Source organism: Protopterus annectens, chromosome 16.part0 (assembly GCF_019279795.1).
Source record: "Protopterus annectens isolate FY-2018-M chromosome 16.part0, PAN1.0, whole genome shotgun sequence".
In the NCBI taxonomy this organism is placed as follows: Eukaryota; Metazoa; Chordata; order Ceratodontiformes; family Protopteridae; genus Protopterus; species Protopterus annectens.
Window position 1 is genome coordinate 641256939 of NC_056750.1, and position 144179 is coordinate 641401117.

Below are 144179 nucleotides of genomic sequence, written 5' to 3' on the forward strand. Positions count from 1 at the left end.
AATAGTTCTTCAGAATCTAAAACAACTAGGCTGGCTTGAATTATCTCACCTTATACAATTTAACCAACTTACAATCGCCCACAAAGCCCTATACCAACCCAACAACACCCCAGTGCTCTCCACCCTTATAGAACCATACAATAACCTGAGGAATCTACGCTCCACTAATAAAATGTTGATTCATACTTCCTTATCAAATAACTTAGCTGGAGACTCCATATTCTCTAATTCAATAGGCAAAATATAGAATCTCTTACCACAAGACCTTACTACCCTAACTTCTCTCCCACTATTTAAAGCTAACCTCAAACTTTTCTTCTCTAACCACCGGCTATGCTCTTGCAACAACCCTGACTAAACATTTTTTTCTAATTATCTGATACCCTCAAAACACAATATTCTCTACTATAACTCTCCATGTAACTTTCTTTAAACTTTTCTTTCTTTCTTAATTCCTAACTCTGTTATTCCAGAGTACGTCTCACCATGTATCTTTGTTCTAGTAATTTTTTTAGTCATTTTTATGTATCTGTGTTCCAGTCATGTTTTTAAAGTCATTTTTTAGTAAAATTACTTATTCTGATTCTGTAACATTCTATCTTAGTACCATTCTCAAATATCTGAATTTTTATGTTTATTGTTCTTAAGTCTATGTTAGGCTATTTTTCAATCCTTCTTTATAGATGTTTTGTATGTTTTTAATATGTTTTTAACTGGAACTTTTCTCCGGTGGTCTCCACTGAAAATGGCCATGTATCCAGCTGGAATAGCCCGGTCAACAAATGTAAAATAAAAATAAAATAAAAATAAAATAAAGCTTCATATATAGCCTGTTTTTTTCTTCAGTTCAGCCTCTGTTATCTGCAGTTTTATCAGATTATCTGGATAGCTACTTAAATTGCTGAAAGGAACAGCAGGAACTTTGTCATTTGACTTTATATATTCTGTCTGGCTTATTTTTCACATTGCTGAATCCATTTAATTTATTTGTTTCTTTAAATCATTGGAAGCCATCTCCTGCACCAAAGTTGAAATCTGAGCTGTTTGCTGAACAGCTGCTTGGCTTTTCTCCACCAGAGATTTTCTCCTCATTTACTAGTTAGTTTTCTTTTACTTTCTCTAGCTTTCCTTTGTTGACATCCAGGCAGCATAGTAACTAACTAGCAACTGAATTTTACCAATGTTGTTAAAAGTAGTGTAGAAAAAAATCAGTTAAGTGTTGCTTTTCACCCTGGGATTGTTCTAATCTACCTGCTTTTTAAAGTGCGACCATCTTGGAATCCCTGTGAGGTTTGGGGTAACCTTTTAGGAAACATATAAGCATAGCCCTTAGAGGACAACGGTATAACCCACACCCTTCATGCAAAAAGTTTGCCTTCTGCATTTTGTATGGTAACATAACTGAGGTCACTGCATTTTAAGGAGAAAGGGCATTCCATCTGAAACACTGACTGTAGGCCACTGCACATAGTGATCAGCTGGCCATCTCATAAGTCACAGTCTTCTCTCTCCTTCTCTGTCTTCCTATGTAGTGGTAAATTACACAGTAAATAACAGGAGTTTTAACTTGTAGTCTAGAGTCAAAAATAATGCTTCAGGATGTGCTGAGTACTTGTTTGTTCCACAAACAGCGCTGGGACACTGTCTACTAATATTTTCAGATCAGTCTTAAAGAATAAAGGAAAACCATAATTTATATACTTTTTCTTATCAATTTCATGCATGAAGAGCTCTGATGTTACACTGCTTTTAGCAAATCATTAAATTTTTAAATATTTTATGTCCTCGTGATCCTCACCTAGAGCTTCATGTGAACATTTCACAAATATGCCTTTTTAAAACACAGACTACCAGTGCTTAAGATTTATTGGTCTTCAACTTCATAACATTCGGTACAAGTGCACAATATGTCACAGACATCCTTGCAAAGTCTCATCCCCCAGCCTGAGAAGGCCAGTGTGTAGTGTTGATTAATCTGGTTTCCGCGGACACCTGACACCAGTTACTTACTTTCAAACATAACATCACTTAACTCCTTCAGAATTTACTTTGCCTTCAATTATCTGTCAGTACAGTACAGAGATAATGCAGTTGTAAGACACATGAAATATAATGCTGCTACTTATGTGAAACTATATCTTACATTACCATGCAGCATTTTTTTCAGTTTTCCTTTGACATAAATTATAAACATTTTATTTGACTCATTTGTAAAGAAACTATAATTTAATATGCATTTTGTGAAGAATAAACATGAGATATAACATTCCATAACTGTAGCTTCTTTGTAACATCTACCCTATGTTTGCTGCCACTCTCTATCTTTCCCTGTAGTCAGCACTCTGCTTCTGTTTGTGTCACAGGTATGTATTTATTTGCATTGTATATACTTTGTAAATTTTATCACTTGCATACTTATTGTTGGAGATCTATTTTTGTTAAACATGCTACATGGGGCACTCCTCAAACATTCAAGCTGTTTATGTTTGGTGCTTTTATCATTTGTGATTTTCATAGATAAATGTGTGCATTGTCTTGTTTTGGTTCTTTTTAGTATTTATAATATACAGGGTTTTTTTCCCCTCAGACCCCCTTGTATAAATAAGCCCTGCCCAGTAATAATCTAGGTTGCAAAAATGTAAAAGTAATATGAGCTGATATTTTGTGCCATGGCACAAGTGTTTATTTTTCTGTTATCACTGAATGCTATAGCTGTTATAGATCCAGTGATTCCATTAGTCTTAGGTTCATAGGTAGGTACTAGGCTATCGGCCCAAGGGACTATGTAAGCCTAGCCAACAAGGTTCCCTGACTTACGCCACCCAAGAAAGTTATTTTCCTGTGCCACTGTCCAGCAGAGACACAGAAGTGATCCCCGGGGTGTATTTCCTATTTCCCATCCACTCATCAAGATTTTTCTTGAAGAGTGCTAATGAAGAACTTTGCTTGACATAGATGGGTAGCCTTTTCCAGAGTATGGGAAGTCTCTGGGACAGGAATCTATCCCTCCAGCATGTCCTGTTTATTGTGGTGACAAGGTTTAGGTCCCAAGAGCGTGTAGCTCGGAGGGATTGGGATTTCTTTAGGTGTAGCATGTCTAAGAGCTCTAGGTTTGACATAGCTTTATATGTTAGGCAGAGATCACCTTGGAGTAGGCGATATGCTACGGAGTAAAGCTGACGTTTTTTGAAACAGTCAGTGTAGGGCATTTGTTTGAGGCCAGTAATCCTCTTTGTGAGATACTTCTGTGGCCTTTCCAGCTGATGCAGATGTCTTGTGAGGTCAATTCCAAAAGGGGCGTTGTAATCTATAATGGGTCTAATGAGTGTTGAGTAGAAAGGAACAATGACCTTTTTTTCCTAAGTGAGAACCCTTTTATGATGAGGTGTGCCACGTAGAAGGGCTTCCTGACTACTGGGGCAATGTGACTATCAAAGGAAAGACTACTGTCCACCTGGGTCCCAAGGTCTCCTATCACACATTTGGTGTTAAGTAGATCGTTGCCCATGTGGTAGTTCATGGGTAGAGAGTTTTTACCAAAGGGGATGACACTGCACTTTTTGGCATTGAGCTTGAGGCCATGGCTCTGACACCAGGCATCTGTCTCAGCGAGGACCTTCTGTAGGATGTCCACATCGTTTGGGGCCTTGACTATGGCTCCTAGTTTGCAGTTCATGGCCATGTATAGCTTTTAAAATATCCCATTTCCCCCTAATAATCTTCTCAACTGATTGACTTGCTCTACTATAAGTCATTATATATCTTAACGGTAGCGTGTCATTACCCTGTTGTTGTATAGCATTACTATTCGTATGATGCAAAAAGAATGGTTGGGCCTTATCATCCCTCAATTTGATGAGATCATTTTTAGTTGTATCTAACTCATTGGAGTCATAACCTCTCTCAAGAAACTCACTAGTCATCTCCTCCATTTGTTTCATACAGCAATCTGTTCTGGTGTTGTCTACTAGCCTGTAAATACTGACTCTTAGTGATACCTCTAAAAGTATGCTTAGCATGCATGCTATGTCTACGAAGGTATTTATTAGCATGCATATCTTTCTTATACATGCAGGTATCGATCCCATTCTCAGTTAAAAATATACATACATCTAAAAAATGTATTTCATTTTCAGAAAAATTCATTTCAAATTTTAAAGTCAGTTGTCTGATTTACATAACCAAAAAAGTCCTTCAATTCATTTTCATTGCCCTCCCAAATTAAAAAAAAATGTCAGCAAAACGCTTATAAAATAAAACTTTTGATGCGTATATATTATTCTCACCATATATATTAAGCTCTTCCCACTTAATGTCAAATTAGCATATGTGTTGGCTATCGCAATGCCCACTGCCACCCCTGATGTTTGATGATATATTTGTTTATTAAATATAAAGACATTATTTTCCAATACTAAATCGACAAGTTCACAAATAGTTTCAGTTTGCCTTACAGTGTAATGTCTATTTTCAGTCAAAATTTCCCTTATTCAGTCTATACCATAGGCATTAGGAATAACAGTAAAAAGTGATTTGACATCTAAAGTCACAAAAAGAAATGTTGTCACTGTATTCCTATCCCACCATTCAAATAATCTCATTAAAAAGTCGCCGGTATCTTGAATAAAAGTAGGTGTAAAGTTTAAAAAGTTTTCAGTATATTTGGTAAACAGGCCGATATGGGTTCTGCTATCCATCCCCTCATAGAAATAATAGTCTCATGGGTGGTTTCTGGGAGGAATTATGGATTTTCAGCAAACCATACAATAGTGGAATAGTGGGGCAGGGCACTGTAAAAAAAAAATGAAATGTGTCTATATCTAGGTCATTCATTAACTGTAAATCATATATGTACATATTAATTTTGCTAATAATTGCATTGGCATCTTTATCATTTATTAGCCTGAATACTTTTTCATCTGAAATCAAATCATTCATTGCAGTAATGTAGTCACATAAATTCATTAATACAATACAGCCACCCTTGTCTGCTTCCTTTATCACAATATTTTTATTTTTTTTTTGTAAAGCCCCAAGGGCATTAAACTCATCATTACTTAAATTATATACTTTCTTGAAAGAATTGGCTTCATACACTTCACATATTTGTTTCTCACATATATTATTAAAAACAGTGATAACTGGATCACTTAAAGGTATAAATGTGCTCCTTTTACATATACCTTGCATGACCATACCAGAATTCTTAAAAATACATTTTAAATTCATATTATGGGTGAATACCTTCAGGTCTTTAAGTGCACCCACAACATTATCAACACCAGCTGGAACAATTTATACCTTTCAATAACAAAGAAATTTCAGCGTTTGTAAGTTCATAATTAGATAAATTAATTACTGTACATCCACTAGTGCTTTTAATGTTACATATGTCCATGGAATTATGATTTGTAGATGTATTTTCACTAACTAAGCTGGTTTGTTTTGCTCCGTGTTACTGGTCCATTCCTGGATCTCCCGCGTGATTGTGAACGTTTCCTTGTCAAGTCCTGCTTCTGTATTGTATCTTCAGGAAAAGCAGTATCCTCCTTTCTTTCACCAGAAACTACTTTATAAGAAGGATCAATAACCTAAATTAAACTCTGAGCCAGACAGAGTAAACTACTCCTGTCTAAGGAAATTTGAGGAGGAGTACATACATGTTTAGTTTTCAGTTTCTTTTTTCAGGAAAAATGAGTCCAACAGTGTTATGAATGGCAGCAGTATCTTCCCAGGAAGGTGCAGAACATTCTGGCAAAACAGGGAAGACTTCCCTGTTTCCTCTCCCAGGACCACCAAGAGTGTCTCTCCCTTGCCCACTGAGGGATCCCAACAGCCACAGAGGATGTGGTTAACTTCCATTCCATAATGGCTGTAACTGCAACAACAGAGTAACCTGGGATAAAAGGTGAGTGGTCTGAGGAACAAATAATGGCTACAGCAGAGTCACCCACCTGTCTCAAGACATATTGCTAGCCTGCTGTGGCAAAGCTGGTTTGGCTTACTTTTTCTTTTTGGAATGGAAGGAGGACTGACCACAGGAATAATGGTTTGTTCTATGGAAAAGCCAAAAATGGTACCTCTATCCCGGGGAAAAAAGTAGCAAAAGCTGGTAAAACTTAAGTCTTTAAAGTCACTTCGCATAAAAACATGGCAAAAAGCACAGCACTTTAAAACACTTTTCCAGCCCCCCAGAAGTACAATTAACAATTTATCTGCAGAAAAAATAGTTTTGAATTACTTTAAACATTTTTTTAAACAGGAAAAAAGATCACGCTCATTTAAAAGTGCAATACAGTTTTGTGACAGTCCATTAAAGAAAAAACTCCTAGCTTTAAAATAACTTTCTTGATCAGGAAAGTGTTATCCAATAAACATTTTTTTTAAATGGAAATTTTTCCCCCCAAGGGAACTTATCTGCCCATCCAAAGGAAAGCAGAACAGCACAAGCTGACTTTTGATCCTCAAAAGGCTCAGAGTAGCGTACTCTTTAGTGTCAGGAAAGCTCCAAAGGGCTTGGTGCCTAAACCTGTCTTTTTAGTCAGCTCAGTCTGAGCCAACTGATGGCTTGGGTGAGTAAAAGGCACCCTGAAGCTTTGGAAGCTGTACGGCTGTTATATCCTATGCAGGAAATAACTTTCATATAGCTAAGGCTACTGCAGCAGTGATCAGTATGATCAACATCTACTTCAACATCTCAACAAATAAATACTGTTAACTGACTGTTAGCATTGTTTCACAAGTGGGCACAACTGCTATCTACATTGTAACATACAAAATTCTTTAATAATAAAAATCTACCTAACAGGCACTATTTCAATGATTTTAGGAGGATATTTGAAGGTATAAACGATCAAATTTTTTTGAGCAATTTGAAGGTACGTAACTTTAGCTCAAATGTAATTTCTTGGTTTACTACTTATCCAACAAAACCTTTACTTCTCCAAACAGGAAATGCAGCAATTACTGACAGTTCCTTTACTACAGGCATTATTAGAAGGTCAGTCTTGAAAATCATTCTGTTTTCACTTTTCATAAATAACAGGCTACTTCATACCCTCATAACATATCACCCTTTATGCAGATAATGTTCTTCTCTGATCCACACCTTCTGGAACTTCATTACAGATGCTACAAAATAATTTTTGCACTCCATGCCACTGGCTCACAAAAAGAAGGTGCTAACAATCAATTGTATGAAAACGGCAGTCACAGTGTTCGGTACTTTGCAGAAACATACTTCCATTAGTATTTCACATTTTTAAATGTTCTTAAACACTACCATCTCTATTCTGCAATGATATATGCATTTGGAGTAACTAAATTTCCAAGTGGGGTACCACGCAGGACGCAGACTGTGCTGAACCATAAGCTTCAAACAATACAGTCTCGTATCGATGTGGGGTCAATGGCCCAAGATCCACTCTGGTGCATCAACATAAAAATTTTGCAGGAGGAGGTGTCCTACACAGGGGACTCGGGGGGGGGGGGGTGCCTCTCAATCCTCTGAGTCAGTACATGTAAACTTGAAGTAATAAACTCAGCTAACAACTCAACTGTAAGAGAAGGAGCATTTAGCTGTGAGTGAAGATGGTGTCCATTCCCTAAGGTGGCAAACGGGTAAACCAGGTTTAAGATAACTAGGAAAACTGTTGCATTATGACCAGGAACATTTGAATGGCACTTAAAGCTGGAGCACCAACGCTGCTGAGTTGGATCCATTAAGCTGCTTAAGGACCCATAGGTTGGATCACAAAGATGTCATGAACAGGATCTTGACTTTTACTTAGCTCATCTCAACGTAACGGTTTGTCTTTATGTGCACAAGAATTTTCCATTGGCCCTTCTGAGTTCATTGTAAGCTGTACAACAGGTATATGATTAACTTTACACAGCTTTCAAACCCATTCGCTAGGCATTGTGGTGGTGGTTTCACTCTGCAGTCTGTTTGTAAAGTTGCTAGTGTTAATGTATCAATGGACAGAGAAGGAATATACATGTGAGACTTGTATGTATTTATGTTAGCAAAGGACCCTGGAAGAGAAGGAGTTACTTCATTCCAGTTAGTTTTGGAAAATCCTTGAAATTAAATAAGCTGTTAAGCCATAAACGCTGAATGGAACTGGAGTTAGTAGGTTTGGGAGAGGCCATTGTTTAATAGCTTCTGTAAACAAAAGGGGAAGTACTGTAATTGTTTCTTGGCTCCAGGGCACTGCCATAAACATTTAGATGTGGATTGTAGCAGTCTATGCTAAATTCCTGTCTCAGCTTCAAAGGGAGATACTGTGAGAACTTAGTCAGGTGACCAGATGAGGTCATTCTTCCAGCCATCTTGGAAATTTTAGATATTACAAAGAGAAATCTCTTCTTATTGAGTATTCTGTCTTGGGCCTGATAACAAGAATGGGCATTCACCACATCATTTGCCTTGCTCTATTAAGTAAGTGGGGAATAGTAATTATCCTAGATTCAGTGAGGAAAATATAGTGAAGCTTAGTTTAGATTTTGTTTTTCTTTATTTGTCTGAATCTGTCTATCAGTGTTATTTTCAATATTTCCTGTGATTTGAACTCTGTAGTTTACTGTAGAAATATACATATTCAGTATTTTCATACTATTTTATTATTCATTATTAAATATATTTAATATTTTTATTGTGGCTTGTCCTTTTAGAAAATATTTAACATTTGAGAGTGCTTATATTTATTTGGTGACACTGTGTGAGCCACTTCTGAAGGCCTAGCTGTCTTGGTCAGCTACTACTATTTGTATTAATATTAAAGGAAAACTCCACCCTAGAACTAAAAAAAAAACTTTTTTTCACTCTATCTTTGTTTCCTAACCTATTTTAACACATCAGAATTACTCTAAGTGCTTTATTTGTAATTTTAGCCTGTTTTCCACAACATGGCTACCAGTGGGACTAGATGTATTAACGTGATTTTGTTCAGCCTCAGCTCTTTCTCTTTCCCGTAATACTTTGTATGACTCATGCCAGACATAAGCAAGTAACTTTGAATTCCCATGCCATTGACATATAATGAGGTTTGGGAGGGTCAATGTTATTTTCTTTACCTTTTGGATAACTTCTAAGTATAGTGTATAGTGTAAACCAAGGTCTGAGCCAAACATAAATGAGGGTGATTAGAGACAGAAAAGAAGCAGTCCTTTTACAGAAGGTAAAGAAAGTAACAGTGACCCTCCTAAATCCCATTATATGTAAATGGCATGGGAATTCTAAGTTACTTCCTTGTGCCTGACATGAGCCATACAAAGTATTATGGGAAAGAGGGTTGAGGTAGTACAGGTTCACGTTGATACATTAAGACCCATTGGTAGCCATGTTGTGGAAAACAGGCTAAAATTACAAATAAAGCACTTAGAGTGATTTTGAGGTGTTAAAATAGGTCAGGAAACAGAGTGAAAAACTTTTTTTGTAGTTCTAGGGTGGACATTTCCTTTAATATTACACAGTATAATTGGACACCCTTTGTTAAGGGCCTTAGAATAGCTGATTGTGGAGTGTATGGTGGCAGTGATAACTACCTTATACTCTGGGCAGAAGGGGGCACAGCAGGTAAATCTGTTCCAGCCTTTCCTGTGTGTATCTGTGTGAAAAATCAGATTTCACAATGTGTGTGTCAACTACTTGGAGCAGGGACACAAAGCACTAGTTTCACAGAGAGGGTGCTGGAGAACTTGGCTTGGACACTCAGTTGAGGACTTAAACCTGCAGCTGTACCAGTGGGCAGTCTTATTGGGGACCTGGAGGGAGACCAATATGGAAAAAAAAAACAGTCCCAGGGCTGACTGTCTTCCCTGTGCGCTGTTAAGGGAAATTGTGTTTGATGCAAAGAGGTCTCCATCTGGAAATACTGAGTGTCCATAATATTCCAAGTGAACGTCCCTCTTCAGTATCAATGGTGAGGATTCAGGCTCCTTGATTACTGGCCCAATGTGGGGGCATCACAACTACTACTAGTATAGTTGGCTTAGATTTTGCTTCCCATTTTCTAGTAATTGCTTTTTTGGCAGTCACCATAATTAGGCACAGCATGGCCTTACCACTTTTAGGCAATTATGATTCTGTATTATAGCTCAGAAAAAATCATCTCCCTTGTTACACCGATCTGCCCACCCAGCATCTCTGAAAATGCATCCCGCAGGGAATCCTTAAAGTTTGCCAACTGACCACACTCCCAGAAAAATATATTCCCACTTAGCTCTATCTTCCCCGTCACACCCCCAACATTTGCTGGCTACCCAAGGAAAAATTCTCTGGAGTCTGCTTGGAATATAAATCTGTGTAAACATTTCCAAGCAAAGATCCTAAATCTTCTAGATTTTGTTGCATATTTCAGAGACATACATATCTTCCCATTGTTTCTTTATGAATTGATTAACCAATGTATCTTCCCAATCCTAACTTCTCTGATTCTTATAGTTATCATGCAGTATTTTATATACTGTACTAATTATTTTTTTAATGTTTCTGCCTTTTTATTGACTTCATCAGCACAGCATAAGTTTATAGTTTGGCTGTACTTCAAAAACATAGGGTCTTAACTTTTGCATATTTCGCATGGGCCTCCATTACAAGAGTTTTAAGGTATCACACAGTGAAAAATCTAGTTTGGCTGGATTTTTCTGGAAGTTTTTACTGAATGGTTTGTCTGTGACCTATTTTATCCTTTTGTTTTCTTGTAGGAAGTATGAGACCGTTATTTAGGACATTATCCATTTCTGGAGAACTTCAGAAGTCCAGTACAGAGCTTTTTTCCCTTTAACAAATGTCATATCTCATGTGGAGAACATCTGGAGATAGAGATTTGTGTGCATTTATTTACTATTTCTGTAATATTGAAACTTAACACCAGTGGTAAATATAAAAACTGAAGATTTTTGTTAATCTCCTGGCTCAGAGAGATATAACAGGTTGGACATTATTACAGTGTCAGTGTACAAATGGAATCTACTGTAACACGACAAAGGGCAGACTGGTTCATCCACGTCTTTAGTCCCCAAAACTTAATACTTGTCTCCTGAATGCATTGCCAAGGTTAAGTGCTGTGTATTTCAATGAATGTCCTACATCAACTTTATGGCATTCTCGGTCAGCAGGCTGGTAATTCATCTAAAGATACCAGTCATTTGATAACATTTTTGTAGTGAAATGACAGAACTAGTTCTCTTCATAGGCTACACCCAACATATACATACTGCACAATATCAACAATAAGAGAAACCCTCAAGAAAGAGAAGGCCCATTTTTCTTAGTTCTTTTCTGTAATTATACTATTATCAGATTTAACTTGCTTGAGTTGAGAACATTATTTTTTCAATGAAAAAAATGTTAAGTGAGATTCATGTTCTTATCGTTTCCACTTTGGAATGGAAGTGCCTCCTGACACTGTTCAGTAATGGAAGTTGTGGTTATAAAGTAGCCAGCATTTATATGCTACCACATGTTTCCTTTGTTGAGGGAGGACCATAAGCTAAACATCCGGCCTGTGTAGAAGGATTTGAATGACACTGCACTGTCACCAGTAATGGAAAGTAATGTAAAGTTTCCTTGGTGATCTCTGGAAGCATCGGCACTACAGTTCAAGTAAGAAGACGATAAGAAACATTTTGTCATTTCAGGAATGTGTTCAGAAGAAATATCAATAGGTCTTTCCACCCTAAAGGGATTACTTCTTTTTCTTTGTTGAATTCTTTTTTGATGGTATCTTTTCAGTGCATCTTCTAGAAGCATGGACACATCACAGCATCTGTGACCCCTCTTTTCTCTAGATCTAGCTGTATAGATTTCTGCCTGAGGTGTCTTATATGTCAGGCCACAGTTGATAGCAGCAGCGCTCATTCAAAGAGATGGGTGATGTGTGTTCTTACAGACCTCTAGTAATTAGGCTTGTAGGTATTTGTACTATCATTGTCTTAGCTTTGGTATGTTTATTCTCACTGTCATCAGGGGTGGTTTGGGATTTTTTCAAATTGAGTCCCCATTTCAACTGCTTACATCCTGTACTGCTTCAGGGTTCAACATGCAAATGGCATGCTGATGAGTGTGTTTCATTGCTTCCACTAGTGATGCAACTCCTTAAGGCTGCCCCCCCAACCAAAACCAGTGGCACAGTGTGATCTCCACTCTCCATCTTGGATTCTTCCATAGGAATGAGAGCCTAAACATATGCCTTGCCCACTTCTGCTGATACGAGATGAGCCAGCAAAGCCACACCTGTCTCCCCCCCCCCCATACCATCTCCCACAGGTGCTCATGACAATATTCAACTCAAATTGCCTGGGTCATAGTCAGGGCTTTATCCCTGTACACCAACAGAGCTAGTAGAGTTTGTCTCTTAAGTTTCTGTTTTGTGAGAGATACATGAGGTTTGGGGTTTTATTTGCCCCTTTCAAATAAATAATCAGTCTTTTGAAGACCTATTCAAGAACGTAGGGGGATAATGAGGTTCTGTAAAATGTTATGCAGGACGAAAAGTATCAGACATTCCTTGAATATCTGTATTTGACTGAGTTACAGCCTGGAGTAATCTTCCCTTGTTGCTGTCAGCAAGACATGCCAGAATAGGTTCCATTCATTCCCTTAAAGATCAGAGAAGGATTATTTGGGCTACTTTTTGAAATGTTGGGACTTGGCATTTCGAGTGTTGACAAGCTGAAATAAAAAGGACCAAAAAACACAGGAGAAGTCACTCTTCTCCTTAAAACTTATTTTTGCAGGGGTGGTGCAAGACCCCACACCCCACCCATGTGGAGGGGCAAGCTTCTACATACACCTGAACTTCTATATACCAAGTCTGAGACTGCCTTACCTCTGAGAAAAGGGAATATTCTGAGAAATAGCATCTCGGAATTAGAATATGCAAGTCCGTTCTTTCAACCATTCCATCTCTGTATTTCAGGACTCGCTCTAGCAGGTCCCAATACTTCAAATGGTTACCATTATTTGTCTTTTTGAGGTTTCCTGCACATATTGCAGCATTACTTATCCTTTTAAGCTGTTTTGAAGTTTTCCAGGTGTGCTAGTCAGTACCAGCATATCTTTTCAACATGATTGTTTGACTAGAGTTAGTATGATATATGATTGTCAGAACTAATAGCCAAACAAAAATAAGAGGGAATACTTTATCTGTATGACTGCAAATGTTACTTGATGCAGTATTTGCTTGTAGATGTAAAAGCTTGAATATTCTTGTTGTGTCCTTATTTTTTGTTAATCATGGCAAAAATGTGTGACTGCATAATAAAAGATCATAGGAAGCAACATTCATAATAATCTTGATTTTTTTGACCAGTTCTATTCTATGATACCTGATAGTAAGAATCAGTGGAAGAATACAAACAGGACAAATGTTTCAGTTTACTTTGTGATTGCATGTTTCATTTGAAACATAGATTGCAATATGACTGAAAGTGCTGTCCTATTCTTGCTTTGCAGTTCAAATTTTAGCAATGAAAAATGTGCAGCAGAAAAAAAAAGATAAAATTGTTTTGATGAATACAACAATACAATCTTGATTCTGTAATGTGTTTTGCCTACATATTATCATCTCTCATCTTGGTGATAGGTAGGCACTAGATGGCTGTCAGATGGCTGGTGACCCTGGGTTGGCCCTAGTGTGTAAGTGTAACTGGACAGGCCAGTGAAGGCCTCTGCCTGCCCATTTGCCATCAAGAGATGATGAATTTAGTCCTTGCCTTATCCTACTACTACCATCTGATGATCCAGTCAGTAGGTGGAGGACACCACTGTCATCAGTCCCCCTCATGAGCCATGAAGAGGGTGATCCTGCAGCATAGAGAGACATGGGAAAATCCTGTGACAGTCAGCCCTAAGATGCATCTCTTTATAAGCTGAAGGGTTAAGGCAGGCACACACACACACACACTATTAGTGCCTTCTTGAGGGATAAGTATTTATCTTGAAGCTTAGAAAAGTCACACTTGCAGCACATATCTGGACACTATTTGCATTTTAGTGTCTCAGGTCTGTAGCATTTGCATCAGGTCACCATGCATTCCAGACCACTGACTGCTTATTTCTTTGATAAGCATGATAGCCATGACATACCAGACATCATTTTTTTAAGGGTTCATCATATAGACCCAGAAGATGCCTGCCCAAAGTGGGTGTGAAGGAAATGTGGAAATATTGTTTCCTCATCACACACCATGCAGTATCCCTGTGTCGGTAAATGCTGACAGCCAGCAGTCTCTAATAGGACAGCATACCAAAATGGAAGTAACTCTTGTGAAATACAAATGAATATGAATCTCATTCCATGCAAGTGTTTGCTGCTCTGTTGAACAGTGTGCGCACTTATGCGTGCCTCCTTTACCCACTTTGGGAATCCCAAAATGCAGTAAAGTGAGGTTTTGGATGTCCTGTTCATTATGGCAGTAATATACAACAATGGCATTGAGAGTTTTATCGTCACTTATGGTAGTAGGCCTTATTTGACTAGTTAGCCAACAAAATGGGTTTAAGTTTGCAGAATTTAGTTTGAGGTCATCATTTTTATTTGTATTCTTGATGTCACACAATTCTCTGATTACTGTTGTAAGACTTTTCATAACTGTATGTGTAACATTAAGGCTTTCTGTGCTTCTCCTGTTTGCCTGTATGTTTTAGTTACCGCAGTAGCTGTTAGATGCTGTGTGGGTTGGGGATTTCTACCATTTAGCGTCAACAGGATAATTTGTGAGCTATCCTCTGTCAAGAAATCCTCTTTTGATACCCTAGCAGAATGTCTGTATTCTGCATTTTTTACAGTGCCTTTTTGTTGGGGAAGGGGGTAGCACAGTGTTTAAGTCCTTCATGCTGGAAAAATGGGGGATTATAATACAATATGACAGTTGAGTATGACATGGCATAATCCACACAAGAAAGCACAAAGCCTTCCATCGGCAGCTTCCATGTGTATGGCATGTCCAAAGATTCAACACAAAACAGTGAAGAGTAGCTGTTAAACAATTATTTTCACATATGCGCTTCATAGAACCATCAAAAAATACTCGTTTTTGAAACTGACTTCATCAATTTAAGTATATTAGTGCATACCCCCAACCCTTCTTTTATATAATGTAAGTAGTATTTCATGTAACCAAATGCATCTCTTACCAAATTAAACAAATAAGCATAATTTAAATATTGCTTTGTCACTGCTGTTGATAAACAAAAGTAAATGTCTCGAGTCTGTAAAGTCAGTACATTAATTTGAAAATACATAGCTCAGTTAGTGCAGTGATCAATCAATGTAGAGGTGTATTGCACAAATAGTAATAGATTCTGACCCTTAGTGAACATTTCAGAGTTTTAAGAATGCTTGTAGTTGAAGACATTGAAGGACCTCCTGAGACGTCAAGCATGGCTGTAGAAGGTTCCACACCCTGGTGAAACTCAGTAAGTAGAAATCATGATTTATCACCCTTATTTCAGGAAAGTCCTGAGACGGAAGGCTTTGTAGATCCAGAGGAGCTTGCATAGGAATTAAATCCATATGGAAGAACATCTCAAATTCCAAATTACATAAAAAAGCACAAGTACTTCCAGCAGTAGCAGCAGTTTCTTCACTCATATATAGTAGCTGTAGTATAATTGTTTATTCACATATATCCATCATAGAACCATCAAAAAAGGCCCATTTCCCCAAGCCTCATGGCGTAGAAGGGATGTACCTTGAATTCAGCACAGCTTACCTGTGTTAGTTTACTGGCACATGCATTTGAAGGACTGGGCTGGAGAGGATGAGTTTGCAAATGGTTGATGCCAGCTCATTTATCCTTGGGGGGGGGGGGGGTTACTAGGTATGTGGAATTGGCAACACCATCCTTTTGCATCACCTTACCTGTACAGGCCTTTATGACTCGGTACATTAGACATCCCACCTGTAAGTAGCATACCAACTTTAGAAGAAATCCTACATGATGTAAATATCAACTGTCAAACCTTATGTCAGAATTTCTGTCAGCTAGTATAAACCTTTGTGGTTCATAACTTATCGAAATACTGAAAAGTTTTAATAATACCAACAGTAAAGGTGCAGTTCTAGACTGTATATTGTTCTCTGACCCTTATAAATTTACAGCCTCTGGAACTTATTCACACTCACTTAGCAACTACCTTCCATCCAGTAGCCATAGAAACATCACCACCAACCCAACACTCACCAAATAAAAACATTCGAGAATATTTTCACATTTAATGAGGACAACATCAACATATCAAAACCCTTTAATTGGTGTGTCCTAAAATTTCTTCCACTTGATGAGGCAGTCAGTACTTATAATACCTTATTCTTAAATACTTTATAGGCAGACATGTCTCACTCTGCAAAAAGAGTGAATATTAACCACTGTGGCTCACTACCCAGACAAAAGCTACAATGCTTAACAGAGACAGAGCTTGAAAAGAATGGCTTAAACGTAAAATTTCCTGTAACCTCCAAAATTACAGTTAAGAAATCTGAGTAACAAATAAGTTGCCCTAGATAAGAAATGTATATATTTTAGCCATTTACAATTTCATCATAAAAAATGACTCCCAAACATTCTGGACACCAATACATAACCTGTTATATCCAGGCTCAAATAAAGAACTCAACCCTTCTCTACAGCTCTGCAGTAGAAATTACTACGTTATTCAACACTTCCTTCAAAGAAAGCTTTGCTTCCCTAACTGAAAACTCTTTACCCCCATTCAGTGCTTCTACCACCCCCACAGTAACATCCAGTCCTAGTATTTCTGCAATCAACAGGTTAGGACAAAACCAGTATTCTTTGTACACATTTTAAGTCTTCCTTTATTTCATCCCCACCATTCTCACATGAGCCAAATTCACCTTGTATATCCATTGTCAGCAACTTCCTCATAGGACCTGTCTCTGTATCAATGATTAAAAAAAAAAATGTACTTCAACTCAAAATCTTACTCCACTACAGCTGACAACCTACCACCTGAATACCTAAATGTATGTGGCGATGCCATAGCATACCCAGTCTCTATCCTTATCAATAGCTGAATCCTATGTACCATCACTATGGAAAAATCCTCTATAATTCCTGTTTATTGAGGTGGCATCTCTGCTGATGCCTCTAACTTTTGATTATGGCAGTGTTAACACTTCTTTCTAAATTTCTTGAAAGATGTATTCATAAGCAACACTCCACCATCTCCTACAAGAATGTGTCTTAGCATCTACCCAACATGGCTTCTGCCCAACACACAGAACAACTATTGCCCTCCTATCATTCACTGACACTGTAAACAAATACTGGGACTCTGGCAGACTTGTCTCCTAAATATTCCTTGACCTGTTTAAAGCCTATGATACAATTTCTCACCCTGAACTTCTGTGCAGACTGTCTTAGCGTGAACTAACCCTTTCTTCTTTACTGTGGTTTAGCTATTTAACTGACAGGGTCCAGTCTGTAAAATGGTTGAATACTCTCTCTCCCTGCTGGTGATTCTTTACTGGTGTACCCCAAGGCTCTATTTTTCGTCCCCTTCTTTTTAATACCTTCATCAATGACCTTTATACCTCTGTAGGTCCAGCCTCTCATATACTGGATGCTGATGATTTCATGCTTGTGTGCATCTAATAAGCTACCTCAACTCATCCATATCATGCAAGAAGCGTTTTCTCAGTTGAGAAGTGGCTCTATAATGCCCAGCTACTACTGACACAGACAAAAAAAAAAACAAAGTTACTGCGATTTCTTTCCCCAAATCACACACTCCTGATAAAGTGAACTTCAAATTCTTTGTACTAAGCAGAACTGAAATTGAAGTAGTCTCCAATACAGAACTTTTTGGAGTGATTACAGGTAACTTTAAATTTGACATTCGTGTTCAAAATAATATAAGACTCCCCAAAAATTAGGAATGCTCTACAGGTACAAAACATTCCTTAGCAACACCATCAAAACTCTCTTTCCACTACCTACCTTCTCCCTTTTATCTTGTTCTGTGCACCCATCCTAAACAACCTCCAGGCTACAGTTAAAAATAAATTGGAGACATGCTATAATAAGACTACAAAATGTGCCATTCAACAAGCCAACCCACATCCGCTACTGTATTGCTGTTGAGGCTTTGAATTAGTTCAAGCTGCCTCACCACTTATGTTATGTACAGATTATCTTCACACACAACATTTACAAATCTGATGACTGCTTTACTTTTACTCCTATTCATTCCCACCACCTGAATAGACTATTTTGAGCTAAAGAGCAACACCATCCTAACATATATAAACTCCATGGCCAAAGTCTCTAGTTGTACTTTGTCATTAAGAAATGGAGTTCTATCCCTTTGCAAATAAGATCTACCTCTAACATCTTTACTTTCATTCTATCCCTTTGCAAATTAGATCTACCTCTAACCTCTTCAACTTCAAACATGTACTAAAAGACTTCCTAAATAAGACTTGGCTCTTCTCCTGCACTACCATGCTAAACTTGTCCCTTCCTCCTTCCACCCTCATCGTACTTCTTACTTATTCCTTCTCCATAAGCATAATCAATTTCTTAGATAAAAGGGCAAATATATTTTTGCCTAGGCTGTTATCTGTTTGTCTCTTTTCTAAAGAGTGTACTCTGTGTTTAATGCAATCTCCATGAACTGCAATTTGTGAATACCTTGACAGTGTTCTTTTTCTTGTTATATCGTCCACATATTTGCACTGTGCATGTACAGGTTCACACTGTATGAACTAAAGTTGAATGCTTTACTTAATTAACATTCTGTTCTGCATTAACTTTTCTAATAACTTTATTTAACTGTAGCCATATTATGTCAGTATGCATCTTTTCTCCCTGGGCTTCAGCTGAAAATGGGATGTTATCCCATTCAGATATTCCTGGTAAACAAATGACTAATAAAGTAATCCCTTATCCCCCCCCCCAAAAAAAAATATTAAAAAAAAAAATTTTTTTTCTACCTCTGTTGGCATAGAGGAATAAAGCTTTGACTGTCACCCAAGAAACTGAAGTTCAACAAGCATTTCTGGCACCTTTTGGAGATGACTGGAAGGAAGAGAACTAACCAGGCTTAAGCCTGCCTGCCTGTCTTTAGGGAGAAGAGAGGGGTGCGTTTAAGGGCACACAATCAGTGGTAGAATCCCCACTAGAGACAGGTAATCATGTGGAGTTGCTTTTTTACAAGAGAGGCAGGCCCATTGTGCATATGACATCAAGGTGTCATTCTTTTCAAAGTCCCTTTTTCCAGCAACCCTGTAGACACAGATCAGCCTGTATGGGGAGTCAGAGTTACAAAGTAAAACCCTAGTCCTCCGTAGAATTGCTTCATTACTCGCAGTAGGTCCAACCCTTGCCTCGGTGAGTAAATGAGCATCTTTTGCCCAATGGGAATGTACAGGTCAGTAGAACAGTTGTGAGGATAAGTGTTGATGGTCAGAGGAGGACCTGAGGTGGTTTTGGCAACATGTTTTCAGCAGTTGGAATACATTCTGCATACCCTCCCCATTTATAATGTAAGCATATCATATGTCCATATACATCCTTTACTAGGTTTCCTCTGGTGTTTTAGAACATATACAAAACTTAATATGTTATGCATCTCCAAAATCAAAAGTGTGTTATACTTTTTGATATGAAAATACATAGTTCCATCAGTGTAGTGATTACTCAGTGTAGATGTTCACCATATAAATAACAATAGTCCAACATTATATAAACTGCTGAATTCCTGCTCCATTTAAACACCACTCCTCCTCCTGAACATTATTCTGTTTGTATTGTTCCTAAAAAAAATAAATAACAATAGAATCTCCTTAGTTACAGTCATCTGCTCCCCTAATATTAGTGGCAGAGTACTCTAGATAATTTTTAAAATCTGCCAACTTGTTACAGCCCCAAAAAACATTACCAATTACCTCTCTTTTTCCTATCAGACATCCAGCAGTGGCTATCTGCCCGAGGAAAGATTCTGTGAAATCAGCTTAGGGTATAGACATACCTTTGCAAACACTTCCATGCAAAAGTCGTAAACCTTCTGGACTTTGTTGCATATTTGGAAGCCATGCAAATGTCATCCTACTGTTTCTTTGTATATATCACCTTTCCATTCTCTCTTCCCAGTGTTTTCTAACATCTTCTGATTGATTCCTATAGTTATGCAATATTGTATATATACCCTCTAATTATCCATTCATTAACAGCAGCTTTTGTTCCACTGTTAGTATTGCTGACAGTTTCACTGTGTTACCTGTCTGACACTGTCATTGTCAGTCTATGTTGAGCCACTGACATCAGGCATGCGCTGATCTATTGTGCTGGAGCTTCCCCAAGTGGAACCTCTAAATGCATTCATGCACATGTACCATTGCTGGTATATGTTTGTTACTCCCATGACCATATGCCATGCAGACTGCTACGTCAGTTGTACACACAGCCTTTGGGCATGTATACCTTGTGGTGCAGATCACCACAGTTGTAGCCTTGATGTCCCTGGATGACTTAAATGGCTGTTTGAGTAAACCATACACAGGTGCATGACATTTGCCACTGTTCATCTGGTACATTCCTTGCAAACACTTAGGTAGTCATCTCCTACTTCGCTGCCCTATCTAAGTCACCAGCAGGTATGAGGAGTCTCTCTCTTCCCCTTGTGAGGGATACCAGAAATTCTTCCGTCTCTGTGGGATGCCTCTGTTTTGTGGTCCACCCCAATGTTCAGCCTATTCCTTGCAATTTCCTGTGCAGCAAAATATCAGTAATTCTATGATGTACTTGTTGCATTGTCCATTGTAGATGCCCACTGCATTAGTGTACTGCACCACTCCCTGATGCACATGTTCCCAGTAGGCCCTGTCAGCTGTATCCTTCTCTAGGCTATGTATGCCATGTGTGATAAGGCCTGTATTATCATCTCCATCTTCTGTGTGATGACTTGTGGATTACTCATGTGGATTAGTATGCATATTCATGACAATCCATGCAGATCAACACTTGCCTCCAAACTGTCCTCAGCATCAGTGTGGTGGCCCTAGTCCTAAACACTGCTATAGGATAACTGTGCTGTCACCGTCGCATAGTGGGTCGGCTGTCAGCATGTGAGCAAGGTGTGCTGTCATCACACATGTGCCAGTAGTACAGTCTTTGCTTAGTGTGTCAGAGGCCCAACTTGTCTTGCTGTCTTTGTGGATGTGGTTCAGTGTGTTGACACAGGAAAGGACAACAGTGGCTTGCTTATGTTCCATTTGTGCTATAAGGCTGAGCACCTGACAGGACTGCAACCTATCCTGACTGTGCCTTGTTAGGATAACCTCTCCCACAGGATTGCAGCCTCTTCTACCAGTTTTTTGTGTCCTGTTAAGTTGGTCACCCCAGCCTGTAAATCTCTTGTTATGGCCTGTGCATTATTTTTCTTCAGACTACGCTGCTGTATGACAGTGTTTCTTGCTGCCATACCCCATTGAGTGGTTACTGCAGTGCTGAGGTCCATTGGCATTTATTCTGTCTGGTGTCAGTTTCCCTCTATAACAATACACTGTACAGTGTACTTTATTCTGATTCAGTCCATTGCGAGCTATAACAGTCTTGTGTAAAACGGTGTCAACTGTTAGTCTGAAACAGGCTTGGTAGTGTGACTGTTATGCCAGTGAAGTGATTTAGTGCAACAGTCCATGAATCACTCCAGTAACCTGATGCATTATCATCCTTAATCCATGCTGTAAGACTTGTTCCTCCTAGTGCATGGATGGGAGGGTCATGTAAGGTGTGCACACGTGTGGACCAAGTCTACACCAGTTACACTCTGCATTGTGGTAACAACCATGACCATTGTTCTGCCCAGCTGCCTGTTTCCATTCACACGATTTGAGGAGTTGTAAGATGTGCACTCCTGTGGAACTGTCCTTACTAATCATTTGCATTGTACTGCTGACCATGTTCATCTTGCAAGTGTTGAAAGGCATCATATTGCTTTGCTGCCTATTAATGCACTTCACATGGTCTGTGATATGAGGCGTGCACTCCTGCTACCATTTTAACTCCTAGGCTTGACCGAATGAGTGAACGTGGGCCCAGCAGGGTCAGACTCTGGCAGGGTTCTCACCTGGGGCAGCAGGAAGTACAAGATGTTTTTACACCTGCTGCACAGGCATCATTGGAAATGGTTTCTGGGTCACCGTGAAGGCCCCTTTTTAGAATAGATGCCTGACTCAAGCTTGAGGAGGTCTCACTCAGACCTTCTCTACCATTGGGGAAAAAGAGGTTGTGAAGACAGAGTAAGCTGTTTGTTTCTAGTTTGTACAGTAGTCCTGCACCTGTAGCTGAAGTTACCGTATGCTGTGAGGGAAGTGCTATGTTCAGTACTGTCTGTTTTGTTTTCAAGCACCAAAGGAGATTGAAGAAAATTAGACTGCTTGCCAGAGGAGACATGCCAAGCTCTCCAGGTGTCAGGGCAAGTGTAGTGTGTTGCTGGTGTTTTGGATCTATTGTATATAAAAAAAACTGTTGGAAATAAACACTGTGTAGCTGTATTTTAGTTTTATTGGACTTGTTGCTATATTGCGTGCTCCTGTATTGTTGGCTTTAGTGCTTTTTCTTCCAGTTACTGTAATATTGAATACATGCCTCACCTCAGGTTTCGTGCCCACTGAGTGGCGCAGAGCTACAGTTATCCCACTCCACAAGGGGGGATCCACCTTGGATCCCGGAAACTACCGTCCCATCAGTCTGACAAGCTTTATCTGCAAGGCCATGGAGCATATTATCATGGAACTTATAAACAAAGACATTGGCAACCTTTAAACAGTGGACCCCACCCAGTTTGGATTCGTGAAGGGCCGATTTTGTCTCCTGAACCTGATTGACTTCTTCGAATCAGTCTCCAGAGCCATGGACAATGGTAAGGTAGTCCACACAGGCTATCTAGACCTTGCCAAGGCCTTTGACACCATCCCCCACTCTGGAATCATAGATAAACTTACTAAGCTGGGCATTAATCCCTACATCACCCAATGAGTTGCTTACTGATAGAACGCACACTGTAAAAGTAGCCAACTCCAAATCCAGCTCCAGACAAGTGGCAAGTGGAGTACCTCAGGGTTCAGTCCTGGGACCGCTCTTGTTTGGCATCTACTTCTCTGAAGTACAGGCCAACACTAAGGGACTCTGGCTAACAAAGTTTGCAGATGACTGCAAACTGGGAGCCATTATTGAATCCCCAAATGATGTGGATACTCTACAAAAGGACCTTACAGAAACATATGCTTGGTGCCAGAGCCATGGGCTCAAGCTCAATGCCAAGAAATGTATAGTTATCCCCTTTTGGAAAAAACATGTATCTGTGAATCACCATATAGGTGGCAGTATACTAAACACCGAAAGTGTGATAAGAGACTTAGGGAGACAGGTGGACAGTGGTCTCAACTTCGATAACCACATCACCACAACAGTCAGGAAATCCTTCTATGTGGCACACCTCATCACTAAGGGCTTTTCATCCAGAAAAAAGGAGGTCATTGTCCCACTGTACTCATCCCTCATTAGACCCATTATAGAATACAATGCCCCGTTTGGTATGTACCTCTCAAGACATCTGCAACAACTGGAAAGGTCGCAGAAATACCTCACTAAAAAAATCACAGGCCTAAAGCAGATGCCCTACGCTGACCGCCTTAAAAAACTCCAGCTATACTCTATCGCATATAGTCTACTCAGAGGCGATCTCTGCTTAACATACAAGCAAATGTCAAACCCAGAGCTGTTGGACATGCTCACTTAAAGAAATCCCAGTCCCTCAGAGCCACACGCTCCAGGGATCTAAACCTTGTCATCACAATAAACAAAACATGCTGGAGAGATAGGTGCCTGACCCAGAGACTCCCCAGACTCTGGAATAAATTGCCCATACATGTCAAGCAGAGTGCCTCTTTGGCTCTCTTCAAAAGGAACCTTGATGATTGGATGGGAGAAAGGAAATTCACCCCAGGGATCATGTCAGTCGTCCTGCTAGACAGGGGTCCAGGGAAGTAAATAGTGTGGGAAGAAATAGCCAGGGAATTGTTATGTCTAGGCTTGTATAAGCCCTAGGGCTGATAGCCTAGTACCAACCTATGAACCTATGGTTGTACATGTAACTGAAGTGTTACACTTGCGATTTCTATTTTCAATAGTACATTATTTTATAGTATGTTATCTTGCTAGTTTGTTTTTCCTCCATTTCAGATGCTGTTATAAAGTGTGCCATATATCACCTACCATTTGTATTTACATCATTTTATTTCTTTTCAAGCACCAGAGTGCAAATTAAGTAGTTAAATCATTGCTTGAAAACAACCCCCCCCCCCCGCAAAAAAAAGCACCAGATAAATGCTAGAGGAAGTGTGCAAGGGAAAAGAGGGAGTAGTGGTTCATTGGCGAGGGAGGAGGGAAGAATGGTGAATTCCTGACAAGTGTGAGTGGAATGCAGAAGACAGGGTGATTTTCTCGACTAAGGTAAGTGTAATAGCTAAAGTACTTTGACAGTCTGTTGAACAACTGTTTGTAACGTACTGTGCAGGTATGCATTTCTGTTAATTCATCACATAGGAAACTTGATGCATATTTCAGGCTGTACCATTCAGCTAGTAGTTGGTGTCTGGGAAATTTCCAGATAAAATTGATAACAGCATTTCTGAATATCTGCAGTAATTTGTTGTAAATCAAAGTATGTATTTCCAGTCCTAAAGCTGAAAAAGCAACAAATCTGCAAACTAAAGTAGAAGCCACAAAAGTTCAACGGCTTACAAACCCCGGTCTGTTCAGAACAACAAGATGCAAATCTCCAGAAAATGTTGCGTAGTAGGTAGGACCACTAAAAAAACTCTTTAATAAAAATTATTTCAGTTAAGAATAAACACTTTTGTTGTGTTTTGTTTCACCACAAAACTTTATCAGATAAATCCAAGAAAGTAGGGCTAAGAATTTATGTAAAAGTTCACTCCTCAGTAGCCAAAGTGTCAAAACTGAGCCAGCACCCCCTTAAAGGGAAACTTGTTCCATCTTCTTAAAGCCTTTAATTTTCACAGACTGGAAATGGAGATACATTCATCAGTTTACCTTTACATCATCGATCCCAATATGGGCGAAACTGCTTCCGTGAATACCGAAGTGCGAACGTCTCCATCGAATTCCGCATAAGCGAATGGCAAAACCCCGCCCCTTTTTGACCCATGGTAGCACTGGTGTGGAGGTGTGGCATGGCTGGAAATGTCGAAATTCAACATTTTCAACATTTAAAATTTTTTGCGGTTTCGGTTCGCTTAAATGAGTCGATTAAGTGGCCAGTCGATCATGTTTGATCGATATAAAGGTAAACCACATTCATCAATACCTGACCAAACATCAGCTGCGAAAATACTTCCCTTCTTTCTAGAAATAAATACTGTGGGCCTTCTCTAGCCCCTTGGTGGATCTGCTTGACAGCTACAAAATAAAAGTAATGGTTATGAAATTCTGTTACATGTTTAGCCAGGGCATTCTTAATTTTACCTTTTCGTATACCATAAAGATGGTTATAAATCCTTTCTTTTAAGGCACATTCAGACTTTCCAGTATAAAATGATGGACACACCTGGCAGAGAACAGCGTAGACCACACCTTTGCTGTTGCAATCAAATTTTTCTGTAACCCTAACATGTTTTTTTTTATCCAAAAAGAATCACCCACTTGGATCCACTTACAGAACTAACATCGCCAACGTGGTCATTCTACAAATGTTACTGGTTGCATTAATATTAAGCGTTGTACCTGTGACACCCTACACTGGGCCAGTAATCAAGGAGCCTCGGTCCTCACCACTGACAACAGTGAGGGACGTACACAATGGGAGGATGACAAGTACACATACAGTAAAGTACAATTTCCCTTAAGAGCACACAGAGATCACAGTCAGTCTGGGGCTGGTTTCTCCCTCTTTCTCCAGATCCCCAATAAGACTCTCCACTGGCACAGTTACAGAGTGGAGTCCTTAGCCAGAGTTCCAAGCCAAGTCCTCCCAACACACTCTCTGTCCAACCAGTGCTTCGTGTCCCTGCCCAAGTAGCTGACATACACACACACTTTGAGATTTGATTTATACATAAACACACATGTGAAAGGCTGACACAGGTTTACTAGCTATGCCCCTTTATGCCCAGACTATAAGGTAGTTACCACTGCCACCAAAACCCCTTATCAGCTAGGGCTCTTACCAAAGAGTGACCAATCCAACTTTGTAGTCTGATCAAGAGCAAGGCTACTTAGGAGTGGCCTATACAGTGTCACCAAATGCATATGCCAGTACTCTTAAGAGCTTAAATATCTCTAAACAAACCAACCACAAAGATGGGTTTAAATATATTTAATAATAAGTAATAAAAAAAAGTCAACACTCAATCAACATGGTTACTTCTGAATTCAAATCACAGGAAATATTTTAAAACAACATGGCAGGACAGTCTCAAATAAATACAGAAAACATCTAAACTAATCTTTACTATACTCCTATCAATATCTAAGAGAGATAATATGTCCTACTTCTTACAGACAACACGCAGGCAGAAGTGCTGATGGATGTTTCCAGGTCAAATACAAAATGCCAAGTCTCTCTAAGAGAGTTTTTAAATTAATATCAGGCATTACTGCTGGGTCAGCTTGAATGACATCTCTCTTTGTCACCTGGCTTCAGTTGCCAGGCTAACAGAAACTAACATCTTTGTGTTAAAAATACATATCGCAGATGTTTGATCAGAACTGGAAATCTTAAAACAAACAGCTTTACATTTTAGACCTAGTAATTACTTCTCTCCAAGACTATAGAAAAACCTCTAGCTCTAGACATTGTGTCTGCTTCACTGAAACTGAGAGATAACACAATTTCAACTTATTCTCTTGAAGTTTTGCAAGTTAACTCTGTACGTTCCAGCTTCTATTATTAAAACATACATTTGCACAGGTGTACATTTATATTCTTTTCCAGTAGGGTACACTGTGGACATATCCTTGAAGCTCAGTACTGCATAAACCCTGTTCAACACACTTCTCCACCAGCAGTTTAATATACACATAACATTTAGTTCTCTTACATTTGTAAAACAAGCATATGAATCATGTTGATATTCACAAATGACGCATGATTATTTAAAAAATTCCAGGTAGCCGGGCTGGCAGTGTTACAGTACCTACTAACATCTTCTTTATTTTCTTCCCTCTTCTGAAAACCACCGACAGGTGCTCTGGAAGTAGCTGTCAAAGTTCCCTGTTTTCTTTAAATATCCCAATTCTTTTTCAGTATCCATCTAATAGTCTGATGGTCTTGGTTAAAGTCTGTAATGAAGGCACTCCCCAGATCACTGGTTCCATTGTCATTTTCTTTGCCAGTTTCAGATATAACAGCACCATTATTGAGTATTGGGATGTAATAATTCCTTTTCCTTTTCTTCACCACTTTCTCCTTGTCAGTTACAAACTCTTTTGGGTAACCTCTTGCGAGAAACATATTTTCCAAGGTAGCACTCTTCCCAGAATTGTTGTTCCAGGGTGACCATTCTTGCAGCCCTCACAAATTGTCCCTTTACTACTGATTTCTTTTTGGCAAGGGGATGCACACTCATAAAATGGAGGAAGGAGTTGGAGTAAGTTGGCTTTCAATAAATCCTCAAAATATAATGACCATTATTCGAGTCCTTGGCCAAAATGATGCAGATAAGAAATATCAGTCTTCTTATTTATTGTAAATTTCAAAACTCTGTGCTTGAGTTGATGTAGTTCATAAATTCCATCAGCTTTTCCTCACTATCCTGCCAGATAAATCAGGTATCTGATGTAAAATGTCAGACGTATAAAAGGGGCCAATGAACACAAAGGCTTTTTCCCATTTAGCCATAAGAATATTGACGTAAATAGAGCCATAATTTGTCCCCATGGACACACCTTGGTTTTGATGATATAATTGTCCTTTCGTGGAAAATATAGTTGTTGGTAAGGACAATTTTCAACAAATCTACCAGTAGACTAGTCTGATTGTTGTTCAAGCCTTTGTTTTCAAGAAACTCATGGAACCAGTTTAATCCCACCTCATGTGGTATCACCATATATAAATCAACCACAATAGTGACAGGTCAGTCTCCATGTAGGTGGTGTTATGGATGTTTTTTTTTAAGAACTCCCAGGGGTCTTTGCAAACTTGTGATTCAGTCTTAAGTATGTCTTTTAAATTATAATCCACAAACTTAGCACATGCCTGAGTGATAGATCCCTGACTGTCCATAGTGAGACGCATAGGAGGGTTAAGGTCCTTGTGGATTTTGGGGATCCCAAAAATTGTAGGCGTCACAGGAGAGATGTTAAAGTAGTTAAATTCTTGGATGTTGACTCTTCCCTCTATAAACATGTCATTTTTTTAAATGTGGGATGTGATCCTCTTGTATGCCTGATTTAATTTGTTTCTGGATACTTCAAGTAAACACTGCTGTTCAACATTTCTTTAATTCTCCTGGAGTATTCTTTCTGTTCCATGATGACAAGGCCCCCACCTTTTTCAGGCTCCATAAATCTTAGGCCACTGTTTCTGATATTATGTAAAGCTTCTTCCTCCTCTCTAGACAGATTAGGTGTAGTTCGACACTTTGTTTCCCATATGTCTTGTGTCCAGGTCACAGATTTTTTCGAGTATGTGCAGTAATGGGTTCAATGGAGGGTTAAAAGTACTTGAATCTCGAAGAAATTGGGTAGATTGTGTATCTTCATTAATAACAGTTTAAAATGTAATTTACAAACAAAACACTTCAAATCCAACAAGGTCTCAGGAATGTTGGTTCTCCTGGAAGGCATGAAAGTCATGCCCTTACCAAGGACTTCAATGAGAGCTGTTTCAATACAGTGTGTGGTATAGTTAATAATTTTGAAGTCACCCTCTTTGTTGGTAGATATATGGCATTTTGTGTCATCAGTGAGAGCTTCAAGAACATTCACGGAAAGTGTTAATGCATGCGGAACTTCCTTTCTGTTCACTGGTATGTCTACAAGAGATCCTGGTGTGGTTTGTTCCTGAAATTCTTACATAAATTCTTAGCCCTACTTCCTTGAATTTATCTGATGACGTTTTGTGGTGAAACAAAACAAAAGTGCTTATCTTATTTTAAATAATTTTTATTGGAAGTTTTTTAATGGTCCTACCTATTACACAACATTTTCTGGAGATTTGCATCTTGTTGTTCTGAACAGACCGGGGTTTGTAAGCTGTTGAACTTTTGTGGCTTTTACTATAGTTTGTATTTCCAGTCCTACCCTAGCATTTGGAGATTTTTTTTTTTTATTTTGTAAAAGACAAGCCTGTAATTCCATTTTGTCCCGCTGATTCTGCAAACAAAAGGCATTCTGAGATTTCTCTATCATATTCCTTGACATGAAGTGACCTCAGAAATAATAATTAAGGGGGTATGGGGCTTGCTCCTGCTAAGTAGGTTTGGGGACAAGACATCCATAAAGAAAATTTAAATTTATGAATAATGGTGGTGCAGCGGTTAGCATTGTCATCTCACAGCAAGAGGTTCTTTAGTTCGATTCTCTGCTGGGGTGCCTTCTGTGCAGAGTCTGCATGACCTCTGTGTGGTCACATGGGTTTCCTCTGGGTCCTGCAGTTTCCTTTCACGTTCCAAAAGACATGCAGTGGGTGGATTGGACACTCTAAATTGGTAGTAGGTGCGAGTGCGTAAGTGAGTGAGTGGTACGGATGAACTACTGTGGCAGGGATAGCCCCCAGCAGTGTAAAAACCTTGGCTTGAGATGATTGTCACTGTTGAAGTGACACCCCGACCCCATGCGTAAAATGGGAAAAAGGGGTTGAGGATGGATCTTCACACAGTATTGTTCTTCTGGATAATCATATTAAAACTGTTGCAAAACTCACGTGTGCCAGTATTTTTCCAGCTTTCTTTAGCTGCATTGTATAGCTGCATCTGCTGTTGTAGTTTATTTTGCTGCATAGTTTTCCATCATCTGTATTCATTCAGTAATGTATAATAAAGTAGCTCAATTTACTTACATCCATTTGTTTTAATTTGCTGCATTTTAATTGAAATTTGAATCAATACTGCTACACTTTTGTTTCGTCATTTGTGTTTCATTATTCCATTTTCCTCCATTCATATTTTTATTCAAGGTGGTGACACTGTACCTATTTCTTGGTGAAATTAACTGAAATAAACATAGTACAGAGCATTAATCTGAGCACTATCTTTTCATTCACCATTTTGGATAATTGCTTCCAGGTCTGTTTAATAAGAACTTCTCTACACATTTGCTTTTTTACAGGATTGCTAGAGAGGAAATAGAACAGTTTGAAGAAACTGATTTTGAAACTCTGGCACCTCATACTGTCTCACGTTTGGCTGCAAGCAAGATATTCTACAGTTGTTTGGGTAAACAGCTTTTGTTTGTTTGCTTACTGGTAAGAAGGTGCTTTTATGTAACCCACTTTTACAGTGGTGAGGACCCAGTGCTTGACATAAGGCTAAAGCTGTGGTACTCTGATGAGAAGTTGTACTGATGGATGTTTTAGTTAAATGTCTCATAATATGAAGTTAAGCACACTTTGAGATTCCTGGACATTTTCAGTGGTGATCATGGAAGAAGATTCTCTCTTCTTCTGGAATCCACAGCTGAAGATTGTCTGCCATCATACTGTACTACAGGACAGTTGTGCAATGTAATAGTTCAGTAGTGGAAACCGACACGTATCTTTCTAGCCAGCATTTTTTTGGCTGTGGACCCTCCTCTCTAAAAGTTTTACTGTGTTTCCTGTTTGGTGAGTGTAACACCACATTCAATACACCTCACTTGTGATTTTGTCTACAACTAAAATTGTTTTTTGTTACTGCTTTTAAGTTTATTTCCTTCTATTTATTGATGGTTTGCAGCTCTTAGTCAGTGTTTGCTTTATCAGTACGTCTTCTCTGTCCATCTTCACTAAGCTTTGAAGAAGACCATGCATCTGTGACCATCACTTGACCCTTCATTTCTTATCTGTCACCTTAGTTTTACCTGCATTAAAAACAAAGGAAATGGACCACTTAAATGTGTTAATTTCTTATATTGTAAAGCAAAGGTGTGCATTTGTGGTGGTCCGCATTAAATTATTTTTCACTGGTGTGACGAGGGTGGAAGAGCATATCCAGAAAGATGAGAAGCATTATGATTGGTCAGCTTTCTTCTATCTTTATGAAGGCTTTTATGGCCACATCCACCCTCATCATGAGTAACGTATAATCCCAGCACCTGACTCATTATTTTAAATGCATGGAGTATTAGTCAAGTGTCTACATCTGAGTCCATCCTTGCAGCCCTTGTAGCTGATCTTGTCCTTTACAAAATCATCCTTAGAAGAGTAAACGTAGTTCTAGCGGTTTGTTCTGTTACAGACTACCATCCATGGATAATGATGAGAAATTTCATATCTTTTTGTGAGCTGAGAGTTAAGAGGCTGCCTGCTAACTAGCAATCCTACTACAACTTAAATCCATTCGGACTGCAAACTCTTTTAAAATACAACTAAAACTTTGCCCATCAAATCAATGGAACTGCTCTTGTACATCTCCAAGATAAATGCCACTGTTATTTTCAGCTTGCATATCAACCATTTCTCTTCAGTTAGAATTCTATGCCCTTCAAACAGTCTTTACAAATACTTGAACAGTTTTACTAGCATCTCTTAGCTATATAATTTATTTTGTGACACTGCTCACCCCTATCTCTATTCCTCTACTATAAACCATATTATAGCCATACATACAGTTGTTTCTGAACCTGTTTTACACCCTACCTCTTAACTACAGTATTAACATTTTGTAATGTACCTGCTTTGTTCTCTCATCTCCATTTCTTTGTATTTCTATGCAGTAATCACATGACTTCTATTTATCAGACAAACCCACTAATACAACTTTTCAAATGCTCGATGTGCAGCATTTCCTAATGTATACGTATATTTTATACTGTAATAGTTGCCTCTGTTTTCATATGAATGTAATCTAATTAGCAAATATGTGTAACTGTTAATGTGTATTTTGTAATGTCTGTTCATATATAGTACTGAATGCCTGTTTTACAATGGTTGTAATTCTTGGAGGTTTTCTCCTCATGCTTCCACTGAAAAGGGGATCTGAAGTAGGAGATTCATTTGTCTGCAACCTGTGGGTTATGGATCCGATATCGGATCCGAACCGGCATGGTTTATCCAGCTATGGATCCGAGCTCTTAGCTCCTCCCCTCACCCATAATGCCCTGCTCTCCCTACATGACCTCAGATCTAGTTTGCCGCGCTGGTAACCAGTTGGATCGTCTGAGCTCTTCAGCTAAGTTCTATAAAAAAACTCTTTTAAAGCTTTAAATTGCTTTTTTGTAGTTAAATTTGTGTGATTGTGTTAGGTTTCCTTTAGTTTTTTGATGCTTTTGGATTTAAATTGTTACATCTAAAATTTTATTTTAATTCCCTCCCCTCGCTGGTTCGGAGTTTTGTTTAGTGTGTTGTTTGGGGCCTTGTGTGTGCGCTAGTTTAGCACTAATTGTTTGTCTTTTTTTTTATTTGGTTTAAAAAAAAAAAAAAAGACTTTAGTTATGTCAGAAGCCCCTAAGGCAATTTTCTCGAAGTGCACCGAGTGTGGCCATAAGCTTTCCCCTGCTGATGGCCACACTCTTCGGTCAATCTTGGGGTTGAACACCTCACTTCTGGATGTTCCATTTGTGCAAGGTTCAACCCCAGGGCATTGAAGGAGTGGAGGTCGAAGCTAGTCCTGGCGGGACTTCTGCCCCCAGACTCGGCTTCGGCCTCCGCTCCTGTGGTGGGTACTGTTGCCACAATTCCCTCCTTGCCTGCTCCCCCTCCTCCACCTGGGACTCAACCTCCCGCTGCTGGGTTGGAGGACAGGGAAGCAAGGAAAAAGGACCGGAGAGAGAAGCACCACAAGCGGCGGGCCGAGACCTCCGTTTCGGCCCCGCCAGCTAAGCGGGCTTCTCCTCCGGCCTCATTAACTGCTGCCCCCGCCTCCGGTCTGCTTTTCACCGGGGCCTGAGGAGGAGGAGACCCGATCTCCGTCGAGGCTATCGAGGAGGCACTCTATCGAGGTTCCCCATGTGCCTTAAACGGGGTTTTCTGGGACTGGATGGTAACTTTAGATCTCAAGGAAGCTTACCTTCATGTGCCTATCAGGCTAAGTTACAGGAAGTCTCTGGGTTTCGAGCTGGAGATTCTCATTATCAGTTCTCTGCATTGCCCTTTGGCTTATCTACTGCCCAGAGTATTCACAAAGGTTCTGGCTCCAGTAATAGCTTACTTCAGGCTCAAGGACTTCAAATCTATCCTTGTTTAGGCGACTGCCTGATTCTGGCTCAAGAAAAGGAAGACCTTCTACAGCATCTGGTATATCTTATAGCAGGGCTAAGATGCCTAGGGTATTCTGTGAGCGAAATAAAGTCAGTCTTGTACCCTCTATAGTGCTAAGATGCCTAGGGTATTCTGTGAGCGAAATAAAGTCCAGTCTAGTACCCTCTCAAGACATGTGCTTTCTGGGTGTGAGACTGAATACAGCAGCCCAGATGGCCTTTTAACCCCGGACAAACAAAAGAGTCTGTCACTTTACTTCCATCAACTATCTCATCAGTCCGTGCTGACTGCAGAGACAGTCCTTCAAGCATTAGGGTTCATGGCATCTTGTATTCTGGTGCTTCCCAATGCCAAACTGCATATGAGGAAGTTACAATGGTATCTCAAACATGTATGGACACAGCACTGCCAGGATTTAGACACTGTCATTCAGATAATACCTTGCCATCAAAGTGAATTTTTTTGGTGGGCTCAGGAATGTCACCTAAACAAGGGACTCTCTGTGACCCGGCCAGAGGCGTGTCAGATTTTACTGACAGATGCCTCAGACATTGCTTGGGAGCTCATCTCAATGGAAAGTGGATACAAGACAAGTGGCCTGCCAGACTACAGCATCTACATATCAACATAAGGAGATGTTGGCAGTCCAGTTCGCATTGCTGGCTTTCAAGGAGTTACTTCTTCCAGGGCAGGTGTTGATTCTAACAGACAACACAACTGTCATGTGGTACTTCAACAAACGAGGGGGAACACATTTTTATCCTCTATGCAGGCATGCAATGATTTTATGGGAGACTAGCTACGCTTGCACCTAACTCTTCAGGCAAGGTTTCTGCCAGGAGCACAGAACTCCTTAACAGATGTGTTAAGCAGACAAATCATGGATCCCCAAGTGGAAACTGGATCTTCATGTATTTCAGAAATTGACAGTGTCATGGGGAACTCCAGACATGGATCTGTTCGCTTCTCCACTAAACCTCCAGCTGCCACAGTTTTGCACAAAGGGTTTCATCACACAGCTTGGAAAGTGGATGCTCTGTCTTTCAGTTGGACAAACCTTCATGTGTATGCCTTTCCACCTCTGCCTCTTCTTCCAAAGGTACTGTTAAAGGTCAGACAGGATAGGCCAAGGATGATTTTGATGGCTCCAGATTGGCCTCGGCAACACTGGTACCCTCTACTACGGAGTCTGGTAAAGATGCCTCCATGGCCTTCACCTTTGATTCCACATCTGTTATCCCAGCAGGACGGTCATCTGCTCAATGTCAAGCCTCTCTCTCTCTTCATCTGACAGCCTGGCATATTCTGTGTTGAAACACAGCAGGTCTCAACTTCTTCAACAAGTTTTAAATGTGATTATGGAAGCTAGAAGACCTAGTACAAGGAAAGTGTCGCAGCAAAATGGAAGAGATTTTTATTTTGGAGTAAAGCAAAGAATTTGGAGATTTCTGAGCCTAATTTGAGTATGGCTCTTCCATATCTTACTGAGTTACTGGACAAGGGTCTGTCCTTCTCTTCCATTAAGATTCATGCTGCAGCATTCTCAGCTCACTATGATTGTGACCCACCATTGTTTTCGCATCCTTTGTTCAAGCAGTTTCTTAGAGGGGCAAATAATATAAGACCCCCACGTAGAGCTCCTACTCCTGCTTGAGATCTCAATTTTGTGTTGGAAAAACTTACTCTACAACCTTTTGAGCCTGCGGCTACTGCTGAATTGAAATTTTTGTCATGGCAAACTGCTTTTTTGTTGGCTATTACTTCTGCAAGCAGGGTGTCTGAGTTGCAGGCCCTTATGGCAGTCGAGCCCTTTTTGATTTTCAATAAGGATAGGGTATCATTACGTACTAATCCTTCCTTTATGCCTTAGGTGGTTTCTAGTGTGGCTCTGAACCAAACTATTCATTTGCCTACCTTTTATGCAGACCCCCAAATTAAAGGGAAAAGGTTTTGCATACTTTAGATGTACACGGGGAATTGCGTTGTTACTTAAGCAGGACTAAGGATTTTAGGCAGTCTCAGCAGTTGTTTGTTTCTTTTGCTTTGAGTTCGCAGGGCAAGCCTGTGTCAAAACAAACTATTTCTGGGTGGATTGGCTTTTGCATTGCATTTTGTTATTCCCATCATGGCAAGGAGGTTTCAGCTGGGATTAGGCCTCATTCCACTAGGGCTACTGCCACTTCAACAGCATTTCTACGGGGGGTGGCAACTAAGGATATTTTGGAAGCTGCTACTTGGAGTTCAGTGCATACTTTCTCTAAGCATTCTCACCTTCCTATCTACTCTAAGTCTAGGGCTGGTTTTGCCACGGCTGTTTTGCAAGGCATGTTGTCAGCTCCTGCTTCTTTATGATTTGCCAGCCTCCCTTACCTCTGCTTTGGGATTCTACCCAATAGTAAGGACTGCAGCAATGGAAGACGAAGAACATAGTACAGTTTTGTACCTACCATAAATGTAGATGTTCGAGGATTCCATTGCTGCAATCAATCCTCCTTCCCTCTGTGTTTAGGGGTGGTTGTGTAGGTGATTTACCTGCTTATATTTTGTATATATTGTTCATGTTTTGGTACAGGTATTTTTGGGCCTTGTCTTTTAGGGTCTTCTGACATCTGGGGCAAGAAAAGACTGAGGATATGGCGCCGGTCATGCGCATTAGTACCCTGACGTGCTGACGTCAGTCTAATGCGCCCTGACCGACGTCAGCCTTATACTCTGGTATTCGGGCCGACTGGATGCGGACTATACCCAATAGTAAGGACTGCAGCAATGGAATCCTCGAACATCTACATTTATGGTAGGTACAAAACTGTACTTTTCCTCTGGGTCCTGCAGTTTCCTTTCACGTTCCAAAAGACATGCAGTGGGTGGATTGGACACTCTAAATTGGTAGTAGGTGCGAGTGCATAAGTGAGTGAGTGGTACGGATGAACTACTGTGGCAGGGATAGCCCCCAGCAGTGTAAAAACCTTGGCTTGAGATGATTGTCACTGTTGAAGTGACACCCCGACCCCATGCGTAAAATGGGAAAAAGGGGTTGAGGATGGATCTTCACACAGTATTGTTCTTCTGGATAATCATATTAAAACTGTTGCAAAACTCACGTGTGCCAGTATTTTTCCAGCTTTCTTTAGCTGCATTGTATAGCTGCATCTGCTGTTGTAGTTTATTTTGCTGCATAGTTTTCCATCATCTGTATTCATTCAGTAATGTATAATAAAGTAGCTCAATTTACTTACATCCGTTTGTTTTAATTTGCTGCATTTTAATTGAAATTTGAATCAATACTGCTACACTTTTGTTTCGTCATTTGTGTTTCATTATTCCATTTTCCTCCATTCATATTTTTATTCAAGGTGGTGACACTGTACCTATTTCTTGGTGAAATTAACTGAAATAAACATAGTACAGAGCATTAATCTGAGCACTATCTTTTCATTCACCATTTTGGATAATTGCTTCCAGGTCTGTTTAATAAGAACTTCTCTACACATTTGCTTTTTTACAGGATTGCTAGAGAGGAAATAGAACAGTTTGAAGAAACTGATTTTGAAACTCTGGCACCTCATACTGTCTCACGTTTGGCTGCAAGCAAGATATTCTACAGTTGTTTGGGTAAACAGCTTTTGTTTGTTTGCTTACTGGTAAGAAGGTGCTTTTATGTAACCCACTTTTACAGTGGTGAGGACCCAGTGCTTGACATAAGGCTAAAGCTGTGGTACTCTGATGAGAAGTTGTACTGATGGATGTTTTAGTTAAATGCCTCATAATATGAAGTTAAGCACACTTTGAGATTCCTGGACATTTTCAGTGGTGATCATGGAAGAAGATTCTCTCTTCTTCTGGAATCCACAGCTGAAGATTGTCTGCCATCATACTGCACTACAGGACAGTTGTGCAAGGTAATAGTTCAGTAGTGGAAACCGACACGTATCTTTCTAGCCAGCATTTTTTTGGCTGTGGACCCTCCTCTCTAAAAGTTTTACTGTGTTTCCTGTGTGGTGAGTGTAACACCACATTCAGTACACCTCACTTGTGATTTGTCTACAACTGAAATTGTTTTTTGTTACTGCTTTTAAGTTTATTTCCTTCTATTTATTGATGGTTTGCAGCTCTTAGTCAGTGTTTGCTTTATCAGTACGTCTTCTCTGTCCATCTTCACTAAGCTTTGAAGAAGACCATGCATCTGTGACCATCACTTGACCCTTCATTTCTTATCTGTCACCTTAGTTTTACCTGCATTAAAAACAAAGGAAATGGACCACTTAAATGTGTTAATTTCTTATATTGTAAAGCAAAGGTGTGCATTTGTGGTGGTCCGCATTAAATTATTTTTCACTGGTGTGACGAAGGTGGAAGAGCATATCCAGAAAGATGAGAAGCATTATGATTGGTCAGCTTTCTTCTATCTTTATAAAGGCTTTTATGGCCACATCCACCCTCATCATGAGTAACGTATAATCCCAGCACCTGACTCATTATTTTAAATGCATGGAGTATTAGTCAAGTGTCTACATCTGAGTCCATCCTTGCAGCCCTTGTAGCTGATCTTGTCCTTTACAAAATCATCCTTAGAAGAGTAAACGTAGTTCTAGCGGTTTGTTCTGTTACAGACTACCATCCATGGATAATGATGAGAAATTTCATATCTTTTTGTGAGCTGAGAGTTAAGAGGCTGCCTGCTAACTAGCAATCCTACTACAACTTAAATCCATTCGGACTGCAAACTCTTTTAAATACAACTAAAACTTTGCCCATCAAATCAATGGAACTGCTCTAGTACATCTCCAAGATAAATGCCACTGTTATTTTCAGCTTGCATATCAACCATTTCTCTTCAATTAGAATTCTATGCCCTTCAAACAGTCTTTACAAATACTTGAACAGTTTTACTAGCATCTCTTAGCTATATAATTTATTTTGTGACACTGCTCACCCCTATCTCTATTCCTCTACTATAAACCATATTATAGCCATACATACAGTTGTTTCTGAACCTGTTTTACACCCTACCTCTTAACTACAGTATTAACATTTTGTAATGTACCTGCTTTGTTCTCTCATCTCCATTTCTTTGTATTTCTATGCAGTAATCACATGACTTCTATTTATCAGACAAACCCACTAATACAACTTTTCAAATGCTCGATGTGCAGCATTTCCTAATGTATACGTATCTTTTATACTGTAATAGTTGCCTCTGTTTTCATATGAATGTAATCTAATTAGCAAATATGTGTAACTGTTAATGTGTATTTTGTAATGTCTGTTCATATATAGTACTGAATGCCTGTTTTACAATGGTTGTAATTCTTGGAGGTTTTCTCCTCATGCTTCCACTGAAAAGGGGATCTGAAGTAGGAGATTCATTTGTCTGCAACCTGTGGGTTATGGATCCGATATCGGATCCGAACCAGCATGGTTTATCCAGCTATGGATCCGAGCTCTTAGCTCCTCCCCTCACCCATAATGCCCTGCTCTCCCTACATGACCTCAGATCTAGTTTGCCGCGCTGGTAACCAGTTGGATCGTCTGAGCTCTTCAGCTAAGTTCTATAAAAAACTCTTTTAAAGCTTTAAATTGCTTTTTTGTAGTTAAATTTGTGTGATTGTGTTAGGTTTCCTTTAGTTTTTTGATGCTTTTGGGTTTAAATTGTTACATCTAAAATGTTATTTTAATTCCCTCCCCTCGCTGGTTCGGAGTTTTGTTTAGTGTGTTGTTTGGGGCCTTGTGTGTGCGCTAGTTTAGCACTAATTGTTTGTCTTTTTTTTTATTTGGTTTAAAAAAAAAAAAAAAGACTTTAGTTATGTCAGAAGCCCCTAAGGCAATTTTCTCGAAGTGCACCGAGTGTGGCCATAAGCTTTCCCCTGCTGATGGCCACACTCGGTGCGTTCGATGCCTTGGGGTTGAACACCTCACTTCTGGATGTTCCATTTGTGCAGGGTTCAACCCCAGGGCATTGAAGGAGCGGAGGTCGAAGCTAGTCCTGGTGGGACTTCTGCCCCCGGACTCGGCTTCGGCCTCCGCTCCTGTGGTGGGTACTGTTGCTACAGTTCCCTCCTCACCTGCTCCCCCTCCTCCACCTGGGACTCAACCTCCCGCTGCTGGGTTGGAGGACAGGGAAGCAAGAAAAAAGGACCGGAGAGAGAAGCACCACAAGCGGCGGGCCGAGACCTCCGTTTCGGCCCCGCCAGCTAAGCGGGCTTCTCCTCCGGCCTCATTGGCTGCTGGCTCCCCCCCCCCCCCCGGCTCCGGTCTGCTTTTCACCGGGGCCTGAGGAGGAGGAGACCCGATCTCCGTCGAGGCTATCGAGGAGGCACTCAAGGCCTACCTCGGTAGCCTCTTTGAGGTCTATGTATAGCCTTTCCGACGCCGATCTGGACCGGATGATGAGAAGGTTCATCCAGGCCCAGATGCAGATGGGAGTGCTCCTGCCTCCTCCCCCTCTGGGGGGGGGGGCTCGACCCCATTTTTCAAGCCCATAGCTCCTTCTCCGACCCGCTACCCGAGTTCGGAGCCGGGCAGCTTTGGAGCTGGGGGTGGGTCGGCACTGATAGTACTAGGTACTTCGGATCCGACCCTGCCCTCGAGTGTTTCGGATCCGACCTCTCGGAGCCTGGCTCCGAGCTTCGGATCCGGGGGACTTAGTGTGTCTTCAGCGCTGTCTGTGTTGGAGCGCACTGGTCCGGCACTGTCTAGGGGCCGGCTCCGATCCACTCTTCGGATCCGAGGGGGAGCCGACTTTCGGATCCTTTGGTTGAGGCTGGCTCCCCTTTGGCTTTTGATGTAGTGGAGAGGGCTCTGTTGAGGGCTTCCGGACCCCCGGCACTTGCTTTGGCTCCTTCCCGCGCTCCATCTGCACTGGGTCAGGCTTCCACCATCTGGCCACTGGGACAGCCCGCTTCAATGCCCCAAGCTGTTCCATTGGAACAAGACACTGCTTGCGAGGGCTCCTCGGACAGCCCCCCCCGAGGAAGCACCTCGCAAGCATACGTGTAAAAGGAGGCACATAGACTCCCCCGAGTCTTTAACAGAAGACACGGATTTGGAGGAAAGGGAAGGCTGCCCAAGATCACCCCCCCGAGGATGTCAGCTTTGGAGACATCATGGAAATGCTTTGCATAAGGGGTGGGTGGTCTGCCCCCAAGTCTTCCTCGGACGAGTCCGTGTTCTTGGAGGCATTCGAAGCGGGCCCGTCTACCTCTTGGGTGTCCCCTCCTGCCGACCCCCTGGTGGACCTTATTACCACCAGGGCGTGGAAAGAACCGGACACCGTGGAGCCAGTCCCCAAAAGGCCAGACAGAATCCTTAGCCCCCCTACAGACCGTGCCCACTGGAGTAAGGGGCCTCCAGTAGATGCCATGTTGACGGCAGCAGCCACCAAGAAGGAACTCGCCCAGGAGAGTCCCTCAGTCCATCCTCCGAGCAAGGAGTCTCGGATGATGGACCGCTTGGGGAAGCGAATGTTTAGTTCAGCGACCTTCTCAGTGAAGGGCGCTCAACTATCTGGCACATGTTACCAGGATGCAGCGCGATCTTATTAAAGAATATGCTGCATCCCCCCCAGAGTCCATGTCGGAGGAGGACAAACATTTGCACTCCACCCGTATGGCCACTCTTCGATCCGTGATGAATACCTCTATGCGGTTGCTGTCCCATGCTACTGAGGGAGCCGCTAGAGCTGCAGGAGTAGGCCTAGTCACTAGACGCCAGGCCTGGCTCCGTCATTGATTTCACAGAGCCCGTCAAGGCGTCGCCATGACGCCCCTTTGATGGTTCTGCCCTTTTGGCAAAACAGTTCGCGACACCTTGACCCAGAGCAAAAGGGCGGGAAGACGCTGTCTGCCGTGGAATCCGTTCTCTGTGCCCCAGAGGTCCTACTCTAGGAACCAAAAGGGCCAGAAGAAGATGTGGTTCGAAGTCACAGCAATCCCAACCGCTCCGGACAACCAGTCCTTCCATGGCAGAGGAGGACAGGGAGGACGCCCCAGGGGCAGAGGGGCTCCCGGGAATTTCGGGTCCAGAGAACCTTTCTCTGAACGGCCTGCGCAGCAGCCCTGAGGGGTTGCCCTACTGCTCCACTCTGGAGGCAGTCGGGGACGTTTTCGAGCACCTAGCGGCATGGGAGTCCATAACATCAGACCGCTGGGTCCTCTGCATTATATCCAGAGGATACAAGATCCCCTTTCATCACATTCCAAAATTAAGATCCCTCCCCGACGTTCCACCCGGTCACTGGGAGGCCGCTTCAGAAATTGGCCATCTGCTGGGGAAAAGAGCCATCCAGCCCGTCCCCCCAGACCAGATCGGATCAGGGTTTTACTCCAGGTTCTTTTTAGTGCCAAAAAAGACGGGGGACCAAAGACCAATTTTAGACCTGTCCCTGTTAAACCTGGCAGTTCCCAAGGAGAAGTTCCGGATGGTCACTTTGCAATCCATCCTCCCCCTCCTGGGAGAGAATCACTGGATGTGCTCTATAGACCTCAAGGATGCGTACTACCACATACTAATGGACAGGCGCTCCAGGAGGTTTCTTCGCTTCCGGCTGGGAGCCAGTCACTACCAGTTCAGGGTCCTTCCCTTTGGTCTCACCACAGCCCCCAGGGTGTTCACCAAAGTATTAGCAGTGGTTGCGGCCCACCTGAGGCTTCAGGGGGTGCAGGTCTTTCCGTACCTGGACGACTGGCTTCTTACCGCCCCAACAAGGCATCTACTTTCCTTGGCGCGAGACTCCTTTCTTCATCTAGCTCCCCGCCTGGGCATCACAATAATCGTAGCAAAATCCATCCTGGCCCCTACTCAGTTAATAGATTTTATAGGTGCCAGGTTAGACACGAGGGAGTTAAGAGCCTTTCTCACAGCCGACAGAGTTCGGAATCTGCGACTCCAGGTGCGGGCCATCCTCCACTCCAGCTCAGTTCCGGCGGAATTGGTCCTGAGGGCTCTAGGGTCCATGGCGGCAGCGATATCTCTTATTCCACTCGCCAGGTTCAACATGCGGGTCCTTCAGTGGACACTTCAAGTTCAGTGGTCTTACCTTGCTGTACCTCTGCATCATCCCATTGCGATCAGCAAGGCTTGCAAGCGGTCTCTCTTGTGGTGGCTCCATTCACAGGATCTCCATGGAGGCCGCCCCTTTTGTGCTTCTCCCCCTCTCGCCACGGTGGCCACGGACGCCTCCCGCCTCGGGTGGGGGAGGGGCATTTTGCAGGCCGGATGGTCCAAGGCACGTGGAACGACTCTGAGACCTCCCTGCATATCAATGTTCTAGAGATGAGAGCAGTGCTCTTGGCGTTGCGAGCACTTCAGGACTTTCTTCCCCTTGGAACAATTGCGATTCAGTCAGACAACATGTCGGTGGTCTGGTACATCAACAAACAGGGGGGAACCAGGTCTTATTCTCTATGTCGGGAAGCCATGAGAGTATGGGAATGGGTGATCTGCACCAACCGCTTTCTCATCGCAACGCATATTCCGGTTCGGTCCAACATCCTTGCGGACAAGCTCAGTCGCACCATTCTCTCCCTGTATGAGTGGTCTCTCAATGCTCAAATAGCGAAACGTATCTTCGCATGGTGGGGAACTCCTTGTTGCGATCTCTTTGCGTCTCCCTTAAACACCAAGTGCGACAGTTTTTTCGCTCTAATCCCTCCTCCAGAGGATTCCCCGAGAGACGCTCTGGTGCATGCTTGGCCTCCCGGTCTTCTTTACGCTTACCCCCCTTTGCCTCTGATGCTCCAAGTTCTTCAGAAAGCCTCTTGGTTGGGGTGCAGAATGATCCTCATTGCCCCATTCTGGCCTCGACAAATCTGGTTCCCTTACCTAAGGTCTCACTCGGTGAATCCACCTTGAATACTAGATCCCATTCCGGATCTGATATCACACCCATCGAACCTACCAACTCCGAATCTGGACAACCTGAAGCTAACTGCTTGGCTGCTCCAGTTCCACTCCTAATTAGGACTCCCGGTATCTCGTCCCCCGTTAAGGCCATCCTGGTAGCGGCTCATAAACCATCTACCAGAAAAGTTTACCGCAGTAAATGGAAATGATTCTCCATTTGGGCGGAGCGGCAGGGTCTAGATCCCTTAACGGTTCCCCTTCCTCTGGTGCTAGACTTCCTAACCACTCTTTTTAATGATGGTGCCAGTAGTTCAACGGTTAAAGTGCAGCTTGCGGCCATTTCACACTATCATGTTGGTCATGACTCTGGACCTCTTATGTCCGCCAAATTATGTAAAATCTTCCTAAAAGGCACTTTTCTCCTTAGACCCCCTGTCAAGCAGGCGGTTCCACCGTGGGATCTTTCTTTGGTTCTTCAGGCCTTGACCGCTCCCCTTGAGCCTCGGCTACAGTAGATCTTAAATTCTTGTCCCTCAAGACTGCTTTTTTAGTAGCCATTACTTGACCAAAAGGGTTTGAACTTCAAGCCTTATCCATGAAGCCTCCTTACTTGGTCTTCCATCCGGACCGTGTATACCTCAGGACCAATCCCTCCTTTCTTCCTAAGGTAGCTTCAGAAGCAAACATTAATCAGTCCATTAACCTCCCTGTTTTCTTTCCTAAATATCAGAACAAGGGTGAATACAAGCTGCATTCCTTGGATGTTCACAGGCAGCTTCGTTTTTATCTTGACAGGACAGCTGGTCATAGGCAATCCGACCAGTTGTTCATTTCCTTTGCCAAATTCAATCTGGGTAAACCAATTTCCAAAGTCTCCTTGTCACGATGGATTTCGCAGTGTATTCTTTTAGCTTACCAAGCTTCTGGGAGGCCCGCACCAGAGGGAGTCCATGCCCATTCGACCCGGTCAGTTTCTACCTCAGCGGCCTTTAAAGCTAGGATTCCTCTGGATGATATTTGTTCAGCAGCCACTTGGGCTTCATCTCATACCTTTATTTCTCATTACAAGCTGGATATCACATCTAGAGGTAGAGCATCCTTTGGCTCCGCGGTGCTCCGGAATATCCTTCCATGACGCCCAAGATTCAGGTAGCTGGGGACTCTGTCCCACAGGTTGCAGACAAATGAATCTCCTACTTCAGATTTAGAAGTTATGTACTTACCATAACGTTCCATCTGAGTAGGTGGATTCATTTGTCTGCAACCATCCCGCCCTCCTATCCCCCTGGCCTTGTCAGTTTCCTGCATATTATGTGTTACCCTTTCTAGGGTATTTTGATTCAGGGCAAACTCGATCTGAGGTCATGTAGGGAGAGCAGGGCATTATGGTTGAGGGGAGAAGCTAAGAGCTCGGATCCATAGCTGGATAAACCATGCCGGTTCAGATCCGATATCGGATCCATAACCCACAGGTTGCAGACAAATGAATCCACCTACTCAGATGGAACGTTATGGTAAGTACATAACTTCTAATTTTTGACTAAACCCAGATGGAAGACACAGTAAACAAAAGCAAAATATAAATAAAAATAAAGTTAAAATCCCATTCTGGCACAGATGGGAGGTCGTAGCCCTATTTGCTCTACAGTGCTACAGCTTTTAAAGAAGTTATGCAAACTCGTACCAGTCAAGTCAACTTTTGCATTATTTGCACCATTCAGTGAGCAGTAATGTGTATCCATGTGTGTATATGTACATATATAACATACACACACATTTGCTATTTCATTGAAGCATTTGTGTTTGTCGCAGTGACACCATAAAACAGTGGTGGCAAGGAAATTTTCCCCGTCCCACATTTATGCAAACTTGGAATTGGTATATTTAGAAACTCAGGAGTGTGCATAGGCAGGGGGTCTTTCCCAAATCACTGGCTTTTTACTTCATAGGTTCATGGTTCATTTTTTGTTAGAATGTGTTCTGATAAAAGTGTTGAAGACGAGCCCTACATTCAGCTAGGAGTCAAGAACAATAACCAATACACCGAGGTTAATCCCATTTACCATGACTGAGCTGATTCAAGAAAATGTGAACACAATTAGGTGTTTTTTTATAACACAGATCATTGCTTTTCCTTCTTTAAGCACAGTCCTCCCCAAAAGCTCTACCTGGTTTGAATGATACAGTACAGTACCTTGGCTTTTCCAAATGACCCCAGTGAATCAGGGAGGTAGGGAGAAAGGTAATAAATTTAGCTGAATACTTCATAGAAAATTCTGGAGTTCTGCCTAGACAGTTTATAAGGTAGGACTATAACTATGAAGCACTCTATGCAAGGGTGTACCCAGAGATGTTCGATGTATTTACCCGACTACATTTTTGTGCATCTCTCAAAACAGTATGAATTAGAGGGCAGAAGAAATGTGCAACTATCTAAGCTAACGTCTACAGTCTTGACGTACACATACATCCTCAGAGATAGGACTATTTGTCTACATCATGTGTTTTTGTTGGGTAGTAGTGGAAGCAACAGCTGAAAATGCCTTTTTTTATTGTGTGCAGCAGCCACAGTTGAAAAATATGTGCATTATAAATGTGTAGTTGGGGTGTACAATTTGAGGTTCCAGGTATGAAATGAAACTGGGTAAACTGCTGATGCTGTGTAATTCTACATTAGTCAGTCCACAGAAATATTTAGAATGACCTGAGGAGCAAGGTCATTTTCAGGGAAGAAGTAGGGCTGTGCCTCTCTGTGGCAAATTGCTTAGTGAAAGTTTTGTTGGATTTGGAAATAGTAGTGGGGAGCAGAGTTGCAGTTTGGAATACTGGAAGTAGAAAATTCAGTGATCAGATTTAGAACTATTTTCTGATTTTGTGCATTATCATTATTATGGAAGAACTTCCAGTTAGCACTGTTTTATCAGATACCAATCTTTCCTTGTGCATTTTTCTATAACCACTTAAAACTGCTGTTTGCACACAATACCTGCACAGTCACTGAATAAAATGATCAGATTATCAGGCATTTAAGGATGTCTTTCATACATTATAGGAAATTTGTTACTTGAAAAGAAATGAAGTTGTTACACACAGTTCACAGATGATAACTTTCTGTAATATGTTGATGTTTTTAACCCATTCTTTAGTAGAACATAACTGAATTTCTGTAAAGGCCCACTTAAATTAACAGCATGAGTAAAAGTATAAAATGAAAATTGCAGATAACAGAAAAATATGTTGTAAATGCAACTACAGATCTAGCAGGTAAACAGCTATAACAAAGTGAATGTAGAAACATATGGAACTAAAATTGTTTATGACAATAAGGAAAAAAAACAGAGCAGTTTGAAGAATGGGTAGTGGAAATTTGAGAGTTAAGGGAATACAGAAATTTCTTTAGATGGGATAGTCAGTGTGATAAACTTAAAATTGTGTTTAACAAGAGGGCAGAAATAAAATCTAGATATACGGGAAAGAAGCAGTATGTTATTTTGAGAGCTGACTGAGGTTAAAGCATTGCAGAATAAGATAAATCTGATACAACAGGAAGAGAATAAACTGCAGAGTGCTAAAGGGAAAAATAAGGGAGTACTTGGATAACATACAGGAGTTTAGAGAGGTTGCTGTTAAGCAACTATTTGGTGATAACTCTGGAGCACAAAAGCTGTCGGCACACAATGACTTGGGCAACAGAAAATAGAAAGGGTTGTGTCCAAACCTAGCTTATATCAAAATAACCAGAAATCTTATAGCAGTATTAGAGATATTTTAGAAATGTTATGAAAATTTATGTAAAGCAGGGGAATGTGGAAACCAAGGAAAAGGCACAAATGGAAGTATTTATGGAAGACTTGATTACACCAAGGTTAGAGGAAGATAAGGCTCAACAATTAGTTAAGACAGAAGGTAATGAGATAAAAACAGTGCTGTATAATCAATCTACTGGGAAGTCTCCAGGAGCAGATTGTATTCTGTGGAGGTTTGGAAGTCAGGAGGGAAGAAAGTGGAAAAGATCTGGAAGGTTTCGTTTAATAGTATTTTGAAAGGGGGGGGGTGCTAGCATCTTGGAAGAATGTTCTGGTTGTTTTCCCTAGAGAGAGTAAAGACTCTTTATACTCTTGTTTGTGTAGACACATTTCGATTTTAAACCATGATTATAAAGTGTTTGCCTGTGCTAGCTAAGAGCATTGTAAAAATGTTTTCAGAATTGATACATATGGATCAATGTGTTTTTTGAAGGGAAGGTAAACATTTGGCAGCATTAATAGAACAGTGATGATCCAGATGGAAGTGGACTGTATGAAAATACTGCCATTGTTGGTGGGTCTGGATGAAGGGAAAGCTTTCTGAAGAGTCAGCTTGGATATTGAGTAGGACATTGGAAACATTTGCATTCTAATAGAGTAACAGGGGTAATTAGGAAGATATATGAAATGTCAGAATTGGGAGGGTTCCTGTCCCACAAGCTGTGTTTGAACAGAGGAAAAAAGGCAGGTGTGTCCTTTTTCCTCTTTATTTGCTTTGTATTTAGAGGCATTGGCAAAGAAAATAAATATTCAAGACTATAACTGGTGTAGTACTCAGGAAAAGTTAGATTTATTAGCAGTCACTATTTTATACTTTGGTAAATCCAGAAAAGGATATTTCCGGGTTGTGCAACAGTCTGAGACAGTTTCTTTTCAGAATATAAAATGAATGAAGACAAAAATAGAAGTTATGTCCTTACCATAACGTTCCATGTGGAGTGTTCATCTCGCCTTTGTTCTTACACCTGGGTTCGGAGCCGATCCTCGGCTCCGTGTCGGCCGCTTGGCAAAGCTCTGCATCGAGAAGAAGCTCGAGACCAACCTAACTCCCACAATCCCCCTCTGCCTTTACCTCAGATCTAGTTTGCCAGCAAACCAGAAGTCAACAGAAAGAATATAACACATTCATGCCAACAAGGAAACACATAGCTGAAAAAAAATATCCACAACAACTGCAAAAGGCAGAAGTAGGAGAACCAAACCAGACACCTAAACTGGACGTTCTTCCTGAGGGTGGGAGGGTGGGAATGTAAGAACAAAGGCGAGATGAACACTCCACATGGAACGTTATGGTAAGGACATAACTTCTATATGTGAGAGTGTTCAATCTCGCCGTTTGTTCTTACACCTGGGTAGCATCCCTAGCTCCATGTTCCTGAGGAACTCACGGGAGAACGTTCCTGAGCACAGTGGAACCAAAAGTTGCCCTGTCCCTAGAAATCCTGTCTACTTTGTAATGAGTAATGAATGTATGTGGTTTAGACCAAGTGGTAGCCGCACAAATAGTGTCTAACGGTAGGCGGGCTGCATGAGCCAGGGATGTAGATACTGATCTTGTAGAGTGCCCTTTGGGCTTGCTAGGTAAAGTTTGCTCCGAGGCAGTATAAACAAAAATAATACAATCGGAAAGCCATTTGGAAAGGGTTTGTTTCGTAACTGCCATACCCTTCTTGCTGTCTGCAAAGGCTATAAAGAGCTGGTCTGTTTTTCTGTGATCCTTTGTTCTATCCAAGTAAAATCTGAGTTGTCTATGAACATCTATGAACATCTAACTTGTGTAACATATATTCCAACTTATTGGAATGGTTTTTGAAAAAGGTGGGGAGCTCAATGGACTGATTAATATTATTAACGGAGCAAACTTTGGGAAGAAAGGATGGATTAGTGAGAAAGATATACTCTATCAGGGTGAAAGATCAAATAAGGGTGTTTAACGGAAAGAGCTTGAAGCTCCGATACCCGTCTGGCCGATGTGATAGCCACCAAAAAGAGGGTCTTCCATGACAAAAATTTCAAAGGACAGGAAGAGGCTGGTTCAAAAGGTGGTAGCATCAGCTGTGATAACAGAAGGTTCAAGTTCCAAGGTGATGTAGGACTTCTAACTGGTGGTCTAATATGGAAAGATCCTTTTAGAAAGGCCTTGCAAAGTCTGTGAGCCATAATAGGAGCCCCACTTTCTCCCACATGAAAGTTTGAAATGGCAGCCAGTTGCACTCTCAAAGTGGCAGGAGAAGCTCCTTGGTGGAACAGTTCGGTTAAAAACTCCAAGACCCTATTTAGAGGAGCTATTACGGGGTCCAATTGTTGTGTAGTTGCCCAGTGCACAAAACGCTTCCATTTACTAGTGTAAATCCTTGTAGTGGAAGCTTTGTGAGAAGCTACCAGGATATTTTGAACTGCAGGGGAAAGAAGATCAGACCTGGCTATGAAGGGAAGCGGAGCAGCCAAGCTGCTAGTCTGAGGGAGAGTAGCTATGGGTGGGAAGCCCCTGACGAGTGGGTCAGCAGATCCGGGTCCAGGATCCAGGGTTCCCGAATTCGTTGTGCCAGAAGAAAGGGAAACCAGATTTGACGAGGCCAGAATGGGGCAATGAGGATTATTGTCCTTTGCAGGTTGTTGGCTTTCTGTAGAAATTTTGCAATCAGGGGAACAGGAGAAAAAGCGTACAGGAGACCCGGGGGCCAATCGTGAACCAGAGCGTCCCTGGGAACTTCCCCTGGAGGGGGTAATAGGGCAAAATAGCTTCTGCATTTGGCGTTCATTGGAGACGCAAACAGATCGCAGGAAGGCTGGCCCCACTTTCCTTCGCAATTGATTGTTTGAGGGACCACTCGTGAGGTAACAGGATGGCTCTGCTCAACCTGTCCGCTATGACGTTGGATAACCCCGGGATGTGCTTTGCTATCAGAAAGCGACCCGTGGACTCCGCCCATTGCCAGATTCTCATGGCCTCTCTGCATAGTTGATAAGACTTGGTTCCCCCTTGTTTGTTTATGTACCAGACTACGGACATGTTGTCCGACTGAACTGCAATGGTCCCTAGAGGAAGAAGGGGAGAAAAGTGTTGCAACGCTAGAAACACTGCCCTCAACTCTAGAACATTGATGTGCAGATTGTACTCCAAATTGGACCATTCACCTTGGACTGTCTGTCCCTGAAAGATGCCCCCCCACCCTATCAGGGAAGCGTCCGTGGTCACCGTAGCTGTCGGCGTAGGTAGCACAAATGGTCTTCCACTGGAAAGATTGCAAGTCTGAAGCCACCAAGCCAGGTGCGATTTGCATATGTTCGTGATGTGAATTTCGTGCGTTAGAGGTAACTGTTGAAACGACCATTGTGCAAACAGTAGCCATTGAAGAACTCTCATGTGCAGTCTTCACAAGGGTATCGCAATGAGAGAAGCTGCCATGAGACCCAAAACCTTCAGAACCAGTTTTGCTGGGGATTTTTTGGATAATAGGAGAAGAGATATATGGTTTTGTAGGGAAGCTATCCTTTCTGGAGGAAGCCTTAGGATTAAGCAACGTGTATCCAATTCTGCTCCTATGAATGAGATATGCTGTGATGGCTGTAGTAAAGATTTTTCGAAATTTACGGAAATTCCGAGATGAACACAGAGTTGTAGAGTGTAATCCCTGACCTGAATCAGTCGACGCTCGGTGGTGGCAGAAAGGAGCCAGTCGTCCAGATACAGAAACACCCAGAATCCCAGGCGTCTCAAGTGAGACGCTACCACTGCCATACATTTGGTGAAAACCCTGGGGGCTGAGGTCAGACCAAAGGGCAGGGCTCAAAACTGAAAGTGACTGGCTCCCAGCCGGAAGAGCAAGTGATCCCTGGACGCCCTGGCCATTTTGATGTGGTAGTATGCGTCCTTTAGATCTATTGAGCACATCCAGTCGTCCTGCAAGAATGGAAGGATTGATTGAAGCGTGACCATCCGGAACTTTTCTTTCTTGATGAAGGTATTGAGTTTGCTTAGGTCCAGAATTGGCCTCCAGTCCCCTGTCTTTTTTGGAACTAAAAAGAACCTTGAGTAAGTTCCGAATCCTCTTTGGTCCGCTGGGACTGTTTGGATGACTCTTTTTTCTAGCAGCTTTGAAATTTCTATAGCTGCAGGGCCTCGCAGATGGGGCGGAACATCTGGGAGTCTTTTCTGCGGAATTGGGGGCAATAGGAAGGGAATTCTGTATCCTCTGGTAACAATGCTTTTTACCCAATTGTCTGATGTAAGACTTTGCCAGGCCTGAGGGTATAAAGCTAAGCGACCCCCGACTGCCTCCAGAGCAGGACAGTCGGGCCTCCTTTCAGGAGTGCTGGAAAGGTTTCCCGGGGAGTGTATCCCTGTCACCTTGGTTTTGCGGACCCCCTCTGCCGCCAGGGCGACGTCTTCCACCTCTGCCCCCTCCTCTGCCTCTAGAGGGGGCATCACCCTGTGTGCCTGGGAAAGAGCCTTGGGGTTTTCAAAACCACATTTTTCCACCACGTTGCCCTTTGGGGTATGGTCTGGATGGGGTGGAAAAATGGACTCCGACAGCAGACAGAGTCTTTCCCTCTTGCTCACACCGGGTAAGGGTCTCCTTTACTTTGGGGCCAAAGAGAGTGGCACCATCAAATGGGGCGTTAGTAAAGGAAGACTTGAAGGCTTCCGCAAAGGAACATAAGCGCATCCAGGATTGTCTACGAAGAGCAATCGCTGAAGCCGCTGCCCTACTCTACCCTTCGGCTGCATATGAGATCAGCCTCATGGACGAGTTTGCAATAGATGTAAGGGTATTGAGATGTGCTGTAACTTTCTCCGAGACAGCAGCATCTGTAGTACCCTGGAGGGTATCTCCCAACTCTTTGATTAGATCCCTCTGTAACCGTGTGAAATGGGTCAAATAGTTCAGGGATCGCATGGAAAAAGCCGCTGAACTAAAAATGCGCTTCCCATACCTGTCCATAGTCCTAGAATCTCTGTTAGGCGGATGGACAGATGAGGAAGATTCAGACATCTCCTTTTTCGTGGCCACTGCCACCACCATAGCATCCACTGGAACTCCCTTTGTTAGATAAGCCTTGTCTTGGGGGGCTGTAATATATTTATTAGGCTTTCTAGGGACTGGCTCCACCGTGTCAGGTGTCTCCACGCCCTCGAGCAATCAATTCCATCAATTCATCGAAGGCGGAGTGACCCAGGAGGAGGAAGGCGAGTACCGAATGCCTTCAGCAAGACTGACTCATCCTCAGAAGGGGTAGGGATTGCCAATCACCTCTCTGTTTTAGGATCTCCAGGATGTCAGAAAAGGAGACATCCTCTGAGGGTGATTTTGGGGACCCTTCTGACTCATCCAAGTCAGTGTCCGATGTCAAGGATTCTTGTGGAGAATCCAAGTGTCTCCTCTTACACAATCTTTTCCTCGGAACTTCTTCGGGGGGGGGGGGCATCCGATGAAGCCTCCGAGGAAGAGGGGGCACCCTCTAGGGGTGGCTGAGACACTGGTGCTCGACGCTTAGATGTAGCCGTGGGTGCAGAGGAGGATAACGGACCTTTATGGGAAGGAGAAACTGTTTCTGCTGAAGTGGTTGTCTGAGTAGACAACACCTTCCTCATGAGATCGAAGGCCCCCGGGTCCCGAGTCGAGGTATCCCCAGGTTCCGAAGAAATCGGAGGAATCCCTGAGACAGGCACCGATGGCATCGACCCCGAGGACGGAGCCGAGTCGATCCGAGCCGAGGCTCCAAGAGGGAGAGTGGGAACCAAAACATCTGTCCGACTCTCAGTCCCGGATCCAAGGATGGATCTTCGGCTCCGAGACTCCGGTACTGGGTCCGACGGAGTCGAGGTGAACGGTGCCGACCGAGAAAAGGACGGTTCCGGCACCGAGGGCTCCACAGTCAACAGATCAGCCTCTCCCGGCTCCGAAGACTGGATAGGCCTCGGAGGAGGAACAGGTGGAGATAAGGGAAGGCCTTCGAGTCTCAACACCAACTGGGAGGAGACAGAGATGAGCTTGGACAAGGCCGTATTCTCCATCAATTTCTGCACCACGCGGTCTATATCGGTGTCGGAGAGGGGCCTGGAAGAACGCATCGAAGGAATCGAAGACGGAGCAGACCTCAAAAGTACAGGAGGAGGAAGCTCCGTCACCGGTTCCAAGACTCGAGGCTCGGTAACTGACAAAAGTTCAACACTCGGCCCCGAAGCCTGTGGAACCGGTGATCGAACTTTAAATGAAGAGCTCGGAGCCGATGACATGGGCTCCGACATCTTCGATTCCTTCGAGGATTTAGATGTCTGGTCTGATGCATCCAGAGCCTCTTGGAATGCAGGCTTCAAAAGGCCCCTATCCATAAGTTTCCTGCGCCTATCTGTCATGACCCTTCCACTGAAAGAATGGCAGATGGAACAGTCTTCCTGCAGATGGAGAGGGCCAAGACAGTAGACGCAGGAACTATGATTATCTGTGACAGACATTTTCTGTCCACATTGGCACCGTTTGAAGCCTGATTTAGCTTTTTCAGACATGTTACAAAAGTCAAATCCAAGTAAATAGTGAAATAGCCAGTACAAAATGTCAAATCCAGCAATAAATGTCAAATCCTGTAAGGAAAGTCAAATCCTATAGTCAATCCTGTAGATAAAGTTAAAGGGTGGGGTAGGCCCCGAGGGAAGTAACTCTAATAAAAGTATATAAATATTTATATACGAGACCGAGAACCCTCGATACACTACTCACACACACACAGTCAACTTTAAAAGAGAAAAGGAGAAGTTTTATCCAAAAATATAGAATATAAAATAATCTTAGCTTAGAGGTGGTCCGAGCTCATCAAAAATGATGCGAACGTTGCAGCGGCAAACTAGATCTGAAGTAAAGGCAGAGGGGGATTGTGGGAGTTAGGTTGGTCTCGAGCTTCTTCTCGATGCAGAGCTTTGCCAAGCGGCCGACACGGAGCCGAGGATCGGCTCCGAACCCAGGTGTAAGAACAAACGGCGAGATTGAACGCTCTCACATCATGAGATTGTACAGAACTAATGTCTGTGGACTGGGGTCTGACTTGCTCAGAATTTATTCCCTAGCCACAGACAGCATTGATTTCCTTTACTACATCCAAACAGGCATGGTTGCAAAAGGCCCATTCAGATTTCGCATGGCTCATCATCTGCTGACCATAGAGATAGAGGGCCTGCAGCAGGATCTCATTCTTTGCATGGAAGGACTTACATTTCCTTTGCTTTCCTTTTTTTAGCATCTTGCCATTTAAACAAAAGGAGCATGTTTGTGAGGCAAAGCATATCAGTAGCCATTATACACTCACCATAATACAGGTTGTGTTCCCTGTGTGCGCACAGTGATACATCACTGTGGGCTGTAGCACAGACATACTGCGTACCTGCGGTCTGTGTTTGCTTACCTCTTGTACTATGCCCCCCCCCCCCAAAAAAAAAAAAGTGAGCATAGAGCAGATGTCATGCCAAGGTGGCAGTTGCCAACCACAGGCAATGAGCTGCTACAACACTCCAGTACTGATAATTATCAGTGTTTGTAGCACCACTGACTGACCTCAGTGCCTTGTTTTTGACACCATAAGAGTTTAGCCATAGTCAGCTAATATGACTAATATACACTGAGAGGTGTAGCATCTGTACTTATAGACAGAGGAGCTGGTTAAGGGCAGATGTACTTCAGTAACACTGCGGATATCTCCTTATGCAGGAGAAAGAGGTGCGTGCATGCTACAGATCATATTGTGCAGGTAAATGGGTATACATATTTAAGGACTGCAGTTGTGTTCAACTCTTTGTACTTCTGGTAGAAGGAATATGTAATATCTAGTCATCTGAATGCCAGACAGCCTAAGTACATATGCATAAGCAGTAGTACAATCTCCCCTACACAGTACTGTCCATCTGTGCTCATTCTTGCAGCTGTATGCAGTAGTAATATTAGTAATATGTACATAAAAGGTTCATTACACCTCCTCTTCCCAAAATTTGCTACAAACACTGATGGTACAGCATAGCTGTACTTTGAATTTCAGAAGTGGAATTAGTCTGCTCATGACCTTCCTGTTATTAGTGGTTATTGACTTGTACATGGCCTCACACAGCATGCATAATCAATTCGTAACTGAGAACTACGTTATGATCATGGTTGGAGTTCACAAGGAAACATATTCATAATGTGGACTTTATTGCATTACTGCTCATGCACTTGTACTCTTCTGCCTACTGCATGGAATACCTCACAGTCCTGTATGTGCATGCATCTGTAACTTACAACATCAACAAACATTTTGATAAGTGCAGTAGCATTGCAGGTTTAAGTGAGCATTTTCTGGGAAGCCGGCAAGTACTAACACCTACTGAGGTGCACATTTATCTTGTAAACAAGTGGCCTTTAGTAATGTGTACCTTGCTCCTTATTAGTCCTCCATAATGTGATGAGGCTCATGGTGACTGTTGGGATTTATATTGTGTAAAATATAGGCTTCTTGTGTGGCAGTTAAGCTAATCAGGCACCATTTAATCAGTATTCTAAAATAACTGTTACTACAGATCGAGCCTGTGGACCAGTTGGTGCTAAGAGACGGTCTGAATGTCATGCAGTCACATAAGCACAAGTGAAGTGCACTGAGCATTCATGGAGATGTAAATGACCTTTATGGGAATGTGCAAAATTTATTTTACTTCTGTATGCTCTGGAGTCATAAAAGCTTAGCAGCTGTCATAGTTACACAAGACACATCTGGACATGTCATGCCAGTGTTCACACCACCCTTCCATGCCAGCATTTTGTGCACTACATAATTATCACATAGCAACATTTTTTGCTAACAAGATGTAGTATGGTGTGTGGCACATGCTGAAAATATAAACTGGCATGACCAGGAGAGGCCTGCTATAGTTCTCTAGAATGTGACCTAATGAATGGCCATGACTTACAAGGCCATTGAGTGTGGCAGGGTCTTTTGTAGTACAGCAAAGAAACATTTATTTAATGTTACTTGTTTCATAAGGACCAAGAGGAATGCCTGATTAAGGACTTTTATGAGGGTCTTCAATAGTGGATGCCAGGCAGTCTTGCCGGAGTGGTGTCTAATCACTGGAATACCCCACTCTGGTGAGCAGTGCTGCAGTGACTTGTAGAGGTGCCATCCTGACTTTCTTAGCTGATGAGAAGAGGAGGTCAGAGTAAGGTCACCCAAGGTGTATTGAAGGTCTTGCCTGCACAGTCATATTTTTCTGATTTGCAAATGTGTTTTTTATAAGCTTATAACTTAATGCTGTTTTTTTACCTCAGGAGAATATACTGGAGAGCAGCATTCTGTATTGGAGGCAAATGGAGAGACTTTGTAGGTACAGGGTTCTATATTTCTTTTCATTTGGTTATTACAGTTGTATTCAAAGTGTCTTGGATACAGCAGCTGCGTGTTAGCTGCATGAAATAGTGTGATCCTGTGAGGGTAATACTGCCTAGCTTAAGGTGCGCAGGGTACATTTATAACACATTTCCTGCCATTCTGAATATGTAACAGTACAGTTATAACTCGAATGAAGCCTAAAACATAAGAAGGCGAATGTGCTCAGTCAATTTTTATATTTTTTATTGTTTTACTAAAGTTGCTTGGGGAGACCACTGTTTCGACTTTTTTTTTTTTTTACTTAGGAACAGTACAGTTATGCAGCTTACTCATGCGTGTGCCTTTGCCATGTTATTGTTATATGCTTTTTAACTTTAGTTACTGAAAATAACTCTACTGTGATAGAGGTATGCTGCATCACCCTGGTGACACTGATGTTTTATAGGCATGCCTTTAGCCCTGATAACAAGTTCTACAACACATGTGCACGCACAAATGGGAAATACCGTTTTCATCACTTTCCTCCAGCACATCGTAACATGGGGCCATTTTATGTAGTACAAGTGGCATGTAGTAGCACCACACCAATATATAGCTTTGTTGCTGTAGTAGTATGTAACATTTCAGTAATGTTCGTTATTAGATCACTGGTGCAGTAGCTTGAGATAAAATGTGTTGTATTTTGTGAAAAATATGACAACAGATCAGTATCAAAAGTTTCAGGGCACCAGCCATGCATCTCCGCTACTGATGGGGTCAAGGAGAGATGCATAAAGTGAGAGGTTTAGGCGTTAATCCTTCAGAGCTTTCTTGCCACTGAAGTGCACTCCTTTTGTGGCCTTCTTGGATTGACAACCAGCTAGAGCTTCTTCAGGGCTGGGCAGATAAATACCCTTCTGGGGAAAACTTTCCACTTTTCTAAACTTGTGAGAAAAATTGTTGCTTTCTTCACAGAAGTATTGATTAATTTTCTCAAAAGATTTTTTTTTTTTTGCTAAACCTTATTTGTAAAAAAATGTGTAAAACTCACTGTAGTGATTTAATTCTTTTTTGTGTAGAAAGTTTTAGATAGGGGCTTAGACTAGTGTGTTAGGTGTTGCCACTGAAATTCTTTCCTTGAAAATAATGACTTTTCTGTCAAGAGATTCACCAGTTCTTTCAGGCTCTAAACTTTTTTTGCTGGACCACCCAGCCGACTTCTGGCTCTTCATTCTTCCCTACTCCATCTGTAAGAAGAAAAAAGATTCGTAGGGAGTCGTTGCTGGTTAAGCTGGCTTTCTTACTGCCTCAGTCACAAATGGGTGACTCTGCAGTGGCCAAACCTGATGCATGAGACTGATTATCGTTTTCTCTTGATCTACTTAGCATTGCTCTTTGGAAAGCAGTGAAGACCTCGAGTTTGACATGCCCACTATGGCTGTTTGGATGTTCTGTTAGGGCAAGGGAGAATAATTGTATTTGGTCTCAGAAGAGTGTGCAGACGATCCTTTACCTTGTAGTTTGGCCCAGGTGCCTGATTCCTGGGAAGGTGCCCCTGCCTTGAGTTAATCTTTTTCTGGTGGGGGTCACCTAGGGAAAGATTTTATTTATTTATTTCTCTTTGTTTACCAGGACATTTCACCTGCATTAGGCAAGATTCCTTAAACATATGGCTTCTTCCATTTCACTTGCCATGGACAAAAAGATTTGCTAGACTTTGGTAAGGGCTTGTTTCAGTCCTTTAGTTTTTTACATCCTGATTCCACACAGAGTGGAAGCATGTCAAGGAATTGTAGGCACAACTATATTGCTGTGTTGAAAGTAGGATGCTGGTAAGGGGAAGTCGCCAGGAAGTTAGGATCAGGAAGAGGAGTGGGGGTTTGTGTAAAGGTAGATGAGTAGATCAAGGAAGGGCTTTAAAAAGTCACAGTAGCCAGGAAAGATCTCCAACAGCAGAGCAGGACATAGCAGAACAAGGATAGAAGAAGCAGTGGTACATAGGAATGAACAGGAGAAGCAGTGGAGAAGTAACAAAGAAACAATGATGAACAAAAATCTATGAATTCCAGAAAAGTTCAGCAGCATCTGGAAATAATGGGAATTACTAAGATTTCAAACTTTTTTTTTCTCAAATATTTTTTTTTATTTTCAATTAAAATAACATTTGAATAATATTTTTAAATATCATTTTAAACTATATACAATATTTACAATAGCCTGACTTTCAATTATATACACTGTATGTTATTAAATATAGAAATAACAGATCAGTTATCAGAGATACAATATTGATTATTGCAGAGTGTCCAACAAAGAACTAACTTTCTTCCAAGGATTATTTACCAGTGGCCTGGATAGATTTGTAGTTCTTTGATTTTTATTTCCATCAATGCAGTTGTCTTCAGTAAAGTGTAGAATTCTTCCAAAGTTGGGGGTGTCTTTGAATTCCACCTTCTGGTTACACATTTCCTAGATATAGCAAGTATTGTCCATAACAAATACATATTTGTCTTATTCAGGTAGGGACCTTCATTTACATTTAGAATTATCAACACTTTAGTTAAGGTGTAAAGGATTCATTAAATAAAGCTTGTAAAAAATGATTGATTCCATTCCAGTATGATTTAATTTTATTACATTCATAAAAAATATGAATCCAGTCTGCTTTATTTGACTTTTCACACCATCAGCAAAAAAATCATTTGTAGTAATACTGATCTTTTTAATTCTGTCTGGTGTTAAAAATGCTCTGTGTAAGTATTTCCAGTTAAATATTTTCCAGTACTGTGTGTTAGAGGTGTAATTGATAGTAAGATGTTAATTTTAATTTGTTCTGTTAACTGCAATCACTGAGCTTTTGTTAAAAGCTGCCAGTATGATGGTTTGGGAATTGTTTTTATATGTTATTAACTCTTTATATAGATTTGAAATGGAATTTTTCGTTTCACAACTATTATATATAAATTCATACAGAAAACATATTAAATTTGGAATATCTTTAAATAAGATTTCAAACTTGAGTGCTTACTACAAGGTAAATGATGTTTGGTTAATTTCTTACACACACACTGTGTGTGTGTATGTTTGTGTAGTGTAGGTTCTACTCAGCTGGTGTTTAGTGCAAGGTAAATCAGGCTTGTGTTGCTAATTGGTTGATGGCTTGGTACAAGGTAAATTGGTTAATTTTGTTTAATAATAATAGTAATAATAAAAAGCTGGTTACTACAATAAACCTAATCTAGGTATTATGAGATTTACCAGCCAGCTGCAGTTAGTTAATGAATAAATAGGTATTATTGGATAGAAATGTTTAACTAAATATTGTGTGGGTACACCAGGTTTTAGGAAACCTTTCTGGAAATTATTTATTTAGGACCAAATGATATAATTTATTTATTTATTTAGTTAGTTAGTTGACATTTGTTGACAGGGAAAAGTCTGAATGAGCAGAAACCCATTTTCATTGGGCCTGGGGAGAAAAGCTCCAAATATATAAAAAAATTAGATAAGTACACAGAGAATAGAAGCTAGCAATTACAATTAAGTTTCAGCTTCAGTTTGCTGGGTAATAGTATACTATAAAGCAAGAGTTAGCAAATACAGTTAAGTTTCAGCATCAATAAGATAAGATGAAACAAGAGTAGTTAGAGTGTACATTGAGGACTGAGAAGTTCACTTGCAAATCAACTTACAGCTACACATCGGTGAAAGGATAGTATAGAAGAGGCAGAATAGATTAGGTACAGTATTTAAGAAAAAATACATGAAGTAATGGATAAGTATTTGTAGGTTAGTAATGAGAAAAGAAGATGAGTTTTGAATATGAGTAGTAATGGGGTGGTGTTAATGTAAGTGGGAAGGGGAAAATAAACAGAATAGTAACAATAGGCAAAAGGCCACTATAGACAGTAGAAGTGAGGAAAATAGGTGGAAGACTAGTATCTACATAGGACAGCGAAGGAGAAAGGAAGAAATGGTTACTGGCAGACTAGGCAAGGGTTTGAAATGTATTATGGAAATGCTAGGTAGGGTTAAGGCAGGAACAGAGACAGGTGTTGAGGAGTCTGTCTTTCAGTAGTTTTTTGGAATTGTGACAGTTTGGTATGGATCTGATGTCTAAGGGGACTCTGTTCCAGGCTAAGGTCGCGGTACAACTGTATAGGCTATAGACTATATATCTTTTAGGTTTATAGATATTTCAAGAATAGTTGGTCAGAGCTACGGATGGAGCGGTTAGGAATATAATAGGCGATGATAGATGAGATGGATGGGTAGGAAGTAGGTTTATTTAGTATGAAATGTGTATGGGCTAGTTGAGAGAGGAGGAGATAGGTAGTTCAAGCCAGTTTAAGATATTTAGAGCTAGACGGTGGTGTGCATTGAAAGGCTAATTAGCAGCAAATCTGGCAGTTTTGCTATACCAGAGTTCCATTTTGTTTTTTAGGGTGGACTGTATGATGGTTAGAATGGGAGAGGCATAGAGCAAAGTGGTGGGAAGTAGATAAGTGTTAGCAAGAGAGAGTCTGGAGTTGTTAGTTAAGAATATTTTAGATCTATAGAGCAAGGCAAGTTTTTGGTGAGTTTTTTAATAAAGATTTGGATACGCAAATCATGCTTATGTTGATCATCGATGATACCAAGCAGTTTGGTGTGTGGCACTACTTTTTTGGTGTTATCAAGAGATGCGATAATAAAGGTTGGTTTATAGCAGGATTTATTTTTGGGGAGAAATAGCAGTAGCTTATTTTTTTGGGGTTGAGTTGGTTGTCTTTAAGGCAGTTTTCAATAGAGTTAAAGGATTGTTGGGTGATGGATTGGAGGTGTGGCAAATTGTCAGAAGAGCAGATGTTAGTGGAGTTATCGGTGTATTGTACAAGTGTGGACTGAGCACAGGATGAATGGAAGTGTTTTATAAAAATGTTAGAGAAGAGGTCCAAGGATGGAGCCTTGAAGCACTCAGTGTTAGCTGTGAGGATTTGGGAATAGGAAGAAAGCCACTTAACTGATTGTTGTCAGTTAGAAAGGTAGCTGGAAAACCAGTTGGGAGTAGGGTTAGAGAAACTAAGAGTAGACATATTGGATGGGAGACTGTGTCAGAGGCTTTGGAGAGGTCAAGAAAGAGGGAGGATACCATGTAACTGTTTTCCTTACCTTTTATGATGCATCAGTGAATGAGAGTTAGGCAGTGGTTGTGCTGTGGTATGGAGCGAAATCCCTGCTGGGTTGGAGAGAGTAGATTTTTGTGTAAGAGATGATCTAGAAATAGTTTGTGCATGCATTTTTTGAGTATTTTTGAGAGCGGGGACAGTATTGCTATGGGCATATAGTTTGTGAATTCGGTACAGTTTCCACCTTTATGAAGTGGAATGACATAGAAGTGTTTCCAAATGGAAGGGACTATAGATTCTTGGATTAACCTGTTGATCAATATGGATATTGGGTAGGCTGTGGAGTTAGCCACAAGTTTTAGGAATTCATTTGGTAGACTGCCTGCTGAGGGAGAACAGATCTTAATTTTACAAAGCAAAGATTTGATGAATGAGGTGGGGACAGTCTTCAGAGAAAAAGTAGCATTATTGTGGAGAGGTGAGAGAGCTGGAGTTTGCTGGTTTTGAGTTAGGGTGACTGTAGAGTCTATGAAATAGGAGTTGAACTTTCTGGAGGTTGTAAAGGGAGAGTCATTAGGGCAAGGGTTTGGTATGCTAGAAGAACCAGGTTAAAAATCTTGTTAATGGTCACCCAGAATTTTTTGGGATTTTTTTTTTTTGTTAGTTGACTTTTTTTAAGTTCTGAAGTTTTTTGTGTGTTTGTACCTGGCTTGGAGATTGAGGTTTTAACCAGTTTTTCCATACAGTATCCCTTTTGTGCATTAGGGCTTGGATGGAGTGGGATAGCCAAGGTGCATGGAGGTATTTCACCTTTTTTTCTGAGGGGGAGCTACATTATTAAGTGTGTCTAGAAATATGGAATTGAATTTTAGAACAGCATCACTTAGTGGTAAGCTAAAGAGGAAGGATCAGTTTATAGTGGAGAGTAAAGCTGTTAAATACATTAGGATTAAAGCTGGTGAGACTGTGGCATTCTTTGTATTTGTGTTGTGTAGCTTGATGGAGGAAAAATCTTTGAACATATGTTGGGAGGTAGTCACTAATAGAATCAGAGAGTGCTTTTGGGTTTTGGTACAAATTATGATTGGATCATAGGAGGTTGCTAGGTTATTAGCCCTAAGGCATCTACAAGCCTAGCCATGTTATACCCTTGTTCCCTTATGGACCAAGATATGTAGTCTGTGTTTGTGCATGAATCTAAGATCAGGATACTAGGATCCAATCTAGGAAGTTGCCTGTGTTTGTGGATTTGTTGTAATGGGTACAGGAGGGTACTTAGTTGAGTGTAGCCATGAAGATTAATACTTGAGGAAGGGAAGTCTATGTTTAAAGTATGCCAGATGAGGTTGACATCTCCAGGAATTATAGTTTCATTAGAAATAAGAGCTGCTGGTCCAGGAGAAAGATTTTTTTAGAATGGGAATGTTATTCCTGGAGGGATATATATATATATATATATAATCTGTCAGAGCAGATAATATTTTAGCCAGGTGGAGATATTTCAAAGTCAGTAATATGGGGTTTAAGCCAGATTTTTGTAAGAATTACTATGTCAGGAGAGTAGAGAGCAACCCAAGTGCAATTCACAGATTTTGTTAGAGTAGACTGCGTAAGTTAATAGAGATAATAGTTAGGTTCTTAGTAGATGGTATAATATGAGTGAATGTAGAGGGAATGGAGTTAGAATCATGTTTCGGGGAGACAGAACCAGGGTTAGGATGAATGTTTCCACATAAGGAGATTGTTTTAAAGCAATTGGATAGAGAAGGCAGTATTTATTGAATTGAAAGTTGTTTGAGTTTTGTTAGGTGAAGATGGTGATGGGTGTTTGTATTTGTTTGAGAAAGTTTGGAAGATTAAAAAGATTAGGTGGAGGTGTGACCGGGTGGTGTTTATCAGTATTAAATAATGGTTGGTTAAGTGTGGGTGGTAAGTTGATAGTTGAAATATTTACATGATAGCAGGTTAGTAGGGAGAATAGAAGAAGGGGAACAGAGATGTAGACTTCAGGCATATTTAGAGGGTAAATGAGACAAGTAGTTGGAAGATGGAAGAACAGGGAAACAAATATAGGGGATAATCGAAAGGTAGTGGAACGTGTATTGGTGAGTTTAGTGGAAGGTTAGATAAAAGGCGTGGAGAAGAAATGATAGAAACTGTAAGGTAAAAGAGGCACAGAGGGGGTGGTAAGAATAGTATGTAAAGTGTATAGTACAGAGGGAGGTGGTAGGAGAGTATGTATTGTGTGTATATTATAGTGGGGCCCCGTCATCATGGCTGTGAAGCACTACAGAAAAAACAATTGGTGAGGGGTGGAAGGTCTCAAGTCAAGGTAAGTAAACTAATCGAACTTAAGGGGAAGAGAGAAAGGGGCAGAAGTTGTTCTTGATAGAGTACAAGGTTAAGATAGAAACTGAGAACAGCCAGACAAAGAAGAATTAGAAATGATAAGGAAGCGAGGAGAACAAAGTACAGAATAAATTTGTAGATGAAGTAAAGGAGAAGAGAATTACAAGCAAAGAAGCTACTAGAAGTAGCTAAGATGGAGACTGCATAACAACCCCCACTACAACTAAACCAAAAGCATATGCCTTGCAATTGATGACCCTGTGGATTGTTTGTGGTTTACTTGAGTGCTAAGTAAATTTTAAAACTTGAAAAAAGTGTCTGGCTGCTGGCAACCATGGGGCTAGGTAGTAGAATATTGTACCCATTTTAACTTTATTGTTAACTTCTTTAAAAAAGAAGGAGGAAGGTAATGGGGCAGTGCGCAGAACTTCTCAGAGAAGGCTAGAATATTTCAGATGATGGCAAACTTTTTAACTTATTGGTTAGATTCCTTTTACTTGTTTATTCCTGCAAATCCTTTTGGAGGAATAGAGAGCAGATTTTAGGCATAATCCTGTATAAGGAAGGTTGGGAGTATTAAAAAAAAAAAGCAAAATATTTCATTTTAGCTGCTACATTCAAGCTATGATGTTAGCTCGTGACTGCAAAGGTTTTTGTCAGAGCAGTAAATGTGGTTTGTTGGTTTGTTAGCTTGTGTTTTTCACCCCCCCCCCCCCCGACTCATTAGGTTTTATGTTTGAGGTGTGAGTGTAGACAAAACAGAGAGCATTATGCAGGTTATAAAAAGGTTTTATGGCTTACCACATAAAATTCCTGAGGGGGATATTTTAGAGCTTTTATATTGCTAATTTTTGGGAATTGTACATAACTTCAGTTGTAAAACTTTCCAATATCATCGCTATTAACTTGTATATTAAGTTTAGTTTATAAATCTCCAACACACTATAAATGTTTGCTTTGGATATGTAAATCAGTTTATGACAAGAATTTAGCAATACAGAACAAGAAAGCTTAGTCAGGTAGAAGCAAATGGTACTCTACTTAGAAATCTGGTAGGTGTATATATGTAAGATTAAAAAAAATCTCTCAAAAGCCAGAATCAAGAGAATGTAGAAGTGTTAAGGAACTTCAAAATTAATAGGACCACAGCTATTGCATCAGCATGCATTGTTTGAGCAATAAGAAGTAAGAAACTAATATCTGGCATCACTGACCGATTGCGGTCAGTGAACTATGAGAAAGTCAAACTTGTAGATGGGACAAAAAAACGATGGGAGGTTAATCTAGCATTCACTTGGAGGATCTGCTTTGCTGTATAAGTCTGTGTTGTCATGAAAGTTGAGACATAGTGGGTATACTGTCTAGCATATTGTATGGTAAATACTACTCCGTAAGTTTAAGATAAATTGTCAGCTTCTTTAAATCACTAGTCTATTTTTCTGCAGATATTTATATGGAACATGGGTCAGGTTTGTATACATTCTGTTGGCCTGCCCACCTTTTACTAGCAAAGGGGTGAATAACCAAAGCTGGCACCATACACCAGTAGTTTAAGCAAATAAATGACATTTTAGATCAGCAAGCAAACATACTTGTACATTGAAGTGGTCTGATTTTGCAAATGAGTAATCAGACGAAAATCTTATTTGGAATGGTATCTGAAGTAATAATAATAATTCCTGTTTTTAGCAAGCTGCAACTAACCAACGATACATTTTATACATCTGAAGGTAGAAGTTTATAGTAGTGCAATATACCCCAGAGACATTCAGAATGGAATGCAAACTTAAAATTATTTTCTGCTTATAGACTGAAAATTTAACTTAGCAGTGTGAATTAAAACTGCTAGAGCCTATTTCCCAAGTCATAATGGCCCATATTTTCTTGGTGGGATGACAGACTGTGACTGTTTCAATAACCGTTTTATTGCCTCTGAAGGTATTGTCATAGTTGGTGACAGCCAGATTCATGATATTGCAGAACACCTGAACAAGGGTAAAGAAAGTAGGTAGATGGGTAATGAGGAAGGCTTGATAAGGCAGTAAGCATATCTTACAATTCAGTTTAGTGGAGTAGCTTCTGCAATTATATGGCTGAGGCCCAGTACTGGTCAGTGGGGCGAAGGTTTGTTGGTTCAAACAAGATGAAATGTTTAGTTGAAATGCATCTTGTGCATTATTCACGTGTCTTATTGGCTTGCATTAAGAAAAGAAAATCCAGGATCCTTACATTATGCCACTCAGCTTTAATAGGTGGGCATTAAGGTCAAATTATGGGGTAAACTGGCAAACAAGATAAAGGATTGGCAGGCTTTAGGCTTAGTCATAAGCTACAATTAAACAAGACCAGTTTGGCAGGCACCTGGGGTGGATCTACACCCTGAAAGGAAATGGCCTTGCTAGGCTTATACAGGGTGGGAAGATAAATTAATAAATAAATGTGAAGGTCCAAAGGGAAAAGAATGTCACAGGTTTGGGTATATCCTGCTACTGAGGGGGATAGGAAACCACATGACCAGGTGTATGGGTGTGGTGCATCTGGTGCTTATTTAGTGGCCACATGATTAGTAGTAAGGCACTGAAACAGTAGCAACAAGTCTAACTTAGGGTTTGCAGCAGTACCTTGAAAGGTTAAATGAAATACTATTATCCCAATACGTCAGCGTTACTCTTTACACAGTGCTTCACAATGAAGCCCCTTAACTGAGTTTTAAGCCTGAGTGGTTGAGAATAAAGTAGTTCAAGGAGCAAAATGGATTCCACAACAACTTTGGGACATGATGAAAAATGGATATGAGGCATGATACAGAAGACATTGCATCCAGCTGCACAAGTACAATATAAGAAATGTATTGCCCATTTTATAAACACAAGGGCTGATGCAGGGTGGCAAGTGCAATGGCCATTATCTATACCACAGGTAGTGTTACATTTTTAGTTTAAAAAAATTGAATGTGTGTTTAGGTAAAGAACTGGTGCACACATGGCACCAATTAGTTTGTGCAAAAGGGAGCGAGGCTGGCAGGACACCTTCAAGCATTGCAATTAGAAAGATGATCCAATGTTGGGTAAGAATAGAGGTCAGGAGTGCAGATGTCCATCTGTAGTTTGACATATGTACTGTGGCTAATTCAGATAGCACACTTATAGCATTTTGTGTCTCATCCTGGATATCTGAGATAGTGCATTAAGAGTGACAACCCTGCATGGGTTCTAGAGCTCAGTGATATTAAGCTAGAGGCTGACAGGGTAGGAGTTCATGTGATGAAGAGTAAAATGGACTAGCTAGGAAAAGGAGTATGGCAGTAGCTCTAGCCTCCGAAGGAAGGATAGAGGGTGGGACAAAATTAGATGGTTTCAGAAATACTAGGTGATGAGTCTGAGTGGTGATGCACTCTTCTTGTGTCACAGAGATTGTGCTCCCTTATCTATTTACCAGTTGAGGGCAGCCCTGAGAAAGCCATGGCGAGGCTGGGTCTTGACATTAGAAGTTAACAGCTCATTCCTTCAGAATAGGAGCCGTATCACATGCCCATGCAAAGGGGCATCAGAAATTGAGGTACTGCACTTAGGTCAGAGATCACAATCTTACAGAAGATATATCAGATCATGATGCCTAATCAGCATTCTCTTTTGCAGGTATCATAAAGCAGCTGACAGATGTGAATTGTGAGGCATTCTTTCATGTGCCATGCTGCCAGAGAATTGGGTGAATCTTGGCGGAACCTGGGTTTCAAAGAGAGAGAAATGCAGGTTTGTCGGCTAGGAAGGAGGGTAATGCAGTAGTGACACCTACCAGCAGCTTTGAGAGTATTCTGAGTCCTTACCTGAGCCTGTTTAATTGTATTACATATTGGGGGAATGTGACAAGCAGCTCATTGCTGTACCCCAAAAGTTAAATTTGTCAATGAGTCCAGGCAGATAAGACAGATTTGGCTAAACATTAAGCATGTACGGTCAGATATATTTCCAAGACCAGTTCAGCAAGGAGAAAATAATGTCAGAGCAGTGAAAAAGGCTAAGAAGTTGACCAACAAATTCAATAGACAACAGGTAAGAGAACTAGGGGTTGGGTACTGCACCACGCTAATAAGGTTCACCAGAACTGTACAAAAATGATGGAGTTCATTTGTTAATTCAAGAACAAAGTTATTTATAGAAAACCTTAAAGAAGGAATGGCAAAGTTGGCAGATGTGCTTGTTGGGGGGGGGGGTGGCATGTAGGACAAGCCATCTTCCTGTGGTGGAAGGGCAGACTTGGAAAACTAAAATTGCAAAGGAGTGTGTTTGGCCTGGGGAGGGTGCAGATTCGGACAGCTTGGCCCTTCTCTTGGTGGACCATCCTATGGTGTAGTGGGCCTTCTTTGGGCCACAGCCTGGAGTCCCGCAAGTGGCGGATCCCCCTCAGCTACTGGTATCTGGCTGAAAGGTGATGGGACTGTAAGTGTTTGGTTGTAGATCCCTTCAGCCAATCCTTCCTCGTAAAAGCAGGAAGAGATGTAGATAGCACAAGGTGAGAAGTATTAAGTTCTGACTGTTGAGAGTAACTAGATGCTTGCTGACCCATATGGGTGATCACTGTATGGGTCGGGAAGGAATTTCCTGATGTTAAGTTGTCAATCTCGCCTTCATTCTTGCTTGATGGGTTCGGAGCCGATCCTCGGCTCCGACTCGGCACTTGCTTTAGCTCGAGAACTCCTTTTACCAGCTCGAGGCAGCCCCATATCCCATGATGCAAGGCAGTAAGTACCCAGATCTCGTTTGCCGCTTGGGAGGTCTTCTTTACCAGCTCCTGGTAAGTAGTTCACATTTGTGATATTTCAAGCCCCTTTTAGTTTAAAACTAATTTTTGATAGTTTAAATTTGTTTCTACCCTTTTCTGACAGAAATCCCTGTCTCTTTAAATTTTTGTTAGTCAATTTTCCTATCCCATCCCCCTGTTAGGGTGTGTGTGTTGGTGTTTTATACAAATACCTCTTGGTATTTTGTTTAATTTAATTTGACTGGTGTGTCTGTTTGTGTTGTGTTTGCACCATGTCTAAGGAGAGGGTTTCAGGTTTTAAGAAGTGTGACTCGTGCTGTCAGAAGATGTCTCTGACAGACGGTCACACTTCTTGCCTGTATTGTTTGGGCCTCTTCACCTGCAGGACTCCTGTGCTATTTGTTACTCCTTCAGCCAGAGAGTCCTGCAGGAGAGACGTAACAAGTTGATTCTCAGGGGTCTTCTTGCCGGAGGGCTCTCCGGCTAAGTCGGCTCCACAAAATCAACTAAAACTGCCAAGGCCCAGGCTTCTGTTTCTAAGCCTGCGGCCTCGGCTCCGACTGATTGAGTCGAGATCGCTCGGCTGGAGCCGATTCTGATCCAAGCTTTCGCCCGATGGCTATCGGTGCCGAATCTGTTTTGACCACTTCGCGTCGGCTCCGATCGGCTCCGACACCCATGTGGCACAGGCATCGGTGTCGGCTCCGATCGGCTCCGACACCGTTACTTTGGTGGCTGTATCGGCTCGGCTGGAGCCGATACATCGACGTTCTGTCGGCTCCGAGAAGTCGGTGCCGACAGGATCTGTATCGGCTCCGATGGCCCATTCCAGGAAGAGGTCGAGGTCTCCTTCCTTGGAGCCGATACTTTCGGCTTCGCCTCTTCTATCGGAGCGGAGCCATCGGAGCCGATCTTCAAGGTCATCCAGGTTGTCAGATCATGACCTGGAGAGTGGTCAGTAGATTACTCAAGTCACAGGTACTGGCCCAAATGCTACACAGTCCGTCTCAGCAGACGACTGTTGGTCCACACCCCGTTACAGTTCCTCCTTCAACTCTACCCCAGAGCTTGGAGTTGGAGTCTTCGGGCATGGTTACTGCTACGGCTGGAGGACGGATACCCCCTTCTGTTCCTTCAGCTCCTACTCTTATCTCCTCTTCCTTAGAGGGATTCGTGGTCGGGCTTCCATGGTCTCCTCCGAGGTGAGTGGCATCGGACCCTTGTCCGAGCCCGCTCTTCCCCTTGGAGCCTCGGCCTTGGTGAGCTCGGCTCCGACATCTGCCTCGGAGACTTCCCTTTCCGTGGCCCCTGGAGTTCCTAGCTCTTCGGAGCGGGTTCTCTCGGACCTGCCTGGGAGGGGAGCATTCGAGGTGATGAAGAGTGTACTGGCCACTGGTATCAGTCAGCAGTCTCTTCCCGTAGCTCCTCCCTCTATTGTACCTGTTGACATCTCTGCCACTTCTCTTGCTACAGGACCCAGAGATCCTCCGCCTCAGGTTTCCCCATTGGGAATTTCCCCCTCTTCCGAGGATTCTCCTGATGTTTCGGGAGATCCTCCTAGGAAGAGGACTTGTAAGAGGAAGCATGTAGACTCCCAAGAGTCTGTCACGTCGAATACTGACTTTGATGAGTCAGAGGGATCCCTAGATCCCCTCTGAGGATGTCTCCTTTTCAGACATCCTAGAACTTCTAAAACAGAGGAAACTGGCCCACCAACAATCCCTCTGAGGATGAGTCAGTATACCTAGAGGCGTTTGGATCTCGGCCCTCCACCTCCTGGGTGTCTCCGCCTTTCGACCCCCTTATGCAGGTTATTGCACGAAAGGCGTGGACAGCTCCTGACTCTGTAGAGCCAGTCCCTAGGAGGCCTTCTAAATTTATCACTGCCCCTAGTGACAAACAATTCCTTACCAAGGGTGTCCCGCTGATGCCATGGTGGTGGCTGCGGCCACCAAAAGGAACTTGCAGATCCTTCCGTGCCCGTCCATCCTCCTAATAAGGACTCTAGGACCATGGATAGGTACGGCAAGTGGATGTTTTCCTCAGCGACCTTTGCTATGCGTTCGCTGAATTATCTTTGTCACTTCACCAGACTCCAGAGAGATATCCTGAAGGAGCTGGGAGAAGTAGTTCAGGATCCTACAGCTGCAGGGGCTCAAGAAAAGATTGCTTCGCAGCTAGGAACCCTCAATTCCATTGCTAACTCCTCCATGCGGCTAATATCTTATGCTGCGGATGGAGTAGAGCCGCAGGCACAGGTGTGGCTCTTAGACGCCAAGCCTGGATGCGGCTATGTGATTTTTCAGATCCCTTTAAGGCGTCCTTCACAAATTCTCCCTTTGATGGGTCAGCTTTGTTTGGCCCTCAGGTGAAGGAGACCTTGACCAGGTGTGAGCAGGACGGCAAGACTCTTTCTGCTGTTGGAGTCCGTTTTCCACCCCTTCTAGGCCTTATCCCAAAGGACAGAAGGGTGGGAAGATGTGGTTCCGTAAATCCCAAGGAGTCACGCCGGATTCACGTGGTCAGTTTACCCCTAGAGGCAGAGGGGTAACAACAACAGACGCTCTAGAGGCAGAGGGGTCCAAGAACCAGGGAAACAGGGAGCCTCTCTGATAAGCCCTTTCAGCATCCCTGAGGTGTTGCCCGGCTGTCCCTCCTTGGAGGCAGTCGGGAAGATTATCACTGTACCGAGAAGCCTGGCATTGCCGCACTCAAGAGAGATGGGTACAGTGGATCATATGCAAGCGTTACATAAGTGGTTTCGAGGAAAGTCCCTTCCCTCAAGTTCCCTTCCAGATGTACCACCCAGTCTAAGGGACATTGCAGAGTTAGAAATCGCAAAACTACTGCAAAAAGAGCCATTCAGCCAGTTACAATAGACCATTCAGAGCCGGAATCTACTCAAGGTTCTTTTGGTCCCCAAAAGACGGGAGACTGGAGACCAATATTGGATCTCAGCAGACTCAACAAGTCTGTCAGGAAGACAAGATTCGAATGGTCACTCTTCAGTCAATTCTGCCCTTCTTACAGAAGGACAACTGGATGTGCTCAATAGATCTTCAGGATGCGTACTATCACATCAAAATTCACAGACGCTCCAGGAGATTTCTCCGCTTCGCTGGGGTCCAGTCATTTCCAGTTCAGAGCCCTGCCCTTTGGTCTCACTACAGCCCCCAGAGTGTTCACCAAATGCATGGCAGTGGTCACGGCTCACCTGAGACGTCAAGGATTCCAGGTGTTTCCGTATCTCGACGACTGGCTCCTGTCAGCCACCACCAGGCATCAGCTTATACAAGCCAGGGATTACACAATAGACCTTTGTTCTCATTTGGGCATCTCAGTCAACTTGAAAAGTCATCCTTATCGCCCTGCCAGTCTATTACCTTCATAGGCGCAAACTTAAACACTGTTCGGATGTCAGCTACCCTTACAGAACAAAGAGTTTCAGACATTCAGACTCATGTCAGGATCATTCTGGCCAGCAAGAAAGTTCAGGCCAGAATGGTTCTAAAGGTATTAGGTCTCATGGCTGCGGCCATTACTCTTCTCCCCCTGGCTCGATTCTACATGCCTCCTTCAGTGGATGCTGTTCACACAGTGGTCATACCAGCAACTCCCAATGCGTCACCAGATTCTGGTGACACAAACATGCAAAGAACATCTTGCTTGGTGGATCACATCGTCTCAGGTTCACCAAGGCAGGTCCTTTGTACCTCCGTCCCCGATAGCCACTGTCACCACGGATGCCTCCCTGATCGGGTGGGGGGGGTCATTATCAGGGCAGGATGGTTCATGGGACGTGGCAACCGTTCGAGTACCATCTGCACATAAATGTCCTGGAGATGAGAGCAGTGCTTTTAACGTTGCAAGCCCTCAACGACTTTCTTCCCGTAGGGACAATTGCAGTCCACACAGACAACATGTCTGTAGTTTGGTATATCAATAAACAGGGCGGAACCAAGTCCTACCCCTTGTGTCGAGAAGCGCTCAGACTATGGCAATGGGCGATCTCCTCTCATCGGTTTCTGGTAGCAACGCATATCCCTGGGAAAACCAACATTATAGCGGACAGATTGAGCAGAGCTATTCTCATGCCTCACGAGTGGTCTCTCAAGCAATCCATAGCGGAAGAGATTTTTCTGGAATGGGGTCTTCCATGTTGCGATCTTTTTGCTACTCCCCAAAACAGCAAATGTCCAGATTTCTTCAGCCTCTCGCCTCTATCAGGCCATCCCCAGAGACGCTCTGACCCAGGATTGGCCCCAGGGACTTCTTTATGCCTTCCTCCATTTCCTCTGATCCCTCAGGTGATCCAGAAAGCTACCGCTTTGAGAGCCAAATTGATTCTCATTTCCCTTACTGGCCTCGACAAGTTTGGTTCCGTTCCTCCATCATCACCTTTTGGTGCAGCCGTGGCATCTGGACCCAGTGCCAGATCTACTGATTCACCAATCCGGTCAGCTGCACCGGTCAATCCCTTCTCTCAACCTCACAGCATGGTTGCTCCACTTCCTTCCTTAGCCAGGCTTCCTTTGATCTCTAACCCAGTTAGAGATATCATAGTAGCTTCACTAAAATCCTCTACCAGGAGGATTTACACAAGCAAATGGAAACGTTTCTCTTATTGGGCTAAGGCCCAAAATATTGATCCTTTTACTGCCCCTGTTCAGGCAGTTCTGGACTTTTTAGCAGAGATTTTCATGCAGGCTCCTCTTCTTCCACAGTCAGAGTTCAGTTGGCTGCTATTTCTAATTTTCATGTCGGGATAGCAGATCATAATATTATGTCCCATAGGCTCTGCAGGGCCTTCTTGAAAGGAATTTTCCTACTAAAGCCTCCAATCAGGAATCCTCCTCCTCAGTGGGATCTAAATTTAGTGCTGACATCCTTGATTCTTCCCCCATTCGAGCCAGCTGTTTCTTGTTCCCTAAAATATCTTTCTTGGAAAACGTTATTCTTAGTGGCTATTACATCTGCCAGGAGGGTGTCTGAACTTCATGCTCTTTCGGTTCGACCCCCCTATTTGATTTTTCACAAAGACAGAGTATCTTTGAGAACTAATCCATCCTTTTACCTAAGGTCGCTTCAAAAAATAATCTGAATCAATCCATTGATCTCCTGTATTTTTCCTAACTATTCAGATAGAGCTGAACAAAAGCTACATTATCTTGACGCCCACCGTCAGCTTAGATATTATTTGGACAGAACAAAAAATTTAGAAAATCTGATCAACTTTTTGTTTCCTATGCGGATAATAAAAAGGCCTTCCTGTTTCTAAAGTGACTTTGTCCAGATGGCTTTCTTCGGTCATCACTGAAATTTATACGATCAGGGGAAAACAGCTGTGCTCAAAACCTAAAGCACATTCAACTAGGAGTTTAGCTACTTCTACAGCTTTTCAAGCTAGACTGCCTTTGGACACTATTTGTGCAGCGCCACTTGGGCCACTCCTCACACTTTTGTTTCCCATTACAAATTGGACTTGGCCTCCAGGGACAGAGCCAGTTTTGGCTCTACAGTCCTCAAGAGTTTGTTCCATTGAGCCACCCAGGATAGAGGTGCTAGGGACGGTCCCATCAAGCAAGAATGAAGGCGAGATTGACAACTTAACATTAAGAAGTTATGTACCTACCATAACGTTCCATGTGAGTTGTCTTGACTCGCCTTCTTTCTTGCGACCCTCCCTCCTTCCCCCTGGCCTGGACAGACCTTGTATTAGAAACTATTATGCTAAAGACCATTCAGACCTGGTCCTTTTTCCATCTGTAAGTTTCTTCTTCCTTTGGGAAGTATTTTATGCTTGGTGTTATTGCCCTTTGTCAACAAACGAGATCTGGGTACTTACTGCCTTGCATCATGGGATATGGGGCTGCCTCGAGCTGGTAAAAGGAGTTCTCGAGCTAAAGCAAGTGCCGAGTCGGAGCCGAGGATCGGCTCCGAACCCATCAAGCAAGAAAGAAGGCGAGAGAAGACAACTAACATGGAACGTTATGGTAGGTACATAACTTCTTATTTTCTCCCTCTGGGTTTTCAGGATTTTGCCTTCCCCAGCAAGTGGTAGGTAGGTGTCGCAGCCACGAAAGGTGTGAGGGCAAAATTGGAAAACTAGAATTGCAAAGGTGTTAGCTTGGCCTGGGGAAGGTTGCAGGCTCGGACAGCTTGGCCCTTCTTTGGGTGGGCCACCCTGTAGTGTAGTGGGCAGGCAGGGGGCCACAGCCTGGGGTTCTGTAAGTGGCAGGTGCCCTTCAGCCGCTGGTATCTGGCTGAAAGGTGATAGACTGTTGGTGTTTGGTTGTAAATCCCTTAAGCCACTTGGTGTTGGTTGAGCATTTACAGGGACTACGGTGGTATGTTATGGCCTGGTTGATTGGATTAGACTTTCTTCCAAGTTCTGCCATTTGTACACATCTGATTATTCCTGGTTGGCATTGATTTGATTGACAGTTATCTTTTTCTGAAAAAAAAAATGAAAGTTGTTTCTATGGGAACAATGTGAAATTCCAGTTTCCAAGCAGAAATACTGTGAATTATTAAAACTGGATTTTCCTCAACCCTCAGCTGTCCCTTCCATTTTATCATTAGAGGACGATTTCTTGACAACTTGCAGTATGCCTGATAGCTCACCTCCTGCCCTTAATAAGTCTGACAAACTATATAAGGTCCCCCAGGCAAGTAAATATTTGTATTCGTATCCCAAATCAGATCCTGCACTTAACAAAGTTACCTGCAACCAAACTTCATGTCAGTGCTAATGACCTTTTATTTCTGACAAGGGTGGCAAAATATTTGATAAATATAGGAAAAAGTTAGAATTCTTTTGCTACTTTAACATTCAGTATTACAAATTGCCAGGCTCAAATGTTAAAATTTCTACTGGCTTATTTTGAGAATATGAAGTTAACTACCAATCACACCACTTCATAGATTAAAGCATCTTTTACTACTTCAACAGCATCACCAAACACTCTCTAAAGGGCTACATGACTGTGCTGATCCTGTATCCAGAGAAGTTTCTTCTGGATCAGTAATGAAAATATTTGGTTGGTTATGTTCTTAAAACTTACCAGAAAATATCAAGGTTGAGATTTTGAATTCTCCCCCTAATAAAGAAGTATTGTTTGGCTATTCTGCTCCTGAGGATCTTAAAACATTTCATAGGTTCATAGGTGTGTACTAGGCTAATGGCCCTGGAGCCTTTACAAGTCTAACCCATAGGAGTACCCTGGCATCGTGCCACCCGATGCATCGTTCTTGATGAACGGAGCAAGCTGATTCAGTGAGTTACTCAGATTTTTCAACCCTCCTTTTCTAAGTTTAGTAAGAACTTTTCTTCCTATTCAGGACCCATTTTCAGTAAACAAAATACTCTCAGCAAGGTACAAGGAACAAACTTTTAAAAAGCAATGGCAATAAGACTCCAAGAAGGGGGAGCCTTCCAGAACCAAAGATAGCCCAAACATTCAGGATGACTAGCTGTCCATTCAAGAATGTTGCCCCTCCCAGACTGGCAATCCATTATTTTTCTCCAGAATCTAGGACTGCATTTTCCTCAGTAGCATTTGATAATCTCAGACAATTTGGTTCTGAGAATCATTCAGTAAGTTTACCGGTGGCACTGGAAGCCCTTTCCACCTTTCAAAGGGATTCCTCAGCATCATGCGACCAAAACTCTGTTTCCTCCAGTCCTGCAGCAAATGCTGTCTTTAGGAATCATAGAAGTAGTGCTGGGTATGGCATATAATAGTTAAGGTTTTCACCTTACAGACCCAAAGTACAGGGTTTGATTTTAACCTCAGGTTATTGTGTAGGCTTAAAATGGCCCTTCCGGGCAGTTAGCCTAGCTGTTATGGGTGGGTTTGGCATAATGGTTAAGGTCTTCACATAGATACAGGGTACAGGGTTTGATTCTAACCTCAAATTATTGGCTAGGCTTAAAATGGCCTTTCTAGGCAGTTAGCCTAGTACTCTCCTATAAAAAAATGACCCTAGATCAAATAGGTGTTTTTTTTTCGCAAGAATTGTTCTGGTGGTAAAGAAGGAAAGAACAGTGAGACCAGCCCTAGATCGTTCTTTTCTAATTCTTTACATCAGAGTCCCAAAGTTCGTAATGCTGTCCCTTCAAACTTTGTTACCCCAATTCATCCTCTCTGTTTTTTATTAATATTAGATTTAACAGATGCTTATCACGTACCAGTTCACAAAGATTGCAGATATTTCTTAAAGATTTTCTTTATCTGGCTTAACATTTTCAGTTCTCTTCCTTGCACTTTGGATTATCTATTGCTCTAAGCATATTTACAGTGCGTCTGGCTACAGAAATTTCTCACTACAGATTGCAAGGCATACAGAATTGTCCATGTATTGTCTTATATCTGCAGACTGTTTTTCAAAATGTCAGGAAACACTGGTCTGGGTACGATCTCTCATCTTCACATAGGATAGTGATTCTGGGAAGCCTTCTGGACGCATCCTTCAAAATGGTCCTTCTGCCACACGGCAAAGTAGAGTTTAACAAACAGTAGTTCCTGATTTGTTTCCATTTAGTCTCTTGACTTCAGCTGAGGAACATCTCTGGACTCTGGGTTACAGAGCCTGTGTGATTTTTGATTACTCTGCGTGGACTTAACATAAGGAAAATTCAGTGGTACTTCAAGTCTGTCTGGTCCCTGCAAACCTTACTTTCAGATTCCAGTGCTGGACTTTGTAAAAAAAAAAAGAAGTTATTTTCGTGAGTGAACCGATTATCTCTCAGCCTTGATCTTCCGTTTTCCCTTCCTCCTGTGTAACCACAGATGCCCCACATTTTGCTTTTGGAGCTGTTTCCAAGGGAGTGAAAGTTCAGAGTCCTTGCAACAAACAAAACCGTGGAAAGCGCATAAATATCAAGGAGATGATGGCTGTTATAAATGCTATCAAAGCTCTATACTGTCTGTGTTCTCCAGGGTTTCTGCTAGTAATTACAGACAATACCACAGTGATGTGGTACAAAAACAGGAAGATACCAAATCTTGCCCCTTTTGCAGACTAGCTATGGTAGCCTAGCAACTTGGCACAGTATGACCCTGCAGGCTACCTACAACATTATTTTAGGCAAGCTGAGCAGGAACAAGACAAACCCTCACAAATGGAAACTGAACACAGTGGTCTTCCAGGAGCTGATCCATCTCTGAGGAACTCCTCAAATAGATCTGTTTACAACCATTTACAATGGATAGTTAAATAAATTCTGTTCCAGGCTCCCTTGCAAACAATGCTTGGAAAACAGATGCCTTCTCATTCCTATGGACAGGAAGCTTCCTGTACGCCTTTCCACTCATATCCAGGCTCATTCTAAAGATTCAGAAGGACACCCTAAAGATAATTGCGGTGATCCCCATTTGGCTCAGGCAGGAGTGGTTCTTCCTCTTCTTGAAGATGGCCAAGAGCAATTATCACAAGCTTCCTCTCAGATTGGACATAGTCACATATGACAGGGGATATCCTGAATGAAATCACTTTGCAATATTCCTGACATATGGGTTATCACCACTGATGTCCATATGGAATATATCAAAGCTTTACTTGCAAGCATGGATCCTCAGACTATCTTGCCACAGCCTGCATGCAGGTTGAGCATCCGTTGGACTGATCGCCATTTGATTGTTGGTACCTTTGCTTCACTCAGTCACTTTTTCAGATGAATGCCCCATTGAGGAACCTTCCTTTTATGCTTAAGCTAGTTTTGTTCAAATTTGTTAGATGTCAAATAGGAAGGATAAGTTTGAGTGCGGTAGGCAGATTCCATACAAGGACATAGATACTAGTGTATTTTCTGTCTAGATCTGGAAAACAAATCACAAATCTTGCTCCATTTGTCAATTATTCATTCCTAAAACCTTTAGATCAAGGCTTCCTCCTTTAACATCTTCCTCAGCATCTTAAATGCTTGGCCCAGTTTAAGAAGGCAGAATCCATAACCCCAGATGTCCCTCTTCTGCTTAATAAGAAGTTTGAGGCTCAGAACAGATCCCCACAGTCTAGTGATTAAGACTTTGACATGCATGCTGAGATTACAGACCCCATGGTACATAAGGTTACCTCTCAGTTGCCTAGTACTGAGACACCATCAGAGGCCAGTATGACTCCTGAGGCCTTGCAGACTGCAGATATGTCCAGTGAACCACAACTCATTTCAGGACCTCCTGAATCCAAGGTACCATCGAACAAATGTTCAAGAACTTCACAGGAAAGGGATTCTGCTCCAAATATTTTCTGGTGCCAATGAAAGTACAACAGTGGAGACCCATCCTAGACCCTTCTCTTCTAAACACTTTTTTGAAAATACCAACTTTCAAAATGCTGTCTTCCCACTCTCCTGCCTTTCATTCTCCCCCAGGCTTGTCTAATGTCCCTAGATCTAAAGGTTGCCTACTTGCACATACCTGGTTGTCCTTGCAGAAGTTTCCTCAGATTTTTCTCTGGCTTCTCACATTTTCACTTTACTGTTTTGCCTTCTACAGCAGCAGGGGTGTTCACAAAGTGTGTAGCTCCAGTGGTGTTATTCTGCCACACTCAAGGAATTTAAATTTTCTTCTCTCTGGATGACCTGTTGATCCAAGCTCTCTCTCTCTCTCCAGGTGTCCTTCAGCATCTGCTCCTGTCAGGTCTGGGTTTCACAATAAACTACAAAAAATACTTCACTAGGAACCCTGACCAGTCCAAAAACAATCCACCAGGGAGACTCCACAAACACGTTTATTAAGAACCAACACGATGTCCGATAATTGACAAGTTTACCTAGGTTTCGTCTATATTAAAAAGACTTCTTCAGAACTAAAGTCATTCCTATAAAACCACCTCCCTATATACCCCTCCCGAGTTAATTGATTAATTCATTCATAAATTGTAAAAGAAATATGCGCTTCCAAATTCTATATATACTACAGCATGTAACAGTATATATATATATATATATATATATATATATATATATGTATATATATATATATATACACACATATATATATATATATATATATATATATATATATATACATATCAATGTTTTTAAAAAAACAATAAGCACATATTATTACAATATATATATATATTATTATATTAAAATATTGAAATATTCACTTGGAAAAGTATTAAGTAAATATGCATTGGAAAATCCTTAAATAGATGCATAAAATTATAAATAAATACAAGAAAATGTTATGTATATATGTGCAAAAAATTACAAATACAAAAACACAAAATAAAATTATACAGAAAAATGTGTGCAAAAAAATGTATGTGCAAATAAATATATTACTTTGTTGAACACTTGATGTCAGAGATTTAACCCAATACATTTTTTAACTTTAATAATGGGGCTATACTGATATGATCATTTAATCCTGGATAAGTAGTAGCATCCAATCTAATTTGCCATTTGGTTTCACTAATGTCCAAATGGACATCCAAAATATGTCCTTGATTGTCCTCCTTAATCTGTTGAATAATACTAAATTTAAATTCATGACCTGGATTGGAATCATTGTGCCTTGCCAATGCATTGGTATTTTTCCTATGTCTTGTATCCGATATGTGTTCCCCAATCCTTTCTCTTAACGTACGGCTAGTTTTTCCAATATAAAATGCTGGGCATTGTGTACATCTAGCTAAATAAACTATATTCCTACTATAACAATCAAAATGCCCATTAATATATATTGTTTCTTTACCTAATTTTATCTTGTTTCCTGACACAAATATATATTTACATTGGCTACATCTACCACATTTGTAATTCCCTACAGGTCTGAATGAAGTATAATGGGATAATGTTTTACCCCCTTCCAATAAATTCTTAAAAGGGCCTATCCTTCCTATAAACGTTTTTTGGAGGATTCTTTAATTTCTTATAAACATTAATGTCCATTTTAAGTAACCGCCAATTTCTATGTATTATATTAACCAAAACTTCTGCATCGTTATTATATGTAGTAATAAAATATACGTCTTCCCCCATATTATTCCTATTATTATTCCCAAATTTAGGATCCACTACTATTTCTCCTTTATTATTTTTAATTTTTAATATAGGTTGATAAATTCCATCATTTCTCTGTCTAATAATCTCTGTTTTTATAGTTTGTAACATAGATTCTGGGTATCCTCTTCTCATGAACATGCCTGAAATGAATTCCAATTCTTTTTCAAAATTCAAAACATCATTTACCATTGTGGCTGCCCTGACCATCTGGCCATTCACTATGGCCCTTTTCTGGTGGTCAGGGTGCCAGCTATGGTATTCCAAATAGGAATTCGAGAAGGTAGGTTTTCTATAAATATTAGATAAAAGACCCTTTTTATCTGTGTTGACTTCCAAATGGACATCTAAATAACTAATTTCATTACTACTACTATATGTATGTGTAAATTTCAAAAAATCCACTGTGTTATTGATATATTTCAAAAATGTGGCCAACTTCTGGTTGTCTCCACCTCAAATTATAAAAATATCATCCAAAAAACGCATATATTTTTGGATATACTGATTGTATTTACTACAAAAGATATATTCTTGCTCCCATTAAGACATTACATGGGGCACATGCTGCCCCCATTGCAACCCCCATTTTTTGTTTATAATAACTTCCCTGAAAATACAAATAATTGTTATTCAATACCATGTCCATAAGGGATACAAAAACATTAATTTGATCCTGGTCAAATAACCCTGTTTTATTCAACTGACAATCCAACCATTATAATCCTGTATCATTGGGTATCACTGTGAATAAATTACAGGCATCCACATACGTCTATAAGAAGCGAAGGTATGGACATGTTTTTATTAAACAACGAGACTGGGCAATTTTTTACTGACAATAATGTTGAAATTAATGATGTCGAGATTCAGTTAGAAAATATGAATGACAATTTAAACATTAGTGGGTTGATTGATATTATATCCAAGGAATGTCATGTGTCTGGTCCGAGTGAACCCATTGTAGTAACTAATAATTATGGAGATTTTAAGGTTTATAATTATTCCAATAAGTTTATGAATGTTGAACACGCTGAATTATTATCTAAGGGTTTCACCTTTGTACCTGGAAGAAAGGGTAATATCACTGAAATGCTTATAGAGTTAAAATTTTTAACAAGGAAAATGAACATTAGAATGTTTTTTTACACAAAATGAGGCAGCAGACAATAAGACATTTTTAAAAAAACCTAGCAAATTTAACCCTGTTTACAATAATACAGTAATGATATTTGCGAAGGCCTGCAAATTGAAGTTGAGGGAATATTTCAATAAGAATCAGAATAAGAAAGATTTTTATAGCAACTTAACTGAAAAAGATGTAATATTGCTTAATGAGCTCATTACGGATAAGGGCATACGTTTTATGAAGCACGATAAAGGTAATGACATAGTAGTCATGGACCAAAATGATTATTCAGACTACATGTTTAGAATGCTGGCAGGGGAAGCATATGAGGAAGTAACCATGAATGAGATATGCGTGGCCTACTCAAAGATTGATTTAATGTTAAAGGATATGTTATTTCAGGGACAAATAAACAAAATAGATTATGAATATTTGGTTAACGAATTTCCTGTTGTAAGTAATATTTTTGGTATCCCTAAAATACATAATGGGTTGAATAACACATAATTTAGACCAATAGTGGATGGGAAAAGCAACAAAACCTGCTTTATTAGTAAATATTTGGACTTTCATCTTCAAGGTGGGTTAAAAAAGTTTGATTATATCACAAAGGATTTGTGGCATTTTTTGTCCCAATTAAATGAAGTAAGAATAGATTCTTCCATTATATTTCTCACTGTGGATGTCTGTAATTTATTCACAGTGATACCCAATGATACAGGATTAGAATGGTTGGATTGGCAGTTGAATAAAACAGAGTTATTTGACCAGGATCAAATTAATGTTTTTGTATCCCTTATGGACATGGTATTGAATAACAATTATTTGTATTTTGAGGGAAGTTATTATAAACAAAAAATGAGGGTTGCAATGGGGGCAGCATGTGCCCCCGTATATGCCAATTATGTAATGTCTTATTGGGAGCAAGAATATGTCTTTTGTAGTAAATACAATTGGTATATCCAAAAATATATGCGTTTTTTGGATGATATTTTTATAATTTGGGGTGGAGACAACCAGAAGGTGGCCACATTTTTGAAATATATCAATAACACTGTGGATTTTTTGAAATTTACACATACATATAGTAGTAATGAAATTAGTTATTTAGATGTCCATTTGGAAGTCAACACAGATAAAAAGGGTATTTTATCTAATATTTATAGAAAACCTACCATCTCGAATTCCTATTTAGAATACCATAGCTGGCACCCTGACCACCAGAAAAGGGCCATAGTGAAAGGCCAGATGGTCAGGGCAGCCCGAATGGTAAATGATGTCTTGAATTTTGAAAAAGAATTGGAATTCATTTCAGGCATGTTCATGAGAAGAGGATACCCAGAATCTATGTTACAAACTATAAAAACAGAGATTATTAGAAAGAGAAATGATGGAATTTATCAACCTATATTAAAAATTATAAATAATAAAGAAGAAATAGTAGTGGATCCTAAATTTGGGAATAATAATAGGAATAATATGGGGGGGGGATATATATTTTATTACTACATATAATAACGATGCAGAAGTTTTGGTTAATATAATACGTAGAAATTGGCAGTTACTTAAAATGGACATTAATGTTTATAAGAAATTAAAGAATCCTCCAAAAAACGTTTATAGGAAGGATAGGTCCTTTAAGAATTTATTGGACGGGGGTAAAACATTATCTTTTAGTTATGTACTCACCATAACTTCAGATGTTTGGGATCCATCTCGCCTACATTCCGACTGATGGGTTCGGAGCCGATCCCTCGGCTCCGACTCGGCACGCTTATGCCAAAGAGCGAAGTCTCTTATTGGCTGAGCTTACTATATCCCAGGATGCACCACTACCAGTCCCCCAGATCTAGTTTGTCCGCATACATGCACACATGCACGCACTGATTATATAACATCGTCAGATGAAACAAGATAAAAACAGTAGAACTCAAAACCGTTCAATCTCTTCTGATCTCCAAGGCAGAGGGAAGGTGGGTGGGTATTAGGAATGTAGGCGAGATGGATCCCAAACATCTGAAGTTATGGTGAGTACATAACTAAAAGATGTTATGTGATCCTATCTCGCCTACATTCTGACTGATGGGACAGCGTCCCTAGCACCTGAATCCTGGGTGGCTCACTGGAAAACACTCCTGAGTACCGTGGAACCAAATGATGCTCGCCCTTTAGATGCCACATCCAATTTATAGTGGGAAATGAAAGTGTGCGGATTGGACCAAGTAGCCGCAGCACAAATCTCAGAAATAGCGAGCTTGGAGTGAAAAGCTATAGAAGTCGCCATAGCTCTGGTAGAGTGAGCTTTGATAGATGTTGTAAGTTGCTTATTCAAGAGGAATAAGCCTGAGTTATACAATCTCTAATCCATTTGGAGATAGTAGCTTTTGTGATGGTTTTACCCAATTTATTGTCTGAGAAGGACACAAACAACTGGTCTGATTTAATTTGCTGAGTCCTGTCTAAATAGAAGCGCAATTGCCTGTGAACATCCAATTTATGAAGAGTGTATTCTGCTTCATTGGAGAATTTTGGAAAGAAAACTGGTAGCTCTAGAGATTGTTGGAGACAGAGATTAGAACAGACCTTTGGGACAAAAGATGGATTAGGCCTAAGTGATACTCTATCCTTGTGAAAAATCAAGTACGGTGGTTTGATAGATAGGGCTTGAAGCTCTGAAACTCTTCTTGCAGAGGTAATTGCAACTAAGAAGGCAGTTTTCCAAGACAGATATTTTAACTCACATGTAGCAGCCGGTTCGAAAGGGGAAGATGTTAATGCACGAAGCACCAAATCAAGATCCCACGGAGGCAGGATGAAAACTGGGGTCTTAACAGCCCCGCACCTTTAATGAAAGTTTTGCATAATCTGCTGCTCGTCAACGGAGGATCCATGGACTCGTGAAATTTAGAGATAGCCGCTAGTTGGACTTTAATAGTAGAGAAAGAAGATCCTTGATTAAACAGTGATGTTAAGAATTTCAAAACCTCTGGGATTGGAGCAGTGATAGGGTCTAAGCCCCTGAGTTGAGCCCAGATAGCAAACCTCTTCCACTTACTGAGGTACAATTTCTTAGTGGTGGGTTTGTGGGCCGAAGATAAAATGTGAATAACTTCCGGGTCTAATGTGTGATTTCTGACTAAAGTCGGAAGTGGAGGAGCCAAGCTGTCAACTTCAAGGTGTGAAGGGACTGGTGTTGTCGTCCCGACTGATGAATTAGCAGATCCGGAGTTAGATCTAAAGTCCAAGGATCGTCCACCGCATGTTTCTTCAGGTAGGGAAACCATACCTGACGAGGCCAGTGTGGAGCAATTAGTATCATTGTGGACCCCAATTGAGAAGCTTTCTGAATGACTTTGGAGAGAAGTGGAATCGGGGGAAAAGCATAAAGTAGCCCTGTTGGCCAAGGTTGTGCTAGAGCATCCATAGCTGCTTCCCCTGATGTGGAGTCAAGGGGAAGAACCTTTTGCACTTCAGATTTTGTGGTGTTGCAAACAGGTCGCAGCACGGCGTCCCCATCTCCTGAAAACCTGAGCTGCTACTGTTTCGCTTAGGGACCACTCGTGAGGACAGAGAATTGTCCTGCTTAATCTGTCTGCCAATACATTTGATTTCCCCGGAATGTGGGTCGCTACTAAGAAACGGCTGGTAGCTACAGCCCATTCCCACACCCTCATGGCCTCTCTGCAAAGGGAGTAAGATCTGGTCCCTCCTTGTTTGTTTAGATACCAGACCACCGACATGTTGTCTGTGTGGATGGCGATAATGCCCTGAGGGAGAAACTTGTGTAATGCCTGTAGGGACAGAAGTACAGCCCTCATCTCCAATACATTGATGTGGAGAAAAGTTTCGTCTGGAAGCCAGGAACCTTGAACTAACCTGCCCAGACAATGCCCCCCACCCTGTCTGGGAGGCATCTGTCGTCAGGGTGACCACTGGAGAGGAATAACAAAAGGACTTCCCTGATTTAGATTGGATGTCTGAAGCCACCAGCGAAGGTCCCGCTTGCATGTTTCTGTAATCATAATGGGGTGATTGAGGGAAGATCCTGAAAGGACCATTGAGTCGATAATAGCCACTGAAGAATCCTCATGTGCAATCTTGCCAGAGGAACTAGAAGAACCGTGGCAGACATCGAACCTAAAACTTGCAGGACCATCCTGGCTGGGGCCTTGGATCTTGAAAGCAGGGCTTGAACTTGGCCTTGTAAAGTTTGGATCCTTTCGTAGGAAGAAAACGCGATCAATTTTAAGTCTATCTCTGCTCCTATGAACCTTATGCGCTGAGAGGGCAGCAAGACAGACTTTGACCAATTGAATGTAATTCCCAGGGTAGCACCCAGGAGATGGTGGCTTTGAGGTTGTCCATTAGTAGATGACTGGTGGTGGCAGTCAGGAGCCAGTCGTCCAGATAGGGAAACACTTGGAATCCAAGACTCCTCAGGTGAGCAGTTACTACTGCCAAACATTTGGTGAACACCCTGGGGCTGTGGTGAGACCAAAGGGCAGAGCACAAAATTGGAAATGACTGTCTCCCAGGCTGAAGCGCAGATACTTCCTGGACGCCCGATGTATCGGTATGTGATAATAGGCGTCCTTGAGATCTATGGAGCACATCCAAACATCCTTCTCCAATAATGGGAGAATGGATTGTAACGTGACCATTCGGAATTTGGATTTCGTGACGGATCGGTTTAGTCTGCTGAGATCCAATATTGGTCTCAGGTCCCCTGTCTTTTGGCACTAAAAAGAACCTTGAGTAATTTCCGGATCCGATCTGGTCTGTGGGGACCGTTGGATGACTCCTTTCCTAGCAGCTTTAACGCCTCTGCGGCTGCAATTTCCCTTTGACTGGGTGGTGGGTCGGGATTTTCTGGACGGTGGGGGTGAGTGTGTGAAGGGGATGGTGTAACCTCCGGCAATAATCCGAAGCACCCATCTGTCCTGAGTGATTGACTCCCAGGCTTTTAGGTGCTTGGCAACGGCACCCGACTGGCTCCGGAGCAGCACAGCCGGGCAATCCCTCATGAAGTGTGGGAGGCTGAAGAGCCACGAAAGGACTCGCGGTCTCCAGAATTGCGGGGCCCTCTGCCGCCTCTGGGACGGCGTCTCCCAGAAAAATTTCCCCGTCCTCTGCCTCTGGAAGGGGAATCTTCCTGCTGTTGATGGAAAAACTTACGTGATTTGCGGAACCACATCTTCCCTCCTCCTTTAGCCTTGGGATAAGGCCGAAAGGGAGTGGAATAACGGCACCTACGCCAGATAAAGTTTTTCCTTCTTGCTCACAGCGGTAAGAGTGTCTTTAACCTTAGGTCCAAATAAAGAGGACCCATCAAAGGGAGCGCCGGCGAAGGAAGACTTGAAGGCCTCCGCAAATGACACAAACGGAGCCAGGCTTGTCTCCGAGAGCCACGCCTGTGCCTGCCGCTCTACCGCCCCTTCGGCCGCATACGAAATGAGCCTCATGGACAAGTTAGAAATTGAAGCAAGGATAGCCAACTGAGAGCTAACCGACTGGGCTAGCTGCTCAGGTAGGTTACCTGAGAGGGAATCTGACAGCTCCTTGACCAGATCCCTCTGAAGCCTGGTAAAATGTGCCAAATAATTCAGGGACCTTAAAGTAAAGGCCGCTGAAGTCAGGGTACGCTTCCTGCAGTCCATGCTCCTAGACTCCTTATTAGGAGGATGGACGGATGTTGAAGCCTCTGCCATGTCCTGTTGTGTAGCAGATGCCACCACCATGGCATCTACAGCCACGCCTTTAGTGAGGAACTCCTTCTCGGGTGGGGCAGACAAAAATTTGTTAGGACGAGAAGGGACTGGTTCCACGGTATCTGGATGTTCCCACGCCCTCCGACAAACTAAATCCAGGAGCTCGAAGGGCGGAGACACCCAGGAGGCGGAGGGCTGAGCCCCAAAGGCCTTGAGGAGCACTGACTCATCAGCAGAGGGGGGTTTGGATATCCAGCCGCCTCGTTGTTTGAGGATCTCTAAGATGTCTGCAAATGAGACATCATCCGAGGACGACTGGGACCCTCCGCATCATCAAGATCAGTGTCCGATGTAATAGACTCGGGGAGTCCACGTGCTTCCTCTTGCACGATCTATTTCTTGGGGTTCCTCTGAAGACAACTCCGAAGAACCCTCAGGAGGAGGGGAACCCCAATGGGGGTAACCTCAGGCCCAAGGGCTCCGCTGCCTAAGGACAGGGAACTGCCAAAGACCCAGTCTCCACGCCCAGGGAAGGTGCCGTAAAGCCGGAGAGATGGCGAAGAAGACTTGGCCAAGGCACTCCTCATAGCTCTGAAAGCCGGACCCCAGAATCCTGGGAGTGTCCGTCCCCGAGCCATGATAGCAGACGGAAGTCCCGCAGCCGGCACCGAGAGGGAGGCTCGGAACCGACAGCATAGGTCCCAAACATCACCCCAGGTCCAGCCGAAGAAGTCCGTACCAAACTCGACCCGAAGGCCGGGGTTGGAGTAAGGGTCGGAGCCGACCCTAAGACCTCCACCGCTCCAACAGCACCTGCTGACGGAGCCGAAGCGGTCGGAGGAGGAATGGCAATGACATGGGCATGGGCCATCGGCTCAAGCCAACTGGGTCAGAGCCGAAACAAATTTTTGAAAGACTGGGGACTGGAACAGTCTTTGGAGCACCCTGTCTATGTCCGAATCTGACATCCTCGATGACCTAGAGGATACTGAACGGGTTCGAGATGGCCTCTCCAATGGCCCCAAGGGGCTAGGGGACCGGCTCGAGGCGACTCGATGACTATCGGCGCCGAAGGAATACCACACTAGTTTCCATCGGTGCCGAGGAGGACTTCGCCGAGGAGGAAGTGTCTGAGCGACAACCTTGTCGGCTCCGAGACCAGTGGAGCCGAAGGTGACTCGCCTCGATGCCCCAGCCATCGGCTCCGAAGCCAGAGGAGTCGAGACTGGTGGCATCGAGGCAGACCGTTCCCTCGGCCCAAGTCCTTGGAGCCGAAGGAGAAACCTGCCTATGTCTTTTGGCGGTCGGATCCGACGGACTGGTCGGAGCCGACGCCCTTCTTTTTAGCAGGAGAGGGCGGGGATGCTAAAGCTTCTTGAAAGGAGGGTTTTATAAGACCTTTTAATATGAGCTTATTTTTCCTCTCTTGGAGGACCCTCGAGGAAAAAGCGTGACACACGCTGCAGGACTCCTGCAAATGCTTTGCACCCAAACAATAAACAGACAGAGTGGTCATCTGTGATCGACATTTTAAAGTTGCACTTGGTGCACTTTTTAAAGCCTGAAGGTCTAGGTACCTGAGACATTCCGGTGAATTAAAGCCCAAAACACAGTACAAACACTGTAATTAGAAAGAAATTCTCTCTTCTTTGACCTTCTTTACAAGAAAGAGAAACTATCCACAGTATAAAGGATCCGATATCCCTAAACAAGACAGAAGTCACCTACAATCAAAAAGACCGGGAAAGGCCTTTACACACAAGAGGTACTCCTAGTCAACACTCACAACACAAGAATTTACCAAGTAAATTTCACCAAACTCACTCTAAACACAAGAATAGCCGTTAAAACAGCTTTTGTTGAAGAAAAAAGAAATTCCTGACAGAAAAACTAGTGAAATTAATCACTACTTAGCTCAGCCAGCTCGAGACCACGTCTTCACTTGTTAGCGGCAAACGAGATCTGGGGGACTGGTAGTGGTGCATCCTGGGATATAGTAAGCTCAGCCAATAAGAGACTTCGCTCTTTGGCATAAGCGTGCCGAGTCGGAGCCGAGGGATCGGCTCCGAACCCATCAGTCAGAATGTAGGCGAGATAGGATCACATAACATCCCATTTTATACTTCATTCAGACCTGTAGGGAATTACAAATGTGGTAGATGTAGCCAATGTAAATATATATTTGTGTCAGGAAACAAGATAAAATTAGGTAAAGAAACAATATATATTAATGGGCATTTTGATTGTTATAGTAGGAATATAGTTTATTTAGCTAGATGTACACAATGTCCAGCATTTTATATTGGAAAAACTAGCCGTAGTACGTTAAGAGAAAGGATTGCTGAACACATGTCGGATATAAGACATTGGAAAAATACCAACACATTGGCAAGGCACAATGATTCCATTCCAGGTCATGAATTTAAATTTAGTATTATTCAACAGATTAAGAAGGACAATCAAGGACATATTTTGGATGTCCATTTGGACAATAGTGAAACTAAATGGCAAATTAGATTGGATGCTATTACTTATCCAGGATTAAACGATCATATCAGTATAGCCCCATTATTAAAGTTAAAAAATTTATTGGGTTAAATCTCTGACATCGTGTTCATTCAACAAAGTAATATATTTATTTGCACATACATTTTTTTGCACACACTTTTCTGTATAATTGTTTTTGTGTTTTTGTATTTATTTGTAATTTTTTGCACATATATACATAAAATTTTTTTGTATTTATTTATAATTTTATGCATCTATTTAAGGATTTTCCAATGCATATTTACTTAATACTTTTCCAAGTGAATATTTCAATATTTTAATATAATATATATATTGTAATAATATGCTTTTTTTGTTTTTTAAAAACATTGATATGTATATGTATATATATATATATATATATATATATATATACATGTATGTATATATACTGTTACATGCTGTAGTATATATAGAATTTGGAAGTGCATATTTCTTTAACAATTTATGAATTAATTAATCAATTAACTCGGGAGGGGTATATAGGGAGGTGGTTTTATAGGAATGACTTTAGTTCTGAAGAAGTCTTTTTAATATAGACGAAACCTAGGTAAACTTGTCAATTATCGGACATCATGTTGGTTCTTAATAAACGTGTTTGTGGAGTCTCCCTGGTGGATTGTTTTTGGACTGGTCAGGATTCCTAGTGAAGTATTGGTTATTTGGTTTCTTGGACTATTGGTGAAACTACAAAAAATCCCACATGGTACCTACGCAGGACCTGGTTTTCCTGGGTTGCAGACTGAACACACAGAAAATGCATGCATTCCTCACCCAGGAGAAAGTTGTCTGTCCAGTTTTTTCCTACAGCTCTCATATGCAGCACATTGCTCAGCAAGGGAGATGTTAAGTTTGGGTTTCATGGTGGCCAACTTTTCTAAGCTTCACCTGGCCAGACTTCACATGAAGAAAATTCAATATTGGAGGACTGGTCCCAACACTCTCCCCCCTTGGACACCCATGATTCTTCTCCTCCCTTGTCTCAGAAAGGAACTACTTTGCTGGAAGGAACAGGTCAATTTCAACCCAAGACCTCCCTTCACACCACCTCCTCCTCTTCAAGAAGTTCACACAGACACCATAGATGAGGAGTGGAGGGCATGAACTGGATCACACCAGGTGCAAGACAGATAGCAACCTCAGTTGAAATGGGGGCTCTTCTGCAGACCTTTTCCTACATATAGAAGCTCAGACTACTCCTAGAAGCTCTCTTCACCCTAGAGAATGCTGACATCTGTGCGGTCACTGAGAATGGTGTAAAGCCATTGAGAGCACACCGGCAGTGCAAGATTATAATGCCTTCCACACATTTAGACCAGCTACTACACAGACAGGAAGTAAAGGCGGAGGTGTCTCGATTTAAATCAAAAATAAATATACCTCAAGGCTGGTCAAAGAAGACAATGCACTTGAGCTTCTCCATGTTCAAATCACCACAGACAAAATCCAATACCACTTCCTTGCAAACTGTTGGTCCCCCACAATGAGCCAGGAAACCCATACCATGTATTTAAACTTATTGGAAAGTCACCATCCAACCCAATACTATTTTTATGGGCAACTTTAATTACCCCACTATTAACTGGGAATCCTATGTGACACCAAACATACAGGCACAGAGAGTTCTGGATTTTGTAAATGCAAACTCCCTGGACCAGATTTTGTCAGTGCACCTACCAGGGATGCAGCCATACTGGATCTGGTCATCACTAATATGGGAGAGTACTGCACACCCCCTAGTTTAATGTCTTCCCTGTTAAGGTCAGACCACAAAATGGTCTCCTTTGAAATAAAAATAAAACCTGGACCCCCAGCTAACCCTGGAATATTCAGGAACTACTCTAAGGCTGGTTTACTGCTATTAAGTGATAACCTGGCAAAATTTCAAGCCCTCATAAACCCTGAGAACACTGCTGCCTATGCAGATCTTTTCACATAAACCCTATACAAGCATGTTAATAGCTGCATAGAGGCAGCTACCCCACCAGGAAGAAGTACAGAACTAGCTCAAAAAACAAGCCATCCTAGTGGAATCATAAAATCATTAGGCTGTATAACAGAAGTAAGAAAATCGCAGCAAAAAAATTAGGTGCAGCACCCAACAAGATAAAAGTGCTCTCATCAAACTAAACAAACAAACAACTCCGAAGACAAAGTCTACCAAAGCCAAATTGGAGGTAAATGTCGTCTCCCAGGCCAAGGACAACCACAAGGCATTATTTAGCTATGTCCGCAACCTCAAAGACCATACACAATTGTGTGCTTAGCTCGTTGTAAATGAAGTCACCTATACTGAGCCAGAAAATCTAGCAAACCTACTGGCGGACCAATTCGGCTCAAACTTTACCCCTTTCTCCCCCTCAAACTTCCCTCAAACAATACCATCATATATAACTCCCTCTGCTATCACTAGGGAATAGGTCCTTAATGCTCTCTCTTAGGCCAAGAACACTGCATCAATGGGCCCAGACACTAACTCAGGATGGCTTCTAAATAGCATGAAACATGACCTATCAGGCCGTCTGGAATTGCTATTTAACTGTAGCCTCCAAACAGGCTTTGTGCCTCATGAATGGAGAACAGGAACAGTCATCCTTCTGAACAAAGGTGTGCCATCTACAGACCCTGTAAACTACAGACCCATAAGACTCAATAGTCTCATATGTAAAGCCATGGAAAGAATTATCATGGAAAAACCTTAAGACACCTACCCAATTTGATTTTGTCAAGGGCAGGCTATGCCTATTCAACCTGGTAGACTTCTATGAGAAGTGCACCAAAGCAAAGGAGGAGGGCAGAATAGTTCACATTACTTACCTTGACCTAACCAAGACATTTGACACAATACTCCACTCAAGCATTGTTGACAAACTCAAAAGTTTAGGTACAAGCCATTATGTCATCCGGTGGATAGCCAAATGGCTCACAGACAGGACCCAGGAAGTTAGAGTTGGGGAGTCCACCTCTACAGAGAGGCCAATCACAAGTGGAGTCCCCCAGAGATCGGTCCTGAGACTGCTTCTTTTTGTCAGTTACTTCTCCAAAATCAAGGCCAATGTCAGTGGCCTCTGGCTGACTACATTTCCAGATGATTGCAAATTAGGAGCCATCATTGAATCCAACACTGACACAAACATGTTCATTGGAGGTTACTAGGCTAATAGGCCCAGGGCCTTTACAGGCCTAGCCATGTTATACCCATGATCTCCAACTGACCTTGGTTAGATGGTCGTTATTTGCAGAGTGAGTCTGTGATCAGCACTGACTGCCCCTGTCCATAAGGGACATAGGTACCACTGCCCCCCCCCGGGGGGGGGGTAATTTATGGTCTCCCATCCAGTTGTGTAGGTTGCACTCGAATGAGCATGGTTATTGAGGAGCTCTGCTTCACATGAATTGGGGGGTTATTACAAAGGAGCAGCAATCTCTGGGAGATGTATTTGTCTCTCCAGCATGTTCTGTTAATGTCATAGGCTAGGTTGAGATCCCTGGAGTGAGTGACTCTTGTCCCATTTAATTTGTGGATGTCCAGCATTTGCATTAGGGCAGGGTCAGAGACCAGTCTGTAGGCCAGGCACAAGTTGCCTGTCTGCAGCCTGTAGAATACAGGACACAGTGGCAGGGCTTTCAGTCTTTCCATGTAGGTTATGTTTTGGAGGCCCTGAATTTTCTTGGTGAGAAACATCTGGTCTCTCCAGCTGCTGCAGACGTCTGGTGAGGTACATACAAAAGGGAGCATTGCACTCTACTAGTGGTCTGATGAGGGCAGAACACAGAGGAGTTATAGCATCCTTAGTCTGGGATGCAATGCTGTCACTTATGAGATCTGCAACATAGAAGGCTTTCCTTATTACTGTGGACACATGGTGATTGAAGTTTAGATTGTTGTCAACCTGTGTTATCAAGTCTCCCACCACTAGGTTTCAGCTTAGGACAATGTTGTCAATATTGCAATTTGTAGGGATTTCCTCTTTGCCAAAGGGGATGATAATGCACTTTTTTACGTTTAGTTTTAGTCTGTGGCTTTGGCGCCAGTCATTTGCCTGTGTTAGCCCCTTTTGTAATATGTTAACATCATGTTGGGACTCAATGATTTTGCCCAGTTTGCAAATCATCAGCGAACTTGATAAGCCATAGACCATCTACTTCACCTGGACTTCTGAGAAACAGATTCCAGACAGTAGAGGGCCCTGCACAGATCCTTGTGGTATGCCACTGGTAACTAGCCTTCTAGTAGAGGTGGAATCCCCAACTTTGACCATATGAGTTCTGTTAGTGAAACTAGCTGGCTACCCATCTAGTGACATATGGGTTAATCCCCAGCTGGGAGAGCTTCTCAGTGACATCTGAATGGGAGATTGTGTCAAAAGCCTTGGCTAAATCATTATAGGCAGTATATACGGTTTTGCCTTCATCCAGGGCTTTGGTGACATTCTCAAAGAAGTCCATCAGGTTCTCTAAACATGATCTACCCTTGACAATGCCAAACTGGGTTGGGTCAAGAGTTTGAAGGTCACTTGTGTCCTTGTTGATAAGGTCCATGATGATTCTTTCAATGGCCTTGCAGATGTGGCTGGTTAGACTTATGGCTCTATAGTACCCAGTGTGAGTTGATGGGCCCCCTTTGTGCAAGAGGATTACTGTTGCTGTTCTCCACTCTGCTGGGACAAAGCCAGTGCTCAGTCTAAGGTTAGAAAGAGTGCCAAATGGTTTCACTAGGTCTTGTTTTAGATTGTTTTGTAAGCAGCCTGGGATGTTGCATGGTACTATAGAGGCCGTGTTTTTGGCCTTGGAGAGCACAGATATGACCTGCTCTTTGGCGATACCAGGTAGAAGACTGGTGTCAGGTATGCTTTGGGGTATGGCTAGTGGGGTTGGGGGTGAAATCTGCACCCAAATCTGTTAGCTAGCAGGTTGGCAGTTTCCTCAGGCTCAGTATGAGAGGTACCATCCACTATAAGTTGGGCACATAGTTTGGTATTCCCTTTTAGAATTCAGGTGTAGCTAAAATGCCTTATGATTATCCTTGGGTAGGGATGCTAATTTATCTTCATAACTAGCTTTAGAGGACTTTACAAGATACACAATTTTCTTGTTCAAGCTGTGGAAGATGTTCTTCTGAGTAACTTCTCTCTTCTTGTTAGATATCAGTTTCCTCCTTTTGTTATATAATCTATTTATACTTGAGGTCCATCAGGGTGGCCTGTTTTTTTCAGGAGGACCTGGTTTTGATCTGGCCAGGTGCAGCCAAGTCTATACAGTTATTTATACAGGGCATTTGTGTACTCCTCTCCATAGAAGTCATTGTTGGCTGTTTTAGCAGGGAGTTTAAAACTTTATATGATCGCTTAGTAGACTGTAATTTGCTTTGGAAAAATGTTTCAGTTTTTTTTTTTTTTTTTGCTCCTGTGGGGCTGTCCGGTCTGCTTGTTACTTCAAATAAGATAGATTTATGGTCTGACCTTACCAGGGAGGGCAGTGCACAGGGAATAGTGCAGTGACCCCCCCCCCATGTTGGTGAGTACTAAGTCTAAGATATTTGAGCCCCTTGCGAGGGTACAGACTAGCTTTTCCAGGACATTTTTATTGACATAGTCCAGGAATCCCATGGTTAGCATGTTTGTACTCGTGCATGTTGACTCAGTGTCAGGATAGTTGAAATTACCTATAACCAAAGTTTTTGGCTGTATAGTGAGTGACTTTAGTAAGTCCAGATAGGTGTTGTGCTTCTCTTGGTTCATTGTGGGGGGACCTGTAGCTAGCATTGATGAAGTAGGGTGCTTTACCTATAGTTTGTTGGATCTGGAGTAGCTTAAGAGAGTTATACTGTTTAACCAATCTCTAGGTGTATTTGGCTGTAATGAAGATGGATACACCTCCACCTTTGTTTTTTTTTTTTTTTTAACACTCGTTTTGGGGTCTGAATGTGTGGAAGGCATTGTAGCCTTGCATGGCCGGGGTGCTCTGAAATCATTCTATGTTGCGGAACTTATAAACAAAGGTATGGCATGTAGGTCCAAGGAAGTCATTGTTTTACAGTATTCAGCATTCATCAGATCTATCATTCAGTACAATTCCCTCTTGGGTATGTACCTAACTAGGCATATTCAACACTTGGAACGTCCGCAGAGGTTCCTCACTAAAAGAATACAGTGTGTAACATGTCCTGTGCAGGCCACCTTAAGGCCCAATCCTTGTATTCTGTCTCCTACAAGCTGTTGAGGGGAGATCTACGCATGGCATACAAGGCATTGTCAGACCCCACTTTGATGGACCTGGTGAATGTCTGCAAACCAGAGAGCATCAGAATTACCTGTTCTAAAGACTTAAACCATTCCTGTGATATAAATAGGACCTGCTGGAGTGAAAGGTATGTATCTGAGACTACCCCATCTCTAGAACAGCCACCCCATCCATGTGAAGCAGAGTTCTCTCAAGTGTAACTTAGACATTTGGATGGGTAACAGGAAATTTTCTCTGGTTTGGCACCTATGTCTCTAATGGACACAGACAGCCTGTAATTGGTTCATCTCCTAGGCCCCAGCATGTAAATGTTTAATCTCCCAAGCCCCCTATTTACACTTACCAAGGGTACCAAAACTTGCCAGAGATTTGAGATACATGGCTAGGCTTAAAAATGCCCTTGTTGTCACTAGCCAATTAAACACCTATGAACCTAGTGTACACAGACAACACCACAGTCATGCACTACATAAACAGGGATGCATCAGGTTTTATCAACTGTGCTTAAAATTAGCCACCCAGCTGGACATCACCCTCACAGTCAGATACATTCTTTCATAGGAAGTATGCTAGCAGGCTCCCTACACTGCTCCTTGGAGGACCCTCACAAATGGATGTTAAACAAGCAGGTTTTCCAATCACCCTTCAATGAGGCAATCCTCAGATATCCCTCTTTGCATCTCAGACCAACTCTCAGTTCCCCAAGTTCTAACCAGGGACACTTGTCCCACCACCTGGAGCATGATGCCTTCTCCTTCCAGTGGGCAGGGAAGTTTCTCTGCTTTTCCCTCATTGCCTCTTCTTCCAAAGATTCTTCTGAAGAAAGGAGGCACCAAAACTCTTTTTACTTGGCACCCTTTTGGCTGAGGCAACATTGGTTTCCCTTGCTATTTCTCTTGACAGAGGGAAAATGCCTCAACAACCAGACCTGATCACTCAACGCGCTATTGTCCGGGTATACTGGACTTCATCAGAATGAGTACATGAAGTAAATCATCCTCTCTCATACAGCTCAGATGGTCACATGATAAAAAATCCATAAAACTATTTAAAAAATTAAGTCAAGCTGAAGTAAAAAATATACAAACAACAAAAAAGAAATATAACCTTAAAAAACAAGAATCTGGTTTAACAATAAAACTACAATACTGACGTTTGTCACCATAAAGCCAAGAGTATAAATGTATTAAAACCTTTTATTACAGTCATCATATAGCAGCCACATAGGAAAAAAACTTACAGAATGTAAGCAGCTTTTAATTTTAAAATACTACTTTCTGATAGAAACTTGTTCATTGAGCTCGGGGAGCTTTTTTAGCATTACATCTGATTTGCTGTCTGAGTTCCTTATATTCTAAAAAATCATCAGATGGTCTGCTCCTGGGTGCATCATGATCAATAACAAAGGATTTAAAACAATGGTTATGGTGTTTTTTTTTACATGTTTGAACAATGCATTCCTATTGTCTCTTTTCTATATATTATATAAATGCTGGTGTATCCTGGATTTAAGGGGCCTTTTTGTCTTTCCTATAAAATATGTCACAGAACAGACATTTGACAACATAAACAACCCCCTTGCTGTAACAGTAGTACTTATGTGTGAGTTTAACAGTTCCAGAATTCACTAATTAGTAAAAGCAAAATGAAAACACCAGCAAAGCTAGAACTTCCAATAAGTGACCTCCCAAACCTCTTGTATCAGAGGCACATGGAATACATTTATTTATTTTATTTATTTGCAGTTGGTTTACCAGGATAGTCCATTGGGTCACAAAGAACCCGTTTTCAATGGAGTCATGGGGAGAAAAGCTCCAAGCAGAAAATTACAGTGAAATATCTTGTTACAAATTGTTATAGTTACAAAAGCATAGTAAAAACAATTACAAATACAACAGAATAGTGATTAATATACAATCAAAAGAGAGAATAAAATTTACAATATGATAACAGAGGTGACTTTACATATATGGTATGTTACACTAAGAGGTGCATGTTATGCAATCGGTATCAAGGCTTAAACAAATGAGATTAGGATGTATGAGATAGGAGGAGAAAAGAAGAGAAGGGAGGAGATTATATGGGGTGATAGCAAGAGCATTCCCAATGGGAAAATAGATGTGAGTAAAGAGATTTTTTGAAAGAATGGATATTTGGGGTGGTGGGGATGGGTGGTGGTAGGGAGTTCCAGAGACGAGCTAGACTATAGGATAGGAGATTTTTTCCTGGGGGACGAGATGGTTTATACAGTTCTATTAGGTTTTGGTTGTTAGATCTAAGTAGTCTATCAGAGAGGTACATATTGAAGGTAGAGGAAAGCGAGGGACAGAGGGAAGGGTAGAAAATTAGCTTGTGGGCAATAGTAAGTTGAGTATAGGTAAGATGATTGTTGAGTTCCAACCATTTTAGTTTGTGGAGAGATGAGCAATGGTGTGAAGTGGACTTATGGCCAGTAGCAAACTTGGCAATTTTGTTATAGCAAGAGGAGAGTTGTGATTTGAGTGAAGATTGTAGGTTAGTTAGGAGTGGGGCACCATAGAGGAGGGAGGGGATGAGAAATGTGGTGGAGAGGGTGATTTTAGTGGAGGGTGTTAAATAGCGATTTTGTCGGTAGAGCATACCTATTTTTTTTGGGGGTTTTTTGATATTAAGTTGAAGATGGGAGCAGAATTTGAGCTATCAATTTGGACACCTAATAATTTGGCCTCTGAAACGAGTTCGATGGGTGTATTACTATGACTAGTGATAGGGAATGTACTTATAAGAGGTGGCTTTGGATGGGGTGAATAGCATTAGTTTGGTTTTAGATGCATTTAGTGCGAGGTGGTTTTTTTCATCCATAGTTCGGTGGTTAAGAATGCATCTTGTGTGAGCTTTAGAAGGGTAGGTATAGAGGTAGCAGAACAGATAATAGTTGAATCATCAGCATATTGGATGATGTTAGTGAAGGGGATGGAGTTATGGAAGTCATTTATGAATATATTGAAAAGAAGGGGGCCTAGTATGGATCCTTGAGGGACTCCAGTTGGGGTATTACGGAATGGGGAGGTGGCTTTTTTCCATTTTACAGCTTGGCATCTATTAGATAAGTAGCTAGTGAACCAATTCAGAGAGGAAGGTGACAGGTTAAGCTTAGAGAGTTTAGTTAGGAGTAAATTGTGGGAGATAGTGTCAAAGGCCTTGGAGAGGTCTAGCAAAAGGGTTGAGACAATGTGGCCTGAGTCTCGTGCTTTATTCACAGTTTCCAGGAAGGAGAGAAGGGCAGTCATAGTGCTGTGACTGGGTCTAAAGCCATGTTGTGTGGGAGTAAGTAGATTATTATCTATGAGATATGGTAAGAGTTGTAGGTGGATACACTTTTCCAGGAGTTTAGAGATGGGGGATAGGATGGTGATGGGACGGAAGTTAGTTATGTTATTATTGTTGCCACCTTTGTGCAAAGGTACGACATAAGCCTTTTTCCAGATTTGGGGTACTAAACTTTCTTGAATGGAGCGGTTGATTAGAATACTGATGGGGTAGGCAATGGCTTCTGCAGCTATAGCAAGATAGTATGAAGGAATGTTATCGGGGGCATGAGAGCATGGTTTCAGGAGGAGTTTTTTATGGTGGATGTGGGTACAGGTTTGAGTGAGAATGGTGGAAGCTGAGAGGAGGGGGTATTGAGGGGTGGTGATGGAGGGGAAATAGGAGGGGAAGCAGAGATGGGGGTACAGGAGGTATAGGATTGAAAGAGGATGATGGGGATAGTGTGGAGGGTGTGGTGGTGTTAGAGGATGAGAATGATGAGGTTAGTTTGGATATGGAATCAATGAAAAAAGTATTGAACTGAGTAGCCAGATCTATGTCTGGAGCTTCAGGGTCTGGGCTAGGGTTGTCTGATTTGCTGGGGTTAAGGAGGGTGGAGATGCCTTTCCAAAACTTTTGGGGGTTTGTTTTGTTATTGTTTTGGAGTACAGAAAAATAGTTCTGTCGATCTATGATGATTAATTTTTTTACTTTGTTCCTAAGCATTTTGAATTCATTATGAGTGAGGGGAGTCCTGAGTTTTTGGTAATATGCCCAAGCTTTATCTCTGAGGTGCATGGTTGCTAGTGTGCTTTTTGTTAGCCAAGGAGCAGTTTTGTTTTTTATTCTTTTTGTCCTTAAAGGAACATGGTGGTCTAGGAGGTTCAAGAAGGTTGTGTTGAAGTGGATGACTGCTTGTTCCAGTGGTAAAGTTTTTAAAGTATTCCAGTTTATTGCTTTTAGAGAGTTGGAGAAGGTAATGGGAGTAAAAGTTTTTTGGTGGCGTATAGTAATATAAGTGTGTGTAAGATGCAATGGAGAGGGCAAACAACGTATGAATGTGGGTAAGTGATTACTAAGCGAATTGGGAAAGGTGCCACTGTCTGAGAAATAATGAGGGTGGGAGACTAAAATCCAGTCAAGGATACTACCGTTATGGACTTGTTTTGAGGGCCTGGTTATGGAGTTGATAAGTTGTGAGAATATATAGAGGTTAATGTTAAGTGGGTTTGTGGGAGACTGTATAGAGGACCAGTTGATATTCGTGTCCCCCAGAATTATTGTTTCCATGCTAATGTTAATAGAAAGCCAGGAGAGGATGTCCTCAAGTGTAGAAGTATTGTTACCAGGAGGGATGTAAAGGGAGATTATACATATGTGTTTATGTTGGTTAACTTGAAGTAGGGCTAAAAGTAATTCAGCTTTATTACACTGGGGTGTGGGTTTGTTATAAGGAGTAACTGATAAGGAGGATAAGTATAGGAGGGCTACTCTGCCTCCTTTTTGTGGGTTCTAGCTTTCCTAATGATTGAGTAGTTGGGTGGTATTATTTCAGTATCTTTTATATGGGGTCTCAGCCAAGTTTCAGAGATAGACAGGATATCTGGTTTACTGTGTGCAAGCCAGGCATGGAGATTAGGGACTTTGTTAACTATGCTTTGGGCATTTAAGGAGGTGAATAGTAAGGATTTATCTGTTGAGGGAGATGTGGAGGGTCCTGGGTTGGGGTGAATGTCTCCAGAAAGTAGTAAGGTGGCTAATTGTAGGAGTAGGTTAGAAAGGTAGTTAGATTGCTTGGAGTCAGGGGTTGAGTTTTATTAGGTATGTGAGGGTATTGTTGGGTGCATAGGGGTTAGGATACTTACAAGGGGTTATGAGTTTGTAGGGGAAGAGAAGGTGGTGTATAGGGTACAGGTAAGGAGATATTGGGATGTGTGGGTGTGAAAGGGGTTGGCTAAGATGATAAGTTATGTGTAATGGTGGAGAGTGGTTAATGTTTGTAGGTTGGGTGAGGTAGTGAAAGTAGGTTATACTGAGAAGTAGTAGTAGTTGGAAAGAGTAGAATTGTGGTTTTGAGATCATGGTAAGATAGAGTAGTGAGAGTAGGTTATTTATAACTAACTTGCAAGGATGGGAGAGCTGTGTGTTTTGGGTGGGGCAGGTGAGAATTTGATTAAAGGGGAGGGAAGTAGTTTAATGGGTAGGATTGGAAGTGGATAATGGAGGGAGGATTGGAGTCTAATTGGTTGAGGCTGGATGGTGGGTGTGGTTATACAGGTATAAGTGTAGAGGCGGTAGGGTGGGTGGGATTTGGGGGTAGGGTATGGGGAGCGGAGTGAGCCCGCAGGGCGAACGGAGCGGGAAGAGCCAAGGTAAGCTGCTGATGGCTGAGAACCAATCAGTAGAGTACTGATAGCATGAGGTGAGTACAGGGGACAGGGATTAGACAGGGTGGAGACACCTAGATATAGGAAAAGAGAAGACAGAGAGGGGCTTAAATTGGAACTATAGGGATATTTTAGGAAAAATTAAGGCTTGGTGTAAGAGGTCAAGAATTATAAGGGTAGGGTGCCATCTAGTGGGCAAAGCAGAAAGTATAATTCGCTCTGAGGAGACAGGTCCCAATAGATGGTGGAGAAAGGTGGGAGCCCAGTGAAAAAGGAGGGCTAGAGAAGAAGCAAGTATGGGGGGAAAAATTAGAAGGTTGGTTATGCTGCTGGCTATCCTGGCAAGGGAGACTATTGAAACCACCTAGCAGGAGCTTTAAACAAATAGTCAGTTAATTAGGGCAAGCAGCAGTTACACATACTTTCTTATTTTCTTCAGAGGCTATGCCTCAGGGAGAAGCTTTGGTCCTGTTCCCGTGGTGAGTATAAGGCAGCAGGGTGAATAGTATTTTATTGTAGGAGTAGATATCCAACGAGGCACGGACAAAGTAGGGGACAACAAGCTACAGAGATTAGATTGAAAGAGAGGAATTGTGATTATAGCAAGCAGTGGAAAAGCTGTAAGCACTTAACAGTAATATTAAAAACAGGCATCAAACATGAGATATATACATAAAAACTGTTCTAGAGAAACAATAGGATAAAGGTGCTATACCATTATCATACAGAATGCAGTAAATATCACCAAAACCGAGCTGGAATTTTACAGAAACAGCTAGCACTTAGTCAATATAACAAGAAGAAATGTCATGTTGTTCCAGTAACCATATAATGGTTGAACTCTAATGTGATTTAGCGCATAAAAACTAAGTATGACAGAGCTCTAAATTATGAGGCTGTGTTCGGTAGAAATGAACTGATAGCTCAGGCCACTTACTAGTGAAACGCTAACACAGGTTGCAGTTTACAACATAATTCAGCTAGTATTCCGTGAATTCATCGGGCTACATTTAGTACAGTTATCCGGCTATTTCATGTACTCTTTATTTTATGCTGATTTGTTAATATAGTTCTTTATATTTTAAAGAAGAAAAATCAATGCTGATTGCAGCTGTTAGAAACGCTGATGTACGTTAGCGTTTACAGAGTACAGAAAGCTAGCCTATTATAGATCCTCAGACAACACTAAGTAAGGTAGCGTTGCTGTTCTCAGAGTCATTATGCGTAAAAAGAATGTAAATGCAAACTGATAACTATTACAACTCTGTTGTAGGTTAGCGATTACCAAGTACATAAAGTTGGCACATTCCCAGCCACAGACTACACTAAGTGAGGTAGCGTTACTGTTCGCAGAGTCATTATGCGTTAAAAAAGAAAGTAAATGCAGCCTGATAATTGTTACAACCACTGTCACAGGTTAGCATTTGCTAAGTACATAAAGCTAGCACATTGTAGTACATCTGACTACGCAGAGTAAGGTAACATTGCTTTTTTAAGAGTCTTTATTTTTGTAAAAAAGAAAGATCAATGCAGTCTGATACACTTACAAACGCCGATGCAGGTTTACAGAGTACAGTAAGCTAGCTCAATATAGGTCATGCAAATGATCCTTATGAACATCAGGTGTTTCAGCTAATTGGCAAGTCTGAATGCCCATGACTTGTTTCGTCGTTTTAATGGACAATTTCAGGCCAATAAAGCCAAACCCCACTAGCTGTGGATATAAATATTTCGGCATTGTTATGACCTCATCGCAACAGCACAAGCAGAGTGTTTGACTAAGCATTAGAAACACAGGACTGTTATACCCAGCTGATGTCCATTATCATTAGGGTCACTGCAAAAATATCCCAAACACTCATTGTTTTAGTTTGCTGTTTGGGATATTTTTGCAGTGATCCTAGTTATAATGGATCCTCAAAACTATACTCGGTTGTGGTAATTTGGTCATTCATAAGGTCTTGCAACAATAAATCAATGTTTCAATACACTATATTCATTTCATTTTTAGATATTTCATGTGCATCAGTATAAAGCGTCATCAACATCTTGTTGATATAATCATTAGTATTCATGACCACCATGCTCCCACCCTTGTCATGTTTCATGACCCTAACCTGCTTGTCAGAGGTCATGTTCTTTAAAAGTTGTTCCTCTCTGACAGTTAGATTTAGATCCCCACGTGATTCGTGGAGACTCCTTCCCAACTTCCTTATATTATGTTCACACATTTTTTCATATAAATTGACCATGGGGTATAAAGGTGGATTAAATGTGCTAGGTCTTCCAATGTCTGAGGTTGTGTTAAAAAAAAATACTTTTGTCACTCCTAAAGAGGAAAGCCAAATTCAGTTTTCTCACAAGCAGTTTCAACTGGGTAATGGTTTCATCAGTTTCGGCTTTCCTGGCCAGTACATAGGTCAACCATTTTTCAAATAAATCAGCCCATTCTTTGGAGACTGAAACATTACTGAAATTATATATTTTAAAATCACCCTTGGTGTTGTACACCACTGTACAATTCTCTACATAGGGTTACCACCTGTCCCACTTTGCGAGGGACAGCCCCTCTTTGGGCAGTTGTGTCCTGACAAAAAATTGTAAAAATGGCAAATGTCCTGAGATTTTAGGACAAAATTATTTCTTATATTTTATGTAATAGTTGCATAAAACAGTTATTCTGTATCTGAAATACCTAAATGTTATAAGAAACAGAATAAGCAACTAAAATGCTACAAGAATAAGCTTTTATTTAGGCAAAAAAAGTTAAGTTCTGTCCTTTGTACTGGCCGTGGGTATGTGTCTGCCTGTAAAATCTGATGTCTGTACCAAAAATGTCCCACTTTGGCCATTTGAAAAGGTGGCAACCCTATCTCTACATGTTGTTTCGCTTGTGGTTCCTTCCTCCTCTCCCCCTTCCTGTCTCCTGAGGTACATACTGTTGCAACCTGTGATTCCCTTATCCTCCCCCGAAATCCCTTTCCTCTGGTTCATTAACCTCTCTGATCTCCTCAGAGGGGGCATTCTAAAGATCGGGTTCCTGAAAATCTTGTTCTGCTGGATTTCTGCTTGTAGGTTCATTTAGGACTGTCAGATCAGCATGAATATTGCTGTTGACCTGATTATTATTAACAATTGGGGGAGCAGGGTAAACCTGTCCACACTCCTAGCCCTGTTGATCTCTGAGCAACACTTTCCCTTTCTTAGCTTTAAGCTCTCTAATATTTTTATCATTGCTCACAAACAAAACTCTGTATTTGTCTATTTTACTATCAAATAATAAATCTGCCCCAATATTACTATCCAATTTAGTAGATTTTAGATTCATTTGAGGCTGTGTGCTGTGGGAGTGAAGCTTCTACCCGCAAAGACATACAGATGTCTTGCATCTGAACTCATAGTTGTTTCATTTATAGTTATCAGAACCTTTCCAAAGTGACCTGATTATTATTAACAATTGGGGGAGCAGGGTAAACCTGTCCACACTCATAGCCCTGTTGATCTCTGAGCAACACCTTCCCCTTCTTAGCTTTAAGCTCTCTAATATTTTTATCATTGCTCACAAACAAAGCTCTGTATTTGTCTATTTTACTATCAAATAATGAATCTGCCCCAATATTACTATCCAATTTAGTAGATTTTAGATTCGTTTGAGGCTGTGTGCTGTGGGAGTGAAGCTTCTACCCGCAAAGACATACAGATGTCTTGCATCTGAACTCATAGTTGTTTCATTTATAGTTATCAGAACCTTTCCAAAGTACTTAAAACTGTGTGCTTATCCTTTCTGATAAAAAAAATGCAAAACTTCATTTTCAGTTTGCTGCCATGTAGCTTAAAGCAGTGAAATTGCTTCCCTTCTGATGTATCATTTATTTCCCTTACCACTTGCTGAATTAAGTGAAATAACAGGCAGTTATTTGCTAGGTAAAATGTTTTCTTCTTTTTCTTTGTACCTTTTTTTAACCTTTGATAAAGTGGAGTGAACCTGAAACTGACAGTTTTCTCTCATAAACTACAACTAACTGCTGAATGAAGCTCTTTCACCTTTCAGTGAACTGAAGTGTATCAGAAGATGGCAGCTTACATTCAAGTGAACTAAATCCTGCAGATCTGACATTTGGTGTCACTCACTTGTAATTGAGAACCGATGCACTGAAAAAGTGGTTTAAGTTTTGTGTAGCATAATGTCAAATACTTCACTGTTTATATTGTTGAGTATCCGACAGGTGATGAAACAAATTTATATTCATGATTAGCATTTTTCAACTTAGTTGAAGCATGCATTTACTACTTGTATGTTTATTATAGTTTAGGCCGAGTATAGCTTCGACTTTTTAACTGTAGTTGTGTTGACATAATGCACATCATTTTTGATATAAGGGCAGCTTAGCATATTGCAGGCTCATCACTGTGGATTACCATAGTACCATGTGTATTTGTGCTTTCCGTAGAGAGCCACAGATAAATGCATCAGTAGTTCTGTTTTTTAAAAACTGGCACTGCATGCCCAAAAGAGGATATTGTAATATCTCTCCCCAGCAGTCAGAGCTGTGTTCTCAACCACAAAGCCTACAGCATTGCGTGCAGTATGCTTGTTTTTCTGGTCCAGAAGAGAAACTCCACAGCTTGTTCTTTTGCATATGTGTGGGGAAAATGCTCATCTCACCTCATTCACAACTCCTTATTCATTACTGAACAAACTTAGTCATGGGGATGGCGAACATTTAGGCTTCAGGAGAAAAGTGAGCAAAACAACAAACAGAATGGATAATTGATGTGGCTCTGCCTTGGTTTACAAAACATTGCTGGGGTAGTCCCACCTTCTGGAGAGATTTGTCAGTGTGCCTGAAAATGAGGACGCTGCCTGGTGAGTCTTGGGACTGTTTGCTGGTGATAAGGAAGTCCGGTTTGCTCTGCTGTGCATGCAGCCAGTGTGAATGTCAGCAGGATCAATATTTTACAAAAATAGATGGCTGGATGAATACAGTGCTGATTAAACTACGGGGAGGGTTTCTTTCTCTGCTGTATGTTATTTCTTGTTGGTGATGTGTAGTATTCTACAAATCGTCCTCAGTGAATATTGTTCTCAGACTATATTTTCAACTATCCAGTAACAAAGCAGTCAGGTGATGGATATGTTCTTATGACCACACTTAAAAAACAGTATAATCATTTAACTTTCATCTTAGTTTTTAAGATTATAAACATACACAAAGTTGGCAGTGAAACAAATTGTACTTTTATTGCAGTTTAAAATTTAGCAAGGAATAAGACTCTTTGCAGCCCCCCCCCCCCCAACACACTGTTGTCCTGGTAAAATATTCTGAGGTTCTTCAGCTTTAATGTGGGAGAGAGGGTGTGGAGAAACTTTTTTTGTAATAGCTAAAACAGCTATGTATTTTTCTCATGTTTTTCTTGTGCAACCTCAAAGTTGGAACAACATATATTTGGAGCTGTAGTTAGGTCAATTGGCACATAATAGGTGACTAGCACCCCTATCATCCCAAAGTTGAATACATAATAATAATTGAGTAAATAAATAAAACTCCCAAGTTAAAAAAAAACAAAATCTTAATTGCTCCCTGCTGCAGTTTCTTACATGTAAAGACGCTCATTTAAACTGCTGATTTTGTGTGTGTGTGTGTACACAAACATATGTATAGTTTGACTAAAACCCCATAGATCAACTTAGATACAAACAGCTAAGAAATTAAACCAAAAAATCCACCACATTAGACAAGAAAAACTATTACTGTCATCTACAAGATAAACACCAAAACAAGCCACAAAACGTTTGGGTAGGTATAAACAAACTCCTTGGTCCAGGACAGTCCTCCACTCCTACCCCCTTGGATTCTAACCAAAAATCGCCAGCAGAAATTGCCAATACCTTTAACAGCTTCTTTACAACAACCATTCAGAACCTAGCTAACCAATTATCCCCGGATGCCCATATTCTCCAGCCACTACACCCTGATCCCAACTCCCCTTTAACTTCAAGCCAGTTTGCACATCTTTGGTCTGACAATTACTTAAAAAACTAAAGCCTACCACCCTGTCGGCTGATCACCTCCCTGCAGAATATCTATAAAAAGCTGCAGATGCCATAGCATACCCCATTACTATCCTGATCAATAGAGCTATAATTGAAGCATCCATTCCCTCCATCTGGAAGATATCCCATGTCATCCCACTCCATAAAGGGGGCAGCTTTATTGAACTTTCAAACTATAGACCCATAGTTTTTCTGTCACCCTTGGCTAAAATTATGGAAAAATGCATCCACAACCAATTCCTGAACTATCTTATCCATAATAATCTTCAAGCCAACACCCAACATGGCTTTAGATCATTCTATAGTACAACCTTACCCCTTCTCTAACGTCATTAATCAACACTGAAACAATAATAAACTTTCCTCTGCTATCTTTATTGATCTTTCAAAAGCCTTTGATATGGTAAACCACGAAATACTCATAAACACTTTGAAATTCATCTCCCTAGAAGACCAGGCCATCCAATGGTTTCAGTCATATCTGAGTGGTAGACAACAGGCTGTCCTATGGCAGAACAAACTATCCACCCTTTTACCCATCACCCTCGAAGTACCGCAAAGCTCCATACTAGGTCCACTATTATTTTCCATTTTCATCAATGATTTGTATAAGGTCATCCCAAATGCAACATGCAATCAATATGCGGATAAGGCCACTTTAGTATGCTCTGACACTTCACCTACAGAGTTGCAGATTCTATCCCAAATACTTTTAACACAGTTGAAAATTGGTTGCTTAACCATCATCTCATGTTAAATCATAATAAAACCAAACTGCTGCTTTTCTCCCCCGCTCACAGGTCTGCCCCATGTAACCTTTACATTAAAATCCAACAACGGCACCATTATTTCCCCAGATTCCTCAACCAAACTGTAAGAGTTATAATAGATAACCTTGAGTTTGATCTGCATATCAATAAAACTATTAAAACAGTTAATAAAAAAACTTGGCTCACTATATAAGATCAAGCCCTTCCTAACGCCATTAACCAGAACTGTAATTGCTCATACACATCTACTCTCCACCCTCCTCTATGCTTCCCCTCTATTTACAAACTTCAGCAAAACTGGCCTTAATAAACTTTCTAGCAGTTACAATCACATTGCTAGGCTTGCTACCGATGCAGCCTAAAGAACTCATCACTGTCATAACCTAAATCTACTAGGATGGCTTGAACTGCCTAACCTACTTCAGGTTAACCAACAAATAGTTGCACACAAGATCCTGTACCAACCAGATAATACACCCGTACTTAAAAACCTCATCACCCCCCACAGTAACCTTAGTGCACTTCGTTCATCTGAAAGACTACTAGTTCAAACTCTCAAATCCAACAACACAGCCGGTAAATCTCTATTTGCTAACTCTGTTGGCAAAACTTGGAATTCTCTTCCTGCTAATCTTACATCTATGAACTCTCTCTACCTCAATTCAAGAAAAGTCTGAGTCAGTACTTTAAAAAACAATGGCTATGTCCTTTCATTACTCCATACTAACTGTAACCATCACTCGTGTGCACATGGAGGACTTCTGCCTGCACTTTATTGTTTCTTAACTTATAAATCCTATGATCTCCTTGGATCTACTACCAGGTTAGCCTACTAGGCATTCAATATCCTATCATTCTTAAAAACACTGCGTAGAATTTTCCATCTGAGTAAAAATGTAATAATTTGTTTGTGTATCTCTTTTTGTGTTTGTTTACATCTGTGTGTTTTATTTTGTGTTTTAAACTATAAAAATGTAACAGTTTGTTGTCTTTTTGGAGCTTTTCTCCCTGGGCCTCCTTTGAAAATGGACGTATCCAGTTGGACTATCCCGGTAAAAAGATGTAAAATAAATAAAATAAAAATAAATAAATGATTGGCTGTCAAATGGGTGTAGTTCATGTATTCGATCAATGCCTTGGTACGCTGCCCCCTGGTTAAATAAATTAGCATTAAATCCTTCAGTAGCTCCATCATCTAATGTATGCATGATGTCACGTGTAAATCTGCATATCAGTCAATCATGCATCATTTGCATATGATATCACGGCCATTTGGCATGTCAGTCACATAGCCACTCCCACTTCTGAACAGTCTGACCATGTGAGGTACTACAATGCAATAATGCCCTATTTTCTCCATTCTAGCTGTTTCAGAGTTTTTCTTCAAAGCTTTTAGAGTTGTCCTTAGAACATGCACTGTAGAATCTGCCTGAGTATATAGTAAGCTTCTGATCAACAGTCCAAACCAGTAAATAAATCTTTAGGTTCTTTAAGCAGATCATCAGAATGAACATTTTTAGATATAACTGAACTGTTACTTGTTAACCAGGTAAACCTACTAGACACAATTCTCCCTTTCAGGGGCGAGCTGAGAGCAATGTCTGGTTAAATGTCTTTCTCAGAGTCACATAATAGGCAAATAGACGCTGTAGGAATGGACAGGATGTAGCTTAACCTCTCACAGCCTTAATATTCTGTGTTAACTGCTAGTTGCCGCCTCCTAGCAGAGTAGGATTGTGCCTTTAGCAGTTTTACCCTTTGAAAAGTATTCAGGACCATTAAATAAATATGGGGAGAAATGTGTACATCATCTACTGTATGTGTTTAGTTAATTATTTGTAACACTTGCCTTTTTATTAAAATGCTGACATTCAGGAAAATGTATAATTTATTCCTAGTGGTATTATTAGTAACAGAATAGAGAAAATGGTTACTAATTTGGGCAAATACATACACTAAAATATGCTTTCGCTGCTGTTAGTGTGACTTCTGAGTCTGCCATGACTGCAGCTGCTTTTGAAAATATATGCATAGCTTATAGCCAAGAAAGTCTGCCTCACCCTCCCTCCACTGCTGGGGTGACAGCTGGCTCCACATTGGCACATATCCCTTGATTTGGATTCCTCAATCCCAACAGACATGTCAGACAAGGTGTCAGAAGTGATAAAGGCCACTAGGAAGAATTGCACACTGCAGATGTGTTCTGCAGAGTAGAAAGGTTCTCTGTATGGACATGAGGTATCCTTTGTCACTTCAGCTGGTTAGCATTCATGTACTTTCGTCTTAGCTCAGGCAACTGTATGAGCACTGTGTTCATCATTCCAAAGTTAAGGTGCATATGTCATCTGCTTCAGCATATCATGAACTTGTGGACGTCACGGCTTTGGTCCTGTACTTTCAAACCTGCTAGTTTGGCATCATTTAATGTTTTCTCTTGGAAGTTGTTTTCCCTGGTGATCAGTACATTTGGCTACTGGATTGTTTGAGGCCTGTTTACTTGTAGAGAGGCCTATCTGATCATTATCAATGATTAGGCATCTCTTTGGGCTCAGTCCATGTTTCCTCCTGAAAGTGGTTTATTTGTCCTTAAAGTAGTCTGCCCATCTCTTTTTTTTCAAGGACAGATATAGGGACAAAAGGTAGTAGAGAGAGAGAGCATGCTTCACAATCTGGATGTGCACCCCCACAGCTTAGATTCTTCCTAAAACAAGCATATGAACTCCGGAAGACTCCTTTAAACCTTAAAAAGAAAGGCAGGCTATAGTCAAGTAAACTTTATTTAGGTAAATTGCTGACTGCTGTAACTTTTGCCATCTTGTGATGGTGTCACCACACACACACACACACACATGCACTCTCTCTGTAAAAAAAAAAATAAAAACAAAAACACCATTTAGCAATGTGGCAAACTGGTGAGCTTGAGCTAGGTGCACTTTTTATTGGCTTGTGACATCATAATGTGTTGGCTGTTTATATTCATAGGAATAGGAGCATTTCATAAAAATATGAAAGGATAAATCATATATTTTGCCCACCAAAGAGGGATCCTCTCATGGATCAGCTGCTTCATTAAGAACCTGTCTCTTGTTTCTCTAAGAAAACCCTTTGTTGTTTTCATATATTCCCACCTTCCTTCATTGTTTAGATGGCTTTGTTCTCGTTATAATGGAGAAGTGTTGAAAAATACGAAAGAAATTACTTCTGTAGTTTGGTTTATGGACAAAAGAACTGGAGGATGGGGCCACACTGTAACTGTTAAGGTATCAAATGACTGTATTTCTGACCAAAAAAAAACATTTTGCCATTGCTGGAATAACAATTTCTGGTTAGTCAACCAGGCATCAGCTGTGTGTGTGTTACAGCTGTCCCAAAAGCATCTGTGTGAAGTGACCACATTTTTATGACTGAACGGTATGGGACTTTCCTTGAACATTGAAAATTATGAGATGCATGTTATTTACAGGGGGTGTCCTCTGCACCCTGACTCGGGTAGGATTCTCTGCCTTGAAAACTGAAAATCACCTGTACCTCTTATTCAGAATGGGACTCTCCCCCTACACATCATCCTCATTATGATTTTTTAATAACTACATGGTCATCACATCTTAAGGGGAAAGTGTTCTCTTTCTGCTTATTTAGCAGTTACTGATAAGTGATTTCATTGGTCTGGTGTGAGGAAATGCCACTTGCTAAAAGCTCCTTTAACAAATGGTCCAGTTATCCTCTATTGTGTGCTTCTAATATGATGTATATTTATAAAAAAATATTTGTTTTTAGGCAGATTGGTTTAAACAGCTCTTTTAAGCACAAAGAGAACATGTATAGTATAACACACTGACTTTGTTACAGTCAAAATCAAAACAGTTGAATGTGTTTTATGAAAGATTTCCATTTTATTTTGTTTTTCTTCTCTTGTTTTAGTGCTTTGTGGATCCCAGATCCTGAAATTGGAGCAGTCTGAACCATATGGCCAAATTGTTATTAAACCGGGACCAAGGTTTTAAACCAAGTCTGGAGAGGTGTACTGGATTTTACATTAGTGCTTCCCCCTGCCACTCTTATAACCTCCTCTTTCTTAACAGCAAAGGTTAACTTGACATATAATGATGGATACAAATGCTGTTTGCTGTCCTGCAGTCTGATATCAGAATTGGCACAGATTCAGCCTTCATTCTCTGGACAAATGACATAGACTCGCATAACACTTTAACTGATAATTTACACCTATACGAAGGACCAAAACCCTCTTATTTTTACATACTGCAGTGCCCCCCAGAAATCTCACTGATTTATATCCAAGCTGTCTTCAAGATGGTATCATGCAGGCTTATCAGAGCTTGGATGCAGATGATGCATTTTTCAGAATTTATAGTTCATATTTGTCAATTCAGATCATCCGTTAAAGCATGAGGAAAAGGTTGCCCCTGTTTAAATTAGGTTAAAAACAAAATATGTTCTTTGACAAGAATTGTTCAGATATAACCAGTTAAAGGAGGTTTTTCATGTAGGATAATCCAGCAGAAATGTTTTATATTTAAAATGTTTTATATTTAAAATGTTCAATGTTTTAAGTTATAATTAAGTTAAAAGCACTTTTAAAAAGCAGTACTTAAATAATGTATTTACTATATATATATATATATATATATATATATATAGAGAGAGAGAGAGAGAATAAGAGAATATGGGTTGAGTTACATTAATATAATCCTATTTGGTTGTTCATAAAGTTCTAGAATTGTGTGAAAATATGCCTTAAAGGTATTTAAGACTGGTAATTATTAGTGTTCTAATGTTTACTTTGTTTGTTAATGATGCAACAGTACTGTTTCTAACTTTTAACTATAATGTTAATGCATTTTTAATTGAAGTATGTAATTAGGCTATCCAGAGGTGTCTGGTTAAAGCACACTTTCTTACTATACTAGATGGTTTCTATTGCAAAGTTAACTCATAAACATTGTAGAAAAAAGTCAACATGATACTCACTCATGTTTTACTGAGTGCATTTGTTTCATTTCTTAACTTTTATGGGAATTGTGATGTAGCCCCTGGTAACTTATCTTGCTAATGGGTTAGTGTCCTTTTTACACACAGCCAACCTGGAGGAGTGCCTGATCTGAGTAAGTATATTCACATTGTGATCTTGGCAAAATTAATATTCATTTAAAAATAACTTTCACATCAAGAGCTTTCCAGATAGGCAGCGTCCTGCCACTCTGAAAGAATTACTCTAACCATATTGGTTTGTATATGTCAGTCTTCCAATTATTTATTTTAAGCCGGCAGTGTTTTGCATCAGTTACCATTGCAGCCTCATAGTTCCTGCCTCTCCAATTCAGTTCTAGTTTGCATGTGCTTCTTTTGTCATTGTGTGTTTTTTGCAAGGTTCTTGCTTTCCTGTAACTACCAGCATGGCCGGCCTTAGGCATAGGCGAACTAGGCATCCGCCTAGGGCGCAGTACAACCCTATCACATAAAGGGTGCAATTTTAGTCATTTATTTATTTAAATGATCTTTTTTTTTGTTATCCAGTCTGGGTTTGTGCTGTTCTCAGCATAGTAGCAGTGTTTTTCACTATCTGAAATTCATATGGATTTTTTTTTATTAATAGTTCTTTTTACTTTACAACTCAGTCTGGCAGACAATTAAATTAATGAATGGAGCAGCGTACACGTGTGCTGATTTGAGAGACTCGTTTTCTGCCATATCTTTGCTCAGTGCAATTAGTTTTGAAATTGTCTGCCAAATGCCCCATTCAAATGCTATCTGGCTCTCCTTGTTAGTTGCTTTTTTGAGCAGTTAGAATTTAAACCACCGGCAACACCGTAAATGTACGTTGGTCACGTTATTGCTTCTACCTATGCATCTGGTCAGATAAAATTTCTGATTTCTTGCTGTAGGCAAAATGTTAGTAAGAAAATAACTTTTCAGAGGTGCACGTCCGTGGTTCTTACCTATCTTGTTAAGTTAACTTTGCTGAAAAGGGATGAGATATGCTGTGTTTAACATGCACACCTAATAAAAATGGGATTATCCTGCCTGCCAGTGGTCAAGTTATTTTCTGGAGGCAGGGGCTTTGCTAGTTGAGAACCTTCTGGTTAATTACCCACTTGGTGTTTCTTACAGTAGGAGTCATACAAATTTTTCTAGAATACTTGGATTCCTCTCTTTAAATAAACAATCTCTACTAAAAGGAATTTCTGCACTTCAGCCTAGTCAAAACGTGTTAACCAGCATACTTCTAGCACCAGATGGAGAGGTCTTCTGGGGTAAAACATTTTTATTTGCCAACTTGGGTGGACCCATTATAACTGTCAAGTTCCTTTTTTTGGAGGGGGTAGCTTGAACATGGACAAAATACTGCACTTCAAATAAAAGATCGGGGATGTTTGTACAACAAAGGGCTATTAACACGTGCCAAGGCACTGCGAACATACAATGGAAATTACGCACCCATTATTAACAGTAAACGCATTTTATTAATCTAAAGTTTCCATACTTATACAAATAATGGGAGGATAAAGCTCCTTTTAAAGCAAAGCAAAAACAACTGAAAAGATTATGCTCTCACAGCTGATGTCATGCATGCAAAAATAATTTGCAATGCCTTTATATTTTTGATGGCTGTTTCAGTTGCTAGCAGTGAAGCCCTGTTTACAAACATGAAGTTCCCATGAACTACCACATAGCTGGTAGTCTGTTTAATGCCGAAAATGTGATGAGACCTTGGGACACAGGTGGACAGTAGTCTCTCCTTTGATAATCACATCACCACAGTGGTCAGGAAATCCTTCTATGTGGCTCATCTCATCACAAAAGGATTCTCATCCAGAAAAAAAGAGGTCATTGTTTCCCTCTACTCATCACTCATTAGACCCATTATAGAGTACAGCGCCCCTTTTGGTATGTACCTCTCAAGATATCTACAACAACTGGAAAGACCACAGAAATACCTCACAAAGAGGATTACTGGCCTCAAACAGATGCCCTACGCAGACAGTCTCAAAAAGCTACAGCTTTACTCCATCGCATATCGCCTACTCAGGGGGTGATCTCTGCCTAACATACAAAGCTATGTCAAACCCAGAGCTGTTGGACATGCTCCGAAATCCCAATCCCTCCGAGCTACATGCTCTAGGGACCTAAACCTTGTCACCACAATAAACAGAACATGCTGGAGGGATAGATTCCTGTCCCAGAGACTTCCCATACTCTGGAACAGACTACCTATCTATGTCAAACAGAGCTCCTCATTAGCACTCTTCAAGAAAAATCTTGATTGGATGGGGAATGGGAAATTCACCCCAGGGATCACTTCTGTGGCTCTGCTCGACAGGGGCACAGGAAAATAATTTTCTTGGGTGGCGAAAGCCAGGGTACATTTTTTGGCTAGGCTTATATAGGCTCTAGGGCCAATAGGCTAGTACCTACCTATGAACCCATGAAAGGCTGTAGCCAGGGAAATTAACGTAATGGCATAGGAAAAATGAACAATTATAAAAAAAAAAAAAAAAACGTTCTGAACCAGAGGAGGTTCCAGCCTGTTCCATCAGTGCTCACTCAGGTGATAAGACCCACTATTTAAGACTTGTTTAGAAATAGAATTAGTGCACAGGCGACAAGACTCAGCATTTAAGACTTATTTTGAGATGGGCTTAAATGTTACTGAAAGGAAAAGGGCTCTCCACTGTGCTGTGAGAACTGTAGTACTATAGATGGTGAGACAACTTGAAAAGTAAAAACTACAGTAGATGAGACAATTAAAGAAAAACTTGTAAGAAGCAAGGTGGCTAGGACTTGGTTGGGGGGGGCAGAAATCATCAAGTAGAGAGCATTGTTCTTCTGGTGAGTCATGGAACAGAAGAAGAATGGCATTACAAGGAGCCAAGTAGATGGTTCACTCCACAACATCAAAAGACCAAAACACTGAAGACCACAGTATATTGACTACTGAACTTCTCCCATGCAGGACCATGTTAGCACTTGTTTCTGGGTTTACATTGGTGGGGGGGCTCAGTATTCAAGATTTTTAGACATAGTGGCCTTCAGTGTTTTTTGCTATTATGGTCTCAGAATTATGGGTTTCAAGAATGTGATAGTTTTTATGTGTGTGTGTGTGTGTGTGTGTGTATATATATATATATATATATATATATATATGTATGTATAGTGTATATGTGTGTATATGTATATATATATATATATATATATATATATATATATATATATATATATATAAAAAGCTAACTGTGTGTGGTATGTACGCATGTATGGTTTGTTGACCTGGGTAGTCCCACTGGGGCCTGTGGTCTATTGTTTTGGGGATACATTGGGTAAAATTTCTCAACAGCACTGGGGAAAGGTTCACAACTATTTTCAGGAGGAAGTGCTGTGGGGGGAGTGGGGCTTCTGTCCTAGAACATTGATGGGGGTAAATCCATGATGGGCAAAGCCTAGGTAAATGGTTGTGACAGCGTATGCAGAGACCATCGAGAGGGAAGTGAGAGATGAAGTCATAACCACTTTTAAGTGGAGATACTTTGGATGATGATATATTAAAGTAGATGTTAGTGAAGGGCAAACCAGGTACTAGTTTTACAGAATGATATAGTGGAGAAAACATTTCAAGAGCAGGAGTAGAGAGATTTAGTGACTGATTTGCAGTATGTCTTGATTACATTGTTAATAAAAAAAAAATCACAGCAGCAATGCTACAGATGTGAAAGTACAGCAACACTACAGATGTCAAAGCAGTACATGAATGTGTGGAGCTGAGCAGCAGGGAAGAAGAAAGGGACTGAAGACCACAGGAAATATGCCTGGGTGAATGGTACCTTCCAGCTGATGGCACAGCTTTGGGCACCTGCTGGGACTGCATTATGTCATAAAGTAAAGTGTGTGTGTGTGTGTGTGTGCGCATGTGCGTGCGCGTCTCAGCTGGTTCTGATTTTTGATCTTATTACTTGTCAGATGAACTCTGGTGTATTAATTTTGGACTTCGTAACTTTCAGAAAATGCTTGGTAATGCAAAATCCGTTACAGTAGAAACTGATTTTCATACATTTAAAAAAATTGAAGGCTATAACTGGAGTGGCTTTCATGGGGAGTGACATATCTGTGGGTTTGGCTTAAATAGGAGTGTATCATGAGTGTTGCATGGGTGAGGCTTAAGAGGCGCTGGAGCACTACTTCGCCTAGGGCACCATTTCATCTAAGGCCGGCCCTGCTTACCAGATACATGCAGGTAGTTAAACTGACCATATTCCAAGTTTGTTGTATGCAAGTGTGTTTGTGTATCTTAAAAAATACTGGTGTCTTGTCCACAATTATTTTCTACCTTATACTAGTTGCTTGCATGGGTGAATTATAGCTGCCTGAAATCTTGACTTGGCTAAAATATGATTTAAAATGCATGTATGGATGAAATGTGATGTAGCAGAAAAGGGCTGGAGAAGTAAGAGTTTTTACTTTTTTTATTTTTTCGTGCAGACATTTCTATTTGTGGTGTTAAATTGTATCAGCCTTTTAAGGGCTAGGGTGACCAGTTTAATTTACATCTTTCTTTTTTATTGTTACTGTTGATTCAGGAGGCAGAATAGGTAGAGGGTGTTTTTTCTAATTAATCAACAGGTTTACAAAAAGCTATTTCTTCTGGTTCTAGAAAGTGAACATGTGCTTAGCAGACAGAGTAGAAGAACCAAGTCTTTGGATTGTTATTTTCTTTGGAGACATTGCTGCCTATGCTGTTGAATTTCATCAACTTTTTTTTTTTTCCAGCCTTTCTAGTCCTTACAAGGGCTAGGGTGGCAAGTTTAATTCACATCTTCCTTTTTGTAGAGTTGTTGTTGCTTCAGGATGCAGGATGGGGTGGGGGGTCGTTTGTTTAATGCACCACTCAATGGTCTTTTCAAGAAACTATTTTTTCTGCTTATAGCAAGCAGATGCAGGTGTGTATCAGAAATGACTGAAGTAGCAAGGCCTTGATTATTTTTTTTCTTGGGAGAAGCTACAGTGGAGACATTTACTTGTCTCTGTGTTAGGTGTGAAGGCTCAGAGGAGTGATAAGGATATTTTAAATCTATTTTCCTTTTGTCTTTTCTTCTAGCATTAGCCTCTGATTTGGATAAAATGGACAGGTTTTGCTCAAGAAATCTGACTGATAGGAGAAATTAACAGAATGTATTAACTGCTTAATGTTTAGCAGTCCTGAAGAGGGTTTGGGTCATTGAGAGTCCTATTTGCCCAAATGTGTAAGTAACTTGGAGAGAAGAATAATAAAGAACAATCTCCTAGTAAAGTTCAGATAAAAGCAGACACCTCTGAAAAGGGAATACAAGGAAAGAGCAATTAAGAGAACAAACATCTATTTCCAAAAATGAAAGTCTTAAAAATTTAAGAGGCCCATACAGATATGCACTTCTGATTACTCATTAGCAACATATCCAACACACGATTTAAATGCTCAGTGTTCCCTTCCCCAAAACATGTTAGGCTTTATAGACATGAAAGTGTTAGGTTGAAACTGTCAAAAAGGCAATTCCTGCTGCTAATGACTTGAACAAGAATGCTAAGTGTGACTATAGGCGGTACTGCCAGCCATGTAAGAAGCAGTAGATGTATGACTTGTGCTACCACAGCTAGCTGGAATTTTGTAAATTATATGTCGTGTGTATATCAAACTGATTTGTACAGATGCTTGTGCTGAAAATGTATTTGTGAGGTTTGCTTGTGTTAAAATATATCAACAGTGCACCCTGCTGGAATGAAAAGAAATGTACATGTATTATTGTAACTGGATTAAATGTATATGTTTTAATAGAGGATACTAGGACAGCAGAGATTAATCAGCTAGCTTACTTTAAGAAAAATAAGGGAAATGTAAATGAGCTGTTAAACCATTAAAATTTAATTTGGTTAAATATTGAGAAAGGGTTTTATACCTGAAAGCTTTGTGTTGTTTGATAAAGGTGTTTTTCTGCTCAACTGTTGTCTTGATTCAAACCATTAAAATGCCACCCCCCAGTGCTGAATAAGACCAGAGACAGTGGGTCTGGAAGAAGCCTTTGTTTATTTGCTCAGTAAAAAGAGGGGGGAAACCCCAGGCGCTGCCATAAACATATAGATGTGTAGTGTAGCCATCTATACTAAATTCTTGTCACAGCTTCAAAGGGGGATACTGTGAGAACCTACAGTCAAGTGACCAGATGAGGTCATCCTGCAAGCCATCTTCGATATTATATTTTACAGGGAGTAATCTCTGAGTGTTGAGAATTCAGTTTTGGGGAACCTGTCTAGAAAGGCTGCACATATATTTCATTGTGCCTTGCTCTATCAAGTAAGTTATTAGGAAATAGTAATTTTCCTAGATTCGGTCAAGAATACAGTGAATCCGAGTTTAGATATTATTTTTCTTTATTTGTCTGAGTCTGTCCATCAGTGTTTTCAGTACTTCCTGTGATCTGAACTCTGTGGTTTACTGTAAATACATATTCAGTATTTTCATTTTATTACTTAAATATTTTTAAAACTTTTATTGTGGCTGATCCTTTTAGTTCTAATGAAGCCTCCCCAAAAGGCATGAGAACATTGGAGCAGTGCTCTTCGGGTCCAGGGTCTGCTCATGTCCTTCCACTCCATGCCCCAGTCGTCACTCCAGGGCAGGGGCCATCAGTGCTGAGTACATCCCCTCTGGGTGTCTCTCCCAGACCTCACTTCAGGCCTTCCTCTTTCACCTCTTCCATCAGGTTCTCTCAGAACTTGTCAGAGAATGAGGTGGACAGATTGATGAGGAAATTTCTCTGCATGCATATACAGATAGAGGTCATTCCAGCATCTTCCCCAATGGGATACATGAGCAGAGCATCCCCTTGCAAGATAGTATTTCCTTCTCTGATATGGCCTGATGCTTTGGAGCTCCAAGATCCATCAGTCCCAGGGGCTGAGATGTCGGTCCCGATAGTTCTCAACTTCTAGTCTGACTGCTTCCCTGACTAACTTGGTCAACTGTGCCAGGGCCTAGCGCGTCTCAGAGCCAAAGCCTTGACTTAGAGTCCTGGGGGGATGACTTCAATGTCTGCTCCTCTCTGGGCCGACTCCTTCCTCATAGCGGAAGGCTGCTGGAGACTGGGGATGGTCTGCTTCTGATCCTTCAGGGCAGGGGAGGCTTCCTAGGGACTCCGGGAGTACCTCATCCTTTGAAGTGGTGAAGAGGTATCTCTGTTCCTAGGAGATTCCTGGCTTCTACCACAGCTGATCTCTTTCCCTTCTGGGCTCAGTGTCGGAAACTTCACTTCTGCCACCGTGGCAGCTGACCCCTCATGGCGTCCAGTCACATCCACTTGAGGAAGCTGAAGTTTCTTCCAACACCTCCCCAGAATACCTCACCGAGGAAGCCCACTTGGAAGAAAAGCTGCAAAAGGAGCTACCTAGATTCCCCAGAGGAATCTTGTAAGGCAGACACTGACTTAAATAAAAGGGAGGAGACCACAAGATCTCAACCTGACGTCTCTTTTGGAGAAATTTTGGAAATCTTTCATCAGAGATGTGGCTGGTCAGCCCCAAACAGCACCCCAGATGAGTCAGTGTTCCTGGAGGCCTTTGCGACTTGACCCATCTACATCCTGGGTGTTCCCCTCTGCAGACCTTCTAGTGGACCTGGTGTCTGCAAGGGCATGGAAGGAACCAGATGCTGCAGAGCTGATAGCCCTAAGAGCTGACAAAATTCTTAGTGAGCACAAGGAAAGACCCCACTGGATGAAGGCCATTCCAGTAGATGCCATAGTGGTTGCAGTGGCAGCCAAGAAAGAGCTTGCCCAGGAAAGCTGTACTGTCCATCGCCCTAACAGGGAGTCTAGGGCTATGGACAGAACTGGAAAAAGATTTGACGCTTCTTCCACTTTTGCCATCAAAGCATTGAACTATCTTTCCCATTTTACATGGCTACAGAGGGACTTGCTTAAGGAAGCCTGTAGCTCCAGCCCTGAGTCCATTATGGCAGAGGAGTGGAACTTGTTTTCCTGTATGGCCACTGTGCACTGCATTTGTAATGCATCCATGAGGCTTATCTCTCATGCAGTACAGGGTACATCTAAGGTGGCTGGTTCTGGCATTGCTGTTCGGCATCATGCCTGGATGCGGCTGTCTGATTTTGTGAAACCCTTTAATGCATCATTCGTCAATGCACCCTTTTACGGTTCATCCCTCTTTGGACTGACAGTACAAGAGAGACCACTTCCACAGCAGGAAGGATGGAAAGAACCTGTCTGCTGTCAGAATCCACTTCTCTACCCCGCAAAGGTCCTTCTCCAGGAACCAGCATGGGGGGAAAGAAGTTGTTCAGGAAGTCCTACGTTTCTTTCCAGGACACTTTAGGGAGATCTTTCCTCCAGGGGCAGAGGAGGGAATCATTTGAGTGATAGACACCGCCCTTGTGGCAGAGGAGCTACGCAAAATGAAGGATCTCTGGATACTCTGGAGAGATCCTTGCAGCATCCCTGAAGGAGTGCTTGACTGTCCCTCTCTGAAGGCAGTCCGCAGATGTTGTTCCTTGCACCTAGAAGCCTGGTTTAGCCGTCACAAACAACCACTGTGTGCAAGGAATCATATTCAGAGGCACTCCATTCCTTTTTTTAAACTTCCCCAAACCAAAACAAATCCTCCCTGATGTACCACCCAATCAGAGGGAGGCAGCAGCTTTAGAAATTGCAAAGTTTCTTCAAAAAAAGAGTCATCCAGGAGGTCCCTCCAGACCAACATGGATCAGGAATCTACTGTTTTTTTTTTTTTTTTTTTTTTTTTAAGTTCCAAAGAAAACGGGACCTCAGGCCCATACTGGACCTAACTTCTCTGAATAAATCGGTGAGTCACATGAAGTTTAGGATGGTCACTGTTCAGTCCGTCCTTCCTTTTCTACAGATGGATGACTGGATGTGTTCGATAGTCCTGAAGGATGCATACTATTATATCAAAATGAAAAGGCACTCCAGAAGGTACCTCCATTTCAGGCAGGCATTTATACATGAGGATTCTTCAGTGTATATTGCCAGTTCATTCATCTTTCTTGCACCAACTACTGAACCATCTTATAAGATTGTCATGGGTGTGCAGAAATTCCCTGTTATGGTGGCTTCACATTCCAGAAGTCACTCAAGGTCAACCTTTCGTTCGCCCCACTCCCATTGCCACACTGACTACAGATGCCTCCTAGCTGGGGTGGGACATTACCTGGGACAAGACAGTTCAAGGCATGTGGACTCTCTAGGAAACCAGCCTGCATATCAGTGTTCTAGAGATGACAGCGGTGCTTCTAGCGTTGCAAGCACTCTACTCCCTTCTTTGTCTAGGGACAAAAACAGATCAGCAACATGTCAGTTGTGTGGTACATCAGCAAACAAAGTGGGACCAGGTCTTACCCCCTATGTTGAGAAGCAAAGAGAGTGTGGTAATGGGCTCTCTCTACCAATTGCTTTCCAATTGCAACACACATTCAGCTGGAGCACAGAATACTGGTGGACAGGCTCAGCAGAATTTTATTGATGTCCCAAGAGTGGTCTCATAATCAGTCAGTGGCAAACAAGAGTTTTCTCAAATGGGGTCATCTTTGCTTCGACCTTTCTGACTCTCCCCTCCACAATAAAATGCAGCAGTTACTTTGCCCTGATCCCTCCCCAGGGACAGTCACCAAGAGATGCTGTAGTTCATGCTTAGCTCCCCGGTCTATTGTATGCATTCCCATCTGTTCCACTGATCCCCATATTTCTTCAGAAAGCAAGCAGGTTGAAGAGCAAAGTGATCTTCATTACCCCCTTCTGGCCTAGACAAGTCTGGTTCACCTTCCTGTGGTCTCATCTGATTTGCCCATCATGGATGCTGGAGCCTTCTCCAGATGATCTGTCTCACCCCTCAGGGTAACCCCATCTGAACCTCAACAAGTTGAAATTAACCACATGGTTTCTCCAGTTCTGATGATGGCTAGACATTCCAGGCTTTCTTCCCTATTTCAGAAGGTTTTAATTTATTTTCATAAGACCTCTACTAGGAAAATTTATAAAAGTAAGTGGAAAAGGTTTTCCATATGGACCCAACAGCACCACAGTGACCCACTCACTGCACCGATTCCGGCAGTGTTAGATGATTTAGCTGGTCTGTTTCATTCTGGGGCCAATTTTTCTACTGTCAGAGTTCAGTTGGCAGCCATCTATAAATTTTATATTGGAGAAAATTCTGGATCCTTGGCTTCTTCTAGACTATGCAAAGCTTTTCTTAGAGGTAAATTTTTACTTAAGCCACCTATCAAAGATCCTACCCCTCCGTGAAACCTTACTATGGTTCTCCAAGTATTGGTCTTGCCCCACTTTGAACCGGCTGCCAAGGTAGAGTTGAAATTTTTGCCCTGGAAAACAGCCCTTTTAGGGCCCATTACTTTTGCCAAAAGAGTATCTGAGTTTCAAGCCTTATCTTCCAAATCCCCCTGCCTTATTTTTCATGAAGACAGAGTTACCCTACCTACTAATCCCTCTTTCTTACCCAAGGCTGCTACAGAAAATACTATTAATTAATCTGTCAACCTTCCTGTGTTCTTCCCAATTTTTAAAAATAAGGGGGAATATATGCTTCACCTCTTGAACGTTCAGAGACAATTGCACTTCTACCTGGATAGAACAAACATTTTCAGAAAATCTGACCATTTGTGGCCTTCTCAGACTCCAAAAAGGGTAAGTGGTTGTCAAAACTGCCATAGTTAGATGGTTGCAGGATTGTATCTTTTATATAATTTTCTAAGAATGTTCCCATACCTCAGCAAGTCAAAGCTCATTCCACAAAATCCTTAGCCATGTCTCTGGCTTTTTGGACTAGGGTCTCCTTGGAAGATATTTATGCAGCTGCTTTGTTGGCAAATTATCACACCTTTATCTCACATTACAAAATTTGATATCACCTCCCGGAATAGGGATACTTATGGCTCTGCAGTGCTCCAGAATATCCTTCTGTGAGACCACCCAGATCGATGTAGATGGGGACTGTCCCACAGGTTGATGAAGACTGAACAGACAACATCAGATAGAAGTTATGTACTCACCATAACATTCCATCTGTGTTGTCTGCTTCAGTCTTCATCAACCTTCCCTCCCTCCTTCCCCCTCTTGTATCTGAAGACCTGATGGATAGTGCTAGGAACTGTTGCTCCTTAGCAATTCTGTAAGCTTTCTGTTTTTACAATATATGTACTCTCTCCTAAGAGAAGTGGCAGCAAACCTGATCTGAGGTATCTCGGAGAGCAAGGCATTATGGGTAGGGTAGGATGAGCTACAGTTTGGAAGCTTTTAGCTCACTAGCGGCCGAGTCAGTTATGAGGATGGAACTGTAACCCACAAGTTGATAAAAACTGAAGCAGACAACACAGATGGAATGTTATGGTGAGTGTATAACTTCTTTTTCATGGGTTTGTGCAATAAACCATTTATTGTGGTGTGAACCTCTTACTTCTGGTACCTTTTGGATGTAAAAATTTTGAATGATCACTGCTGTAGTAGCCTTAGCAAAGCTTCAGATCACCTTCCACATGCACAAACTGTCAGCTCAAGCTGAGTTGACTAAAAAGACAGGGTCTGGCAACAAGTTCTTCAGATCTTTCATGCCAACAGAGAGGGAGGCTGAGCCCTGAAAGGGACAGTACTAGGGGATAACAAAAATAAATATCCATACCCTGGCATAAACAACACACCAAAAAACAAGGTGGATGGAGGGACAGAGCAGCGCGAAACAGATGCTCATCTGAACAAAACAAGATGGCAAAACCCTATCTACCATGGGTATTCATTTTTTCACTCCTCAAAGGACTTTTTCCCAGTACTAAAAAAAGTGTTGCGACTGTGGTTCTGCTTTGTTCATGACACTTCTGGAGACAGACTGCCATACTCTCCAGGGCAGATGGAGGGAACAACGTAACTATACATTACTCCATGGTAGAGGTGGTCTGCAGAACCGGGGGTTTTGAGACCCTATTGCTGGCACCCTGGAAGGCAGTCTGATGACAACTTGCCTCTGCAAAAAAAAATCTTGTCAGCACACAAGACTAGGGAGGAAGCAGAGAACTATGCTACATTATTTTTTTTTTTTTTTTTCATTTTTTTAAAAAAAAAAAAACTTGCACCTGTTCCACCCAGTCAAAGGAAGGCAGCTCTGGAACTCTTACAACTTCTTAACAAATGAGTTATCCAGGAGGTCTCACCAGACCAGCAAGGGTCTGGAGTCTATTTTACTGAAGATTTTGCTTTCTTCCAAAAGAAAAGTGGAAACCTTGGGCCCATTCTGGACTATCATCACCTAAACCTTTTTTTTTTGAAAACAAAATTTCAAGAAGTCATTTTTCAGTTCATTCAGCTTTGTCTCAAGGTTGACTGGATGTGCTCAGTAGACCTACAAGGATGCCTACTGCCCCATCATGATAGCGAAACAGTTTCAGTTCAGGGCACTGCCATTTGGTCTCACCACAGCCCCCCAGGTGTTCACCAAATGCATGGCAATAGTTGCAACATATCTCAGACTAGAAGGGTTCAGAGTGTTTCCATACCTAGAGAACTGGCTCATAACCAATTCCATGAAGGGTCTACTTGTTTGAGCCAGGGACTCCTTGCTCCAGTTGTCCCTATCCCTCCATTTGGGAATCACAATCAGCATGGAGAAATCCAAGCTAACTCCAGTTCACATGAAGGGAGTTCCTAGAATGCTACCTGGATACCTTTGCAGATTGCCAAACTCATGGATTCTATAGTCTTAACCCTGCATCAACAGGCTTCCAAAGTACTATATCATCCATCCCTCCCCCTAGCAAAATCCGTTCTTCACCTTTTAGGCTTAGTGGCAGCTTCCATATTTCTGGTCCTTCATGCCAGATTTTACATGAGGGTGCTGCAGTGAACCCTCTTAGTTCACAGGTCCATGCAGTATCAACCCGTGTAATTTCTGATTTAGCTCAACAAGAATCTGCAGACTGCATATTCTCTGGAGATTAACTTCTCACTGGTTTCATGAAGTCTTCCCTTCATATTCTCCATCTCCAGTAGCCACAGTCACTATTGACGCTTCTCTTCTTGGTTGGGGGGCATTTCAAAGGGACACTGGCCAAGGTATATGGACATTGACAAAGGCCAAACTTCACAGTAGCATGCTGGAGATTAGGACAGTCCTTTCAGGACTACTTCCTCAGGGGTGTTGTAAGCAGTAGGAAACTTGTTCATATTCATTGTGCCAGGAAACCATGAGGGTTTGGCAGTGGGAGATGTCTTCCCAACACTTTCTTGTGGCAACTCCTAACCCAGGGAAGTCCAATGTTTTAGCAAACAAGCTGAGCAGGTCCATTCTTCTGACTCAGGAGTGGGATTTGTCAGTCAGTGGCTGCTGAGATCTTCAGTCGCTGGGGCCAGACTTGCTGTGATCTGTTTGCTACCCTGCTGAATACCAAGTGCAGCAGTTACTTTGTCCTGATTCTCCAGGAGCTAAAGTCAACAAGGAACACTCTGGTCCACACACACAGCCTCCAGGTCTTCCATACACTTATTTGCCAATTCCTCTCATATCCAAGTTCCTTAAGAAAGTGATCAAAATGTGCAAAGTGAAAGTGAACCTCATGGCCCCCCTTTGGCCCTCAACAGATATGGTTCCCCTTTTCTGTGACCTCACCTGATAGCTCCCTGGGTGTTGGAACTTCTTCCATACCTGGTCTCACTCATCTGGCCAGCCTCACACAGATGTCGAAGCCTAGAAACTGACCACTTTTTCTCCACTTCCAGTGATGGCTAGAAATTCCAGAATGTATTCCCCTGTGCTTCATATTTTCTGCTCCTCTCAAAGACTGGCTACTAGAAAAGTTTATAGATGTAAGTGAAAAGGTTTTCCATCTGAGCCTCCTCTAAGGTTCTAGACCCTTTCTTAGCTCCTTTACTTCTGTTTTGGATTTTTTGTCAAGTTTATTTCAGAAAGGTACTAGTTTTTCCACTCTTAAGGTTCAGCTAGCAGCTATTTCTAATTTTTGTTTTGGAGAGAATCGTACTCTGTTGCCTCATTGGAGTTGTGCAAGGCTTTCTTTTGGAGTGCTTTCTTTTTTCAGTGTTCTTTAAAAGACCTTGTTCTACCTTGGAATATTACTGTACTTTAGGCCCTAACCATGCTCCCTTTTGAACCTGCAGCTTCACTGGAACTTAAATTTCTTTCTTGGAAAATACTTTTCTTCTGGTGGCATTTACCTCAGCAAGAAGGATTTCAGGCTGTCATGTAAGCCACTGTATTTGTTGTTCCACAAAGATATGGTTTTGTTTTGAACCAACTCTAATTTTCTACATAAGGTGGCTTGGGAATCAGCTTTAAATCAGGCCATTAATATGCTAGTTTTCTTAGGTTTATAGGTGTTTACTTGGCTAACGATCACAAGGGCCTTTTTAAGCCTGGCCATGTATCCCAAATCTCTTGAGTTCTGATATCCTTGATAAGTGTAAGCATGGGCCTGGGAGATGAACCATTTATAGGTTACCTGTTTGCATCAGAGACATAGATGCCAAACCAGAGATGAATTTCCAGTTTCCCATCCAATTGTCCAAGTTGCACTTGAATTGGATTAGGGAGGAACTCTGTTTCACATGGATGGGGAGCCTGTTCCATAGACTAAGTAGTGTCTGTGATACATGCCTATCTCTCCAGCAGGTCCTATTTATATCACAGGCAAGGTTTAAGTCTTTAGAATGGATAATTTTGGTACTGTTTGTTTTGTGGATATGCAGGAGGTCCATCAGAGTTGGGTCTGACAATGCCCTATATGCCAGGCATAGATCTCCCCTCAAAAGCCTGTAGGAGACAGAATACAGGGATAGGGCCCTGAGGCAGTCTGCATAGGACATATTACTTATGCCCTGTATTCTTTTAGTGAGGAACCTCTGTGGACATTCCAGTTGTTGGATATGCCTGGTTAGTTGCATACCAGAGAGCATTTTACTCAATGACAGGTCTGATGAATGCTGAATACAGTGGAACAATGACTTCCTTGGACTTAAATGTCATACCTTTGTTTATAAGTTGCGCAACATACAATGATTTCCTCACCACTGTGGACACTTGATAGAAGCCTAGATTACTATCTGTGTGTCCCCAAGTCCCTGACTACTGGGTCAACTCTAAGGGGTGTGTTGTCAATATGATAGTTACCAGGGATGGATGACTTCCCAAAGGATACTATTATGTATTTCTTGGCATTTAGCTTTAGTCGAGGACTCTGACACCAGTTGTTTGTCTGTGTCAGCCCCTCCTGAGAACATCTGTGTCAGTGTGAGATTCATTGACTGCTCCTAATTTGCAATCATCTGCAAAATTAGTCAACCAGAGACCACTGACATTAGCCTTGACTTCTGAGAAGTAAATGCCAAAAAGGAGCTGTCCAAGGACTGATCCCTCAGGGACTCTACTTGCGACTAGCCTCTTTGTAGAGGTGGACTCCTCAATTCTAACTTCCTGGATCCTGTCTGTGAGTCAGTTGGCTATCCACCGGGTGACATACAGGTTTGTACCTAACCTCTTGAGTTTGTCAACAATGCCTGAGTGGGGTATTGTGTCAAATGCCTTGGCCAGGTTAAGGTAGGAAGTGTGAATGATTTTGCCCTCATCTATTGCTTTGGTGACCTTCTTAAAGACGTCCACCAGGTTGAGTAGCCATGATCTGCCCTTTATGAAGCCAAACTGGGTTGGGTCCAGTGTCTGGAGGTTTACTATATCTCTATTGCTCATCTTCATGATAATTCTTTCCATTTTTTTCAAACAAAGAAAATATCCTACATTTGCTGGATATACATTGCCAGTTGTGGTTTTATTTGCATCGCACCGGGAATTTAAGGGGAAACATCCACCTTTTCTTTCCTTTTCCAAGGTTGAATTAGGAGATAGTGTTGCCAGGTAACTCTCTGATTGTAGTTCCTTCATTGCCAAAGCCAAGGGACTGTCTTTACCTCTCAAACTTAAAAACTCATTCTACTAGAACAGTCGCGACCACCACAGGTTTCATTGCTAGAGTACTTGGCTAGGTTTTTCTTGTAGTTTTTACCAAATGATTTGTCTTTGTGACTGTTTTACCCTTTGGTTGGGGTATTTTGCAAGCACCTTAATGTTTATGGGCATCAGCTGGGTTTAATGACCCTGTGTTTCTAAAGTATAGACAAATAATTCACTTATTCTGTGCAGATGAGGTCACTGGAAAGGCTGAAACATGCATGTCCACAGCTACTGGAGTTTGGCTTTATTGGCCTGGATGTTCCCATAAAGACTTGAAAAGTAAGAGGTCATTGGCACTTAGAAGCCGTATCGCTGAAACCACTGTATGTCCTTAAGGGGTCATTTGCATGTATCCCGTGGGCCTTCATAATCAGAAGTTTAAGGTACAATACGGTGAAAACTCTAGCTTGGCTGGGTTTTTCTTGTAACCCATTACATTTTCTAAATAAGGATATATTGATTACAGGGAGAGGAGACTGTTAGGTTGCAAGGCAATGACAGAGTAATAAAGATGTTAAGTTAGCAGGTGCCATTTACAAGGAATGTTGGCAAAAATCTGCTAACCTGTCCAGGAGTTATCAAGGGTATATGGAAGGAGTTTAAGAAGCTTTTGAATTAAGTAAGCTCACAGATGCTGTACTGCTTCTTACAGAGCCTATAATTCAAGATTATGGAGAACAGAAGATGTACAAACTGCACTAAGGACATTTTAGTCTGGGAGCGTGGCAGACTCCGGTGAAGACAGAGCAAGTATGAGCAAGATGTTGGATGTGTTGCAAGAAAAAATGGTACCGGAGGTTAGTTGTCACAGTATGGAGAGACAGAAGCATCTCAGATGGCTGGAGAATAATCCTTCTGGTACCAGTGTGTAAGAACAAAGGGGATCTTCACAGCTAAAGGCAGTACACCAATATCATACTGCATGAAGCTACTGGATAGGGTGAGTGATAAAAGAATATCTGGAGTAGAAGAAAGTAAGAAGGGATATAGCATTTTGGGCTTCAGATCAAGGTACAGTACAGCTGATATGATATATTCAGTGAGATACAGCAAGAAGGCATTAGGGGTTTGAAAAGTGTCCAGACAGGTATTTATAGACTTTGAAGACAGTGTACAGTTAAGTCCCAAAGACGTTGATTTGTGATTAGTCTTGAGATGGTTTGATGCCCTCTAAGCAGTGATAGAGCAGGCTATTTACATGTACCCAATGACACAAACACAAATAGTCTTTAGACTTAGATTTCCAGTGGGAGTGGGTGTTCATAAAGGATTGGCTCAAAGCCTACCCCTGTTCAGTGGTAATGGACTACAGTAGCAAACAGTTCAGAGGGGAACAGATTAGAAAAACTGCTGCATGCAGGCAATGTGGCTGTGTAAGCAAATTCTGAACAGGAACGTCGGCACATGATAGGGGACTGGAATGTAAAACTGAATGCACATGGGATTGAAACTGTACAGTCAAGATGGTGGTCACTGCATCAAATAGAAGAAATTGGAAGCAGCACAAAATGACATTGAAGGGAATAAAGGGGAGCAGTTCAAGTATCTAGGAAGTAAGGTTGAAGAGAAGGGAAGTTTGAAGAGATTGAAGCTGAAATCCTAACTTTCCACATTGTGGGAGAATGTGGGCATTTTGGACAAAATCTGATCGAGTGTGACTTCCCCAAAGAAGAAGAAAACTGGTCTTGTGCTGTGAAGTTGTTTTATTGAGAAGAATGCGCATGTAGTGCTAAGTTATTTCATGGAGAGAATGCACATGAACCCGAGCCTTTGTGTGAAGATGACTACAGTGGAGCAGCTACCCAAAACCATGACAGCTGTGGCTGAAGTGGTGGTCATATTAGCAAAGTCCATGGTGAACTCAAGGATAATGCCATAAAAATCTGTGTCAGTTTTTATTTTATTAATTTAACATTTAACTGGCTATGTACATTGGTCCAGAGGCTCTTTTTGGCACAGCCTGCACCAGAATGGCAGATACAAGCATAATAACATGGCAATAATTACTATATGATAGTAATTTATATGTTCTACAAAGACAGGTTAAGAGGGTAATCCACATAACTGAACTGTACTGTATTGCTGATCAATCTAGTGTAAGCAAATACAACTAAACTGTAGAAATTACAAACATGGATTTTAAGAAGAGGTTAGTAAGGGAACAGGAAGTATAATAATGTTAATCTTATTAAAATATTGTGACATACATAAAATGATGGTGGGCAATTCTTCATTGTTCAGAAAGTTTGTGATGTGTTAAGAGTAGATGAGAGAGGAGAGATAATGGCTAGGTAGAACAGTTATATGCATAGATGGAAATGAATTTAACTGCTTACAAAGAGATGTGCTTGTAGTGTGCGCAGTGTCACTTGGGAATGGAATTTGAGTTGCCTTTTTAAATTTGCTGTCAAAGCATTGACAATTTTTTTTAAAATAGTTTAGGAGCTCTTATCAGAAGTTCTGCAAACTTTTGTCATGTCTTTATTTTTGTGGCACACGCTTTCTTATTAGTTGCTAGTATGAAAGAGGGTCTTTACATAAAAAAAAGATTGTCGTGTAAGTTACTTAGGGAGTGTATGTTGCTTCTAAATCAGAGCATGTTCTTTAGAGGGCAGGATTTTTGTACAATAGTTTGATAGTAAATTTATTAAGAAGGAATAAAGCTCTTGCTTGGACTGGTAACTAGTTATTTTTATTGATAGTTTGGCAGTGGTGCTCATTGTATGGACTTGGAGATTTTTTTCAGTTTTTGCAATGTGTCTATTTTTTGAGTGGAATAAAAGGCTACTTCTTGGAAGCTGTATCCCATCATTAGTAACACTGCACTTATTGCTGTTTGTCATATTTCTGTGGGTGTGAAATTTTATAAGCAGCTTTAATTTCAGTGGGTGTGAGATTTTATAAGCAGCTTTAATTTCAGTTAAAACTATCTGTGAGCATAGCTGTACATAAAGTTAGAAATGTTAGAGTCTAATCAAATTAGCCCAAAATATTTTGAATCATGATGGTTGAATCTTGCCCACTGGGAATCATAGGTTCATAGGTAGGTACTAGGCTATTGGCCCAAGGGCCTATGTAAGCCTAGCCAGCAAGGTTCCATGGCTTACACCACCCAAGAAAGTTATTTTCCTGTGCCACTGTCGAGCAGAGAGACAGAAGTGATCCCCGGGTGTATTTCCTATTTCCCATCCACTCATCAAGATTTTTCTTGAAGAGTGTAAATGAACTTTGCTTGACATAGATGGGTAGCTTGTTCCAGAGTATAGGAAGTCTCTGGGATAGGAATCTATCCCTCCAATGTGTCCTGTTTATTGTGGTGACAAGGTTTAGGCCCCCAGAGCATGTAGCTCAGAGGGATTGGGATTTCTTTAGGTGTAGCATGTCCAACAGCTCTGGGTTTGACATAGCTTTATATGTTAGGCAAAGATCACCTCGGAGTAGGCGATATGTTACGGAGTAAAGCTGGAGTTTTTTGAGGTGGTCAGTGTAGGGCATTTGTTTAAGGCCAGTAATCCTCTTTGTGAGAACTCATTCATGTTGATGTTGCAATCTATGTATGTTCCGGATTGACGCCCATAGCGTTGTTCTCAAGAATGCAAGTATTGCCATCATGCCTCACTACTACCGAGTGCTCAATTTCAGTGTCAATTACTGATTTTCTGAATATATTAGAGATGCATAAACATGGTCGCAGAATAAAGTGCATCTCTTATTACACTGTAAAATAGTACCATTGCCATTTAACTTTATATAGGGGGGAAAAAGCCATTTTGCTTCTCTTCCCCAATGAACAAAAAGTACACACACGGAAGCTGTCTGTTATACCGCTTGAAGCATCTGCTGCAGTTAACAGCGATGATGGCATCATGGAACAAACAAACATGCGCTCTGCTTTTTTTTTTTTTTTGCAGTGCTAGTCAAAAAGTTCTTGCTTCCATGAAAAAGTGTTTGAAAAAGACAGACGTGATTTCAGTGCTTCACTAGCCAATCATAGGATGAGGTGTCTTTCCTTCTCAGAAGGGCACAAGCTTCCTACTTTGTTTACAGCTGGAAGGAGAGTAACTGTAATATTTATTTACCAGCACTTTGAATGAACCTAAAACAAAAGAAGCAGGCAATCGGTAGATATTTCAGAAATTAATCTCAGTAAGTGATATGCAGTGATTAATAGTAGTGAATGGGTCTGATTATGTATTGTGATATTATGGCAAATTATTGAATCATAAAACAATGACAGATATTTAAATTTGGTATCCTTCCAGAAATTCATGTTAATGCACAATCTGTTTTTCAAACAAGTTTTCAAGAATTTGATAGCAATATTGTGCATCCAATTTGGGGCTTTTGTCCTCCATTATTTTATTTATTTATTTTTTTACTCTATCACTCATTTAAATAAGAGACAGATATTCGTGTGTGAGAGAGAAGGGAGTAAAAGATCCATACTTCTCAAATGTGTCCGATATTGAGTTATATTTTAGTTTCTTCGTAAAAATTATGGTATTCTTTCAAATCACTAAATAATGACGGACATTTGAGTTTCAGACTTGGCAGCCTTCAGAAAATTTGTGTTGATGGAAAACATGTTATAATAGCAAGTTTTCAAGTATACAAGACCAGTATTTTATTCCATGTGTGTGTGTGTGTTTGAGAGAGAGATTTTCATCTCTCAAATGTTCCTGATTGTCATATTTTTTAGTTTCTTCCTTGTCAAAGTTACTGTATTTTAGCTAATCAGTAAATATTGTCAACTGCCACTGCTTTATAGATACTTCTTCCTGTGTAGCAATAAAATATGCAGCTATCCACAACTATCATATTTATGCAAATATGTTGGACACTGTCCACTAAGTAGTATTGCTGAACAGCATTTACATGCCAGTTCAGCAAGTAGGTTAGAAATGATTGCTGATCCAATTATGGTGGTCAGTAAGCAAGAAAATGTTTTTTTCACACCAGATTAAGAATCTGTGCTATATTATTTAAGATAATAACTTGACTCAGAAAAAGTAAACGTAGTTCTTCATATTTTTAAATGAAAGTTTACATAATACTGCAAAAGTTGTCACTGAAACCTGCTGTTTGCCCATATTTATACTGGTTTAGGAATAAAATATATATAATTGCATAAATACCGTATTTCTGTAAATATATCAGAAATCGTCAACCTGAGCACATTGTGGAACAGCATTTCACATGCCCAGTTACCACAGAGGTCAGGTATGGCTGCTGAGATAAGAAGAGTGCTCTCTACCAGAGAAAATGTGGGTTTTCTAAAAATATAATGAATTTATGTTATATGTTAATAATTATAGAATGACTGGCCAGTAATATTCAGAAAGTAGCAAGCTGATTGGTCAGCCCCACCAATGTGCCCGATGTAAATCCGAGCATATGCCAATGAAAAAAGGTCTAGTCGCCCGGTGATTAAACCACACCAACCATGGGTAAATCTTCAATATACCACACCGCCTTCGTATTGCTATATTATATTAACTTGAATCAGTGGGTATTTATATGGTACACTATGATATCAAATGAAAGCCTACACAATGCTGAAAAAACTTTGCACTGATATCTGGTCTCCATCTAGCACTGTTTTGCAGATATTTACATTTGTCAATTAAGTATGCAGATATGCATACCATTCATTTGTCAGAAATGGAGTGGCCTCTAAAAAGTGCTTTGTAGCCAAATGAAAAGCACATTTTGCGCAAACAAAAATAATGCTGATAGATGGACATCTGCTATAGTTACAGACTTAATAAATTGCATAGTATAATAAGTACATTTGCATAGTATTTATTTGCTATGGATAAAATTACCATTATTTATGGCTGACGTATTAATATTACAATTTTGATGTGGAAAGTATGCTAAATAAATTTTGTCACATGTAGCTTTTCAGCTATTTACATTGTTTACATGTCGGCTGGAAAATGGCATTCTCAGAATTTTAGCCGAGGTGAAAGCTGTCAAGCAGGAATGCTGCATGTTTCTAGGTTTTGCCAGGAGGTGTGAAATTCCACTCAAACTCTGTGTGAAAGCAACAAAATACTGTACAGTGGAGATTTTAATTAATTGAAGATATAGCATTAAATTAGTTTATTTAGTGATAGTTTGTGAACCATTTCCAGAGAAATATGAAATCTTTGTCAGGACATACATAATTGATTGGTATATGTGGATCTGTTATTGAGAATGTCATTGTCTTAGAAAGGCAGTTAATCAATGTTTATCAGGGAAAGTCATTATTACATAAGAAAAGCATAGAGTCAAGTCTTGAGAGACCTTTCCATTTGTAATAGTTAGGAATGTGTTACTTAAGATGGTAAACTGTCTGTTAAGAGATTGAGAGTCTTAAAACCATTCACACACTTCCTCAGAAAATCTTCACAATGATAACTTGTGTCTGAGTAGGCCATGGTCTACTCACTTTAAGGCCCTTTTCTTATCAATAAAAATGTCCTTTCTAACTTTGCCATTATTTATGTGATTAGCTCATTGATCAGAATTAAAATGGCAGTGATAGTACTGCATTTGGGCATGAATCCACATTATCTGCCTGTGACTTTAAAATTGGGTGGCAATAGGGTGAAACTATTTTGCTGCTTTTGTGATACGGTTTTCTGATAGTAGAAATATATTTGCAAATGTCTTATTGGATATAATCTTAGTGGTAAGAGATAGATGTAAGATGTGGGTTAATGGAACAGCTTAATGTATTACACCCGATTTTTAGTATTAATGTATGAATAGTATTGTGTGAGATTTTCCAGTAAGTTAATATATGAAGCAACTCTTTGACTTGCTTTTTGTAGCAGTTTCAAAAGCATAACTGTCAGTAGTTAAGGTAAGAATGAAGTAATGCGAGAGGTGTGGTGGATTAACTAGCTTGATGTGGTGTTTTGTTATGGGGAATTTACATATGTTAAACTGGACAGCTACTTCGAGGTTAACTTTGTTTGATTTGTAGAAAAAGCGAAAAACCACCAGCCGGATATAAAACGTAAATTATTTTATTCAAAACAACGAACTTGTAACTTAACAAACTTAGAATAAACAATCAGATAACTTCACCTACAGAAACGATAATCCATAAGCGCTTTCGTTTAAAAAGTTTATGGGTTATCGTTTGTGTAGGTGAAGTTATCTGATTATTTATTCTAAGTTTGTTCAGTTACAAGTTCATTGCTTCGAATAAAATAATGTACGTTTTATATCCGGCTGATGGCTTTTCGCTTTTTCTATTTTTTAGTTTGTCGTTTCTTATTCACAATATGTCGTTTGCTTGATTTGTGGTATGATGATATAATTTTTGACTGAATACCCATGTGAGAAGGCAGGAATTTGTTCTGAGAACTCCAGTAGAAATCCCTTTATCAGATTTTTTCCCCATCACTTTGGAACTGTTTTAACGTATTGTGATCTGATGGTGTCAGTGGCTGCCCATTCCAAAAGATTTCAGCCCTGGAGCACCACTCCCCTACTCATAATACCCCCGCTCTCTCTCAGCTACTGCACTTCTCTTTTGCCACCTTCAGGGACTGCAGTAACATTGTGTGGTCCGTCACAGGTTTCTGTAAGCTTTGCAATATTCAGCTATTTTTACCTTGTTGTTCAGTAACCCTTCCTCTACCCTTTGTTTCTTCTTCAGGTTGGGATTGATTGTAAGTTGTAGGTATTTTTCTTGTCTAAATTTGTAGTTTTTCCCACCCTTTGGTGATTGTGTCTGGTTGTTTTTCTAGGTTTTGTAGTTATCCCTTTTTGTCTATTCAGCAAGGGATCAAAGTTGTAGTGTGCATAGGTTAGGAGTTAAGTTTGAAAGTCTTTGTTGTGTTTATTCTTATTTTCATAGCTGGCCTTAGCCATAGGCCAGCTAGGTTCATAGCTGCCTAGGGTGTCACTGTAGCAGGGGCACTTTTCCAGTATTTATTTATTTAGTTATTTATTTATTGTAGTAAAGAAAGTTTATTTACAATACATTGAATTAAAACGGAAAACTGAAGAGTAAGACAACCTGTAAGAAAAATGAAGAAAAAAGTAATCTGGATGGTGTATGTAGGCCACGATGGAGGCACTGGGTGGTGTGGGGGTGTGCTGTAGATCCCTTTAGCCTAGGGTACCAGTTGAGGAAAGGCTGGCTATGCTTATCTTCATTGACTCTTTCTCTCCTTTGACATGGACATGGAGAAAGGCTTTAAGAAATGGGTGGCATGCAGCCACAAGTTACCATCACAGGATGCACATGATCAATGTATTATTGTTTCAGTGCCTTGAACTTGGACACATAGTGCTGTATTTTTTACAGGTTTTGGTACCCAGGCTGTCAATGAGCTCCAGGCTAAGTGCAGAAGGGCTTGTTGCTCTTGCGATATCCTGCTTCCTACTCCTGTTCTCTTAGGAAAGATGACAAAGACAAGCAGAGTTGAGGTAAGGAGTGTGTTCTAAGGACCCCAAAGTTCAGGGCAAAGTCAAAGGGGACCGCAAATGAGCGTCTTCCCTTCATTCTGACTATCTGGATCTGAAGATCCAAAGACCTTTAGCTTCCATGGTTGCATCAGTGCCGAAGTCAGGTCCTTCTTCTCGGAGCCAGTCTTCAATGGTGCTGACTTCAGGTAAGGCTATGAACCCAGCTTAAAGTGTGTCTAGTTCTTACTTGGTTAAGGGGGTAGTCTCAGGTAGGATTGGGTCTTCCTTTTTACCTGTTATTCATAGGGATTTTTTTTTTACCAGCGTCCTCTCCCTCTCCACTTTGAATCTGAGCCTCTCCAGTTTGGATTTGGTAGTTGGATCCAACTACTGGCAGGCGAGCTGGTTGGCTTAATCTGCTGATTGGGTAGGGAGTCTTAGGTCTATGGATTTGGAGGAACTATTACAGTCCTTCTTGCAGGCCCAAATGCAGCTAGGTGTTATTCCCATTGCCTCTGTTCCAGTTCCTGAGGGGTTGGCTCCATCAGGTTTTCTTACTTCCTTGCGCCCTTTGGCTCCAGGGCTTGTGCATCCAGTTGTCTTGCGTCCTCCAAAGTTGGGTCTGACTGCTTGACCTGTTCAAGCTTCGACTCCTACCTTAGTCTTTGTGACTTCATGTTGGAGTCGAGCATATTGGGCCAGGGCCCCTGGGTCAGGATCAACTTCGAGTTTGGGTCTTCCCTCCCCCTTGAGGTCACGGCAGTTGACATTTCAGCTCTGGTCTCAGCAAGTTGGATTGGCTCTGGAATCTGGTGGTTCTGTGGGTTCTTCAGATCTCAGGAGTCTCAGCTCCAGGTGTCCAGCTTCAGTCTCTTCCTTTGATTTCACAGAGAGGATGTTCTCCAGGCCGGAGATGGAGTGGTCAGCTTCAACAGGTAATCCTCCCATGTATGTGTTCATCTGGACCAGCTGACATGCATTGGAAAGGTCCAGGACAGCCCACACCTCCACCCCACCCTGCATGCAGGATCCCCTGCCTGTTCCATTTCTTCCTGGATTCCCTGGACCAGGAGAGTCATGGTAAGAGTTGGTGCAAGAGGAAGCACTTGGATTCCATGGAAGAATCTCTCATGGGCTGCACTGACCTCAAGGAAAGGAGAGGGTTCCACAATTTCTTCCTGTGAGGATGTCTTTGGTGATCTTATGGATCCCCTTCTTCAACATAGAAGTTGGACTGCTGAAGCTCCCTTTCCAGAGGAGTCAGTATCTTTGGAGGCTTTCAGTGTGGGTCCATCCACATCCTGGCTGGCCCCCTCTGGACCTGCTTATCAACCTAATGTCTAGGAGGGATTGGAGGGAGTGGGTCCTGTCTCCAAAAAAATATCGTGGCTTCCCCTAAGGACCAACAGCATTGGAGTAAAGGTTCCACTGTTGATGCCATTGTGATGGCAGCAGTCACCAAAAAGGGCATTTCTGAGAAAAGTTTGGTCCATCCCCCAATCAATCAGGGAGTCCAAGGTTTGGACCGCTTAGGGAAGCATTCCTTTGAATTATCAGCTTTCTTGCTGAGAACCTTAAACTACTTGGGTCATTTGACAAGAAGTCAATGTGATACTGTCTCTGAAGTGTCAAAGGTAGTGAAGATGTGCCAGGCTCCAGAGAACTTGAAAGACTTTGGAGAGACAGTTGTCAACATTGCAGTCTATTTCTAACGTGTCTGCTCCTACTTTCTAGTATGTCACACAACATGTCTCAAGTAATCGGCGCCAGCATTCCCATGTACCAGCACACTTGGATGAGATTGAGTAACTTTGTGGACTGCTTTAAGCCATCCTTTGTCAATGCCCCTTTCTCTGACTCCTCTCTTTTTGGCCCAGAGGTTAAGGACACATTAACCAGGAGCAAACAATGGGAAGATGCTGTCTGCAGTCAAAGTGTGTTTTGCCACTCCTAATGAACGTAGGCTGGGAACCAGTTGGGGGGGGGACCAGAAGGGATTCTGCCTGCACAACATAGGTTGTACACAGAGCCAGGGCTTCAGAGGAGCCTTTTCTTGGTGGGCCCTTTCAGTGTATTTGGATGGCTTTGCCCAGCTTTCTTGCTTTGGATGCAACAGGGGATTGGCTGGATGTCCACCTAAAAACTTGACAAGCCATCACCTTGGACACATGGGTACTGAGAGTTATATCCAGAGGGTATACGATTTCATTTTTACTTTTGCCAAAAGAAAATGCCTAGCCTTTTCCAGATGCCCTTCCTCATTAGAGAAGAGATGTAGCTGTCAAGATTCAGAATTGTTCATAAATTAGGTCATTCAAGAGGTCCTACCAGGTCAACGAGGATCCAGGGTTTATTACAACTTCTTTTTGGACCTAAATTAAAACAAGGGCCTCCAACCAATTTTGTATCTAAGCAATTGAACCATTATGTGAAGCAGAGAAAGTACTAGGTGGTCACAGTGCCATCTATTGTGCCTCTGTTAAGGAAGGGATGACTGGACGTGCTTAATTGATCTCCCATTAATCTACTGTCATATAAAGATTGTGAGGTGAGCCAAGAGATATCTGTGCTTCCAGCTGGGAGAAGATCCTTGCCAATTCAGAGCACTGGCCTTTGGTCTCACCCCCCCCCCCCCAAGTGTTTACCAAATGCATGGCAGCTTTGCTGAGGCTGCAAGGTTTCCAGGTCTTTCCGTACCTGGACAAATCTAATGTCTCCTGACTGCCTCCATGAGTACATTGATAGTCATGGCTTGAGACTCCTTACTTCAGTTGTACTTGTCCCTAGGAATCACTGTGAACAATGAGAAGTCCAGTCTTCAGCCAGTTCAGGTGCTGGAGTTTATAGAATGTCATTTGAATACAGTCTCTTTGTTAGCAAGGCTTCCAGCACACAGATTGAGTTCTCTTTGTGCAGAGGCAAATCATCTGCTTTGCTTTCACAAAACTCTGGCTTCCATGGTCCTGGGTCATATAGCTACATCAGTTGACCTAGGACACTGGCGAGGTATATGAGGATACTGCAGTGGACGTTGGCGACTTAGTGTATTATTTAACCCATCCTGTGGACTTTCCTAATGTCTTGATAAATGTTTCAGATTCTAATTAGATGGTGGCTGGCAACTCCCCTGGTTTCAGCCAGGAAACACTTTGTTCTTCATCCTTCGGCCACGGTCATTAAAGATGCCTCCCTTCTGGGGTGGGGTTGGGGGGATTTCAAAGAGAAGATGGTCCAGGGGACTTGGTTTACTTTCAAGGCCAATCTTCACATCAGTGGCTTGGAGATGAGTGGTCTTCATAGCATGGCAGGCCTTTCAGGATATTCTCCACAGTGGTGTGATTTAAGTTCAAACAGACAATATATCTGTGGTTTGGTACCCGAACAGACAGGAGGAACCCTGTCCTATCTTCTTTGTCAGGAAGCTATGAGTGTGTGTACCAGTGGGAGATCTCCTCTCAGCGGTCTCTGATAGCAATGCTCATCCAGGGAAATCCAACATCTTAGCAGACAGTTTGAGTAGGAACATTCATCCTCATGAATGGTCCCTGAATCCTGCGGCAGTCCAGATCTTCCAGCACTGTGGCACTCTATGATGCAGTCTATTTACCACCGCTCCACCATGAAGTGCAGTAGCTTTTATACCCTGGTTCCCCCCATGAGACAGTCACCATGGGACACTCTTCTGTATTCTTACTGTCCTACTCCTCTCATAATAAAGTTTCTCTAGAAAGACACCCATTGCAGAGCGACTGTGATTCTCATTGCTCTGTTCTGGCCCCAAGTTTGGTTCCCTTTCCTGTGGCATCCTCTTCTGTACCTTCCTTGAGTCCTAGATCCCATGCCAAATTTGATCTCTCTCCCAGCGAGAATTTCCCTACCCATTTTCTTATTTTCAAATTGACTGCATAGTTTCTCCAATTCCCTTAATGGTCAGAGATCCCAAGCTCTGATAGTTATTCAAATTTTGCCTTCCTCTCAGAAGCCTTTTAAGTGGAGAATCTATGCTAGTAAATAGAAATGCTTCACCATTTGGGCATCATCAAAAGGCTTGGACCCCTTCTCAGCTGCACTGGATGCCATTTGGATTTCCTTGCTGACCTTTTTCATTCTTGGTTAAGCTGTTCTACCTTTAAAATTTAGCTAACGGCTATTTCTAATTTGTATATTGGCAGAGATAATACTCCAGTAGCTGCTGTGAAGATTTCTAAGGTGTTTCTTAGGGGTACGTTTTATAATGACCTCTCATTCGGGATCCCTTTCCTCCTTGGGACTTACCTTTTATGCTCCATATTTTGGCTTGCCCTTCTTTTAAACCTTCAGCTACTGTAGCCTTGAAGTTGCTAGCTTGGAACACTATTTTCCTAGTGACTGTGACTTAAGCTAAATGGGTTTCAGAGATCTAGGCATTACCCTCATGGCCTCTGTATCTGATTTTCCTTTTTTTTTAACACCTTTATTGAATTATCACTTGTGACATAGGCAAATTTACATTTATATAAAAGTAATCAAACTGTATTAACAAGTTCACATTTACAAGCATTATACTTCATATATATTGCTAAATATCATATAATCTAAGCTACATTACATAAATGATTCACTTTTTGCCCTTTTTTTAAACAAGAGACATCTTTATTAAACTTTCACTTACGCCATAGGCAATCATACATTTATATAAATTAAAACAAACCAGACTGACACAATTCTAGTTGCAAACATTTTACATCACGAAGCATACTGACACACTCCTAGTTGCAAACATCATACATCACTTATAATCAACCCAGTCATTTTCAGTCAAGCCATTAAATAGCTCATTTAAGTCCTGCCTTCTTTAAAACCTCATTCCTACCCTGTATATATTGTTCCCACAATTCCCATTTTTCCTTAGGTCGTTTTCTCTTACTCTTTTCTAAAGATCTCATTTATCTCTGTAACTATATTCACTACTTTTTGTATAGTTGGTTTAGATTTAAATTTCCATTTTCTAGTAATTGTTTTGGCAGCCACCATAATTCGATACACCAAGGCCTTACCATGTCTAGGCAATTCCGATTGTATATCATAGTTCAGAAAAATCAATCTGCCCACCCAGCTACTCTGACAGTGTGTCCTGCAGGGAATCCGTAAAATCCGCCAACTCACCTCACTCCCAGAAAATGTTCCCAATTACCTCATTCTTCCCTTTCACACCTCCAACATTTGCTGAGGAAAAATTCTTTGGAGTTGGATGTAAAAATATCTATGCAAACATTTCCAAGCAAAAATCCTACATCTTACAGATTTTGTTGCATATTTAGGAGACATTACCCTGGCCCCATGTAGAAAAAATGGGCTGATGATGATTTGTGAGACATGCATATATCCTCCCATTGTTTCTCTGTGAATTGCTTATCCAGTCTCTTCCCAATCCTTTCTAACCCCCTGATTGATTCTTATAGTTATTATGCAATATTCTATATGCTCTACTAATTATTCCTTTTTTCATGGCAGCTTCTGTTCTAGATTTTACTAAAAACTCTACCAGTGCTGGTCTTTTCTTTAGGGCCCCCCCCCATTTCTTTCTGTTTGCCTATACTATGATATCAGTCCTTGATAAGGGAAGGCAATTTCTAACCTGTAGTCCAGATAAATACTTGGTGTCTTCCCATTCCATCATCTTTCCCGATCTAGTTATTTGCTCCCAGTACCTTGCTTCCTTTGCCAGTTTTTTTCCAATAAATTCCAGCCTCCTATTGTCTATATCCCTAATTACAGTCTTCCATATCTGCAAAATCTCCCTTCTCCATTCCTGTGTTGGCTTAGTTCTTAGGGTACTTTCTGCTATAGTATTCTGTATGATTGTTCTTAAAGTCTACATCCAAAATCCCAGTCTCTCCTTGTTTCTTGAGCTCCCCCCATTTCATCATCCCTTTCCAGTTTGAATTATAGATGTTCTGTAGTCCTATCTCGCCTTCATTCTTACTCTTGGGATCAGAGCCGAACCTCTGCTCAGTCTCGGCC

The 144179-nt window shown here is 41.3% G+C and overlaps 1 long non-coding RNA gene across 1 annotated transcript; it reads left to right on the forward strand.

The window, feature by feature from the left end:
• The first annotated feature begins 36889 nt into the window (after positions 1-36889).
• On the forward strand, positions 36890-113702 carry LOC122790326. The gene is made up of 2 exons (XR_006362989.1): positions 36890-37003; positions 112650-113702. It is a non-coding gene; the product is annotated as an uncharacterized LOC122790326 (long non-coding RNA).
• Positions 113703-144179: the final 30477 nt, after the last annotated feature.